At 46.2% G+C, this 144,179-nt stretch overlaps 6 protein-coding genes and 3 long non-coding RNA genes across 14 annotated transcripts; 5 read left to right on the top strand and 4 right to left on the bottom strand.

Moving 5' to 3' along the window:
* The first annotated feature begins 25,113 nt into the window (after nt 1-25,113).
* Nucleotides 25,114-26,745, top strand: LOC127338256 (uncharacterized). 2 transcript variants are annotated; one of them, XR_011755026.1, is made up of 3 exons: nt 25,114-25,306; nt 25,481-25,580; nt 26,022-26,745. It is a non-coding gene; the product is annotated as an uncharacterized lncRNA (long non-coding RNA). The 2 variants fall into 2 exon arrangements; XR_007874259.2 differs by having other exon boundaries at nt 26,018-26,745.
* Nucleotides 26,746-39,460: 12,715 nt separating this feature from the next.
* Nucleotides 39,461-42,238, top strand: LOC127338257 (uncharacterized). Of its 2 annotated transcripts, none has more exons than XR_007874260.2 (3): nt 39,461-40,625; nt 41,730-41,868; nt 41,953-42,238. It is a non-coding gene; the product is annotated as an uncharacterized lncRNA (long non-coding RNA). The 2 variants fall into 2 exon arrangements; XR_011755025.1 differs by having other exon boundaries at nt 39,461-40,597; nt 41,953-42,236.
* Nucleotides 42,239-60,090: 17,852 nt separating this feature from the next.
* On the top strand, nt 60,091-62,825 carry LOC127341749 (RAP domain-containing protein, chloroplastic). The gene is made up of 3 exons (XM_051367674.2): nt 60,091-61,876; nt 62,019-62,101; nt 62,602-62,825. Exons 1-3 carry the CDS (start codon nt 60,136-60,138, stop codon nt 62,671-62,673), a joined length of 1,896 nt encoding a protein of 631 aa, XP_051223634.1. The 5' UTR covers nt 60,091-60,135; the 3' UTR covers nt 62,674-62,825.
* Nucleotides 62,826-63,110: 285 nt separating this feature from the next.
* Nucleotides 63,111-79,262, bottom strand: LOC127341750 (probable uridine nucleosidase 2). 2 transcript variants are annotated; one of them, XM_051367676.2, is made up of 7 exons: nt 79,124-79,262; nt 64,877-64,992; nt 64,732-64,791; nt 64,252-64,542; nt 63,946-64,042; nt 63,570-63,677; nt 63,111-63,448 (listed from the first exon to the last, which is right to left on the bottom strand). In XM_051367676.2, exons 1-7 carry the CDS (start codon nt 79,185-79,187, stop codon nt 63,201-63,203), a joined length of 984 nt encoding a protein of 327 aa, XP_051223636.1. In that variant the 5' UTR covers nt 79,188-79,262; the 3' UTR covers nt 63,111-63,200. The 2 variants fall into 2 exon arrangements, with proteins under 2 accessions (XP_051223636.1, XP_051223635.1); XM_051367675.2 differs by lacking the exon at nt 79,124-79,262 and adding an exon at nt 65,129-65,302.
* LOC127337967 (2-alkenal reductase (NADP(+)-dependent)-like) lies at nt 67,166-68,114 on the bottom strand. The gene has a single exon (XM_051364274.2). The coding sequence runs from the start codon at nt 67,979-67,981 to the stop codon at nt 67,331-67,333; it is 651 nt and encodes a 216-aa protein (XP_051220234.2). The 5' UTR covers nt 67,982-68,114; the 3' UTR covers nt 67,166-67,330.
* Nucleotides 72,300-73,874, bottom strand: LOC139838443 (uncharacterized). The gene is made up of 2 exons (XR_011755024.1): nt 73,229-73,874; nt 72,300-72,771 (listed from the first exon to the last, which is right to left on the bottom strand). It is a non-coding gene; the product is annotated as an uncharacterized lncRNA (long non-coding RNA).
* Nucleotides 79,263-81,311: 2,049 nt separating the features above from the next.
* Nucleotides 81,312-82,542, top strand: LOC127341753 (2-alkenal reductase (NADP(+)-dependent)). Its single transcript, XM_051367681.2, has one exon. It carries the CDS (start codon nt 81,349-81,351, stop codon nt 82,429-82,431), a length of 1,083 nt encoding a protein of 360 aa, XP_051223641.1. The 5' UTR covers nt 81,312-81,348; the 3' UTR covers nt 82,432-82,542.
* A 160-nt stretch (nt 82,543-82,702) lies between these two features.
* Nucleotides 82,703-86,700, bottom strand: LOC127341752 (peptide-N4-(N-acetyl-beta-glucosaminyl)asparagine amidase A-like). Of its 3 annotated transcripts, none has more exons than XR_011755022.1 (2): nt 83,353-86,700; nt 82,703-83,267 (listed from the first exon to the last, which is right to left on the bottom strand). XR_011755022.1 is itself a non-coding variant. In XM_071828007.1 (2 exons), the coding sequence occupies exon 1, from the start codon at nt 86,632-86,634 to the stop codon at nt 84,844-84,846; it is 1,791 nt and encodes a 596-aa protein (XP_071684108.1). In that variant the 5' UTR covers nt 86,635-86,700; the 3' UTR covers nt 84,551-84,574; nt 84,820-84,843. The 3 variants fall into 3 exon arrangements, 1 of the variants encoding a protein (XP_071684108.1); XR_011755023.1 differs by having other exon boundaries at nt 82,703-83,262; XM_071828007.1 differs by lacking the exon at nt 82,703-83,267 and having other exon boundaries at nt 84,551-84,574; nt 84,820-86,700.
* A 2,848-nt stretch (nt 86,701-89,548) lies between these two features.
* On the top strand, nt 89,549-91,250 carry LOC127339431 (uncharacterized). The gene is made up of 2 exons (XM_071827258.1): nt 89,549-89,668; nt 90,051-91,250. The coding sequence occupies exons 1-2, from the start codon at nt 89,549-89,551 to the stop codon at nt 91,248-91,250; spliced, it is 1,320 nt and encodes a 439-aa protein (XP_071683359.1).
* The last annotated feature ends 52,929 nt before the right edge of the window (nt 91,251-144,179 follow it).

Below are 144,179 nucleotides of genomic sequence, written 5' to 3'. Positions count from 1 at the left end.
CCGTTGCCGGGAGATCAAGACACGCTGCAAGGGAGTCTCCACTTCTCAATCTCTTTACTTTGTTTTTGTCTTGCTTAGTTTTATTTACTACTTTGTTTGCTGCACTAAATCAAAATACAAAAAAAATTAGTTGCTAGTTTTACTTTATTTGCTATCTTGTTTGCTATATCTAAAACACAAAAAAATTAGTTTACTTGCATTTACTTTATCTAGTTTGCTTTATTTACTACTACTAAAATGAGTAATCCTGAAGTTGAAGTTCGCACGTTTAAGCAACGAGGGGAGAATGTTTGAGAGATGCTTGGTATAGAATTAGCGATGCTCATAATAGATGCACTAAGAAGCACTCCACCATTATTTTACTCAGGAATTTTTATGTTGGTATCTCTAGCTGGAATAGATATGTTCTTGATAGTCTCGCAAAAGGTGACTTCCTAAGTACTCCTGCATTAGAAGCTAGTTGCATTATTGAGAGCTTATTTGGAATACCCCCTGTTGATAAAGTTAAAACTGAAATCTCCCTTGAAGATGTTATGAAAAAATTGGAAACCATAGAGAAAAATTTTCCAAGTATTGAAGCTAAATTGGAAATATTACTTGATAAAACTGATGAACTTGATAAATCCTTAGGAGGAATTGATGAAAGAATTAGTGTCCTAGGAACTAATGCTGTCCATGATGATCAAATCAATAGGATTGACGAACTTGAAAAAGCTATGGGAACCTTGGGTTCAACATTTTCTTCTCTTAAATATAAGGAGAGAGCTTATGTGGGTAAGGAGCAAAAGTTTATGTATGTCTCTAAAGTGCCTAGACCAAAGAAGTATTATTATAGGCCTAAAATTGACAAAGCCCTTAGTACCACTATGGATGGGGGAGCTCATGATAACAATGCACCATCTCTTGATAATACTTGATACACACTTTCTGCGCCTAGCTGAAAGGCGTTAAAGAAAAGCGCTTATGGGAGACAACCCATGTTTTTACCTACAGTACTTTGTTTTTATTTTGTGTCTTGGAAGTTGTTTACTACTGTAGCAACCTCTCCTTATCTTAGTTTTGTGTTTTGTTGTGCCAAGTTAAGCCGTTGATAGAAAAGTAAGTACTAGATTTGGATTACTGCACAGTTCCAGATTTCTTTGCTGTCACGAATCTGGGTCCACCTCCCTGTAGGTAGCTCAGAAAATTAATCCAATTTACGTGCATGATCCTCAGATATGTACACAACTTTCATTCAATTTGAGCATTTTCATTTGAGCAAGTCTGGTGCCATTTTAAAATTCGTCAATACGAACTGTTCTGTTTTGACAGATTCTGCCTTTTATTTCGCATTGCCTCTTTCGCTATGTTGGATGAATTTCTTTGATCCATTAATGTCCAGTAGCATTATGCAATGTTCAGAAGTGTTAAGAATGATTGTGTCACCTCTGAATATGTCAATTTATATTGTGCACTAACCCTCTAATGAGTTGTTTCGAGTTTGGTGTGGAGGAAGTTTTCAAGGATCAAGAGAGGAGTATGATGCAACATGATCAAGGAGAGTGAAAGCTCTAAGCTTGGGGATGCACCCGGTGGTTCACCCCTGCATATATCAAGAAGACTCAAGCGTCTAAGCTTGGGGATGCCCAAGGCATCCCCTTCTTCATCGACAACATTATCAGGTTCCTCCCCTGAAACTATATTTTTATTCCATCACATCTTATGTGCTTTTTCTTGGAGCGTCGGTTTGTTTTTGTTTTTTGTTTTGTTTGAATAAAATGGATCCTAGCATTCACTTTATGGGAGAGAGACACGCTCCGCTGTAGCATATGGACAAGTATGTCCTTGGTTTCTACTCATAGTATTCATGGCGAAGTTTCTCCTTCGTTAAATTGTTATATGGTTGGAATTGGAAAATGGTACATGTAGTAATTGCTATAAATGTCTTGGGTAATGTGATACTTGGCAATTGTTGTGCTCATGTTTAAGCTCTTGCATCATATGCTTTGCACCCATTAATGAAGAAATACATAGAGCATGCTAAAATTTGGTTTGCATATTTGGTCTCTCTAAGGTCTAGATAATTTCTAGTATTGAGTTTGAACAACAAGGAAGACGGTGTAGAGTCTTATAATGTTTTCAATATGTCTTTTATGTGAGTTTTGCTGCACCGGTTCATCCTTGTGTTTGTTTCAAATAAGCCTTGCTAGCCTAAACCTTGTATCGAGAGGGAATACTTCTCATGCATCCAAAATACTTGAGCCAACCACTATGCCATTTGTGTCCACCATACCTACCTATACTACATGGTATTTTCCCGCCATTCCAAAGTAAATTGCTTGAGTGCTTCCTTTAAAATTCCATCATTCACCTTTGCAATATATAGCTCATGGGACAAATAGCTTAAAAACTATTGTGGTATTGAATATGTAATTATGCACTTTATCTCTTATTAAGTTGCTTGTTGTGCGATAACCATGTTCACTGGGGACGCCATCAACTATTCATTGTTGAATTTCATGTGAGTTGCTATGCATGTTCGTCTTGTCTGAAGTAAGAGAGATCTACCACCATATGGTTAAGCATGCATATGTTAGAGAAGAACATTGGGCCGCTAACTAAAGCCATGATCCATGGTGGAAGTTTCAGTTTTGGACAACAATCCTCAAATCTCAAATGAGAAAATTATTAATTGTTGTTATATGCTTATGCATAAAAGAGGAGTCCATTATCTGTTGTCTATGTTGTCCCGGTATGGATGTCTAAGTTGAAGAATAATCAATAGCGAGAAATCCAATGCGAGCTTTCTCCTTAGACCTTTGTACATGCGGCATAGAGGTACCCCTTTGTGACACTTGGTAAAAACAATGCATTGTGATGACCCGGTAGTCCAAGCTAATTAGGACAAGGTGCGGGCACTATTAGTACGCTATGCATGAGGCTTGCAACTTATAAGATATAATTTACATGATGCATATGCTTTATTACTACCGTTGACAAAATTGTTTCATGTTTTCAAAATCAAAGCTCTAGCACAAATATAGCAATCAATGCTTTTCCTCTATGGAGGACCATTCTTTTACTTTCAATGTTGAGTCAGTTCACCTATCTCTCTCCACCTCAAGAAGCAAACACTTGTGTGAACTGTGCATTGATTCCTACATACTTGCTTATTGCATCTATTATATTACTCTATGTTGACAATATCCATGAGATATACATGTTACAAGTTGAAAGCAACCGCTGAAACTTAATCTTCTTTTGTGTTGCTTCAACGCCTTTACTTTGAATTATTGCTTTATGAGTTAACTCTTATGCAAGACTTATTGATGCTTGTCTTGAAGTGCTATTCATGAAAAGTCTTTGCTATATGATTCACTTGTTTACTCATGTCATATACATTGTTTTGATCGCTGCATTCACTACATATGCTTTACAAATAGTATGATCAAGATTATGATGGCATGTCACTCCAGAAATTATCTGTGTTATCGTTTTACCTGCTCGGGACGAGCAGAACTAAGCTTGGGGATGCTGATACGTCTCCGACGTATCGATAATTTCTTATGTTCCATGCCACATTATTGATGTTATCTACATGTTTTATGCACACTTTATGTCATATTCGTGCATTTTCTGGAACTAACCTATTAACAAGATGCCGAAGTGCCAGTTTCTTTTTTCTTCTGATTTTGGTTTCAGAAATCCTAGTAAGGAAATATTCTCGGAATTGGACGAAATCAAAGCCCAGGGGCCTATTTTCTCACGAAGCTTCCAGAAGTCCGAAGGAGAGACGAAGAGGGGCCACGGAGGGGCCACACCCTAGGGCGGCGCGGCCCCCCCTTGGCCGCGCGGCCCTGTGGTGTGGGGCCCCCGTGCCGCCTCTTGACCTGCCCTTCCGCCTATAAAAAGTCTCCGTGACGAAACCCCCAGTACCGAGAACCACGATACGGAAAACCTTCCAGAGACGCCGCCGCCGCCGATCCCATCTCGGGGGATCCAGGAGATCGCCTCCGGCACCCTGCCGGAGAGGGGAATCATCTCCCGGAGGACTCTACGCCGCCATGGTCGCCTCCGGTGTGATGTGTGAGTAGTCTACCCCTGGACTATGGGTCCATAGCAGTAGCTAGATGGTTGTCTTCTCCCCATTGTGCTATCATTGTCGGATCTTGTGAGCTGCCTAACATGATCAAGATCATCTATCTGTAATTCTATATGTTGCGTTTGTTGGGATCCGATGAATAGAGAATACTTGTTATGTTGATTATCAAAGTTATATAGATGTGTTGTTTATGATCTTGCATGCTCTCCGTTATTAGTAGATGCTCTGGCCAAGTTGATGCTAGTAACTCCAAGAGGGAGTATTTATGCTCGATAGTGGGTTCATGTCTCCGTGAATCTGGAGGAGTGACAAGAACCACTAAGGTTACGGATGTGTTGTTGCCACTAGGGATAAAACATTAGTGCTATGTTCAAGGATGTAGTCACTAGTTACATTACGCACCATACTTAATGCAATTGTCTGTTGTTAGCAACTTAATACTGGAGGGGGTTCGGATGATAACCTGAAGGTGGACTTTTTAGGCATAGATGCAGTTGGATGACGGTCTATGTACTTTGTCGTAATGCCCAATTAAATCTCACTATACTCATCATGATATGTATGTGCATGGTCATGCCCTCTTTATTTGTCAATTGCCCAACTGTAATTTGTTCACCCAATATGCTGTTCGTCTTATGGGAGAGACACCTCTAGTGAACTGTGGACCCAGGTCCAATTCTCTTTACTGAAATACAATCTCTTGCACATCTGTTCTCTTTGTTTTACGCAAACAATCATCTTCCACACAATACGGTTAACTCTTTGTTACAGCAAGCCGGTGAGATTGACAACCTCACTGTTTCGTTGGGGCAAAGTACTTTGGTTGTGTTGTGCAGGTTCCACGTTGGCGCCGGAATCCCTGGTGTTGCGCCGCACTACATCCCGCCGCCATCAACCTTCAACGTGCTTCTTGGCTCCTCCTGGTTCGATAAACCTTGGTTTCTTTCTGAGGGAAAACTTGCTGCTGTGCGCATCATACCTTCCTCTTGGGGTTGCCCAACGAACGTGTGAAATACACGCCATCACGAGGCTCTACGTGTGGCGCCGATGCCACGGGCGCCACACTACCATGTGTGGCGCCGATGCCACGGGCGCCACACATCCACTTAAGTGTGGCGCCCGCGCCCACCCCCAGCCCGACCCTCTCTTTCTCTTCTTTCTTTCTCTCCTCTCTTTCTCTCCTCCAACTGCCGCCGCCGGCCGCCTCTCCTCCGCCCCCACCAAATCCTCCACGGATTGGACAGATCTGGCCGCCCAAATCCATCCCCATACAATCCTCAAGGTATCCCCCTTCGTTCCCCTTCGATTCATCCAAGATTTGCTCCGATTTAATTCGATTTAGACATGGAACCTAGATTGGAAATGTTTGTTGTTGGAATCTATATTGGTGTGTATGTATTGAAATTGATAGCCTCATTGTATGCATGTGTTTGAACCATAGATTTGTTGGAACCATAGATGTTAAATTTTGCTAGATTTGTACATGAACCCTAGACATGGAAACTAGATTTGAAATGGCTATGTATGTGTTGAAATGGGTATGTAAGTGTTGAATGTGTATGTGTAGGAACCCTAGATATGTATGTATCCTAGATTTGTGGAGGAACCCTAGGCATCAAATTTCATGAATGTGTATGTGAAGGAATAACTCATATGGTGTTCTATCCCTAGATATGAATGTATATGTATGTATTTGATGTATTTGTGATGGCTTATTTGGATATATTCTCATGTATGTGTTGCTCATAATATGGTGTATTTGTGTAAACATGTAGGATGGTGTGGCTCCTAGATCAAGAGTATGACAGGGATCACCGGGCTGTTCATATGACGGAGAGGACAACGGATCTTCACCCTTTGAAGATTCGTTACCATGGCACAGTGGATATACCGTATGACGAGAGGTACATGGAGCACATCGAGCCTACCGGTCTTCTCCTGTTCATATCCCTTGTAAGCCGTGGGGGGGCCGAACATGAACGCCGCGGCACTCACCGCTCTTGTCGACCGTTGGAGGCCGGAGATGCACACCTTCCACTTGAGGGCCGGCGAGATGGCCCCTACTCTCCAGGATGTTTCCATGATCCTTGGACTACCGATTCAGGGCGAGCCACTGTGTATGAACACAGCTTCTGATGGGTAGCGCCAGCAGATGGAGGCGCTTATTGGCAGGGCTCCTCCGCTGCCAGCAGAACCAAAGGCGAGGGCTCCCGCCGGCGCGTCTTTCTCTTGGATTAGGCTTAACTTTGGACAATGCCCTGAAGGGGCTAACGAGGACACTATCAGGACGTACACCCGCGTGTACTTATGGTACATGATTTCGAGGACTCTCTTTCCTGATAGTGGGGGGAAGCTGTCCCATTGGTGTTGGCTGAAGGCGCTTACGGTGTTGGAGCACCGGTGGAGTTGGGGAACAGCGGCACTTGCCTACCTCTACCGGCAGGTGATGATTTGTTATATGTACTATTTTCCTATAGTAGTGTGCTAGACAAAGTACTAACCAAATGTCTTATGTACGTAGTTGGACGAAGCTTGTCCCAGGACTGGGAGCAGGACTGGAAGCGACGGTATTGGTGGATGCATGCTCCTACTTTCCGTATGGAGCTGGGACCGCCTATCAGTTGGGCGGCCTAGGACACTCACCGAGAGGCCATGGCCTCATCACCATGAGAACCTTGATCGGGAGCCGACTTGGGCATACCTTTGGGACAATGTCTCGGAGATGACGAGCGATCCAAAGATCATGTACAGGCAGTACACTGCGGAGTTGGACACTCTTACCGCTGAGCAGGTAACCGATCACTCTTTTGCAATCCTAGTTTTCATTGATTCTACTGGCATGTTCTAAATTCTGAAATATTTGTATGCTGCAGGTGGAATGGGAGCCATATGGTACCTACTACCGTATTGGCACGGCGATGACTGACCTCAACCACAAGTGCACGGAGGAGGCGCGGTTCTGGCGTATGCGCTGCCCACTCATATGCATGTGGCTTGTTGAACACCACCAGCCGCACAGAGTGATGAGACAGTTTGGGCTGTATCAGGAGTGCCCACCTCAGTGGCAAGACACGGACAAGGAGCTTCATAGGTAAACTTATGGAATCATGCGATGGAAGATTCTTGATAGAAGAGGTACAATCTAACTTCTTGATTCTTGATAGGCAGCTGCAGAGGAAGATCACAAATTGGCCAGTTCATCATAGCGGCCACGTCGCAGCGTTCCAACACTGTTTGGAAGCGACACGGACTGCTGGCCCTGTGGAGATTGTGGCTCACGACTTGGCCGCTTTCAACAACTACCTCCAGTGGTTCCATGAAAACACGCGTATCGAGTTAGTGAAGCACGCGTATGCTGAGGACATCTTGGACGACCCCATCAAGTTCGATGAGGTTGCGCAAAGCCAGCATGACACCTTTGCTCGCAGAGGGAGATCGACTTCTATTGCTTCCGAGCTGAACTTCGTGGTAATGGATTCTCTCACTAACTAGTACATCATCTAGAATGCCATGTGCTCGCTTAAATTGTGTATGCTATGTTTGTCACAGCGGACGGCGATCCAAAAAACAGCTGACGAGTGCGAGATTATGTGGGACCAGAGCGGGAGAGATGAAAAGCCTGTCGGACCATTGCGGCATTTCATTAAGGTATGATCACTGATAGCGTGTATACACACGTCCGTTGGGAACCCCAAGAGGAAGGTGTGATGCGTATAGCAGCAAGTTTTCCCTCAGTAAGAAACCAAGGTTTATCGAACCAGTAGGAGCCAAGAAGCACGTTGAAGGTTGATGGCGGCGAGATGTAGTGCGGCGCAACACCAGGGATTCCGGTGCCAACGTGGAACCTGCACAACACAACCAAAGTACTTTGCCCCAACGAAACAGTGAGGTTGTCAATCTCACCGGCTTGCTGTAACAAAGGATTAGATTTATAGTGTGGATGATGATTGTTTGCAGAAAACAGTAGAACAAGTATTGCAGTAGATTGTATTCGATATAAAAGAATGGACCGGGGTCCACAGTTCACTAGAGGTGTCTCTCCCATAAGATAAATAGCATGTTGGGTGAACAAATTACAGTTGGGCAATTGACAAATAGAGAGGGCATGACAATGCACATACATGACATGATGAGTATTGTGAGATTCAATTGGGCATTACGACAAAGTACATAGACCGCTATCCAGCATGCATCTATGCCTAAAAAGTCCACTTTCAGGTTATCATCCGAACCCCTTCCAGTATTAAGTTGCAAACAACAGACAATTGCATTAAGTATGGTGCGTAATATAATCAATAACTACATCCTCGGACATAGCATCAATGTTTTATCCCTAGTGGCAACAGCACATCCACAACCTTAGAACTTTCTGTCACTGTCCCAGATTTAATGGAGGCATGAACCCACTATCGAGCATAAATACTCCCTCTTGGAGTTAAGAGTAAAAACTTGGCCAGAGCCTCTACTAATAACGGAGAGCATGCAAGATCATAAACAACACATAGGTAATAGATTGATAATCAACATAACATAGTATTCTCTATCCATCGGATCCCAACAAACACAACATATAGCATTACAGATAGATGATCTTGATCATGTTAGGCAGCTCACAAGATCCGACAATGAAGCACAATGAGGAGAAGACAACCATCTAGCTACTGCTATGGACCCATAGTCCAGGGGTGAACTACTCACTCATCAATCCGGAGGCGACCATGGCGGTGTAGAGTCCTCCGGGAGATGATTCCCCTCTTCGGCAGGGTGCCGGAGGCGATCTCCTGAATCCCCCGAGATGGGATTGGCGGCGGCGGCGTCTCTGGAAGGTTTTCCGTATCGTGGCTCTCGGTACTGGGGGTTTCGCGACGAAGGCTATTTGTAGGCGGAAGGGCAGAGTCGAGAGAGTCACGAGGGGCCCACACGCTAGGCCGGCGTGGCCAGGGCTTGGGCCGCGCCGCCCTACTGTGGCACCGCCTCGTGGCCCCACTTCGTTAGTCCTCCGGTCTTCTGGAAGCTTCGTGTGAAAATAGGCCCCTGGGCGTTGATTTCGTCCAATTCCGAAAATATTTCCTTACTAGGATTTCTGAAACCAAAAACAGCAGAAAACAGCAACTGGCTCTTCGGCATCTCGTTAATAGGTTAGTGCCGGAAAATGCATAATAATGACATATAATGTGTATAAAACATGTGAGTATCATCATAAAAGTAGCATGGAACAGAAGAAATTATAGATACGTTTGAGACGTATCAAGCATCCCCAAGCTTAGTTCCTACTCGTCCCGAGTAGGTAAACGATAACAAAGATAATTTCTTAGTGACAATGCTACCAACATAATCTTGATCAATACTATTGTAAGCACATGTAATGAATGCAGCAATTTGAAACAATGGTAAATGACATGAGTAAACAATTGAATCATAAAGCAAAGACTTTTCATGAATAGTACTTCAAGACAAGCATCAATAATTCTTGCATAAGAGTTAACTCATAAAGCAATAATTCAAAGTAAAGGTATTGAAGCAACACAAAGGAAGATGAAGTTTCAGCGGTTGCTTTCAACTTGTAACATGTATATCTCATGGATATTGTCAATGTAGAGTAATATAACAAGTGCAATATGCAAGTATGTAGGAATCAATGCACAGTTCACACAAGTGTTTGCTTCTTGAGGTGGAGAGAGATAGGTGAACTGACTCAACATAAAAGTAAAAGAAAGGTCCTTCAAAGAGGAAAGCATCGATTGCTATATTTGTGCTAGAGCTTTAGTTTTGAAAACAAGAAACAATTTTGTCAACGGTAGTAATAAAGCATATGAGTTATGTAAATTATATCCTACAAGTTGCAAGCCTCATGCATAGTATACTAATAGTGCCCGCACCTTGTCCTAATTAGCTTGGATTACCGGGATTATCATCGCAATACACATGTTTTAACCAAGTGTCACAAAGGGGTACCTCTATGCCGCCTGTACAAAGGTCTAAGGAGAAAGTTCGCATTGGATTTCTCGCTTTTGATTATTCTCAACTTAGACATCCATACCGGGACAACATAGACAACAGATAATGGACTCCTCTTTAATGCATAAGCATGTAGCAACAATTAATGTTCTCATATGAGATTGAGGATATATGTCCAAAACTGAAACTTCCACCATGATTCATGGCTTTAGTTAGCGGCCCAATGTTCTTCTCTAACATTATGCATGCTCTAACCATTAAATGAGTGGTAAATCTCCCTTACTTCAGACAAGACGGACATGCATAGCAACTCACATGATATTCAACAAAGAGTAGTTGATGGCGTCCCCAGGAACATGGTTATCGCTCAACAAGCAACTTAATAAGAGATAAAGTGCATAAGTACATATTCAATACCACGATAGTTTTTAAGCTATTTGTCCCATGAGCTATATATTGCAAAGATAAAGAATGGAAATTTTAAAGGTAGCACTCAAGCAATTTACTTTGGAATGGCGGAGAAATACCATGTAGTAGGTAGGTATGGTGGACACAAATGGCATAGTGGTTGGCTCAAGGATTTTGGATGCATGAGAAGTATTCCCTCTCGATACAAGGCTTAGGCTAGCAAGGTTGTTTGAAACAAACACAAGGATGAAGCGGTGCAGCAAAACTCACATAAAAGACATATTGTAAACATTATAAGACTCTATACCGTATTCCTTGTTGTTGAAACTCAATACTAGAAATTATCTAGACCTTAGAGAAACCAAACATGCAAATCAGATTTTAGCATGCTCTATGTATTTCTTCATTAATAGGTGCAAAGTATATGATGCAAGAGCTTAAACATGAGCACAAAAATTGCCAAGTATCACATTATTCAAGATATTATACCAATTACCACATATATCATTTTCCAATTCCAACCATATAACAATTTAACGAAGAAGAAACCTTCGCCATGAATACTATGAGTAAAGCCTAAGGACATATTTGTACATATGCAACAGCGGAGCGTGTCTCTCTCCCACACAGAGAATGCTAGGATCCATCTTATTCAAACAAAACAAAAGCAAAAACAAACCGACGCTCCAAGCAAAGTACATAAGATGTGACGGAATAAAAATATAGTTTCAGGGGAGGAATCTGATAATGTTGTCGATGAAGAAGGGGATGCCTTGGGCATCCCCAAGCTTAGACGCTTGAGTCTTCTTGATATATGCTGGGGTGAACCACCGGGGCATCCCCAAGCTTAGAGCTTTCACTCTCCTTGATCATAGTGTATATCATCCTCCTTTCTTGATCCTTGAAAACTTTCTCCACACCAAACTCAAAACAAACTCATTAGAGGGTTAGTGCATAATCAAAATTCACATATTCAGAGGTGACACAATCATTCTTTATACTTCTGGACATTGCACAAAGCTACTGAAAGTCAATGGAATCGAAAATCCATCAAGCATGACAAAACAGGCAATGCAAAATAAAAGGCAGAATCTGTCAAAATAGAACAGTTCGTAAAGACGTATTTTTAACAGGCACCAGACTTGCTCAGATGAGAAAACTTAAAACCCCAAGAGGAAGGTGTGATGCGTACAGCAGCAAGTTTTCCCTCAGTAAGAAACCAAGGTTTATCGAACCAGTAGGAGCCAAGAAGCACGTTGAAGGTTGATGGCGGCGAGATGTAGTGCGGCGCAACACCAGGGATTCCGGCGCCAATGTGGAACCTGCACAACACAACCAAAGTACTTTGCCCCAACGAAACAGTGAGGTTGTCAATCTCACCGGCTTGCTGTAACAAAGGATTAGATGTATAGTGTGGATGATGATTGTTTGCAGAAAACAGTAGAACAAGTATTGCAGTAGATTGTATTCGATGTAAAAGAATGGACCGGGGTCCACAGTTCACTAGAGGTGTCTCTCCCATAAGATAAATAGCATGTTGGGTGAACAAATTACAGTTGGGCAATTGACAAATAGAGAGGGCATGACAATGCACATACATGACATGATGAGTATTGTGAGATTCAATTGGGCATTACGACAAAGTACATAGACCGCTATCCAGCATGCATCTATGCCTAAAAAGTCCACTTTCAGGTTATCATCCGAACCCCTTCCAGTATTAAGTTGCAAACAACAGACAATTGCATTAAGTATGGTGCGTAATGTAATCAATAACTACATCCTCGGACATAGCATCAATGTTTTATCCCTAGTGGCAACAGCACATCCACAACCTTAGAACTTTCTGTCACTGTCCCAGATTTAATGGAGGCATGAACCCACTATCGAGCATAAATACTCCCTCTTGGAGTTAAGAGTAAAAACTTGGCCAGAGCCTCTACTAATAACGGAGAGCATGCAAGATCATAAACAACACATAGGTAATAGATTGATAATCAACATAACATAGTATTCTCTATCCATCGGATCCCAACAAACACAACATATAGCATTACAGATAGATGATCTTGATCATGTTAGGCAGCTCACAAGATCCGACAATGAAGCACAATGAGGAGAAGACAACCATCTAGCTACTGCTATGGACCCATAGTCCAGGGGTGAACTACTCACTCATCAATCCGGAGGCGACCATGGCGGTGTAGAGTCCTCCGGGAGATGATTCCCCTCTCCGGCAGGGTGCCGGAGGCGATCTCCTGAATCCCCCGAGATGGGATTGGCGGCGGCGGCGTCTCTGGAAGGTTTTCCGTATCGTGGCTCTCGGTACTGGGGGTTTCGCGACGAAGGCTATTTGTAGGCGGAAGGGCAGAGTCGGGAGAGTCACGAGGGGCCCACACGCTAGGCCGGCGCGGCCAGGGCTTGGGCCGCGCCGCCCTACTGTGGCGCCGCCTCGTGGCCCCACTTCGTTAGTCCTCCGGTCTTCTGGAAGCTTCGTGTGAAAATAGGCCCCTGGGCGTTGATTTCGTCCAATTCCGAGAATATTTCCTTACTAGGATTTCTGAAACCAAAAACAGCAGAAAACAGCAACTGGCTCTTCGGCATCTCGTTAATAGGTTAGTGCCGGAAAATGCATAATAATGACATATAATGTGTATAAAACATGTGAGTATCATCATAAAAGTAGCATGGAACATAAGAAATTATAGATACGTTTGAGACGTTTCAATCACCAACTTTGAATGTACGCTATTATGTTCTGGTGGCTTTGTAATCATGAGTTCCATGACGCAGAACACTGCACGAAAGATGCGGCGGTTAGCCAACTTGCTAGGTTGCCGCGAAGGCGAAATTCCTACATCCTCCTCTTCTGAAGAGCGGGAGGTATGGACTATTTTGTTGCTGTCAAACATGTTCTTACTAATTTCAACTTTTGTAATCTCATGTGTTCATGTTTGTGAAGATTCCTGAGGACGACGAAATTCTGAGTCAAAGCATACCTCCAAGCAAGAAGCAAGCCCCACGGTCAGCTTACCAGTTGAAGCTAAGGGGCAAGGCTCCAAACCGGTACACTCCGGAAGATTATGTCAACCGAGGAAAGAAGGTTGTCATTGAGGAGGATGAGGGGCCGCCGCGGAGATCATCTTTGTCGAGGATGAGGAACGACGAGCCGTTATCTTCAGAGGAGGAGGAGCAGGAGGAGCAGCAGCAACAAGAGCCACGGCAACGGACGAAAAGGATGGCCGTCCGGAAGCAGCCCGTGAGGACGGCACGTCGAGGACGACACTAGGATGTGCTACGTGTTTTTGTGAACTATATCTTCATAAGTATCGAGTTGTGAACCCTATGTCATTTCGAACCATGTCTGTAATGCTACTTGTTGTTTGAATCTACTTGCTACGATGTGAGCTATGAAGTGTTATATGTGTATGTTCTGAAATTGCTACTTGTTGTGTCCAATGTTATACTCAAAACTGTTGGAGTTTGGTAGGATTTTTCATGTTTTTAACACAAGTCAATGTGTGGCGCCCTGCACACTGGCGCCACACTGTGCAGTGTGGCCCAGTGGCATCGGCGCCACACATGCCAACATATATCAACTTTTGGGTCGAAAACATCCAGGGGCTCCGGACGATTAGTCCTTAGCCGTTTTGGCGAGGCTCTATGTGTGGCGCCCGTGGCATCGGCGCCACACTGTAAGGTGTGGCGCCCGTGGCATCGGCGCCACACATAGAGCCTCGCCAAAACGGCTAAGTCCCAGACGATTTGTCTCACAATATGTTTTGGGCAATTATAAGTGCATGTATAGCGCCGATGGGAGGGACGCCACACATGCTGCCACGTCGGATCGGCGCACCAGCTCAGCGTCGAGGGCGCCACGTCGGTTGGGAGAGTGGCGCCGGCAGAAGGGGTGCCACACAAAAGGGTTAGATGGGTGAAATAGTTTCGCCGGAGGGTCAGTCTGTGCTTTTCTTTCACTTTTGGGTTATTTTTGTGCAAATCGCCCGGATTTGAAGGGGGTTTGTACTCTCTTACCATTTTTTTTGTCGAAACCGCCCGGTTCTCGGGGATCCGCCACGCCACATGAGCCAATACGTAGCTACATCGTCTACAATGACCTTACGTGACACACCTGCGCGTATTCAGCGACCGTAAATGTCACTTCTCTGGGTACAATGACCAAAGCGAAGTATACGGACAAGTTCGATGACCTACCATGTAATTTACTCATCGCCCTGCAGCTCCTTAGGGCATGTACAATGATACACAGTCAGCTGTAAAATAAGCCACGTAAGAAATTTGATGATGTGTCATAAAAGTAACGAGAAAACGAGTCACTCTGTCGGTAAAAATAAAGACGGTCGATTCCCGTGTATTTCGCTAACTGCAGACGGCCTTCTTCGCGTTGTATGGAAAGCGTTCCGTATCGTGGACTGGTGGACCCATATTTAATGGCATCGTGGCCTGATTTGGTTACGTTTTCTGTCTATAGTCGTGGGTTCCTATAGACACCCAAATCGACGGCCTAATGTACGAGGTCTGGTTTCTACCGTCTAGAAGTGACGTGGATAGATATTACAGACGGAGGCTATCTGAACTAATGCACATGCCCTTAGGCCAACAGCAACGGCCACCTCGCCTGCCCGCGCGCGCCCCAAGCTCCCACCCGCACCAGGCCGCTCAACCCCTGGCCAAAGCACCCCAAGCACCCATCCCGCTCGCTGCAATTCGACCACCACACACGCTAGGCGCGCCGCCCTCTGGCCCACCCGCTGCACCTCGTTTCCTCACACGCGCGTACCAGCAACTGCATCATTTTCTGCTCAGATTCGCGCACGATTTCCACTCAGCATCCGCTCCACCACTTCTGCTGTTCAGCTGGCCTCCAGTACAATCCAACCGGTACAACCAGAGAATATTCTTCAGATTTAACACTTTGGTGTCTCATAAAGACGAAATATTTTTCAGTGGGAGGCGACGTTCCCGTCGACAGCGACGCGCCTGTGGTGATTTCGTCAATCTCAAGACCCGTCGGATCAGTTCTTCGATGCAGTATTTTAGAGGTGCTCATAGGGGTAGGGTGTGCGTGCGTGCGTTCATAGGGGTGAGTGTGTGCGCGTATGTATGAGCGTCTTTGATTGTACCGTGTTTCGCAAAAACAAACCAGGTCATCCTCATGTTTTCGCTAAGCTCGCACCCGGTCATACCGGGTATCCAACCGGTCACTCCGGGAAATATTCCTGTTTTGAACAATTTAACACCCCAAATTTTGACAACTTTTCAAAGCCCGTTTGATCCCAAATTTTGACAGCCATCTCATAATCTTGTGACTCTAGTTTTGACAACTTTTCCGAGCCCATTTGACTTCAAAATTTTGACAACTTTGATCGCTCATTTTTGACCCAAATTTTCGGGCATTGACTTAATTTGCCCGGTTTCTGATTTGGAGTGCCTTTGGTCCGTGACAACCGCTTCCGCGCCTACATCGACATCGTGACGATGACATCGGCACCCCGGATTCCGGCGCAACTTCGACACCATCGTTGACATCGCAAGTTCGTGTGCTCGACACCACCTAACCTTTTCATCTAGGTATAACTTGCACCCATCACCCCTTGTAGCCCAGTTTCTTTCTTTGTGTACATATCTCATTGAGAGTGGCTTTCCGACTGTTTTGAAGCATTGCACAAGTGTCACAACCGTGAAAGGGTTGTGTGTGTGTTGAGTTGAGCAAAGCTCCAAAGCAAGCTCGGTGAGAAAGATACACAAACGAAGAAAAAGTGTGACATATGCATAGACAAAAATAAGGCTTCTAAGCATAGAAAAAAAGAGAAAAGAAGAATAAATAGAAAAGAGTGTGTGACCACCGATATAAAGGAGTCGAAAGCTTCTAAGCAAAGAGAGATAAGAGAAGAGTGGCATCTTGTGCAAATCTTGTTGCTTCTCTCATATGCAACCAAGCTACGGTCTCTCTTGTGTTGGCGTGAGACCGAGCCTATAGTCTTCGGTAGGACCATCTTTGTCACTTGCTCATTTCCTTGGTCGCGCTAACCCCATCGATCTTGGTGTGTGTGTTTCTGTGTTTCCTTGACATAGATCACCACTTTTGACATTTGACTTTGGTTTTTACCCACATTTGACAATAGACTTTTTTCGTTGGTCTTTTTTGTTTTCTATCCACTCCACTCCTACCACATATAGAGTTCTTAGCCTTCTGCGTGTGCTTTGAGTGTGTGTGAGTAACCCCGATACATTTTTACTTTGCTCTTGACTTGAACCATTTCCCCGATACTTTCTTGAAAGTTTGGATACCTGTGTTGTTTTCCTTCCACCATATACGCATACACCTTTCCTAGTGAGAAATATACATGATGACCCTACAAGAAAAAGCTGAGATGAGAGCATACTTCGCCGAGCTAGATGCTCGAGAAGCCAAGATGACCCACCAAGATAAAGCCGGGTGCAAATCCTACTTGAAACACATTGAGAGCAAGAGTGACACACCACATGAGTCGAGTGAGGATGTTTTGCTTTCTAACAAGTTAACCTCTACTCCTCTTGTGTTGTCTTCCTCTTTGTTAGGTTGCTCGGACATTGATGACGTCATTGCCATGGAGATAAGGGACTCCACTATATGTGAGATGAGCGACTCCACTATATGTGAGCTTGAGTGCCTCCACTTCGAGAGCATGCGTGATACACCAAGTGAGATGAGAGTGGTAGTTGATAGGTCATGTGAGACCATTTAGAATTCTAACAACTTATCTTCTACCTCTAGTGTGTTCTCTTGTGTCTCATTAGGTTCCATGGATGACGGGATGCCGATCATGGAGAAGATGTACATGGTGCATGAAGATGATGATATCACACCATGCTTGCTTGAAGATGAACATGGAGGCCACATGGAGCCTACCACTTCCACAACACCTACCTCATATGAGCGGGACTACAAAGGTACATATATGGGTGTTGATGATGCCATGATCCCACTAGTGGACATGATGACTTATGAGTGCATGCATGATCTTGATGATACAATTGCCATGGCATATGGTTCGTTCATTCTCCCATGTGACGCTTTGCTTGATAACATTGTTGATTATGTGGAATTGGTTGCTTGTGACAATATGATCATGCCATGCTATGAGAGTTTCACTTTCCCATATCTTGTTTGCAATGAAAATGATAATGATTATGTTGTGACATTCTTGCCAAACAATTGCTCTTTCCCTAGGTTTGTCGACAATAATGATAAAATGTTGAACAAGTTTTGCTCTAGATGTTTGCAATGCTCTCTCATTAATGCAACCAAATTGTTGAATAATTGCTCTTTACAATGTTTGGTTTGCAATAATGTTAATATGCTTGTGAACGATATTTCCCCATAGCTCTCTCAAATTTTGGAGACATTGCATATATCCATGTTGAGCATGTTCCCATGTTTACTCTGCATGTTCACCACATCTAATATGATAAATTGCTTAACGATAATGGTGATGTGTAAAAGAAATGGCGCATCATGATGGATGATGTGTTCATATACCATGCAAACACGTTGTTCTTGTTATCTAACATGTGTGTAGGTACAAGAAAGAGAGTGTCAACCTCGATTGAGCACGAGTTGACAAAACGAGCTCTAGAGAGCTACCTCCGCAAGTGCTTTAATGAGAAGATCGAACCAAACACTTCGACTACACAAAATCTCTCGATGAGAGCACACCGACATCTTGCTAAGATGACCTCCTTCTACTTGCGCTCTATTGCTAAAATCGTTGAACTTTGGCTACGCTTTGAGTGTTCCTTTGCTTTTCTTGTGCTATTGATAGGGCTCTTGACAAGTGAAGGGACATTCAAGCATTGGTTTCATGTACCTCCTCTACACATTCATGAAGAGTTATCGTCGAGGACGCCTCTTTTTCAAGTGGGGAGATGATGCAGCCCGACCTTCGATCTTCATTGCATCATGTGCGTCAACAGTGTCCCATCAATTAAAAGTGAATTCAATCCTCTTTGTGAGTATGTTGCTTACCCTCAAGGATGGCATACTAATTCATAATCCACATCATGTCCATGTTAGGGATACATCGTCATTTACAGAGAGATGAGAGGGAAGCATGGAGATCGAGGAGGGAAGGTCCAGGTCACGAAGGCATGGATGCGAAGGAAGAAGAGGAGTTGGATGCTCAAGGGCCGACACTTCCGCTGCACCCCGACTGGCATTGCCACCCTTGCCCAGGTAGGCACTACCGCCCCATGCTGACCAGCACTACTGCCCTGAACACAGATGGATGGTCCGCGTCACCCACAACTATATTCGTGACTGCTATGTACCTTTATCCCTTTGTATGCCTAAACTACCCCTCCTTTAGTGTCTCCCTATATATAGGCTCCCACCTCCCCCTTCATTAGTGAGACAAAGACATAACTTGAGTGAGAACTTGGCTTATGCCTCCACCATCCCTTTGGGATTAGGGAACCCCCTCCTTAGATTACCAAATCTATTGTATCAAGGCACTCCTCATATGGTTGATTTTTCATACTAGTGATTCTACTTCGGTCTCTCACTCGTGTGACTCTATCGATGGAATACCGGTCTTTCTCTCGGGGATTCAACCTCGTGTCTTTACCTCGAGAGATTCTATCGGGATAGTGGTTCGGGCTATCGGGAGTAAACCGGTATTGTATCGGGTTGTGTTGCATGCGTTCGTCATGTTCTTCGCCGTGTTCTTCCTCTCCCCCGCCTTTCCCTCGGTCAATTCGTGAGATCGGGCAACCCACGTGGCCCTAGGCCCCCATCACTAAATATTACCATTACTAAAGATCATTATACCATGATGCTATTATGAACTAGGATATGATATGGATGTCATGAGATCTTCAAACATCACTTTGTAAGTAGGTGACAATAAAGTTGGTCGTCGTGCATGCCGGATAATATGTCGTAGTGTCACTTTATGTGACCATTAGATTTTCTACTCCGGCCATGGCGAGATACACTTTGGGCGCCCACTCATGCATCATGATGTTCATCATCTTCTGGTCGAACACCTTACTAAGATGTTATATAATAGGAACGTCGATGTTGTGGGATGTGTAAAGGAGTACATGCTAGGTAACGAGGATAACCTAGATTTTCACATGATAAATATCTTCATGTTATGTGTAAGGATTGATGTGTTTATAAGGCGCTCGACATCAATCATTTTCGCGTAAGGTTTCTCGGGCATGTCGACATATATCCGTACCCATATGGTCACACACTTAAAGGTTTAGCGATATTTAGGAACATGAGTTTTATATGAAAATAAGATATGGGTTCCAAGAGTGTCTCGGAATGGTTCCTAGAGGTCCCGGATGATCCCGAGAATGTTCGGAATGGTTTTGGGCATATATGGAAGGTTCTGAAAGAACCGGAACGGCCGGAATATTATCGAAGGTTCAGGAAGTGTTCGGGATGACCCGGGCTATCTAGGAAGCCCGGAGGGTTCCATAATAGGTGTATCCACATTGCCTTGAGGGGCAAGGAGTTTCCTTCTAAGGAAAATTCGAAATAGGCAAAAGAGTCCTAATTCTAGTAGGTTTTGGTTGACGGAATCCTACCGGAGCTCGCTCAAACTTGGAGAATGTTTTTGGGTGACCCAAGGGGCTTGGACACCTATTTAAAGGTACAAGGGGACCCCTAGGGCACCACAAGTCGCAGCCCTAGCCTCCCCAAGCCGCACCACCACCGCCACCATGAAACTCTAGCGCCAACGCCCTGCGCCCTAGCCATGTCACCTCCTCTTGCACCAATGCCTCCACCCTCTCATCGCCATCAACTCCATGGCGTGGACTTGAATCCTAGGGCCGGATTTCCCTAGGTGGTCCTCTCTCTCTAGGACGCGGAAGCGCAGCCAGATCTCTACTCGTTGTATAGATCCAATCCAGGAGGTGATCGCAGAAGTGCTGCCGGATCTTCATCGACATGTTCCCTGCTTCGAGGGTGTGCTTGACCACACTTTGACGCGTGAAGCTTCCCATATGGTGTGGATACCGTGGAGGTGTTGCATGTGCGACAATTGATCGTGGGAGCCGTTCGCGGGATAATACATATCCTTGCGACTAGACGAGTCTAGTTACGGGGATCGACTCGGTCTTCATGAAGCTTGTCATCGACAACTTACAGGTGTACGAGATTATGATACGTTACCTCCCCTCTCGCATATGATCTTGATTTTATGTGTAGGATTTTTTGTTTTCTATAAGCTTTCCCCAACACTTTAAAACCCGCACTTCATAAGGAATCTCATGCACAAACTTAATATGTTAAAATACACTAGCTTTTTTAATAATAAGAACCCATATTTACGTCCATGACGATTTTGTTGACTGTATGCAAATGCATTCTATGTATGTCATCTTCTACATCAGTTCGTTGAAGGGTAATGCTGGCATGCATCTATTTGTGCCTATCATATGGTGGCTGACATAGGGTTTTAATCTTATCAGCCATCTCATGTTATCACTGGACAAGGATGTAGTAATAGTTGGATTTGATGACTCATTTGATTGGCATGTTGTAGACCCCGTGTCTCATCCAATGAGTGTGGTAGAGAGCTTTCTAGATAAACAAACCAAATCCTAAACTTTTTTTAGTGGAAGCTAACATATGTAATAGTTAGCGACACTAATGGTACAATTGATGGTCAAGGAGTTGTTTGGTGAATTGGTTCCACATCCTCAACCTAAACTATACTCGCTTGGCTGCATCTTGTTGCGTTGATGTACTTCACCAATGTTGTTATATCCAATTTGACCTTCAAGAACTAACCACTTTGGAATATCCATCGTGTATATCACATAAAACAAAGAATATTTTATTGTGATCAAAAGTGGTTGGGATGAGTACGGCATTTCTTTTTCTCGCCCTACAACCAATTTCAGCATCAGCAACATCACAATTTCGGCAGCATTGAATTTCCAATATCTCCCTCGGTGTATAGTCCAGACAAATGAGGAGAAGCTCACTTATACAATGTTATTCAAACTCTGTGACCCTAAAGTCGTGCAAGCAACTAAGCAGTACATATTCTGAAGACACATGTGTCTCCTACAATGGTGACAATTCCTTAATAATTCGCACTTTTCGTAAATTATCCTAATTATTTTTCTTTTATTAAATCACTTAGTTTTAATCAATTCCTGAATTTTGTTCCCTGATAGATTTAACACAACCAATACATGAGTTTTATGCTAGTGTGTTGTTTTCTCTTCTACTAAATGGTCTACCGGTATTATTAGTTCTTGTTTGGATACACATGTATGCACAAGGTGGTGCTCAATTATTTTATTCAACACCACATAATATGTAAGTACAAGACAGGTTCTGGCCACAATATCTCTACTTTTGACATTCCAATATTCATTCCCAAGACATTCATACATGGTGGGGGTGGCAACCATCGAAAGCACGTAACTAGAAATATATATTATTCAAAAATCATGTATACAATATTTTTCCTCTAGCTCGACGGTCCCAAAACATGGACATGGAGAATTTCCATGGTAAATATATAGCTCAAAATATTTGTATTTACCATGCAGCATGATATCTAGGTTATTCTAGAACATTTATGAACTTAAGTATCTTGAATATTTAACAATATTTCAAGAAGCTTCTCTAGTTTACATCATGTACTCACAACATGAACTCTCGATTATGATAACTCATGTGCATATTATTTTCATTTTTTTTTGCAGCAACAACTTCTTTCATCAAATGAAAGGCCAAGAAGATTTTTTTTATGCTATTGATGATAAGGTAAAGCGTGTTTGTAAAAATATGTTTTATCGGAGGAAAAAAATTGACGCTGCACCTTAAGCTTTGGTTACATGATTGCAGATTTATCTTCCAAGAGGTAACATATGCTCACTAAGTAACTTAAACCAATAAATGAGGATTTGGGCTGCGCTTTCTATTGGGTAGTGTGCGACGCAAACCAAAAAAATATTAACGCGCCCAAACAAACCAAGATGAACTATCGAGATGCAAGCTATGAGATCATACCCTTGACAAATACGTCATCACAGCGGAGACAATGACAAAGTAGAAGACAACCTTCGACTCTCGTAGGTACGTTATGCCTCCTAGGAACCAGAGTTATCTCTAGCAAGGATGCGCATGATCGAACGTCAAAGTAGATGACGCCTCTAGGTATTCGCCTGTTCGGGTGTAGCGTCACCGCATCAGCATGTAATCAAGCAAAAAAAAACATCACGGGGAAGCAAGTTGATGAATATCCCAAGCCTCTGTGATCTCTATCCAGATAAGATCTAAACAAAGTAGAAGATATGACAACGCTTCCATGCGTGCGAGAAAGAGGCCGTGTGTGCGAGAAAGAGGGCAACCGCGTGGCAGAGGACGGTGGCACACAGCGATTGTATTAATGATTTAGACAGGTATTTGGATAGGAGGCCAAGGGGGCAGGTGGCGACTTTTGGTACATCTTACGGTGCCCCATCCCCTTCTTTTTTAGGTGGTCAGACTCCCTAAGTTGGCCAAGGCAGGCCTCCCTTGTTTGGAGGTGTTCAAGTATGTTTCCTCTTTAGAGGAAACCTACCAGACCACAAAGTCCTTCCCAATTTGATGTTTATAAGGTGGGTGTTTGGTCATGACTGAGAATTCGGTTGCTGTATTTCGGTATATTTTAAATTCGGTCTTCTAAAAATGAAGACTGAAATAACATACCTATTAGTTTTGCTACCTGGCGAATTCGGTACCAAATAATTGAGGTTCGGTCATGATCGAACAATGAGGTCGATGATTGGAACAAAAAAAACTTAGGAATTATTTTGTAAATGAATGCAAGCACGTCAACTGTATGGGTGTGGTTTATTTCACCTATATAAATTATGCGGGAAATTGCCTCTGAATATCCTAGAGCATATGGTAGATTTGCGTCAAGCACAGTCTCCGCATCATGAGATCATGCGAGCTAGTTTGATCTCCGACTTATCATGCCCAAAGAAATGGTATTTGAAATTTTGTGTTCTTGTTGCAGCTTGTTCCACCATCTTCGAGTCAGTTGCCCATGAACTTGTTCCTTTTGTCAGATCTCATATATTCCCCATGAGGACAATGCTAAAAGGTCATGCCAAATAATCCAACATGGCCTAAATGTCTAGGTGTTGGTCAATTATCGTGGGAGTAGAGTGACTTTTTCTTCATCTATCTCATCATCATACATCATTGGTCTCATCCATGGTGACCTTAGGTTCGGCCGAGGACTCCGAGCTCATGAAGGAGTATGCGATCTGCGGCGGATTGTTGTTCTTCTCCCCCTCTTAGACGACGTTGTTGTCCCACCACTTCTCCTCCTCCTCCCCCATCTTGTTAGATTCGGTCTTGTGCTTCTGCTACTCCTCTACTAAGTGATCCCACCATATACGGTGAATTTCCCCGCCATGTAGGGTCCACCATGTAACAGCTGTCTAGCCTATAATGTGAGATGGACCCAGTATGTAAGATCCTACCTTTAAGGTGTGTCGGTCCCACTTGTAAGCTATAAAAGGGCCCTATTCATGTCAAAATCCCATTCCACAAATGGTTAAAGAGCGTGGACACACGAAATTGCCACAATTGGTTGTTTGTATGGCAGGTTTGGAAAGAGGAGATCAAAATAGAGAAATGTTACTTAGGGTAAAGTTTAGTACAACTAAAGAACCGAGGGCACCAAAATCCTATTATCAAATCTGAATCTTTTTCTCTTTACTTATAACCCTTCAACTGTACCAAGAATCACATGATTGTGATCAGTCTCGGGTTATTTTTCCCATTAACCAAAGAAGAAGAAAAACTCACATTCTCTACTTCTAGAATTATATCTAATTTTTTCCATTGTTGCTTTTTCCTAATTGTCTGGCCAAGTGAATTGTGCTCTTGCCATCTTAATCTCTCTAGGCAATATAAATTAATTAGATCATTAAACATGTCAGTAAATTTTTTAAGCTTTGATACTTCCTCCATAATCCATATCGTATTTTTAGGCTTACTACGAAATTAGGAAAATATAGAAAATGTATAATGCTTGCTTTGCTAATTAATAGGTGAATCAACTGCCTCTAATCCTCGGAAACTGCGCCCCACCTCTCCATGGCTATGCATTCTGTTGAATAGCCTATGCATGTCTTCCTCCTTTGAGTGTTGCGTCAAAAGGGATAAAAAGCAGTGATATGAACGCATGGATCCGAATTATCCACCCCAATCACCGAGCACCTAGGTCACATCGTATAATCTAGTAAATCTAAAAAAACCGATAGAGAGGGAGTACCTTTCTTACCCAAAGGAGAATCTCAAAATATTAGAGTCCCATCCACTAAAAGAGGAAGGCTTTGATCCTTCACCACATAAGCCAATCTATCTATTATATACTAAAAGCAATATAAGAAACTAAAAGCAACATAAGAGGTAATAATAGGGGTGTTACGTTAATCCACATCGTCCAAACTATTCGTAACTGCTTCACACGCCAATACAAAATACTATTGGTTTGATAACCTTTTGAGACGTCAAAGAGTATCTGTTTGACAGAAGATATATTGAAAAAAAAATCACGTGTCGTAGGTGGATCCTCATATTTCATCAATCAGCGCTAAAAAATTCAAAATAACTACTATACTATTTGGGGGACTCATGGACGGCAAGTACGACGAGCTTGGCGAGCGGGAAGAAGGAGGTGGCGGAGGGGAGGAGCATGGCTGGACGTCAGTTGCCCCCGCTGCCACCACAGGCCTGCTCTGCTAGATTTCAATCGTGGCCCTCTTCCCCTGTGATTTACTCTTTGATGGGTAGGTGCATCCCAGACTTTCCCTACAAATAAGGTAAACGTTTGGACCTTTTATCTTCTAAATTTCTCTTTCTTGTGCCTTGCTGGTTCAGATTTGAATCTAGGTTGCGTACTTAAATATTATGTTGCTGAATGTGACTTCCTGCTGTGGATGCTTAACTTCATATGTATCTCAGATTTGAATCGAGTTGAGTGGTTGATTTTTCAGGTGGGACGAAATCCAACCATGAGGCCAAGATTTTCTTTTTCGAGAATGATGAGGCCAAGATTTAGAACAGAAAAAGATAAACATAAACAATCAGGGGAAAGTTAGCAAGAATTTTGGATCCAATAATACTTAACATTTTCTTCAGTTTTTAGTTCTTTCTCTGGATGTTGGGCTATATTCTTTTCTATGGGTAATTCTGAATTTGGTTTCAGTTACTTAAGGGAAAATGTACATTACCTGTAGATTGTATCAAAATAGCAAACCGTAACATATGTTTATCAAAGCTAATGCAACACGTACACGATTTATGCTAGGAGACACTTTCCTGCCTACATATTTCTTCCACAAGAAAAGAACGATTTCGAGCATTTGTTTATTATTTGACACATAGCATTAGTTGATGAAAGATGCACACAATTTTTTTCAGATGTATTTATTAACCTGGCTGCCAAGCATTTTTTCCATACCCTTTGACACTCGTTATTTTCAGTCAAGAGCTAGATCAAACTATTATCTAATCAAGTCAATTTTACTTAGGTAGGGCTTGCAGTTGGAAATTGTGCCTGCGAGGGTGCTAGGAGGTCATGGGAAGCACGCCAGCAATGCTGTCAGTCGAATGTCCAAGCAAGCATTGATGCCATCTGTGTCTGCATATTGCGGGGGACAACTTGCACCTCAGGCCCTCAGCTGCGTCCCACAAGCCGTCTAACGTCCTAATTTACGGTGAGAAGGAAAACCTATAAAAGATTGTTTGTTTGTCTATATAGAAGCTAACTGAAACTTAGAGATTTTCTTGGTATTTGTGTTGAGTTGGGTGTGGCATTTTGGGTCCATTCTGATCATGTACCCTCTTAAAAAAATTAATCATTTCACTGTAGTTGTTGACTCTGCTGTCCTACCAAGCTTTCTACAAGTGAAATTTTATTCTAATTAGTTAGTTGATTACAAATTAATGGGCTGCAGTCGACCATCCAAGTATTTTTAGAGATGCTTTGCTTTTTCCAATTATATTTGAACAATTTTCCACCGAAGAGGTAGGTTGTGAAATGGCAACCCTCTTAGCTATGGAGATGTAACATAACTTGTGATATTAGATTATATTCTGCCAAACGTTGGTTGCACAGGTATAACCATTAAACATGCAGCAAATTAACTGTTTTTGAAATGTACTTGAACAAAAGAGGAAGCAAGTTTTGGGTCATGTCCACTGCAAAGTGTTCAGCACTTAAGTTCCATTGCATTTTGCTGTACCAAGCGGAGGCGATTAGCACTTAGCACATAGAACAGTTGGCATCATGAATTGCTCACTCAGCCTATCTGTTTGTGCTTTTTCTTCAGGTTACTTTCTTACTTATTGACATGGGCATACCCTTCGGGTACCCATTATTAGTATACCTGGCTCGGTCCAATATGGAGAAGACAAAATATGGAGAAGGCCCAACAAGGCAACCCGAAGAAGTAGTCGACTAGGACTCTTGTAAAACCCTAGGCTGGTTGCATATATAAAGCTAGCCAGGGCACCCGAAATAGAGAGGCCAACATATAGACAAGAGATAGACAACATAGCTCCGTCTACGGCGGCACCCTGTAAACACATCTATGATCATATACTGGATTGCTAGCAGCACGTAGGGATCCTCCATCGAGGGGACCCGAAGCTGGGTACGTCGCGTGCCTAATCTCGCTCCCGGAATCTCCATCGTCGCTCTCTCCCGAAACCCAAGTCTACAATACGTAGGCATTGGTGAGGTGATCCCTCGTCAATTGGCGCCGTCTATGGGAATTGCGTCGGGTGGATTTTGTCATCCGGGCGGGATCCATCAAGTTCATCATCAACAATGTTCGGATCACATCTGGGCATAAAATCGTCGAGTTCGCCATCAACTACATCGGCCGGACGGCCGGATTTTCTCGCGTTGCGATCTGGTTACTTATCGGCGGCAGCGGGTCCAAAAATTTCACTGCCCTCTTGGCTCGATCCGTCCGATCAAAGAATCTGCGTCTATTACCTCGGCTGTTCAACGCACAGGGCCGGTGCATTGTGCGATCAGGCTAACACGTAGAGCACAAATCCATCAGCAACAACGCCATGAGGAGACACGGGATATAAGGCTGAGCGGGTAATAACCAGGCTACAGCGCGCTGCGATTCCTGCACCCACATGTTCAAAATCCAATCCATTTGTACCAAGAAGCAAAGCTAAGTATTATTAACTACTCTTACGTCCACGTTATAGCATCACTATATCTCTGATCCGTTTATTAGTACTGCTAAGCTAACTATAGCAGAGATCAATTATTTATTTGTTTTCTACGAGAGTTACATGATCGATTGGCTCCATCAAAATTACACAGCTGACCTCCTTGCGACGGAAGCATCAAATAAACGACTGAGCACGATGATTGGGCTACGTCAGATGGGAATAAAACTTCAACTTCTTTTGTCGGGTCGATCCCAGCTGTCATCGCGCACTTAACACACTTGGGGCTCGCCCGTCGAGGATCCGTCAATGGACTGCATCCTCTTTATCGACTGCGTTTTCTTCATCGATTGTGTCCGTCGCACGACCTGCTTCAACGACAACTCCATCGCATCCGATAAAAAAGTTAAGTGTTCCCCTTCCGAAGTCAATTATTTATTTACTTTCGCCGCACCTGAATACTTGAGGCTGCGGCATTACATTATTACAACAAATTCACCCAAACACTGGGGGGCTGCGTCATTACTTCGTTACCACAAATATACTCAGTTACTTGGTGAATTTCTCTTCTTCGGCTTAGTGGAATTATCTTCTCCAAAATATATCTTTTCCGGCTCAGTGGAATTATCTTCTCCGGCGCAGTGGAATTTTTTTTTTTTGGCTTAATGAATTTATTTCCTTCGGCTTAAGTGGATTTAACTTATTCGGCTCGGTGGATTTATTTTCTTCGGCTTACTGGACTGATTTTCTTCGGGTTATCCTGGTTTCCGGGTTACAAGGATTTATCATCTATAACTATTACTGGAACTATTTTCTTCGGCTCAATGGATTCATCCTCTATGATATCAACGGATTCATCTTTTATGGTTATTACTGGATTCTTCGGGTCAATGGATTCATCCTCTATGATATCAACGGATTCATCTTTTATGGTTATTACTGGATTCTTCGGGTCAATGGATTCATCCTCTATGATATCGGCGGATTCATCTTTTATGGTTATTACTGGATTCTTCGGGTCAATGGATTCATCCTCTATGATATCGGCGGATTCATCTTCAATATATAATGGTGTAATCTTTAATATGGATTCATCTCAAGTACTTCATCTCGGACTTCATCTTCAGTATTTCATCCTTAATGGCCTTCTTTCGGCGACACGGATAATACTCGGAGGCTCGACAACGACTTCGCCTCGAGTAACAACTGTGACACGGTGTCTAAGCAACAATCATGAAATCACCCCAGCAGTGCTCGGGGGCTCGGCTATCTCTTCATCAACAATTTGGTGGCATCCACTTTCGTTAATTCGGTGGTTTCTACTTCGGCTCGACTTTTTCGCTGCACTCGAAGACCTCATCGCGCATCGACTCCATCGTGCCCAATAAGCTAAGTGTTCCTTTATTTCACATAAAGTTGATTATCATTTAATTTCGCCGCACCCGACGCTCGGGGGCTGCACGGCGTATATTCACTTTACATATCGTCGAATCCGAGCATCTGACACCTCATGCGAAAAAGAGAGTCAAGGAAAAGATAGAAAAAGTTTGTTTATTTTATGTAGGAGAAAGCCGACGAAATTGTCTACAAGAGAGAACCCGACGAAATTGTCCAAAGGGAGAACTCGACGAAATTGTCTTCAAGAAAGAACAGGACCCGAAAAATTATCTTCAAGAATGTCCCGAAAAATTATCTTCAAGGAGGTCCCGAAGAATTATCTTCAAGAAGGTCCCGAAGAATTGTCCTCAGGGAGGACCCGAAGAATTGTCCTCAAGGAGGACCCGAAGAAATTTTCTTCAAGAAAGAACACGACGAAATGTTCATCAAGGAGGAACAAAAAAAAAGAGATGGACGAATCTTCGGGTCCATTGACTCGTCATATTCTTCCGAGCAAGAGCATCGGTGATGAACCCGACAATATAGAAGAATCCAATATATTCGGCTGTCTCATCACGCCCGAGAAAAATATAGAAGAGCCCGTAAAATGGGTCATTACATCAGCCAAACAAGGCACTCGACAATATATTCTCAGAGCGCTAAAAGTCGCGAATAATCTCTTAATGCCGCAAAACTCTGCGAAGGTAAGACCCCGGATCCGTTCTGAGCGGCGTGGCACCGTCTCTGACGTCGGTTTGTGATACGTCTCCAACGTATCGATAATTTCTTATGTTCCATGCCACATTATTGATGTTATCTACATGTTTTATGCACACTTTATGTCATATTCGTGCATTTTCTGGAACTAACCTATTAACAAGATGCCGAAGTGCCGATTCTTTGTTTTCTGCTGTTTTTGGTTTCAGAAATCCTAGTAAGGAAATATTCTTGGAATTGGACGAAATCAACGCCCAGGGGCCTATTTTGCCACGAAGCTTCCAGAAGTCCGAAGACGAAACGAAGTGGGGCCATGAGGCGGCCAAACCCTAGGGCGGCGCGGCCCCCCCTTGCCGCGCCGGCCTATGGTCTGGGCCCCCCGTGCCCCCTCCTGACTTGCCCTTCCGCCTACTTAAAGCCTCCGTGACGAAACCCCCAGTACCGAGAGCCACGATACGGAAAACCTTCCAGAGACGCCGCCAACGCCGATCCCATCTCGGGGGATCCAGGAGATCGTCTCCGGCACCCTGCCGGAGAGGGGAATCATCTCCCGGAGGACTCTACGCCGCCATGGTCGCCTCCGGTGTGATGTGTGAGTAGTCTACCCCTGGACTATGGGTCCATAGCAGTAGCTAGATGGTTGTCTTCTCCCCATTGTGCTATTATTGTCGGATCTTGTGAGCTGCCTAACATGATCAAGATCATCTATCTGTGATTCTATATGTTGCGTTTGTTGGGATCCGATGAATAGAGAATACTTGTTATGTTGATTATCAAAGTTAGATCTATGTGTTGTTTATGATCTTGCACGCTCTCCGTTACTAGTAGATGCTCTGGCCAAGTAGATGCTTGTAACTCCAAGAGGGAGTACTTATGCTCGATAGTGGGTTCATGCCTGCATTGACACCTGGGACAGTGACAGAAAGTTCTAAGGTTGTGTTGTGCTGTTGCCACTAGGGATAAAACATTGATGCTATGTCTAAGGATGTAGTTGTTGATTACATTACGCACCATACTTAATGCAATTGTCTGTTGCTTTGCAACTTAATACTGGAAGGGGTTCGGATGATAACCTGAAGGTGGACTTTTTAGGCATAGATGCAGTTGGATGGCGGTCTATGTACTTTGTCGTAATGCCCAATTAAATCTCACTATACTCATCATGATATGTATGTGCATGGTCATGCTCTCTTTATTTGTCAATTGCCCAAATGTAATTTGTTCACCCAACATGCTGTTTGTCTTATGGGAGAGACACCTCTAGTGAACTGTGGACCCCGGTCCAATTCTCTTTACTGAAATACAATCTACTGCAATATTGTTCTACTGTTTTTTTGCAAACAATCATCTTCCACACAATACGGTTAATCCTTTGTTACAGCAAGCCGGTGAGATTGACAACCTCACTGTTTCGTTGGGGCAAAGTACTTTGGTTGTGTTGTGCAGGTTTCATGTTGGCGCCGGAATCCCTGGTGTTGCGCCGCACTACATCCCGCCGCCATCAACCTTCAACGTGCTTCTTGGCTCCTCCTGGTTCGATAAACCTTGGTTTCTTTCTGAGGGAAAACTTGCTGCTGTGCGCATCATACCTTCCTCTTGGGGTTCCCAACGAACGTGTGAGTTACACGCCATCAAGCTCTTTTTCTGGCGCCGTTGCCGGGGAGATCAAGACACGCTGCAAGGGGAGTCTCCACTTCTCAATCTCTTTACTTTGTTTTTGTCTTGCTTAGTTTTATTTACTACTTTGTTTGCTGCACTAAATCAAAATACAAAAAAATTAGTTGCTAGTTTTACTTTATTTGCTATCTTGTTTGCTTTATCAAAAACACAAAAAAATTAGTTACTTGCATTTACTTTATCTAGTTTGCTTTATTTACTGTTGCTAAAATGGCCAACCCTGAAAATACTAAGTTGTGTGACTTCACAACCACAAATAATAATGATTTCTTATGCACACCTATTGCTCCGCCTGCTACTACAGCAGAATTCTTTGAAATTAAACCTGCTTTACTGAATCTTGTTATGCGAGAGCAATTTTTCAGTGTTAGTTCTGATGATGCTGCTGCCCATCTTAATAATTTTGTTGAACTATGTGAAATGCAAAAGTATAAAGATGTAGATGGTGACATTATTAAACTAAAATTGTTCCCTTTCTCATTAAGAGGAAGAGCTAAAGATTGGTTGCTATCTCTGCCTAAGAATAGTATTGATTCATGGACTAAATGCAAGGATGCTTTTATTGGTAGATATTATCCCCCTGCTAAAATTATATCTTTGAGGAGTAGCATAATGAATTTTAAACAATTAGATACTGAACATGTTGCTCAAGCATGGGAAAGAATGAAATCTCTGGTTAAAAATTGCCCAACCCATGGACTGACTACTTGGATGATCATCCAAACCTTCTATGCAGGACTAAATTTTTCTTCGCGGAATTTATTGGATTCAGCTGCTGGAGGTACCTTTATGTCCATCACTCTTGGTGAAGCAACAAAGCTTCTTGATAATATGATGATCAACTACTCTGAATGGCACACGGAAAGAGCTCCACAAGGTAAGAAGGTAAATTCTGTCGAAGAAACCTCTTCCTTGAGTGATAAGATTGATGCTATTATGTCTATGCTTGTGAATGATAGGACTAATATTGATCCTAATAATGTTCCATTAGCTTCATTGGTTGCACAAGAAGAACATGTTGATGTAAACTTCATTAAAAATAATAATTTCAACAACAATGCTTACCGGAACAATTCTAGTAACAACTATAGGCCATATCCTTATAATAATGGCAACGGCTATGGTAATTCTTATGGTAATTCTTACAACAATAATAGGAATTCACCCCCTGGACTTGAAGCCATGCTTAAAGAATTTATTAGTATGCAAACTGCTTTTAACAAATCTGTTGAAGAAAAGCTTGGGAAAATTGATATACTTGCTTCTAAAGTCGATAGTCTTGCTGCTGATGTTGATCTTTTGAAATCGAAAGTTTTGCCTAATGAGAATCATCATAATAAAATTGTTACTACAGCAAATGCCATCCAAGTTAGAATTAATGAGAATATAAGATTAATGGCTGAACTGCGTGCTAGGTGGGATAGAGAAGAAAATGAAAAACTAGCTAAAGAGAAGAATGTAGCTAAAGTTTGGACTATTACCACCACTAGTAATGCTAATGCTACACATGTTGCTGCACCTCCTACTAATAATAATAAAAGAATTGGTGTTAGCAATGTTTCCACTTCTAATGCAAAGCGCGAGAAACTGCCTGAAACTGCTAAAACTGCTGAAACTGCTTGTGATAAAGCTGCTGAAATTTTTTCCAACATTGGGGATGATGATCCCATTGCTTTAGATTATAATGGTTTGAATTTTGATGATTGCCACATCTCTGAAGTTATAAAGTTCTTGCAAAAACTTGCTAAAAGTCCTAATGCTAGTGCTATAAATTTGGCTTTCACACATCATATTACAAATGCTCTCATAAAAGCTAGAGAAGAGAAACTAGAGCGCGAAGCCTCTATTCCTAAAAAGCTAGAGGATGGTTGGGAGCCCATCATTAAGATGAAGGTTAAAGATTTTGATTGTAATGCTTTATATGATCTTGGTGCAAGTATTTCTGTTATGCCTAAGAAAATTTATGATATGCTTGACTTGCCACCGCTGAAAAATTGTTATTTGGATGTTAATCTTGCTGATCATTCTACAAAGAAACCTTTGGGTAAAGTTGATAATGTTCGCATTACCGTTAACAATAACCTTGTTCCCGTTGATTTTGTTGTCTTGGATATTGAATGCAATGCATCTTGTCCCATTATATTGGGAAGACCTTTTCTTCGAACTGTTGGTGCTATCATTGATATGAAGGAAGGTAATATAAAATATCAATTTCCTCTCAAGAAAGGTATGGAACACTTCCCTAGAAAGAGAATGAAGGTACCTTTTGATTCTATTATGAGAACCAATTATGATGTTGACACTTCGTCTCTTGATAATACTTGATACACACTTTCTGCGCCTAGCTGAAAGGCGTTAAAGAAAAGCGCTTATGGGAGACAACCCATGTTTTTATCTACAGTACTTTGTTTTTATTTTGTGTCTTGGAAGTTGTTTACTACTGTAGCAACCTCTCCTTATCTTAGTTTTGTGTTTTGTTGTGCCAAGTTAAGCCGTTGATAGAAAAGTAAGTACTAGATTTGGATTACTGCGCAGTTCCAGATTTCTTTGCTGTCACGAATCTGGTTCCACCTCCCTGTAGGTAACTCAGAAAATTAAGCCAATTTACGTGAGTGATCCTCAGATATGTACGCAACTTTCATTCAATTTGAGCATTTTCATTTGAGCAAGTCTGGTGCCATTTTAAAATTCGTCAATACGAACTGTTCTGTTTTGACAGATTCTGCCTTTTATTTCGCATTGCCTCTTTTGCTATGTTGGATGAATTTCTTTGATCCATTAATGTCCAGTAGCATTATGCAATGTCCAGAAGTGTTAAGAATGATTGTGTCACCTCTGAATATGTTAATTTTTTATTGTGCACTAACCCTCTAATGAGTTGTTTCGAGTTTGGTGTGGAGGAAGTTTTCAAGGATCAAGAGAGGAGTATGATGCAACATGATCAAGGAGAGTGAAAGCTCTAAGCTTGGGGATGCCCCGGTGGTTCACCCCTGCATATTCTAAGAAGACTCAAGCGTCTAAGCTTGGGGATGCCCAAGGCATCCCCTTCTTCATCGACAACATTATCAGGTTCCTCCCCTGAAACTATATTTTTATTCCATCACATCTTATGTGCTTTGCTTGGAGCGTCGGTTTGTTTTTGTTTTTGTTTTGTTTGAATAAAATGGATCCTAGCATTCACTTTATGGGAGAGAGACACGCTCCACTGTAGCATATGGACAAGTATGTCCTTGGTTTCTACTCATAGTATTCATGGCGAAGTTTCTTCTTCGTTAAATTGTTATATGGTTGGAATTGGAAAATGATACATGTAGTAATTACTATAAATGTCTTGGGTAATGTGATACTTGGCAATTGTTGTGTTCATGATTAAGCTCTTGCATCATATGCTTTGCACCCATTAATGAAGAAATACATAGAGCATGCTAAAATTTGGTTTGCATATTTGGTTTCTCTAAGGTCTAGATAATTTCTAGTATTGAGTTTGAACAACAAGGAAGATGGTGTAGAGTCTTATAATGTTTCCAATATGTCTTTTATGTGAGTTTTGCTGCACCGGTTCATCCTTGTGTTTGTTTCAAATAAGCCTTGCTAGCCTAAACCTTGTATCGAGAGGGAATACTTCTCATGCATCCAAAATACTTGAGCCAACCACTATGCCATTTGTGTCCACCATACCTACCTACTACATGGTATTTTCCGCCATTCCAAAGTAAATTTCTTGAGTGCTACCTTTAAAATTCCATCATTCACCTTTGCAATATATAGCTCATGGGACAAATAGCTTAAAAACTATTGTGGTATTGAATATGTAATTATGCACTTTATCTCTTATTAAGTTGCTTGTTGTGCGATAACCATGTTCACTGGGGACGCCATCAACTATTCATTGTTGAATTTCATGTGAGTTGCTATGCATGTCCGTCTTGTCTGAAGTAAGAGAGATCTACCACCTTATGGTTAAGCATGCATATTGTTAGAGAAGAACATTGGGCCGCTAACTAAAGCCATGATCTATGGTGGAAGTTTCAGTTTTGGACATATATCCTCAATCTCAAATGAGAAAATTATTAATTGTTGTTACATGCTTATGCATAAAAGAGGAGTCCATTGTCTGTTGTCTATGTTGTCCCGGTATGGATGTCTAAGTTGAAAAATAATCAATAGCGAGAAATCCAATGCGAGCTTTCTCCTTAGACCTTTGTACAGGCGGCATAGAGGTACCCCTTTGTGACACTTGGTCAAAACATGTGCATTGTGATGATCCGGTAGTCCAAGCTAATTAGGACAAGGTGCGGGCACTATTAGTACACTATGCATGAGGCTTGCAACTTGTAAGATATAATTTACATGATACATATGCTTTATTACTACCGTTGACAAAATTGTTTCATGTTTTCAAAATCAAAGCTCTAGCACAAATATAGCAATCGATGCTTTTCCTCTATGGAGGACCATTCTTTTACTTTCAATGTTGAGTCAGTTCACCTATTTCTCTCCACCTCAAGAAGCAAACACTTGTGTGAACTGTGTATTGATTCCTACATATTTGCCTATTGCACTTATTATATTACTCTATGTTGACAATATCCATGAGATATACATGTTACAAGTTGAAAGCAACCGCTGAAACTTAATCTTCCTTTGTGTTGCTTCAATGCTTTTACTATGAATTATTGCTTTATGAGTTAACTCTTATGCAAGACTTAATTGATGCTTGTCTTGAAGTGCTATTCATGAAAAGTCTTTGCTTTATGATTCACTTGTTTACTCATGTCATATACATTGTTTTGATCGCTGCATTCACTACATATGCTTTACAAATAGTATGATCAAGGTTATGATGGCATGTCACTCCAGAAATTATCTGTGTTATCGTTTTACCTGCTCGGGACGAGCAGAACTAAGCTTGGGGATGCTGATACGTCTCCAACGTATCGATAATTTCTTATGTTCCATGCCACATTATTGATGTTATCTACATGTTTTATGCACACTTTATGTCATATTCGTGCATTTTCTGGAACTAACCTATTAACAAGATGCCGAAGTGCCAGTTGCTGTTTTCTGCTGTTTTTGGTTTCAGAAATCCTAGTAAGGAAATATTCTCGGAATTGGACGAAATCAACGCCCAGGGGCCTATTTTGCCACGAAGCTTCCAGAAGTCCGAAGACGAAACGAAGTGGGGCCACGAGGCGGCCAAACCCTAGGGCGGCGCGGCCCCCCCCTGGCCGCGCCGGCCTATGGTCTGGGCCCCCCGTGCCCCCTCCTGACTTGCCCTTCCGCCTACTTAAAGCCTCCGTGACGAAACCCCCAGTACCGAGAGCCACGATACGGAAAACCTTCCAGAGACGCCGCCAACGCCGATCCCATCTCGGGGGATCCAGGAGATCGCCTTCGGCACCCTGCCGGAGAGGGGAATCATCTCCCGGAGGACTCTACGCCGCCATGGTCGCCTCCGGTGTGATGTGTGAGTAGTCTACCCCTGGACTATGGGTCCATAGCAGTAGCTAGATGGTTGTCTTCTCCCTATTGTGCTATTATTGTCGGATCTTGTGAGCTGCCTAACATGATCAAGATCATCTATCTGTGATTCTATATGTTGCGTTTGTTGGGATCCGATGAATAGAGAATACTTGTTATGTTGATTATCAAAGTTATATCTATGTGTTGTTTATGATCTTGCACGCTCTCCGTTACTAGTAGATGCTCTGGCCAAGTAGATGCTTGTAACTCCAAGAGGGAGTACTTATGCTCGATAGTGGGTTCATGCCTGCATTGACACCTGGGACAGTGACAGAAAGTTCTAAGGTTGTGTTGTGCTGTTGCCACTAGGGATAAAACATTGATGCTATGTCTAAGGATGTAGTTGTTGATTACATTACGCACCATACTTAATGCAATTGTCTGTTGCTTTGCAACTTAATACTGGAAGGGGTTCGGATGATAACCTGAAGGTGGACTTTTTAGGCATAGATGCAGTTGGATGGCGGTCTATGTACTTTGTCGTAATGCCCAATTAAATCTCACTATACTCATCATGATATGTATGTGCATGGTCATGCTCTCTTTATTTGTCAATTGCCCAACTGTAATTTGTTCACCCAACATGCTGTTTGTCTTATGGGAGAGACACCTCTAGTGAACTGTGGACCCCGGTCCAATTCTCTTTACTGAAATACAATCTACTGCAATATTGTTCTACTGTTTTTTTGCAAACAATCATCTTCCACACAATACGGTTAATCCTTTGTTATAGCAAGCCGGTGAGATTGACAACCTCACTGTTTCGTTGGGGCAAAGTACTTTGGTTGTGTTGTGCAGGTTCCACGTTGGCGCCGGAATCCCTGGTGTTGCGCCGCACTACATCCCGCCGCCATCAACCTTCAACGTGCTTCTTGGCTCCTCCTGGTTCGATAAACCTTGGTTTCTTTCTGAGGGAAAACTTGCTGCTGTGCGCATCATACCTTCCTCTTGGGGTTCCCAACGAACGTGTGAGTTACACGCCATCAGTTTGCTACTTTTTTCCGTATCAATAGATACGAAGAAAAATCCTAACGGACGCGTTAGGTACCCGATAAAACATGACTGGGACTCGACAGAATGGTAAGACCTTAAGCGGCATCTGTCGAGTTAACACCAGTATCCCGGGATCATGTCCAGGGACGTGATCTTGAAGTAGTTTTTTGCGGATTGCCACTAGAGCAGTTAACTAGTACCTGATCCGTCAGATGAACTAGCCCCAGTTACCATTATCCCTGTACAATATAGATATGGATGTCAAATAAAAATAGCAACGGCCTGGAGTCGATAAAAAGAGGGGCTGCGCCCAGAAATATAGTCAACTTCTTTATCGAGTAGTACAACTTGAGCCTATGCCTAGGTGCAAGCACCTGCCCATAGGCTCGGGGGCTACTCTTATCGAGAGTATTGTTCACCCTCCCGATAAGATACAAGAAAGAGGAAAAATTGTGGTGTCGATTAAAAGCAAGTTGAGCCTACACCCAAGTGCAAACACTTGGCTGTAGCCTCGGGGGCTACTCCCATCGGGAGCGCTGGTCGCGCACCCGATAAAAAGATAACTTTGACAACATCTACGGCAATTAAGGTTTGTAGACTCAACTCGATTCTACGACTCGAGTGGAGCCTACTCCCATCGGGAGCACATGGATTTCATCAAGTCTTCCAGAAATATAGTTAAGTTCTTCATCGAGTAGTACTACCTGAGTCTATGCCTAAGTGCAAGCACTTGCCCATAGACTCGGGGGCTACTCCCATCGGGAGCGCTGCCGCGCACCCGATAATTTCAAGAATCGTCGACATCATCTACGCTACACATGATCTACGACATGGACCTCGCCTTGTATTTCTTCGACTTCGGAGATGGTTATGCTTGGAGTTTCTACGCAAGTCTTCGACTTCCCTATAAACTCGGGGGCTACTGACATGGGCATACCCTTCGGGTACCCATTATTAGTATACCTAGCTCGGCCCAATATGGAGAAGACCAAATATGGAGAAGGCCCAACAAGGCAACCCGAAGAAGTAGTCGACTAGGACTCTTGTAAAACCCTAGGCTGGTTGCATATATAAAGCTAGCCAGGGCACCCGAAATAGAGAGGCCAACATATAGACAAGAGATAGACAACATAGCTCCGTCTACGGCGGCACCCTGTAAACACATTTATGATCATATACTGGATTGCTAGCAGTACGTAGGGATCCTCCATCGAGGGGACCCGAAGCTGGGTACGTCGCATGCCTAATCTCGCTCCCGGAATCTCCATCGTCGCTCTCTCCCGAAACCCAAGTCTACAATACGTATGCATTGGTGAGGTGATCCCTCGTCACTTATCCTGACCTATCGTGTTTTCTGATGGCGTCCCAATTGGTACTACTGCATTGGCTCGCGAGAAAGACAACCAACAGAGAGCCTTCTAAGGTTGTGAACATGAAAGTAATCTTTGCTACAGCTGCACTTGCCGGCGGGCCATGAACAAGTACGGTAACATTGTTATTATGTCTCAAAGTTGAAATTTGGGTTGCACTTCTACCTATGATGGACCAATTCTTTGGCACTATTGTGCTTCTAAGTTGAAAAACTATTTTGAGAACCTGCAATTCCCAATGTGCATGTCATATATGTACTATAGGCTAATATTTATGTCATGAAAAATGGAAGTGGTCTAGGCAAATAGGATTTTATCCCACTGATTATCTTCTGTTCCATAAAAACATCGCTGGTTTTCCTAAATAATGCAAAATAGATTGATTTTTGTTAAGCAGCTGTAACCCTTAGGACAGGATGGATATATTTTCTCACTGCATATCTTATCTAGGATGGAAATTAAAGGCTGCTTGGGTGAAGTTCAAACTGTATATTGATATGCTTGTGTTGTCTTTGATTTATCGCCATTCTTCTATTTCCACCCATTGTACTGCTTCAATTCGAAGATACATTGATCCATTTTTACCTTAAAAATGGGCACTATCTTGGGATGCACTCAGGAAAAGTAGACCGAAGGATATAGTTGTAGGATTGTCATGGGCTTTCAGTACTTCTGCCGTGTTAATTTCAACAAAGAAGACCTAATTGTGTTCAGTTGACCCACTCCCATTTTGGGATGTGTGTGCATCAATATTGAAAGAGTGGACCAAATTTGGTCAACTATCTTAGAATGCACCCAGTTCAGAAACTCCAGCATTCCATGCTTTACTCGGTACTAGATGCCAGCTGTACAGTGATGTCTGTTTGATCAAGCAATATGTTCCCTTAGGAGTCGCATGACTTTATTAACTGAACAATAAGCCACCTACATCGCCTGAACTGAACTGACAAGATAGACTTTTGATGAAATTGAACATTGCATAAGAGTTTTTCAATGTTGTCATCTCCAGCTCCACTTTACATATCTTCATCTCATCTTCGTATCATGAGAGTAAGAGGTCATAATATTATGCATAAATACTTCAATAGAATTTGTGAGTTACTCATGATTCATCACTTTATTCTTCTGATTTTTTTCCCGTTTTGCGACCTTTGATTGACTTTTGTGTTACTAGATATGACAATTGCGCAGATTCAGAGCTTGCCTACTAGGACATGCTGATACAACTATATTCTCAAGAGTATGGTACAAGCCAAGGTGGGTCATTTTGAGCAAACATGTTCAGGTATCATCTGTTGTTCTCGGTATATAAATTAGCCTCTGCTGTTAAACTCCTATGATGCCTTTCCAAATAGTTTTGCGTAATCCGTGCCTTTAATAAATTTTATGAAATACCTTTCCTAGTAGTGGTATGCACTCAGTATCGAAATATAGAATCAGAACACAGCCAAAATAAGAGAAAACGATGGAACCTCATGTCCTGTTTTTTTTAGACCTGTTATACTGCCTTCTAAACCAAGTGTGCTCACTATAAAATACCAGGTCCATTTTTTGGTTTAGTGCATCCATTGCCGGTTGATCACATTTCCGCATTCCATGTAGTCCTTTTCTGATTCTCCTTTACTACAGCTAGGAGAACCAATATTTATATGGAAGCTAAGCATATGATGTTTTATTTTTTTAACTCATTACTTCCCTGCCGATCAGTTCTCAGTGTAGAAAGGGCGAGTGATCAGAATCTGTAAAAAAGATTTTTCCAATCTACAGAACAATTTTTAATATATATACACATTAGTTTCACATAACAAAATGTGATGTCATTTCTATGTCATTTTTATATCATTTTCTCTTCAACTTATATAATTTGTTCATCGTTGTCGTTTGAAATCCTGTAATTTTACCTATCATCTCTTGGATCTTCAGAGACATTCGTCTCAAGCAATGGGATTGCACACTTTGTACATAACTTCTAATACGAGTATTGCACTACTGTGAGATTTTCCCTTTTAAGCAGAAAATGCATTTACAACTATTGCTTAAAATTCTGAAGTGGAAAGCATATAGTACAAAATTCTGTGCGCCTATGAGGACTTTTGATTTTGCAACTGCTCTTAATCTAAGCAGCAGATTAGTCTGGGAACTTTTCTCATCTCAGTTTGAGTAAACTAATGGTAGTCGGAAGAGGTTAAGCTTTTTTTTTCCACCGTAGCATGAAACCATCTGGCAAGTCTGAGTAGAATGCTCGGGCACTACATCCCTTGGGAGGACTAGAGAACATAAACATGGAACATGGGTGATATTGAGATAGCAATTCTAGATACCAATTCCTATTACAGTACAAGTGTTCATCCGATGGCTTACAAGCTAAATTGCATTGTTTTGTTTGCAGTCTGCCTTGACAAATGGCCATCGCATCGTTTGCGGCACTTCTTGATGGGATCAGAGTGGCGACAGCAAAAAGATTAATAGTGGATCCGTTGTCGGAGGATGGAAATATCATGTGTGTGCTCAACGACTTGGAAGGGAAGGTAATCAACTTCATCACTCGAGTAATGGGACTTCGACATACTGTTCATTTCTACATTTGCTTACAAAAAAATTCTATGTGGCAGCTTGGGTACTGATGAGCTGAGTTGAGATGCGGAAGCAGCCTAGGTACTCATGAGCTGAGCTGAGCTGAGATGCGGAAAGACAATCTTAGAACTAGGGCCAAGAGGTGTATATAAAGGGAACCAACAGATAGATTTGTAGCATTTTTGGCCTCCTCTTTTCATGCCCAAAAATGTTCACATGCGATATTAACATGTGATGCCATTTCCAATAGAAAAGTTTCATTGCAATTAGGTTGATTTTAACATGTAACACAACATACAGGCTTATAAATGTTGCATGGTACTTGTTTATGTTTCTTCACAAAGAATTTAAAGCCCACAAAACATTTAGAACTGCTAAGTATTTCCATTGGTGAGCCACCACATGGCGCGGCGTGCTGCCGCACCGGTCATTGCTAGTATACATACAAACCTGTACGATATCCTGGCTGAAAGACCACGTGTAGGATGCGGACTACCATAATTAAGCAATCAGTTCCAACAGCTGTGTCTGCTAAAAAAATATATGGAGATCTTTGCAAAAGAAAGGATGTTTAACCTGAACAATATCATATATCGTATTTATTATTGATCCACGCAAATAACAACTTTATTTGGCTACCATCAGACCTACACACTCATAAAATAAAATGCTTATAAAAGTTTGGAGTAGCTAAACTTCAGGACCGAAGAAGTCATCACATTACTCACACTATCATCTGGAACGTCCCTCACACTAAAATCTATTTTCTTAGCGATATACGAGGGACTAAATCACCACAGATTTTCCCAAGCGATGAGAAAATCCCTCCACTAAAAAATATTTTGGCTTAATAAGACACGTCAAATCAAGATTTTTGATCACCAATGAACAGCGGGTGCAACCATCCTAGGAACCATCTAATCACAAATATTTCCAATTTTAGTAAAACAATTTTACATTAAATATTGATATTGTTGACACGATGTGACTGTTCATATGTTTGTTCTGGTTTTATATTAGATGAGAAAGAGGACACATAAATTTGTGTATATTTACGGCTATTGCATGAGATTTTATAATTTGATTTTTGGCAAACAAGGTAGCACAATTCACTCCATAAATAAAATTTTAATACGTATTTAATTTACAATCAAATTAATATTAATCACATAATAGAATTTTCTATTGAATCATTAATATATTTATAAAAAAATCAAATGTTGCCCTCATATCTGCGAGGACTTCTTCGTGCATGGCCCGTACATGACAACTAAACCATTCGATTTTTCTCTTCACATCGTCCATTGTAACTTTGATATGAAATCTCCGACATTTAGCATATTGAGCCTAGAGAATCACAAAAATTCCACCACATATTGCATTTAAAGAACCCAACTCCGGATAAATTGATTCAAATATCAATCCTTCTCAAGATAGGCTCGGAGAAAATCCCCTTTTCACTATCTCTATAAACCCACAAAATCTAAAGAATACTGACCTGGCTAAATGGGAGGTGTTTCTGCTAAAGAAATGGAGGGGCAACTTCTTTTAACTAGAGAAGATCATGTGTTGCGGTCAGAAACCCACCGGCGAGCAGCGACGGGCAACACAGTAGAGCCGGGAAGCTCCCAGGACTGCGGCTGGCCCTGGTCCCTCTGAGCGGCGGCCCGCAAAGACTCGGCACGCACGTCCGATGCTGGTGCAAGGGCGTGCCACCTGACCTATACCTGGTCAGGAAGGTGATGGATGTGCCTCGCTTAGTTTCCTGCATGGCATACTGTTGCGGTCAGAAACCCACCGGCGAGCAGCGACGGGCAACACAGTAGAGCCGGGAGTCTCCCAGGACTGCGGCTAGCCCTGGTCCCTCTGAGCGACGGCCCGCAAAGATTCGGCACGCACGTCCGATGCTGGTGCAAGGGCGTGCCACCTGACCTATACCTGGTCAGGAAGGTGATGGATGTGCCTCGCTTAGTTTCCTGCATGGCATACACGTAAACATTAAATACGAGCCTCGATCGGCTCTCAGGTTGTCCTGTGAATCGGCTCAAAGAGCCGATCCACCCATGATTCGCACGAGGTGTACGAATATATGGTGGTCCTGCTTGATCAGAATAAAGCTAAAACGACCTACTACGATTTAGGGTTTTCACCACATAATCGGAACATCCTACTCGTGATTGAGCCTCGCGGCCACGCAAGGTGATCGTAAACCAATCTTAGACAAGGCCTAAAAACCAACATGAAGTTGATCCTCGGAACATCATGTCTAGGGCTAGCAAACTACACCCTACGTGCCACTGGATCCTTCAACCCTTTGTAAGGCCTAACTATGCAGATATTAAACTAATCCTTGAAGAACAAGGAGCAACCATAACGGATCGGATCTACTAAATAATGATCAAGCGGGGTGCCGCCCCTACACCTAAGATAGGTGTAAGGGCGGCTAGATGTCTAAGGGTTGCACGACGACAGCATATCATACGAAGAACAATGCTAACCCTAACACATCTAAGATAACTACGTTGCTCGCCATCAAAAAGGCTTCAGTACGAGCAACGCATGAACAACGAATAAACTTATACTGCCTAGATCGCAAGATGCGATCTAGGCAGCATGATGCTTACCCGGAAGAAACCCTCGAGACAAGGGAGTTGGCGATGCGCCTAGATTGGTTTGTGGTGAACGTGATTGTTGTTTATTTCATAAACCCTAGATACATATTTATAGTCCGTAGACTTTCTAACGTGGGAATAATCCCAACCGTGCACGAGCCAAACTCTAACTAATCAACACGTATCCTACTATATTACAGATACACGGGCAAACTAGCCCAAACTTTGCATATAAGGCCGATTCACGTATGTTCTTCCATGTATATTCTTCAAGCCCATCTTGATCGCGGCCCACCTCTGACTCGGTCAAATTCTGGTGATAACACATGCCCCCCTGGTTTTGGAATTGATAATTCCAAAATCACTCCGTTCTTTCTTCATCGGGTCATGTCGTGGCAGAACCGTCGCAGTATCCTTCATCATGATGCTTTGCCTCTTCCACTTCCGCGTGTCCTGGCAATTTTTTTCTTCGTTGGGCACCACTTCCTCGGAAACTGCTATGGCATTGAATTTCCACTATATCCCCTTTTACTTAACCGCTCCAAACAGTTCGCTTCTTCATCCCCTTCGCATTAGCACTCCCAAAAGCCCTCCTGCGCCACCATGTCTTCTTCCTCCTCTGCCTCATCGGGTCTTTCCACCCAATCCTCCTCCTCCCGCGAGCCGACGCCGGAGTTGAACCCGGAGGAGGCCCATGCGGCCAACATCCACCGCGCCATCGAAGCCGGGGAGGAATCCAGTCACGATTTCTCCGTTTGGTCTGAGGATGACAAGTCCTCGACCGACGGGGAAAGTGACCTCCGCTTCCTCGCCGACGGGGAAACGGAGGAGGAGAGCGATGACGATCGCTTCTCCTGCGACGACTTCACCTCCCCCGAGGAGGAGGAGGAGGAGAAGGAGGAGGAGGAGGACGACACCTCCTCCGACGAGCCGCCGGCCAAACGCTTCTGCCCCTGGCCGGGGAACCTCAGCGACTTCGACAGCGACGATGACGACGCTGACGAGGAGGATGAGGACAACGAGGGCCCGGCCGGCGGCCGCTGGAGCAGCGACGACGAGCCCGCCGGGAGTAGCGCCGACAGCGGCGACGACGGCGACGACGAGGGCAGCGACGGCCCATAGATAGGACCCTTAGCATAGGATCAGTAGTGGTGGACGGGGCAATGTATCCCCTAGTACTTCCTTTTGAGAGCAATCAGCTCTTCATGTAAGAAATCCTGCTTATCAATGAAGAACTTCCCCCAATTTGATTTTGCCGATTTCCCTTGAGCTAATTTAGCCGATTTCCCCTCATACTGATTTTGCCGATTTGTCCCCTTAGCCAATGCTTAATGAGCCGATAGCAACGCATCGGTCCTTTACAATCCATCCTTCAATTCTTCAACTGATGACTTTGAGATCTGGTGGATAATGTGGAGTCTTCAAGAGAGCCCTTAAATTCCTCCCACCAGGTCCAGTGATCCTCTTCTGCAAGAATTCACCATTTTTTTTGAAGAAGGTTGCGACGAAGGATCAGCCGATGACACCCCAATCGGCTTTTAAAACAGAGCATCTACCAGGCCAACTGCCCCCCGAGCCTCAGTCAAGGCGAGAATAGCGGTGAGGATGCACAGATCAACAAAGGGCTATGAACTCAGGTAATTCTGAGACAGCCACCGTGCCGAGCCAACCAAACTTGCCTCCACCGATCGCCTCTTCCTCCGTTGAAAGCCGATATTGTAGATGGAACACCAACGGCTTAATGAGCAAAAGGCTGCCTTGGGTGCCAAAACTGACGCTTCTGACAGTACTGCTAAACTGGCGCAAAGGGTTGGAAGTTCTCGAAGAGAAAATTCGGGGACCAACATCGGCTCATTGCGGCTGAGGAAGCTCTCATTGTTCACCCCCCTCACGGAAGCAGAAGGCCTCACAGCTGAACTGGACTAGGTGAAAATCCGCGTCTTGAACACGCAGCAGGTAGATCCTGTGTAATTGTACTAGAGTCGATGGCTGTGCATCGGTTTTGTTTCTTAGCTCTAAAGTCGATGTCCGTGCATCGGCTATATATCATGAGAATTTTTTTTTACTGGCCGATTTTTCTATCGGCCCCCAATATTTCACTGCACATGTATCGCACATGTTCATCCGATTAGGTGCCCCCCCGAGCCGAATCTGTCAGGTAACTGCAGATATCGGCTCTGTAGTTAGCCAAGGCACTGTATTTGCACATCGGCTCCGGTCGGGCCAATGTTGATTTTTTCCCAGCTCATCAGCCGACGTAAAACCGCTGCCCATTAGATCGTCGTCGAACACAGGCGGAATGTGTGGTGAGGATAATTTTGGCCGATTGCTGGAATCGGCCTCCATGTTGATCGAAGCGCTCAATGAAGGTGTTGCAATGTCCCTTCATAGATCTTTGGGGCCGGGGATCGGCCTCGCCACGTTTGTCCATAGGTTTGCTCTTACTACACGGTCAGGCCGGTGGATAAGACCAGCCTAACCCCGTTCTTCGTCACGTCGATGCGCTCGCAGTCGTCCAAATTGATGCCTGAGAGTGGCACTTGGCCTGCTGTTTCCCAAGCGTTCATGCCAGCCGTTGAAATCTCGGCTGAGTCATCTGCCTGGACGACCTCTACCTCATCTCCATCCCACTGTATTACGCATTGGTGCATCGTGGATGGAATGCAACAGTTGGCGTGGATCCAATCTCTTCCGAGCAGGACAGCATAGGTGCTCTTGCTATCGACAATAAAGAACGCCGTAGGGATGGTTTTCCTTCCTACGGTCAGATCCACGTTCAGAACACCTTGTGCGTCAGACGCTTGACCATTGAAATCGCTCAATGTCACGTTGGTCTTGATCAGATCCGAGCTAGAGCGTCCCAACCGACGTAGCATGGAGTATGGCATAATGTTGACTGCCGCTCCGGTGTCCACCAGCATCTTGTTGACAGGCCTCCCATCGATATAACCTCGCAAGTACAGGGCCTTCAGATGCCTGTAGCTTCTTTCTCGTGGCTTCTCAAAGATAACTGGCCGTGGGCCGCAGTCAAGTTGTGCCACAGGTGCTTCGTCTAATCCTGGAGCACTAAACTCCGTCGGAAGGATGAACACCATATTCGTGCCAGCCGATGTTTCATCATCGGCTTTCCTTTGCTTGGGGCGCCACTCCATTTTTTGTGGTCGACCCTCTTCATCCAGGGTTCGTTGAATTTTCGCGGCCAGATCAGGCCGCGCCTTCCTCAACGTGTGCAGGTATAACCTTTCGGCTTCCTCTAAGCCGCGCAGTCACTGAACCCTACGCTTTTGGGAACGGCTGAGTCCATCAGGGCACCATCTTGGCCGGTGGTACCGGTCTTCTTTTTCTTCATCATCGACTTCCAAGTCCTCGAGATCTTCCACCCGAGGGGACTCAGCGTGCTTGTTCCGAGGCGGGAGAGGCCCTAGACGTTGGAACACGGACACGTTAGCTGCATCCCTCTTCTTCTGTTTACATTCTGGGCAGTTGCCGATTGTAGGCAATCGACTCATTCCTGAATCCCAGCAGTGTCTGAAGAAGGGGCAGTCCCAGTGCCTATCCTCGTCGTCTTGCTCCCTTGACTTTTCCTTGGCACGGCGCTCGTACTCCTCCTCATCGCGATCATGCCGACGATGTCTCCTGGCGTCCCTAGCCAGACGATCTCTTTCATCATCATCGTTGGGTCGTCGGCGTTGGTCATATTGACTCACATACTTGTTGAGGAGGTGATCAGAGAGAGGTCGCTGATATCTTACATTCTTCACTTCTCCCTCTGTAATGTAGCGCTTGCCATCGTGTCGGAGCCGATCGCGCGGAACGGCTTCCTCTGTGTCCTTGCTACGAGAGCAGCTGCCCTCGTCTCCGTCCTTACCAGAGTGGTGTCCAGGCCCTACCATGTTGATGTTGAACGAGAATCCTAGCTGGCACCCTTCAGGGTAAGCGCACTCCACCATGTTAACGGCGGGGAAGGGGTGCGTGTCGACTTTCATGGCGTACTGGTTGAAAATTAGACGTCCTTGTTCTATCGCCATTTGGATCTGCTGACGCCACACCCTGCAGTCGTTGGTGGTATGAGAGAACGAGTTATGCCATTTGCAGTATGGCTTTCCGTTCAGCTCCTGTACCGTGGGGATTTTGAGGCCTTCGGGTAACTTCAACTGCTTCTCCTTGAGTAAGAGGTCAAAAATTTGCTCAGTTTTAGTTACGTCAAAATCAAACCCTCTGGGCGGACCTGGTGGCTTAACCCATTTGCAGGATATGGGGGTTGCCCCCCGAGTCCATTCAGCCACTGCTACCTCTTGATCTCCCGCAGACCCTTCATCTTCTTCTGTTTCAACCAGGACTACCGCACGCTTGAATTTGTCCTGGTACAAGTCTGGGTGGCGCTGTTCATATAACGACAATTTCTGAACCATGTGCGCCAGTGAAGGGTAGTCTGCTTGGGAAGCCATATCCTTGATTTGTGATGCCAGGCCCACCACTGCCAACTCGACTGCTTCTTTTTCAGTCACACGAGCCGAATAACATCGGTTCCTAACAGTTCTGAAGCGCTGGACGTATTCTGCCACAGTTTCTCCACGCTTCTGACGTACTTGTGCTAGATCGGCAATGCCGGCCTCGGAAGCCTCTGAGTGATACTGCATGTGGAACTGTTCTTCCAACTGCTTCCAAGTCCGGATCGAGTCTGGTGGCAACGAAGTGTACCACCCGAAAGCCGATCCTGTGAGGGACTGTGCGAAGAACCTCACGCGTAGTGGATCCGATGCTGAGACCGTGCCCAGCTGTGCCAAATATCGGCTCACATGCTCGATGGAGCTGGAACCATCTGATCCATTAAACTTGGAGAAATCAGGGAGCCGATATTTGGGTGGTAGCGGGATCAACTCGTAATCGTTGGGGTACGGCTTGGAATAGCCGATTGTCCTCCTTTTCGGCACCATGCCGAACTGGTCTCTCAGGATCGTGCTGATCTGATCCGCGGTGCTGGCTGCAGGAGTCGAACTCTGAAGATTCGCCGGAGTGGCATACTTAGCCAGCCATGCTTGCTTTTCCAGCTCTGAGCCAACTGCAGGAGCTGAGCTCTGGAGGTTTGTCGGAGTGGCATACTTAGCTAGCCACGTCTGCTTCTCAAGATCTGTTCCCGAAGCTCCTCCTGTTGTTCCAGAAGTCCCTGTTGTTGCAGTCTGGTTTGTGAGTGCCCGATTCTTGCGATGCAGCACGTATGTGCACGTGTATCCGTGAGGGATCTCCTTAGGCGCCTCATGCAAGAACTGGTAGTCACTAGGGTCACCACCGATCTTGTAGACGACGTATGCCAGTGAGCTCGGCACTTCTGGTGCTGCCAACGCGAATGGCAGCGGTGGACGGGACTGGAGTGGCATCTCTCCTTGGTAAATCCCGAGAGCTGGTCCTGATGGAGAGTACTGATGCCTCATGATTTCCTGGATCACCCGAAGAGCGACACGCTCCAAAGTGTTCACCAGGCTCTCAGAGTGGCGGTGCAGCGAGTGAGCTACCATGAAGTTAATCTCCTGACGCAGGGACCTGGTGCGTTCTTCTGACGGGGCGGACAGGTCCACTCCATCGAGCGCGCCTTCAGGTGAGAACCCTTTCCACCTGATGCCATGTGAGCGGGTTCTGTGAAAAGAGCCGATGAGGTCGGCTTCGAGGATTGCTTTGACCTCGTCATACTTCTTCTTGAGCTCCTCGGTCAAATCCTCGTACGTGACTGGAGTGCCGTCCGCCATCTCAGATGTAGATGGCGAGGTGGTTGATGTCGAAGATTGTCCCACCGGGCGTGCCAGAATGTGTTGCGGTCAGAAACCCACCGGCGAGCAGCGACGGGCAACACAGTAGAGCCGGGAGGCTCCCAGGATTGCGGCTGGCCCTGGTCCCTCTGAGCGACGGCCCGCAAAGATTCGGCACGCACGTCCGATGCTGGTGCAAGGGCGTGCCACCTGACCTATACCTGGTCAGGAAGGTGATGGATGTGCCTCGCTTAGTTTCCTGCATGGCATACACGTAAACATTAAATACGAGCCTCGATCGGCTCTCAGGTTGTCCTGTGAATCGGCTCAAAGAGCCGATCCACCCATGATTCGCACGAGGTGTACGAATATATGGTGGTCCTGCTTGATCAGAATAAAGCTAAAACGACCTACTACGATTTAGGGTTTTCACCACATAATCGGAACATCCTACTCGTGATTGAGCCTCGCGACCACGCACGGTGATCGTAAACCAATCTTAGACAAGGCCTAAAAACCAACACGAAGTTGATCCTCGGAACATCCTGTCTAGGGCTAGCAAACTACACCCTACGTGCCACTGGATCCTTCAACCCTTTGTAAGGCCTAACTATGCAGATATTAAACTAATCCTTGAAGAACAAGGAGCAACCATAACGGATCGGATCTACTAAATAATGATCAAGCGGGGTGCCGCCCCTACACCTAAGATAGGTGTAAGGGCGGCTAGATGTCTAAGGGTTGCACGACGACAGCATATGATACGAAGAACAATGCTAACCCTAACACATCTAAGATAACTACGTTGCTCGCCATCAAAAAGGCTTCAGTACGAGCAACGCATGAACAATGAATAAACTTGTACTGCCTAGATCGCAAGATGCGATCTAGGCAGCATGATGCTTACCCGGAAGAAACCCTCGAGACAAGGGAGTTGGCGATGCGCCTAGATTGGTTTGTGGTGAACGTGATTGTTGTTTATTTCATAAACCCTAGATACATATTTATAGTCCGTAGACTTTCTAACGTGGGAATAATCCCAACCGTGCACGAGCCAAACTCTAACTAATCAACACGTATCCTACTATATTACAGATACACGGGCAAACTAGCCCAAACTTTGCATATAAGGCCGATTCACGTATGTTCTTCCATGTATATTCTTCAAGCCCATCTTGATCGAGGCCCACCTCTGACTCGGTCAAATTCTGGTGATAACACATACACGTAAACATTAAATACGAGCCTCAATCGGCTCTCAGGTTGTCCTGTGAATCGGCTCAAAGAGCCGATCCACCCATGATTCGCACGAGGTGTACGAATATATGGTGGTCCTGCTTGATCAGAATAAAGCTAAAACGACCTACTACGATTTAGGGTTTTCACCACATAATCGGAGCATCCTACTCGTGATTGAGCCTGGCGACCACGCACGGTGATCGTAAGCCGTCCCTAGACAAGGCCTAAAAACCAACACGAAGTTGATCCCCGGAACATCCTGTCTAGGGCTAGCAAACTACACCCTACGTGCCACTGGATCCTTCAACCCTTTGTAAGGCCTAACTATGCAGATATTAAACTAATCCTTGAGGAACAAGGAGCAACCATAACGGATCGGATCTACTAAATAATGATCAAGCGGGATGCCGCCCCTACACCTAAGATAGGTGTAAGGGCGGCTAGATGTCTAAGGGTTGCACGACGACAGCATATCATACGAAGAACAATGCTAACCCTAACACATCTAAGATAACTACGTTGCTCGCCATCAAAAAGGCTTCAGTACGAGCAACGCATGAACGGCGAATAAACTTGTACTGCCTAGATCGCAAGATGCGATCTAGGCAGCATGATGCTTACCCGGAAGAAACCCTCGAGACAAGGGAGTTGGCGATGCGCCTAGATTGGTTTGTGGTGAACGTGATTGTTGTTTATTTCATAAACCCTAGATACATATTTATAGTCCGTAGACTTTCTAACGTGGGAATAATCCCAACCGGGCACGAGCCAAACTCTATCTAATCAACACGTATCCTACTATATTACAGATACACGGGCAAACTAGCCCAAACTTTGCATATAAGGCCGATTCACGTATTTCTTCCATGTTTATTCTTCAAGCCCATCTTGATCGCGGCCCACCTCTAATTCGGTCAGATTCTGGTGATAACACATGCCCCCCTGGTTTTGGAATTTATAATTCCAAAATCACTCTGCTTTTCTTCGCCGGGTCATGTCGTGGCAGAGCAGAACCGTCGCAGTATCCTTCATCATGATGCCTTGCCTTCTCGACTTCTATGCGCGATCTGGTAAATTTATTCCTGTTGGGCACCATCTCCTCGGAAACTGCTGTGGCATTGAATCTCCACTATATCCCCTTTATTTAACCGCTCTGAATCGTTCGCCACTTCATCCCCTTGCTCTGTTCTGGCCATCGGCACCAAGAAAACCCTCTTCCCCTGCAGCAATGTCGTCCTCTTCCTCCATCTCCTCAGGCCTCTCCCTCCAGTCTTCCTCCTCGAGCGAGCAGGAGTGGAACTTTGATCATGTGCCAGACGGCCCACCCGAGGCACTCGTCGGGTCAGATGGTGACTTACCTCTGACCGATGGGGAGGACGACCTCGGGTTCCTCCTCGAAGGGGAACTGAAGAGCGACAGCGAAGACGACCTCCACCCCTGGGCGAAATCCACCTCCTCCGACGAGGAGGAGGAAGAAGAAGAAGTAGAGGAAGAAGAGGAAGAGGAGGAGGATGATTCCTCCTCCTCCGCTGGGTATCCGCCGGCAAAGCGCTTTCGCGCTTGGGCGGACAGCGATGATGATGATGATGACGAGGAAGAAGAGGCTCCGGCCGAGGGCTGGGGTAGCAGCGACGAGGAACTCTTCGGAAGCAGCGCCGACGGCAGCGATGATGCCGACGACGAGGCCAGCGAGGATTAGTACTGTAGGACTAGTAGTCCCTGAGCAATCGGCTCTTCTTTTGTTCTTCTTTTCTTGAGCAATCGGCCCTTCATTGTAAAAACCCCTCTTATTAATGGAGAAGAAATTCCTCAGCTGATTCTGTCTTTTTACCAAATTTGCCGATTACTATCATAAGTCAACAAACCAAGAGCCGATGGCAGCGCATCAGACCTTGCCATGAAACGCGAACAAAGCCAACTCTATTGTCCATCCAAGTGGTAATCTGTGACTTGTCTGCAAGAGCAACCCAAATCCCCAAAACGCCACTCGAACGGATCCAACCCACGGTCATATGAACCTCAGATGTCAACCGCGCAGGTTCGCAACTGCAATGGATCCTTAACACCATCCAACGCCCACGCTATAGTTTCCAGCCTGAAGGTGATTCTTAACTGCCCCTTGCTGTCCGATCATAGCGCCTTGCTCTATCTTTTCGTAGCAACATAAACGGTTCTGACCCTGTAGATGATGACGGTTTCCCTTTCAGCAGCTCTAGTAGTCTTCTACTACAACAACTCGCCGCTTTCGAAGAAGGTTATGATGCAGGGTCAGCCGATGACACTCCAATCGGCTTCTAAAACAGAACTTCTACCAGGCCAGCTGCCCCCCGAGCCTCAGTCAAGGCGAGAATAGCGGTGAGGATGCACAGATCAGACCAAGGGCTTTGAACTCAGGTAATTCTGAGACAGTCATCATGCAGAGTCAGCCGATCTTGCCCCCATCGATCGCCTTTTCTTCCGTTGCAAGCCGATATTGTAGACGAAACACCAACGGCTTAATGAACAAAAGGCTGCCTTGTATGTCAACTGACGCTTCTGACAGTACTGCTGAACTGGCGCAAAGGGTTGGAAGTCCTCAAAGAGAAAGTTCAGGCACCAAAATCGGCCCATTGCCGCTGAGGAAGCTCTCATTGTTCACTCCCTTGAGGAAGCAGAAGGCCTCACAGCTGAACTATCGGCCCCCAATATTTCACTGCACATGTATCGCACATGTCCCTCTGATTAGGTGCCCCCCGAGCCGAATCTATCAGGTAACTGCCGATTTCGGCTCTGTAGTTAGCCAAGGCACTGTATTTGAACGTCGGCTCCGTTAGGACTAATGTTGACCCTCATCAGCCGACGTAAAACCGCTGCCCATTAGATCGACGTTGAACACAGGCAGAATGTGTGGTGAGGATAATTTTGGCCGATTGCTGGAATCGGCCTCCATGTTGATTGAATCGCTCAATGAAGGTTTTGCAATGTTCCTCCATAGATCTTTGGGGCCGATCCCAAGGATCGGCCTCGCCACATTTGTCCATAGGTTTGTTCGTGCTACACGGTCAGGCCGGTGGATAAGACCAGCCTAACCCCATCCTTTGTCACGTCGATGCGCTCGCAGTCGTCCAAATTGATGCCTGAGAGTGGCTCTTGGCCTGCTGTTTCCCAAGCGTTCATGCCAGCCGTTGAAATCTCGGCTGAGTCATCTGCCTGGACGACCTCTACCTCATCTCCATCCCACTGTATTACGCATTGGTGCATCGTGGATGGAATGCAACAGTTGGCATGGATCCAATCTCTTCCCAGCAGGACAGCATAGGTGCTCTTGCTATCGACAATAAAGAACGTCGTAGGGATGGTTTTCCTTCCTACGGTCAGATCCACGTTCAGAACACCTTGTGCGTCAGACGCTTGGCCGTTGAAATCGCTCAATGTCACGTTGGTCTTGATCAGATCCGAGCTAGAGCGTCCCAACCAACGTAGCATGGAGTATGGCATAATGTTGACTGCCGCTCCGGTGTCCACCAGCATCTTGTTGACAGGCCTCCCATCGATATAACCTCGCAAGTACAGGGCCTTCAGATGTCTGTAGCTTCTTTCTCGTGGCTTCTCAAAGATAACTGGCCGTGGGCCGCAGTCAAGTTGTGCCACAGGTGCTTCGTCTAATCCTGGAGCACTAAACTCCGTCGGAAGGATGAACACCATATTCGTGCCAGCCGATGTTTCATCATCGGCTTTCCTTTGCTTGGGGCGCCACTCCATTTTTTGTGGTCGACCCTCTTCATCCAGGGTTCGTTGAATTTTCGCGGCCAGATCAGGCCGCGCCTTCCTCAACGTGTGCAGGTATAACCTTTCGGCTTCCTCTAAGCCGCGCAGTCGCTGAACCCTACGCTTTTGGGAACGGCTGAGTCCATCAGGGCACCACCTTGGCCGGTGGTACTTATCTTCCTCTTCTTCTTCATCATCGTCTTCCAAATCCTCGAGATCTTCCTCCCGAGGGGACTCAGCGTGCTTGTTCCGAGGCGGGAGAGGCCCTAGACGTTGGAACACGGACACGTTAGCTGCATCCTTCCTCTTCTGTCTACATTCTGGGCAGTTGCCGATTGTAGGCAATCGGCTCATTCCTGAATCCCAGCAGTGTCTGAAGAAGGGACAGTCCCAGTGCCTATCCTCGTCGTCTTGCTCCCTTGACTTTTCCTTGGCACGGCGCTCGTACTCCTCCTCATCGCGATCATACCGACGATGTCTCCTGGCGTCCCTAGCCAGACAATCTCTTTCATCATCATCGTTGGGTCGTCGGCGTTGGTCATATTGACTCACATACTTGTTGAGGAGGTGATCAGAGAGAGGTCGCTGATATCTCACATTCCTTACTTCTCCCTCTGTGATGTAACGCTTGCCATCGTGACGGAGCCGATCGCGTGGAACGGCTTCCTCTGTGTCCTTGCTACGAGAGCAGCTGCCCTCGTCTCCGTCCTTACCAGAGTGGTGTCCAGGCCCTACCATGTTGATGCTGAACGAGAATCCTGGCTGGCACCCTTCAGGGTAAGCGCACTCCACCATGTTAACGGCGGGGAAGGGGTGCGTGTCGACTTTCATGGCGTACTGGTTGAAAATTAGACGTCCTTGTTCTATCGCCATTTGGATCTGCTGACGCCACACCCTGCAGTCGTTGGTGGTATGGGAGAACGAGTTATGCCATTTGCAGTATGGCTTTCCGTTCAGCTCCTGTACCGTGGGGATTTTGAGGCCTTCGGGTAACTTCAACTGCTTCTCCTTAAGTAAGAGATCAAAAATTTGCTCAGTTTTAGTTACGTCAAAATCAAACCCTCTGGGCGGACCTGGTGGCTTAACCCATTTGCAGGATATGGGGGTTGCCCCCCGAGTCCATTCAGCCACTGCTACCTCTTGATCTCCCGCAGACCCTTCGTCTTCTTCTGCCTCAACCAGGACTACCGCACGCTTGAATTTGTCCTGGTACAAGTCTGGATGGCTCTGTTCATATAACGACAGTTTCTGAACCATGTGCGCCAGTGAAGGGTAGTCTGCTTGGGAGGCCATATCCTTGATTGGTGATGCAAGGCCCACCACCTCCAACTCGACTGCTTCTTTTTCAGTCACACGAGCCGAATAACATCGGTTCCCAACAGTTCTGAAGCGCTGGATGTATTCTGCCATGGTTTCTCCACGCTTCTGACGTACTTGTGCTAGATCGGCAATGCCAGACTCGGAAGCCTCTGAGTGATACTGCATGTGGAACTGTTCTTCCAACTGCTTCCAAGTCCGGATCGAGTCTGGTGGCAGCGAGGTGTACCACCCGAAAGCCGATCCTGTGAGGGACTGTGCGAAGAACCTCACGCGTAGTGGATCTGATGCTGAGATCATGCACAGCTGTGCTAAATATCGGCTCACATGCTCGATGGAGCTGGAACCATCTGATCCATTAAATTTGGAGAAATCAGGGAGCCGATATTTTGGTGGTAGCGGGATCAACTCGTACTCGTTGGGGTACGGCTTGGAATAGCCGATTGTCCTCCTTTTCGGCACCATGCCGAACTGGTCTCTCAGGATTGTACTGATCTGATCCACGGTGCTGGCTGCAGGAGTCGAACTCTGAAGATTCGCCGGAGTAGCATACTTAGCCAGCCATGCTTGCTTTTCCAACTCTGAGCCAACTGCGGGAGCTGAGCTCTGGAGGTTTATCGGAGTGGCATACTTAGCTAGCCACGTCTGCTTCTCAAGGTCTGTTCCCGAAGTTCCTCCTGTTGTTCCAGAAGTCCCTGCTGTTGCAGTCTGGTTTGTGAGTGCCCAGTTACCGCAGTCCGGCACGTAAGTGCACGTGTATCCGTGAGGGATCTCCTTAGGCGCCTCATGCAAGAACTGGTAGTCGCTAGGGTCACCACCGATCTTGTAGACGACGTATGCCGGTGAATTCGGCACTTCTGGGGCTGCCAACGCGAATGGCAGCGGTGGACGGGACTGGAGTGGCATCTCTCCTTGGTAAGTCCCGAGGGCTGGTCCTGACGGAGAGTACTGATGCCTCATGATCTCCTGGATCACCCGAAGAGCGACACGCTCCAAAGTGTTCACCAGGCTCTCAGAATGGCGGTGTAGCGAATGAGCTACCATGAAGTTAATCTCCTGACGCAGAGACCTGGTGCGTTCTTCTGACGGGGCGGACAGGTCCACTCCATCGAGCGCGCCTTCAGGTGAGAACCCTTTCCACCTGATGCCATGTGAGCGGGTTCTGTGAAAAGAGCCGATGAGGTCGGCTTCGAGGATTGCTTTGACCTCGTCATACTTCTTCTTGAGTTCCTCGGTCAAATCCTCGTACGTGACTGGAGTGCCCTCCGCCATCTCGGATGTAGATGGCGATGTGGTTGATGTCGAAGATTGTCCCACCGAGCGTGCCAGAATGTGTTGCGGTCAGAAACCCACCGGCGAGCAGCGACAGGCAACACAGTAGAGCCGGGAAGCTCCCAGGACTGCGGCTGGCCCTGGTCCCTCTGAGCGGCGGCCCGCAAAGACTCGGCACGCACGTCCGATGCTGGTGCAAGGGCGTGCCACCTGACATATACCTGGTCAGGAAGGTGATGGATGTGCCTCGCTTAGTTTCCTGCATGGCATACACGTAAACATTAAATACGAGCCTCGATCGGCTCTCAGGTTGTTCTGTGAATCGGCTCAAAGAGCCGATCCACCCATGATTCGCACGAGGTGTACGAATATATGGTGGTCCTGCTTGATCAGAATAAAGCTAAAACGACCTACTACGATTTAGGGTTTTCACCACATAATCGGAACATCCTACTCGTGATTGAGCCTGGCGGCCACGCACGGTGATCGTAAGCCGTCCCTAGACAAGGCCTAAAAACCAACACGAAGTTGATCCCCGGAACATCCTGTCTAGGGCTAGCAAACTACACCCTACGTGCCACTGGATCCTTCAACCCTTTGTAAGGCCTAACTATGCAGATATTAAACTAATCCTTGAGGAACAAGGAGCAACCATAACGGATCGGATCTACTAAATAATGATCAAGCGGGGTGCCGCCCCTACACCTAAGATAGGTGTAAGGGCGGCTAGATGTCTAAGGGTTGCACGACGACAGCATATGATACGAAGAACAATGCTAACTCTAACACATCTAAGATAACTACGTTGCTCGCCATTAAAAAGGTTTCAGTACGAGCAACGCATGAACGGCGAATAAACTTGTACTGCCTAGATCACAAGATGTGATCTAGGCACCATGATGCTTACCCGGAAGAAACCCTCGAGACAAGGGAGTTGGCGATGCGCCTAGATTGGTTTGTGGTGAACGTGATTGTTGTTTATTTCATAAACCCTAGATACATATTTATAGTCCGTAGACTTTCTAACGTGGGAATAATCCCAACCGGGCACGAGCCAAACTCTATCTAATCAACACGTATCCTACTATATTACAGATACACGGGCAAACTAGCCCAAACTTTGCATATAAGGCCGATTCACGTATTTCTTCCATGTATATTCTTCAAGCCCATCTTGATCGCGGCCCACCTCTGATTCGGTCAGACTCTGGTGATAACATCATGCGGAAAGTCAAACAACAGACAAAAAAAGTCAACACATGAACATGAACGGGAATTTCTCGAAGAGATAAAAGGTGGGAAATAAGGGCACAAATTGCTAACGTGGCAGATTGCTGAGATGGATGCTTTTCATATTGAGAGAAATATTTACTTCCTCTATCTAGAAATAAGTGTATGTTTAACATTTTTCTCAAGACAAACTATTTTAAGTTTGACTAACTTAGTACATAAAGTTAGTTAAACTTAAATAGTACTCCTGTCCCATAAAAACATGTGTTAACTATGTCTAAATTTAAATGTGTCTAGTAGATAAAATCAAATTTAGATAAAGTTAAGACATATATAATGAGACGGACGGAGTAGTATTAAATTGATGTTGTATATTGTTATTTTTTCAAAAAGTTTATCAATCAAAGTTAATAAAATCTAAAAGTACACTTGTTTGTAGATGGAGTAGTAGTGAATGGCATGTTTGGTTACACATAATACGTATAGGAGGATACCGAGCACACAAAGATTTTTTCTAACGGTTTTGCTAGCTGAGAGTTGGCTTAGTTTTCAGTTTAGTCCTACACCATCAGGAGAACTAGCTTAGTTTTCATTCGAGTTCTTCATCATCAAATTTATATCATGATCTATGTATTTAATTTGTAAGTTGGGTTACAACTAAGACTTTTTTAGTTGCAAGTTAAATTGCAGCTAAAAAAATTCTGTGCAAGTGAGGCTATCAAATTTGCTTCGTGATAATGTTAATTGTAAGTTACAACACAGGTTACAACTACTTGTTAGGTAATCATTCGATTAAGTCTTAAAAGAATCTTCACGCAAAAACTTTTGCGTCGTGAAGAGAGATTTTTGCATGTGACGTTTGTCTTCGAGTGGCCTAAGTGGAATTATCATACGTGCCTAGCGAATTACCAAAGCTGTATTCTTGACAAAAATGAGTTTTGGCTAGCTACAGGTGAAATGAAAGCATTCAAATAAAGAAGTCCGTTTATTACTTCACAACTTTTATTTGCTTTATCCAAAACCTCCTGGGTTTCTTCTATCCACCTCTGTCCCGGCGCCAATGGAAGCTGCTGCTGCTTCTCTCCTTGGCCCTCTTCCCCGAAACACCGCCGGCGGCATCAGCTTCCCCGTGCTGTCGTCCAACAACCCGTGCCATCATGCCCAGCTCCACCACCCCTTCTCCAGCCTCCTCACCATCAGCCTCACGCGATGCACTTCTCGCCTCCCACCTTGCCGCGTCTCCCTGAAAGAGGACGATGCCACGCCGCAGTGGCAGCTTGACTTCCTGGGGCCTGACCCTCAGCTGCGGTCCGACGAGGAGGATGACCCGCTCCCCGCCGCGAGCAACGACTGGTGCGTCCGCGCGCGCCGTTCCGCGCTGCGCTCCATCGAGGCAAGAGGCCTCTCGCCCGCGCTCGAGAGGATGGTCACCCCGCCCAAGAAAATCAAGAACAAGAAGAAAAAGAAGCAGAAGAAGATTCTCAGCAAGAAGCCCCGCAAGGAAGACGAGCTGCTAGGTGAAGACGAGGTCGATGGTGATGTGGAGGAGATCTTCTCCGTGGAAGACGACCTGGACCTCAGGGTCGCGCAGCTCGCAGACGGGGTGTTCGACGAAAAGCGCCAGAGGAACAGGGAGCACTTCATCCAGACGCTCTCCAGCTTCTCGGCTGCGCCGTCCAACAGGAACAAGGAGGTTTCCCTCAACAGGGACATCGTCCAGGCTCAGACCGCCGAGGAGGTGCTCGCGCTCACCGCGGAGGTCATCGCAGCCGTCGCCAAAGGTCTCAGCCCATCGCCGCTCACGGCACTCAACATCGCCACTGCGCTCCACCGCATTGCCAAGAACATGGAGTCGGTGTCCATGATGCAGACCCACCGGCTCGCCTTCGCACGGCACAGGGACATGTCCATGCTTGTCGGGCTGGCAATGTTGTCCCTCCCGGAGTGCTCGCCGCAGGGCATCTCTAACATCTCCTGGGCATTGTCTAAGATTGGAGGAGACTTGCTTTACTTGCCGGAGATGGATAGGATTGCCGACGTGGCCATTTCCAAGGTTGAAGATTTTAACGCACAGAATGTTGCCAATATCGCTGGAGCATTTGCTTCCATGCGCCAATCAGCACCAGACCTTTTCTCTGCATTGGCACAGAGAGCAGCACAATTGGTGCACACATTCAAGGAACAGGAGCTTGCTCAATTCTTGTGGGGATGTGCTTCTCTTAATGAGTGCCCATATCCTTTGCTCGATGCACTTGATGCTGCTTTCCAGGATGCTACCAGCTTCAGATGTCATGTAGACATGCCGCAGAGCGGTGCCAAAGAAGTTTCGAGCGAAGATTATGGTAACAATTCTCATGCTCTCAACCTTAGTCGAGATCAGCTTGGCAATATTGCTTGGTCCTATGCAGTTCTTGGGCAACTGGACCGCCAGTTCTTCTCGCATATCTGGAGAACTCTGAGTCAATACGAAGAGCAGCGAGTCTCTGATCAGTATAGGGAAGATATAATGTTTTCATCTCAGGTTTATCTCGCAAATCAATCTTTGAAGCTTGAGTACCCACATCTTGATATGGCCTTAAGAGGTGATCTGGAAGAAAAAATAGCAAAAGCGGTAAAAAGCAAACGGTTCAATCAGAAGACAACCTCCTTATTTCAGAAGGATGTTGGCCGTCTTCTTTATACTACTGGCCATGAATGGGTTAAAGAATTTACAGTTGATGGTTACACTGTTGATGCGGCATTAGTTGATGAGAAGCTTGCTCTTGAGATAGATGGGACAACACACTTCTCAAGAAATTTAGGTATGCTCTAGTATTGTTTATTGCTTCCAATCTTTATGTAACATTTCTGAGGGAGTTATAGGCTGCCCATTTTTTTCTTGTTCCCCTACTTGAGTCTGAGTCTCAAAAGAGAAACTAATACAGATTTTAACTTATTTTGCAGGCACACCACTAGGCCACACATCATTTAAAAGGCGGTACATAACCGCTGCTGGATGGAAACTAGTTCCCTTGTCTCACCAAGAGGTTAGTCTTAGTTGGAATATGGTAACCACTAGTAATTAAATTATAACTATTGTTTAATCTGTTGATTGTTCACATTTATATTCACTACTTCATAGTATGTGACATTTCTAGAGTTTCATATGCCATTGTCTGAAATAACATGCTCACTTGATGTTTGTATAATTCATTTGAAAGTACCATCTCAAGTAATTTACTCGAGAACAGCATGTGGTTTGTTTCTTCATGAACTTTTGTTTATTATCCATGCTTTTTTTCAAATAGAAAGGAACTTCTCTGTTATTTCATGTTTATCGGTGCACTTCTACAAACTTTTAGAAGGAAAGAAACAAAATGTAGCTGTTCTGCACTTTGTGCTCTCATATTAACTTTCTGGAAATTTGACATATCTCGACATGAATTTCAGTATTAGTTCTGGAATCCCTTGAATAGGTGGTGAAAACATATTTTGTAAGACTTAGCATGATAATATATTAAGAGTTTGTTTTCCCTAATAATCACAGTGGGAGGAGCTTCAAGGTGAGTCCGAGCAAATGGAGTATTTGAGGAAAATTTTGGGCATCGATGCAGAATAAGTACAACAGCTGGACGTTTGACAACTTGAGCTCGGCCACATTGAAGAATGCCCATGGAACCCCATTTCCACTCAAGAATTGGTTACCCATCTTTCAGCTTTGCAGGATACCAGTGTTTTACTGAGCACAACATGCCACTTGAAGGATTGGCATGTCAACGGTGTGATGAGAAATAGTTATGCGTCTTTTCTAGAAAGCATCTCAAATTTACGTGTAGCCTGAACTATTCTTTATCATATACTAATTTTTGGGGAGCTGTTTGGTACTGAAACATATCAGTATGTTATCCTGACTGATAACTCCTGGAGAAAACATGACAGTGTCACTTGTACAACATACGGTTGTTTCAGTAGTACATTGAGGATTGAATCAGACTATAAGCTGGATCATATGTTGAACTGCAGATGTTCAAGTCTTGAACTACAATAAAAAGAGTGACATGATTCATTTCATTCCCATAAGTTAACAATTACATAATGTAACATTGACTAATATATTCTTGGTCGCAGCATTGCGAACATAATGTTTTAATCATCCATGGTAAGCCTCTGCATCATGAGCTCCACAACAGCAGGAGCATCAACTGTGACGGCAACCTTCACGGTTGGCTTACCGGTCCACGCTGTTATCTCCCCATACGTTTTCTTGGTATTGTCGAAAACTGTTAGACCTTTCGTGATTCCATCTGTCTGAACCCTCACCACTCCTTCCGTGTAAGTCATCAGCGATGGATTTACGGCAGCAAGAAGAGCCGTTGGATCATGAAGATACACTCCTGCAACCATTTCATCAGACTCGCAAAATCAGTCATTCATTCTCTTTCTGTCTGCTAGAACAATGTTAATCATTCAGTTTTTCATCTTCAAGTATGTATATCAACCCAACTTACTGTTTACCTTTCGTGGAGTACGCGTCCATGTGGTAATCATAATAAAGACCCAGTATCTTGCACAAGTAGCAAGCATATTTGCTGTCAGACTGTTCAAGCTTCTTTCGGTCAACATCTGCAGACACGGTGAGGGGAGCGACATGTCAAAATATGAGGTGTTGTAATACATGGAAACTGCTAGGGTCATATGTAGATTCATCCTTCTTTATCGAAAAGATGTAGATTCATCCAACCAAATGCGATACATGTATGCATCCTAACCGTCTGTAGTCGTTCATGATTACATTTTAGTTGAAATAGTACCATTGAAGCCAAGCAATAATTACATTCATGTCTCTCTAAAATGTGCATCTCAAAGAATATCTTGTAAGCTAGAGGATTACCAGAAAGAACTACTTGGTGAGTTATGTTTATTCCCACGGCCAATATATCAGCTCCACAGGTGAAAACTATATCAGCAGCGTCAGGATCGCCAAATATCTGCCAATAAACATAACCAGTGATGAAGGCATGATGAAGAATTCTTGAAAGTGCAGCATGGAATATGTAAACCAAAGCTGTATAGAAAGATATCATAATGATCTCAAAATTTTCCCTGGAAGCTGACACCACAGCTTATAATTTTTGAAGGTAATGAATTATGTGTATCAGCAGCGGAAGAGTAGTGTTTTACAGGAGGAGCGACTCACATTTGCCTCGGCTGCAGGGTTGACGTTCCCATTAACTGAATACGCGCCACCGAGAATAACAATCTGCCCAATCTTGCTGGCGAAAGACGGGTCAAGCTCGACAGCCAGCGCAAGGTTGGTGAGCGGGCCGAGGGCGACGACCGTGACTTGTCCAGGGTAGAGATTCGCCTGCTCGACAAGGAATGCAGCGGCGGATTGATCGACCGGCTTGCCGGCTGGTGGGGGGAAGTTCTGGTTGCCGAGGCCGTCTGAACCGTGAACAAAGCTCGCGATCCGTAGCTTGGTGGCTTTCTGAATTTGTTTGTTGGTTTCAAGAGCGCATACAGATTCAGTACAGGTTAGGAAGGACTTCACTCTATTGGTTTGCCTTGTGAATGAGATGCTACTCCACACACACATACACTTCAAAAGTAATAAAGCATCCTTTATCGAAAAAAAACACACATATACTGATATATTGTAATTGGATCAGTGATGTACCTTGACTGTTACATGGGATCCCTCTGCAACGGGGATGTCGGTCCTCCCTGCAGCCTCTAGCTGAAACAACAAATTGACTTGGTAATTAACACCAGATTCATTCAGATGGATCCATCAAGACTGAAGTCCAAGGAAGCTGACTGACGAGGTGTAGCGCGTTGCGCGTGGCGAGGGACGTGTAGACATTGCCGAAGATCGTGGTGAGGCCAATCACCTCCAGCTCCGGCGACCTCAGCGCCACGAAGATGGCCATGGCGTCATCTGCAGTTCATCGATCGATTCGCCCATTGCGATGCAAGCTTCGATTGGTTAGTCCGGCCGTCCGTGTCCATTCATTCAGACAAGGGAGGTAGGGTAGATCGACAGCACTAGGGGAAGAAGATGGATGGATACTGACCGATTCCTGGGTCGGTGTCGATGATGACCTTCTTCTTCGGAGACGGTGATGCGGCCATCGACGACATCGCTCGATTGGATTCTTGGATCGGGCGCTCTCAAGAGGAAGAAGATGCACAGTTGTACACGTCTCCCTCCCAAGGCAGTGCCGCCGCGGCGCTGACTCCTCCCACTCGCTCGCTAGCCAAGAGGGCGGTTGTTGCTTGCTTGCAGCCTTGTGGAACCACATGGTCTGCAACGATGAGTAGTATATTTTACTTCAGAAAAAAAAAATTGGCGTTCAAAATATTTTCTCTATCATCTGAAGGTACTCTATTCCATAGTTTTTATCCTGATTTTAGTTACTCATGAAGGTTGCTAATCCATGAGGACAGTCTAACAAACAATTAGTGTATACATTATTTAAAGATGAAGATTGCTAGTCCATGAGGTGCGGACCATACACTTCACATTATTTTCTCTCCTTACCCGCCCAAATCATCGTCACAAAGCATCCACCACTATATTGAGCAAAAGCAATATTGTAGGTTCGAGTTAGAGATTCTCAGAAATTCGAAAAAAAACACTTCTTCAAAAATGAAGAAAGTTCAATATTAACCGTAGAATTATCAAGAAACTTTACTTTTCGTCAAAACTAACGTTCCTGAACTTTTGAAAAAAAAAATCATATTCATTCTAAGAGAGAAAATGCTTACATGGACAATGATTCTCAATAAAGTTTGGTAAACCAAACATAACTAGAACCGAATTTGGATCAGGCGGATCCACACAGTTAAAGTCCCCATCCCTTTTGTCAAAATTTTCATCGGAAGGTTAAATCCCCAAACCACTCAACACACAAGCCGCAATGTCAACTCACTCTACCGCCACCAAGTTGTCAACCATCGTTGTCCCACTTGTCCACGTCGATCGAGCTCATTTTTCATATCCTCCACCCCTCCCGCTCGCACACCAGCTCGTCTCCATGCACCCACTCGAAGGACTGATGCCAATCTCATTGTCGTCTTTGCGCGGAACCATTATTGCGTTTGAGACAGGAATTCCACAATCAATGCATGCCGCCATGCACACGAGAGGGGGTAGTGGAGGGGGCATCTAGGGTTCTGTCGAGTGGTTAAAGGACGACGGCGTGGCGCGTGGGGTAAGAGGAGTAGCGGTGGGTAACTAGGGTTCCATCGAGTCGCCAAAGGAGGGCAACTAGGGGTGATGTCATTGTGCCTACCTACTCTCGTTGTACACAATAACTTGCTACACTTTTTTTGCGAGCAAGGAAAATGGCATTAATTCGGGAACATTACAGAAGGTCCCTGAAGAAAACAAAATTACAGAACAACCCTTATGCACGTTGACCATGCCGACGACACACCGGAGTTGTCGGTGGCGCGTCGCCGCTGCTTCTCTTGATGCCTTGGATCGGCAGCAATCCCCTAACGAACAGGAAGTCGCCGAGCACCGATCGCCTCTGAACTGCATCATCTTCTTGTACCAGACCTTCAGTTGCCGACACCGCCATCCACGGCCACCAGCAAGGGGAAGTCGCCCCACAACACCTCCGCAGAGATGCGAGCGCGGGGAAGGCGATAGATCCACGGCGGAGCTCTTGGGAACGCCGTCAACGGAGGGGAAGTCCACCAGCAGCAAACACCAACCTCTGCATCACCGCCTCCAGACGCCGACAACCGGAACCCTAACCACTCCTACACTATATACACGGCGCGAAACGGGGATCCCCCGACCTCCCACCGCCGGAGGCCAAGAGATCCGCCGATTCGGCGCCGATGAGGTGGATTGCTAGGGAGATCTAAAAATCCCATTCCTTCACTGAAGACGGGAAAGGGGGTTCCAAGGTCCCGAACTGGCTCCCTCTGCTCAACTTTCTTTTTAAGATACGAATGTATCTACTGTAGTAGTAAACATTAAAACTTAAGCAAGCGAGCCTTTTTTAGGCCTTTTTTTAGCAAGCGAGCCTCTCACTACGGTAATACTCTCAATCTCTCATGGATGTATTTGGACTGAATATGGTCTTGGTTCATGCATCCATACAAAATGTCAAATTCCATTTTCTTATGCTCTCACACAAAGTATCAAAATGACCACAACTTAGTTCCGATGGGACCTCAAACTAGGGACAATCTCTGAATGATTTGTTTATTGCCGATTCACGATCGATTTACAAACTCTGAATGATTCATGAGCGCGCTAACTAAGCCTGTGGTGTAGCGATGCTGACGACCTGCTTGCCGACGTTGCGGCCATGGAAGAGTCCGATGAGCGCCCTGGGCGCGGCCTCCAGCCCCTCGGCGACGTCCTCGACGTAGACGACCCTGCCTTCCCTGATGTGCGGCACCACCCAGGCCTCGTACTCCAGGTACACGTGCTTGTGGTCGGGCTCGATGAACCCCTGCATCCGGATCCTCTTGGTGACGATGCACTCCAGGTTGCGCACGCCGGCGCCGCCCTCCTTCTCCCCCGGCGTGAGGTTGTACTGCGAGATGAGCCCGCACACGGCGATGCGGCCGTGCGTCCTCATGTTGAGCAGCACCGCCTCGAGCATCTTCCTGCCCACGTTCTCGAAGTAGACGTCGATGCCCTCCGGGAAGCGTTGTTTCAGCGCGCCGGCGAGGTCGCCGTCCTCGGCCTTGTAGTTGAACGCGTCGTGGAAGCCGAACTTGCTCTTGATCAGCTCCACCTTCTCGTCCGACCCGGCGCTGCCGACGACGCGGCACCCCGCGAGCCTCGCGAACTGCCCCACCAGCTGGCCCACGGCGCCGGAGGCGGCGGACACGAACACCGTCTCGCCGGCCTTCGGGGAGCAGATGTGGTGGAACCCCACGTAGGCGGTGAGGCCCGGCATGCCCAGGATGCCCGTGTAGTAGGACAGCGGCACGCCGTGGTGGTCGGGTTGGATCTTGGCGAGGAGCCCCGTGTAGGGCGGCTTGATGACGCTGTAGTCCTCCCACCCCGTGATACCCCGCACGAGGTCGCCGGCGGCGAGGCCCGGGAGGGAGGAGCGGACCACCTGGGAGACGCCGAACCTAGAGCGTAGGTTGATTTTTCCTAATGTGTATCTATGTACATCTCCCTTTTTATTTTTTGCGAATAGGATACTGGCATTAAAAGAAACATCGAACAGTACAAAGCAGCCTAAAAAATCAAAGATTACAACGAGATCTTTAAGAAACCCTTCATCTTCAACCTCCAGACCGTGCCAACGACGCGTCGTCGCTGCAAATCACTACTAGTTGATGGATTCAATCAACGTAATATACAAAATGTTTGAACAACCATCCATCATATACCTAACCATTTATAATTTATACACATGATAACTCAGTTTCTCAATCATCATCGGCCTCCACAATCGCTTCACAACAACATAGCTACAACCAACCGGTACGAGTTGGCACAGCCAAAACAGAGACGGGCCAGCTCGCCCACCGAATGATATCACACAAGCAATGAGGATGCGGCAGCAGGAGAAAAATCTTGCTAGTCAAGGAGGTCCTAGTATGAGTGAGACACGCTCATGGCTTCGGCGATCCAAAGGGAGACACGCTCACGGCTTCGGCGATCCAAAGGGAGACACGCTCATGGCTTCGGCGATCCAAAGGGTATCACCCACTTGTACACAGCCAGGTTCACGTCCGCCACTCCAACAGGTTGTATAAGAGAAGCAGATGAAATAGGAGCACCAAACATTGATGCAGCTGGTAATCTCAACGGATGTGTTCAAACTAGAATCGCCAACGCACGCGACTCGTTAAGCTGTAGACAGAAAAAACAAGATTATAGGACATGCACTGCAAGGCCCTATAAACTGTACATACGATGATTCCGTCAAAAACCATGAACAATCAACATGCTACAAGCTAAATAAGATTCGGTACACAACCAAATTCTCCACTGAGGGAAACAATATTTCCCAGGTATAAGAAATATGCCACATTGAAAAACAAAACTCCATACACATATTCCCATGAATATTTTTTTACGGTGGGTATTTGAATCCATATAAAATAACTTGACTAAGGAAATGATAAAAGATCAACAGTCAACTCAAATTGTATGATGCCCGTGGGCTCGGCTGATAAGATATAGTTCTAAGCAAGCTTCTAATCACATAGGAGCTTGATGCTTGCTTACTATTCTTGTAAGTAGAATGCAAAAACACAATCGCAAACAAAGTACAATGCAAAAAACAGGGGAGCAAACAACAGAGCTCACATACGCACCCACATGGTCATAATAAATCCGCCACACTAAAAAAAACTTCATATAAATAGTCTCAGGTATAATTTTTCCATAGAAAAATAACGTGATTAATTAATTAAACTAATAATTCGCATAGTGCTTATATGAACAAGAAACAAACAACTCAACAAAATGTTCTCTAATAACTTGAACCATGGAGGAATGCGAAAGATTTTTGGAGAAATAGGACAATCGTCAAGACCTAGACAACTATACCTCAGCAGTTGCTGCATACTCGCCACTTAGCAATGCGACGTGTCCTCGCTTGAACTCGAAAAAAAATCCCCTGCTTACTAACAACCTGCATGTACCAATAATTGCTAAATGCCCTCATGCTTTTTCTACCATGGCTAGCCTTATATCCACATACAAAAAGGTAAAATGTGTAAAAAGGAGAGAAATCAAATGGCACAGGACACATGATAACAACAAAAACTAACGCACTCAGCCTAGAATGATCCCTTGAATATAGCATGTTAACGGTACCTAGCATGTATATACTACCTCCATCCCAAAACTTAAGGCTTCTATTATTTTTAGAAAGTAAAACTATGTCAAGTTTGACTAAGTTTTTACCAAAAATCATTAACATGCAAAATACAAAACTACTATCATTAAATAGAAGATGAAATATATTTTCGTATGGTATATACAAAATATTATATTTGTTGATAGATTGTTCTAAAAGTTTGGTCAAACTTTACTTGGTTTGACTTTAAAAAAATATAAGCCTTAAGTTTGGGATGGAGGTAGTAATATGCAAGCACAATAAAGATTCTTTTTTTGGGACAACAAGCACAATATATATGATAACATGCTCTATCCGGATATGGGAGTAATGTGTACAACACGAAAACAATTCATGTCACAGACCCTCAAGTTTGATTGTGTATACATTTAATTAGTGCCTCACATGCAACCTGATGTGATGTAGAACATGCAAAAGAAACTCGTATCTATTCACTGTCAACTCAAAGCTAACTGATCTCCCTAAAAACACATCTAAATGCAGAAGTGAGCTTATATGTAATATTTCTTTGAGTTGCTGTCATATAGTCAAAAAGAAAACAAAATTTTCCCTACAACCTCAGCAACAACACTGGCATTTACCAAAAGAGAAGTGAACATCAAACACTCAGAAGATCAAAACAACTTACACACAAGCTAAATTCTCTGCACCAAAGACCAGATCGGCTCAAACCAAAACGTGACAAACAATAGGATTGATTCTCCAAAAAAAAAAAAGGATCATGCGGCTACAAATCTGTGCGGCAGATGGACGGATTAGTCTCACCCATCAGCAGAGCATCCCGTATCGCTCGTCCGGCTGCCTGCACAAGAAAGAAGTGGTTTTTTTTTCAGAATGGGCAGAAGAGGATTGGGGGATAGGGGATTGGTTGGGGCACGCACGAGCACGACTCATACAGCCAGCAGCAACTGCGGTGGTCAGACGCCGCTGGACGGCTCCACCCGCAGCGCCGCAGCGTCCAGACGCGCGAGGAGCCAGCGGTGAAGGGCGCGCGCACAGGGGGACGGAGCGGCGAGGACGGGGACGCGGAAGACCACCTTCTCCATGGACGACCTGTCCAGGGTGGCAGCGGCGCCGATGATGCAGACCCACATCAAGTCGAGGATGACAGCGATTCCTGCCGGACGGATACATCTTCACCATGGATGACCCGTCCAGGATGGCAGCGGCGCCGATGATGCAGCAGGGCAGGCTCCTCTCCTCTCCTCTCCTCGCCGACGAAGTCCAAAGTCACAAGTCACGCGATAGCCGACGCGCGGCAGGGTGACCATGGACTTGTATAAATAGAGGTTGTTTGGAGGGAACGCTGCTGGGCGGGAAGTTTTCGATCCTCTCTGCTAGTTTCATTACTCACTGTGATGTGCTTGTTGGGGAGTTGATGAACGGTGAAGATGCAAAATGCCACGGATCACTGTGGTGGATCATCAGTTTACTTTGCATGCAGGAGTAATTGTCCACCAGAAGTAATTGTCCACAGAGATCGAGGTCTCAAGGTGGACAACCAGCCATTTAATTCCGCCTCCTAAACTTCCTCCCTGATTAATTTAATCAACCATTTACTCCGCCTCATAAACTTCCTCCCTGATTACTTCATTTATTGGTTATTGCAAGTCCAGAATCAAATCCGGTGTATGGCGCGCGTATTTGTTTTGGAGCAATGCTAGGGCATTGCTGGTGAGCAGTGTATTTCCTACTATTGTCCGTTGATTTGATACCGATGTAATCTTGATGGATCCTTGCTAGCACCAAAATAATCTTGGTGGATGGACCAACTCAACCGGGAAATCAATATTGGCCCCCCTTCGTGTAACAAGTTTTGTTCCAAGATATGCAAAAAAAAGAGTAAACATAATAATGATGTGTTGTGTCTGTACGGGCGAGAGGAGGAAGACAGGTCGATGGGTGCTAATCAACGCCATATGGGCATATGAGTACGGGTACTAGTGTACAAACTCCATCTCACCTAGCTATCTACTCAATATTCTCCAGCTCTATATCGGTTTTGCAGGGAACAAATAGCTTGTACCTTTCATGCGATGTTTGCTCCAGATCGGTTGCAAATTTCAAAACGCATATAGCCCCAGCGGAACATAATCTGCCTGCATACATACCAAGAGGTGGCCTCACTTGCTGCTACTGAAGCTAACTATCGTTCAGGTTTAGGCTAGATATATAGACTATCTAAATTGTTTTTTTATAGCAATAACTTCCTAAAAAACCATGGAAATTATGAGAAATAACACTAGTCAACAGATACATTGTTAAGCTAGTTAAGGAATAAAATAGTTAAAACTCTGGCATGAACTTTGCCATTTTCCGACGTTTAGATCACAACAAAATTATTGAACAATACTGTTAAAACTAGAAATTGTAAAGACAAGAGACAATGAACAAACAATCTGAAGTGTGTTCTTTATTAATGGTAACCAAGCCTTATATACATGGGGAATAGTCCCCTTCAAAGGAGGCAATGGTTCAGAAGCATCGCTTCAGGAGCAACCAACTAAAGGGGCATGGATTATACCCTAATTAACTGCTAGGATTAATTATTTTACAAATACACGTGCATAAAGTCTTAACTCAGACATCACAACGCCAAAAGCTAACAAGAGCCCCTTAATTGTATTTGCAGCACACGCATGAATCAACCCAAATAGGACCAGGTTCTCAACTTGCAGACATAACGAAAACAAAGTCATCCACTTTCTCTGTCCAAAAACAAAGTCACTGTAAGACACCGCCACCCGCCACCACCTCCTCCAACAGCCGAAGGAGGCTACGGCCAGCAGACAGCCCCACAAAGGCCAGTGAGGTTGCGGGACATCTTCTCTCCACTTGGTTGTGTATCTTCTGATGGTTGGTTCCTGGAACGCACAGAGCATATATAAGCAATAGAAATATCAATTTATTCAAAAAGCAATACTTGTAGACTCAAGGCAACCAAAATGAGTGTCTTTATAAGAGATCATACATAGAGAGAGAGAGGGGGGATACTGCATCATAATAGATTCTAAACATCAAGAGGTAACAACTTCATGATGTCACAAAACATACACAAGAGCATGAAATTGACCAAAGAAAAGTACCAGGGAAAATTCTAACCTCAGCAGCAGCATAACGAGATACTATCAGATGCAATTAGTGCACTAAGATCAGGACAACAGCTAGCAACTAAATGGAACACTTTATAATCCTAAATATTAGGAACCAGAGCAGTACTCGTCAGCCAAAACCCAGACTGCCAATTATCATATCAACATCTTGATCCCCAGAACACAGAACAAGCACCTAGAGGAGATAAGCGGGGAAGCAGAAGCTTACCAAAAACACGTAGACGTAGAGGAGAACCATTGCTCGCTGATGTCACAGCAAGGTCTACAATTGCTCATGAGGGGCGGGAGGCTGCAATGAGCACAACATCAGCACCACAACTTGTACCAATGTTAAGACACAGGTTAACATCCATCAAAATAGCAATTAAGATTGCAGACAGAAAATATAAGCAAACTAGAATCCTACTTTCTACTAGAAACCTACTTTGTTTAGGGGGCAAGTATATATGTATGTGTTACTCTCCCAATGAAATTATTTTAAGCCTGCTGTACTAATTGAAATGACACCCAGAAATAAAAGATACATCCAAACAGAGATGGGTTGCACTCCAAAAGTTCACAGGCAACAACTCAGTAGCACCCAGAAATACATATACAGATATTTACATCATTATTAGTGGAGTAGACATCAACTCATGGCATCGCACATACATGCTATATGTTGGCTCAGGGACAGCCAACAGCGATGAAAGCATCAGAAAAATTTAAGTCTCAGGATATCAACTAACTCAAGCACACAAAACAACTTCTTAACACATGACCTCGACCATCTAACCTATCACACATGATCAACAAAAGAATCATTCATGAACCTTACCTGAACACCATCGTCCACACAAGGCAATGCAAAGCTCATGTATGTATATTTTCATATATAACACATTATACTGAAACTCGTCTACTGCTTCAAGCATGGATCCCAAGATGTTTCCTAGGGAATATACAAGGATTACACAAGTAAAATTTCAGTGCACAAATCAGGTTCCTAAGTTTCTTCAATAGTGATAACATGATTCAAAAAAGAAGTTCATTTACACACAAAAAAAAAGGACCAAAGAAAAACAAGCCAGTGGCAACCAAGCAATTACCTGCTCATTTACATTTTTTCTTGTAAGTAGAGAATAATTGGAAGATTAGACAATCACAAGTTACCTAGCAACAACTACCTAACCACATTCATGTAAGTAAGCAATGAATCATAGGTAATAGCAGCTCCTAATATGCAGATTTATAGCTCAAGTTGAACTTAAGTTCCAAACTCTTCACCAGAAACACACAATTATGCATCCATCCATTGTAAAAATTGGAATTAGTAAAACTGACACTCTCAAGCACATTCCTGTCAATAAGGAATGACCCATAGGTAATAGTAGTTTGTAATATGCAGATTTATAGCTCAAGTTGAACTTAAATTCAACTATACACCAGAAACACACAACTATGCACCATCTGTTGTAAAATTGGAGGATCACAGTAACATTTCCAATGCAAAAATACACCCGCATATCGAAGCTTTTCCAAGTAAAATTGTTGGAATTAGTAAAACTGGCACTCTCAAGCATGCTAGCACCAGTTAAACTGGCACGGTGAATAGAGCTAAAAACATCAATCTCTTTCTTCTTCCCACATGAACGAAAAGAAACAGGGTATATCAATGACACAAGATGGCACACATGAGGACCGATCCCTGACCATACCTATGCAAACTAGGACATATCTTGGAGCAGAGAAGAAGAGCTAACCTGAGACTGATTGTAGCCCTGATTGCACCAGGACACCATCCATGACCACTGCCAGTATGACCATGCAACAAGTGGTGGGCCACAGGGGCGCATCATTGTTCTGCAAAACACACACACACACATGTGACTTTTAGACATGAGAGTTCATTCACAAACACAAATGAGCAGATTAAAAAGTCTTTGGTTTCAATACCTCGGGCATCTAGATCACCTCGTACTTGCAGGCGATGTAAAGGCTAGAGCAGAGGAAGACATGAATGATGTTGTCATAGAAGACCACACTTCCATGTGATGGCTAGCTGCAATAAGAAACAATGGATTAGGACGACAGAAAGTGCGGGTAATGTAGAGAAAGATAAAAAAGGAGACTTAGTAGGACAAACCACGTGATTGCTAAAAGAGCTAATGCATTTACAAACAGATCAGCAATCATGAAGTCTGTATATCCAATAAGGCAAGCAAATTCTGCATTGATGCCAAGTGCAATACATAAACAAAAGCTTATAGGACCAAAAGGAGGCACACATTGCTAAAACTTTATGCTTCTAACTAAAAAAGCTGGAGATCCCTAGCTTAGCACTAGGAGGCATAAACCAGGATATTACAGGACACCCAGCAGCAAAAACAAAAAAGAAAAAATTAGACACCATAAGAATCAGCTCCCAGAGCAAATTTCCACTGCAAAAGAGCTAATGGTAGCAAAGATAGAAAGACTGAAGCTCCATCACAAATGCAAGAAACGATCCAGCTGAAGAACCAACATTTAAATGGCCTAAGCATTAGTATTCAAGAAAATGTTAAATCTTTAACCATTATGAACTCTACTAAATGCAACTCTATAAGCGAAGGTAATGGCAACAAAAATACACTAAAACTGAAACAAAGAGTAATGGAACATCAAAAGATCTATTATGATGAAGTAATTTCAAAGATACCAAGACAGAGCTATTTTCACCTTATTTGAATTTAAGTGTGTGATGTGGGGGTGTTAGTTTGGAAAAAAAAGAAAGAGGTTATACAAATACTTAACCAGTTGTTGTTTGTGAGTACTAGTAGGATGAAATCAACTACTAGCTAAGAGTTATCTACTGTGTCATTGTTCAATGCTGGATTATCTTTGGATTATAAGCATAATGTTTCCAAAGTGTACTACTTTAGCAAAACCGTATGCTTTTAATAAAAAACGACTTAACATAAGGAAGAATAAAAGATAGCTTAAAGGACTCCTAGCCCAACCAGAAGAGAAACTAACTACAAAGAATAAGAAACCGTTCCTAAAGCAAATCTCCACTGTAGAAGAGCAAAAGGAAACAAGAATAGAAAGGCTGAAGTTCTATTTTTTGTCCATCGCAAATGCCAGAAACAATCCAGCTGAAAGGACACTCTCATGGCATAACAATCAACACTTCATATTAGAAAATGGTTCAGCTCTACTAAATGCAACTCCAGAGGCAACACAAATACACTAAAATTGAACCTAAACCAGCATCTTATTGCAGACACATTTACTCGCGTACGTACGGACTTGTGTTTCAAAAAAAAAGTGTGGGTTGATGTGCTAGCTAGATCCATGTACGACTCACGGGGTCAACCAACCATAACTTGAAAATGAGCATGCATTTGCTCGATCATGTAACTGAGAATGCATCTACATGACCTGTGGACTTTATATGGAAAAAACTTGTTAATACCCTCATGCCCTACTTCATAAAGTAGTAAAAAAAATCTTGTTATTCGTGTTTCAAGTGGCGGCAGGATTAGTTTGTGAATTTATGTTAACTATGGCACTTTTCGATAGTTTCCGTTTAGACGCTTCTAATTAAACCTCAAGCTGAAAGGCTAGACTCTAGGTGTATGCTCCGCTGAGAAACTCACGACACCGAATGAACCAACGGAAAGTACATACACAATCATGCAAGAGAAGATGGTTTGCGACCATTTTTCTGGCGATTCAAGGTAGCGATTCCAGAGAGAAGATGGTTTGCACTTTGGTAATGTGTTTTTCTCTTTGAAATGTGAATATTTGATTTGATGCATGTGTGTGGTCCTGATGCCCAAAAAAGATAAAAAGATATTGACTTTTTGATGAACTTTTGATTACGTAGGCTGAGCAAATTAAGCCAGTTTGGAAGTTTCATTTTGACATGCACGTGCATAGCGCGGGTTGAGCAAAACCAGAATCGATGTAGCTAGCTAGTTTGGTGATTATCTTAACTAATAATAATCCATGTTTAGTGGCTTTGCCTATGCATGCATACGAGGTGTACTGACAATGTCAAGGTGGAATGGTCTAGCTAGTTGTGGCCGTATGTACGTAAGTACACTGCCAGCAGCAACGTAACGAAATGGCTGTCTAGATGGCTTGTTTCATTTTCTTTTTCCTAGCAAATAAAGTGCTCCTCTAGTGGGGATACCGCTTCGTCCTCGGGTCGCTCCCCCACGGGCGATGCCAAACCCTAGCCTCCCTCCACCCCCTTCCCCCGTCCTATCCTGTCGCCGCCAACGGCGGAAGCCGTCGGGCAAAGCCCGGGCGGTGCCGGCGACGGTGGCCCTTTCTTTACCCGGCGTGCTTCCTCTCCAGGCGGGGCTGGCGACGAGGCGGTGGCGTGGCTCCTTGGTCACGGGACGGCACGGTGGCTCGGGGCGGCGCCTGTCTGGCCCAGATCTGGGCCCTTCGGGCTCCATCTAGGTCTGGGCAGGCCGGCTCCCTGTCCGGCGGTGTTCATCGTGGCGGACGTAGGGGCAGCTAGAGTGAGGGTGGCGATGCCAGCGGCGCGTATGCTGCAGCGCGGAGATCGGAACTACACGGGCTCGGCTGGGCTAGGTGGGCCTGATGTGATCAGGTCGACGTGTTCGGTCAGCGTCCACAGGTGGCGGTGGAGGCGGTTCCCTCCGACGTGGCTGCTGACGTGCTACCTCTCGCTGCCGGATGGCCCGTCTTGTTTGTGATGACCCCGGTTCGTTGGTCACGGTAAGACAGCGGTGGTGCATGCAAGGCCGTGGTGGCGCGAGGTGGTGGGGGGCGAGCGTGGTGGAGCGTCCAAGGCGGGGTTACGAGGGTCGGGAGAAATCCCTGTCGATTTCGCCAACACTGACGCGGTGACGCCCGCGGGCGCCACCCTTCCTTCTTGAAGGGTGTTGGGTGAAGACCTGTTTTGCTGTCCTTGCGCTTACCGGGGGAAACTCTAGGACCACTCCGGGCAGCAGCGACGTCATCGTCGCATCCCTTCATGAAGGTGTTGCTTGGTACGTGGGGCTTCCAAGTGCTAAGAATGTGGTGGAAATTCTCCGGCGAGCGTAGCAGTGGCGAGGTATTTCCGTTTTCGTCGATCCGACATTTTCGGCATTAGTTTCTCTTATGTTTCTTTTGTGTTTTATTTTGGGCATGTTTGTGTTGTTTGCCCCAGCCATGGACCCTATGTTGTATTGGTTGTGTACTATTATATTAATTAATATAGTGGGCGAAAACTTGTTTCGATGAAATACTCCTCTAGTCTTAGCTGAAATAGTAGCTATATAGTGACGGATGGATGGAGTGATAGTTCTTGGATCCTACAAGTATACTTTAGGTACGTACTCATCTGCTACGTGGCAAAGAATTAAGCGACGCGATCCAACATTGATTCTGTCGGTGTGGGTCAGCGCAGACAGAGCATGCGCGCCCCGACTTCCGTACGTGATGCATGCAGCGAGATTAGTTTGGGCCTGAATTTTCCGATTCGGATGAATTGATTGTTTTCCCAATCGATGGGCGGAGTTGACTTGTGTCGTGACCGCGCCGGCCGTGAAATCCATACGCGCGCGTATACATGCAGCCAGTGATGGATACAGTACGTGGAGGAAATGAAACAGCATACATGTCGCATGGAGATGGGGCGCCCAAGAATTAACCTACGCATATACTAGTATGTCGCTCCATGTATGACACGTATATATTAATTCCACCGGCCGGCAAGAGGAGCAAGTGGTAATTAACTGGAATTCGGAGATTAGTTGCGTGCGTGCGCGCGCGTGTACAGCTGAGAGCAACCAAGGAAACAGATCGAGAAAATAATAATAGGGGCCGGAGACTGGCCAGCAATTAAATGCGCGCATGGCTCGGTAGCTAGCTGGAGCCAGGCTGGCATGCGTACGCACGCGCGCGCCAAAGAAGCGTCCCGAAACGTCGGCGAGTCGACACGGCAGGTCCGCGCGCGGGGCGATGCCACTGCCAGCAGAGGAAAAAAAAAAAAAGGAAGGACGCCACCGCCAACCGTTTTCACCCTCGCTCTACCCGCTAAATTGCAGCAGCCCGCACTCCCAAGACAAGGGAGGTAGGGTAGATCGACAGGACTAGAGGAAGAAGATGGATGGATACTGACCGATTCCTGGGTCGGTGTCGATGATGACCTTCTTCTTCGGAGGCGGTGATGCGCCCATCGACATCGCTGGATTGGATTCTTGGATCGGGCGCTCCCAAGAGGAAGAAGATGCACAGCTGTACACGTCTCCCTCCCAAGGCAGCGCTGACTCCTCCCACTCACCCTAGCCCAAAAAAAAAAAAAAAAAATTGGCGTCCAAAATATTTTCTCTATCATCTAAAGTTACTCTATTCCATAGTTTTTTATCCTGGTTTCAGTTACTCATGAAGGTTGCTAATCCATGAGGACAGTCTAACAAACAATTAGTGTACATTATTTAAAGATGAAGATTGCTAATCCATGAGGTGCGGACCATACACTTCACATTATTTTCTTTCCTTAGCCGCCCAAATCATCGCCACAAAGCATCCACCACTATGTTGAGCAAAAGCAAATATTGTAGGTCCCAGTCAGAGATCCTCGGAAATTCGAAAAATTCAAGTTTTTCTCTGTGGTGAACCGTAAAAGAGTTGATCCATATTCACATGCACGAATTCTTTGTAAAGGAATAAAATTCTTAAATAAGCTATTATAAGGAATGTTAAGCAAAAGAAAGTTTTCCATTATTAGATGGATCTATTTTTTAGCCTGCCAAATCTGCCCCTGTGTGAAAAGGTACTCTTTAAGTCAATTAGTATTGATCAAACTGGGACGTATCGCACTTCGCCGCCGCCGCAAGAAAAAGAGCGACCGTCTCCACTCCTACTCCACCATAGATCGGTTCTTCCTCCTTCGATTTGTCTCGTCGGTGTAATTAAGGAGGGCTAGGGAACCTGTTTGAGGTGGAGGTTTCAATAAAATTAGTGCTTTTCTATAACATTAGGTTAGGGTTTTAGGTAGTCGTCTTATTTTGGTTCCTAAATCAATAAAGATGACATCGTCTATAATAACTATTCTTCTGCCCATTTTTCGACGAGATGTTCTTCCCGGCGTCAACGATGGTGTCGGAAGATTAAAGTTCTCTATGTATGGTTCTTCGGATGTTCCACCGTTCCACCGACAGATTGATCTAGGATCTTTTCCCATGGCAATACTAGAAAAAGGCTTATAGCCGCAAAAATTATTGCCGGCGCACCAAAACCTGTGCCCGCCGGTGCTAAATTGTACCGACGCACCATGTTTCCGCCGCGTCGGTGACGACCCAATACCGTCGGCGCAAAAAAAATTGTGCGCCGGGGATAAGGGTGAACCAGGTTCCAGGCGAAGTTGAAAATCGGGGCCACCTTACTACATGGTGGTGCGCCGGCAGTAAGAACAAGTGCAATTTTCCCTCCCCACCCCCTCGGCCGCCTTTTCAGTTTTCAAAAAAATAATAGAAAATTCAAAAATAAAATCCTTTGAACAGCCCATGTATTATGTAATCTAGTATTAATGAAAAGTTTAGAAAATGAATTTCGATATATTGTGCAAAATTGCATCATCTTTCGGTAAAACGGGACAAAAATAGATTCATCAAATACAAAACAGAAACAGGATACTTTTTAACTTTTAGATTCTGAAGAAAAATTTACCCCCGACGCACCACCATACTAGGTGCGCCGGCGGTAAGCAATGTTATATAGGCACAACTTGGCGGGCTCCTCCTCCTCGTCTTCCACTTCTCCTCTCCTCCTTCACTTCTCCTCCTCCTCCTCCTCCTCCGGCCACCTTCTCTTCTCCTCCATCCACTTTCCCTTCTCCTCTTCTACCTTTTTCATCTCCCTCCGGCAAGAACCTTCTCAAGATACTCACCGGCGACCATCTCCTCGACCTCCCTCTGACGAGCTTCTACCTCCGGCTGGCCGGCTTCCCTCCGACGAGCTTCTACCGCCGGTGGCCTCCCTCCGGCAAGCTTCTCCAGCGATCTCCCCTCACTCTAGCTGGAGCTCGTGGTTTTCGATCCGGTTTTCCTCGTAAATGTAAATTGGACGATTTCCCTTTCTTAAATAGCTAGAGCTCGTGGCGTTTGCTCAAAAAAAAATGGGTTGAGTTGCCGGCCCAGCCAAAAGCTTCAGTTACTCGCACGTGTTGCGCGTTGCAGGCCAAGCCAACAAGTGGTCGGAAATAGACAAGTGGAGGGAGCAGCAGCGGCCAGCGCAGTGGAGTGTGGACCATCGAGCATCATCATCGTCTCCCGGCATATATCGCATCGAGCAGGACTAGCAAGTCAATTCACATCACACCGGATCCATCCATCGTCGGAAACCATGGCGGATCAGCTCAAGAGCCGGCGCGTGATCCTCAAGGAGTACGTGGAGGGCTACCCGACGGAGGAGCACATGGAGCTCCTCCCGGCCGCCGACGTCGACCAGGCCGCGGCGGCGGCGGCGGAAGACGGGTCGGTGCTGGTCAAGAACCTGTACCTATCCTGCGACCCCTACATGCGGCCCAAGATGTCCCGCCCGCTCGGCCAGTCCTCCTACACCTCCGCCTTCGTCCCGGGCTCCGCCATCACCGGCTACGGCGTCGCCCAGGTGGTCCGCTCCTCCCTCCCCGCCCTCGCCCCCGGCGACCTCGTGCGGGGCATCACGGGCTGGGAGGACTACAGCGTCATCAGGCCGCCCTTCACGGGCCTCCTCGCCAAGATCCAACCCGACCACCACGGCGTGCCGCTGTCCTACTACACGGGCATCCTCGGCATGCCGGGCCTCACCGCGTACGTGGGGTTCCACCACATCTGCTCCCCGAAGGCCGGCGAGGCGGTGTTCGTGTCCGCCGCCTCCGGCGCCGTGGGCCAGCTGGTGGGGCAGTTCGCGAGGCTCACGGGGTGCCGCGTGGTCGGCAGCGCCGGGTCCGACGAGAAGGTGGAGCTGCTCAGGACCAAGTTCGGCTTCCACGACGCGTTCAACTACAAGGCCGAGGACGGCGACCTCGCCGGCGCTCTCAGGCGGCGCTTCCCCGACGGCATCGACGTCTACTTCGAGAACGTCGGCGGGAAGATGCTCGAGGCCGTGCTGCTCAACATGAAGACGCACGGCCGCATCGCCGTCTGCGGCCTCATCTCGCAGTACAACCTCACGCCGGGCGAGAAGGAGGGCGGCGCCGGCGTGCGCAACCTAGAGTGCGTCGTCACCAAGCGCATCCGGATGCAGGGGTTCATCGAGCCCGACCACAAGCACGTGTACCCGGAGTACGAGTCGTGGGTGGTGCCGCACATCAGGGAAGGCAGGGTCGTCTACGTCGAGGACGTCGCGGAGGGGCTCGAAGCCGCGCCCAAGGCGCTCATCGGACTATTCCATGGTCGCAACGTCGGCAAGCAGGTCGTCAGCATCGCTGCTCCACAGACTTAATTAGCTCATGAATCTTATCTTTCGGAGTTGAACGTTGGTGTGCATTATAGTTATGCAGAGATCGATTGTAATGTTCAAACCATTCGAGTAATAAATAATCTTTATCGCAAAGTAATCATTCGTAGATTGTAAATCGATAGATAGTCGTGCGTTGACAATAAACAAATCAAGTTATGGTTGTGTAATCTAAATTCTGACGTGCACAAAACAATGTACTAATCAGAAAACAAACTACTAATTTATGATACTGCAGAATATAAATAGACACTGGTGGTGCAAAAAAGATATCATTGCATAGTAGAATGGATGTCTTTGCAGTAGAGAATCTAGCTGGTTCTGGTCCATTACACATTAAATGGATTTGCGGTCACGGAGGCATGTCTGATGCCATGTAACACTTGTCCATGGTACCAAAATACAGATGATAGTAGCATTCATTTTGATGGCAACCTGAAGTAGAAGTGTAGAACGCGACTCGGTACATATGTTGTTTGCCTTTTTATGGTGGTGATAGTAAATCAGAGATACTGCAAGTTTGGCTAAATTCTCACATTGAAACAACTTACAGCGAACAGTCATCAATTTAGAAGTTGTCTGTAAAGCAATGTGGCTACCTCAATGGTTCATCCAGGAAACGGAGGGGCTTGCAGGTTGTCCTTCATCAGCCAATTGTGCAACACCAGAAGCTCCTCATGTCTGCATTAGTGTCGGCACTGCACGTGCTGATGGCGTCAGTAGCAGCGGCAGTTGCGACACAAATCTCGGTGAGCTCCTCTGTGGCTCATGTGTCTTGGTCACCTGGCATTGTGACTTCCATACTGAATTCCTGACCTGACCTGAACGGAAAAAGAGAAAATAAAAGTAGGTAAAGAGATGCCAAACCGAGGGAAAGAAGTAAAGGCGGGGATAGGAATGGGTTACCTAATTCGCAGTTCCCGCCCGGCTCAGTGGTCATCAAAGGAAAACAAACAAAAACTTTGTTTCGAAGGAGCGACCATGCCTCAAACTTTGATCTTGTCTTGCCCAATAAGACATCGGTGCACCACATCAGTACTTCTCTCCCAACAATATTTCAGGAGTATCCTTTCATAATGGAAAATAATGAACTTAGGGACGGAAATTTGCACCAGAAACAAATAGATCAGCCAAACTATAGGCAGGTGGTGTGCAGAAGCACACAGCGAATTCACCATGTATAGAATAGCTAATTCAGTTTATTGGTCCATAAGCCACAATATACACCTTGCGGTAGGCAAAAGGGGGAAAAATTGAGCTTCTTAAGGCCATAATAATTGACTCGTAACAGCAACATCTGACACTAACATCTTGAGGAAACTAATGTGGCAAACAAGATTCTGCCGAGTTACTAAATAGAGTAGCGTGTCAGGACATATATGCTCTAATAATCTTTGATATCTCCGCTAGTACAGCTCTAACCAAAGTATAAGATTCTACAACCATAATGTCAGCCTGCTTTCATAGCAAATGTTCAGGAAGGTGACAAAAAAATCGCCATAGTCGATCATACACTAGCCGCCATAATAAGAAATTTATAGCTATCCAAAAAAGGAATATCAACATTATGCAGAAAATAAATCTGTAAGGTAAGAGTTTAAAATAGTCCTGTTAGCACAATTTTGACACCCAAGTAATTGCTGGGAATGAACATCCAAGTAGAAAGAAACAATTGATCTGGGCATATGATGAACATTAAAATACTCCAGGCATATAATGGTAAACATCTTTCGGTAGCAACCAAAACATTTGAGAAATAACAAAGTATTATACCAAGAAGAAACCAAGCGAAATAAGCACAGAGAGGGAGGGCTAGAGCATTCTGACCTGTACCTAGAGCAGAAACCAACACCCAAGCTTTGCATGGATAATACCAGCAGATATGGATGTAGAAATTTTTGGTGTTGCTATAGAAGAACACAGTGGGCTGGAGGCAGGAATAGGTCCTCCTTCGTTGGACAGTTAAAATGTGTCAGCTTCAATATAAGAGCACGGTGGGCTAGAAGAACACATCATTAAATGAAACTTGAGAAATATGTCATCTCGTGTGCTTATGCCCAATCCCGTATCCGGAACCAGTCGTTCGCTCTTTTGGCTCCACACCCTCTCTTAGCCACCGGCATTGCTACTGTCGTGATACCACAACATAAATCAAGTTATGATCGTGAAATCTGAATTTTGACGTGAAGTAATACTAATGTCTGAAGCTTGACTATTAAGTAGTACTGACATGAATGATTGTAAACCAAATTAACAATGACAATGGTACCATTGATGTTCCTAGTAATCACAAGCATCGTATTTAATAAAATGAACAAAAAAATCTTAACATCTCAACCTACAACAATGAGGCATAAGATAGTCTATGCAAACCTTATTACAGATTTCACGGGCGACTCAGCTGTCAACCTGTACAGTTTGATCAACAGATCGTCTAAGCAACCCGGAGGGGGATCTGGAGAGTATATCTCGAGATCTCTTCAAGCATGAATCATCAGAGTGGTCGGAAACGATATTGTAGTCCTTGCTGCTCACATCTCTTAAGTAGCATCCATCGGTACCTACGTACTTATACACCTGATGGTTCTCCCCAGTCCCAGAAATCACCAAATTCTTCTTCACCCTCATGCTACCGCGTGCCGACTGCGCATTCTGCAGAGAGCTGTTGGAGAAACCTTCCCTCCTCTCATTGATGCCCAGCTTGACTGCCGAAACCATTGAGTACTCATCACCCACTTCATCTGAGGTTCCAGTGAAAAGATAGAGTGGGAACACCTGGCGAACTTCTTCCGATTGCAGAACCGTAGTGCCGTTTGTGGTGAGAACACTGGACGTTGTGTCGATCGTTTGGTTCACCACTTGGACAGTGCTGTTCTTGCTATACACATTGCTGTTTTTGTAGCTGAATCTCTGGTTGAATGTTGTCATGACCTTTCCATGTGACGATTCCACCCACCCGGTGGCTGAGACATGTCGGCTTGCAGTAGTCACAAACTGCCCATCCAGCTCTCTGAACTCCGATTCCACACTGGGTCCTGACGTCGCTGCATTGTAGCTTATCAGTCCCCCAGTTGTCTTCTTGCTCTTGTGGTCTAACCAGAGATGCAAATTGGCATCAATGTACCATAAATCCAACGCATTGGTCACACCAAACCCAAAATCATGCTCCTCGCCGTCCAAGAGCTTCCCCAGGAACGGCGTGATGTCAATGTCATACGTTGGGAGATTGAATGAGCCAACACCGGTGATAGGCCGCCACAGAAGCGGGTTGACGCCGCCGGTGTAGATGACGGTGAACGGCCAAACAGCACCGACGATGTCTTCATCGACCTTAACAATGACCTCGCGGAAGGCGCCATTGCCAGGGTAGCCGGACAAGTCGTTTGCCTCAATGTACTCGTTGGGAGGGTGGGCGTACCAGTCCTCGTCGCTGCCGTGGAACGAGACGAACGCCTCAAGGACCGCCCTGTAGGTGTTCGACGGAACGGCAAGCTTCTTGGACTGCACATCGGTGGAGCTCTGGATGCAGAACCACTGCCCGTCGTCCAGAGGTAGGCTTCTCGAGATGGGCAGGATCAGGTCGGCATGCTGCGGCGGTGGTGGCCCGGAGTCAAAGTAGAGGTGGAGTGTCAGGTTGGCGTGGTAGACGCCGGTGTAAGTTTGGTCGACGATGTTGCCCAGGTACACCGCGATCTCGGCGGGCTCGGAGAGAAGCGCAGCGTACCTGGTGATGTCGCGGGAGACCGACCAGTGGACGCCGTTGGGTCGCGGCTCGGCGGTGCAGCCGCGGAGGAGCTCGGCGCCGGAGAGCCAGACGCCGAAGATGCGGTCGAACTGGCGGCCGCGGCAGTCGGCGTTCCACTCGAGCACCGCGAGCGCGACGGACCCGCCCCGGGCGCGCGCGGCGGCGAGGCACTTGGGCGGAGCGTAGGCGGCGGTGGAGGGAGGCAGGCCGTAGGTGTAGCCGAAGGAATCGGAGAGGAGCAGCGTGGAGCAGGGCCCGACGCTGCCGCCCGGCGGCCGGATCGGGCGGTCAACCTCGAAGAAGGTGGTGGGTGGTTCCGAGGCGTTGACTGGGACGAGCTGGAGCGGCGGGAAGCGGTGCCTGCGCGGCACTCCGACCGCTGCGTGGGGGAGGAGCAGCGCGAGGAGGAAGAGCAAGCAGGAGCTGGTGGTCGGCGATGCCATGGCTGAAGCTAGAGTTGGAGCTGGAGCGAGTGGTGGTGGAACTGGAAGCAACTTGGGATTAAACAATGTGTCGCAGTTGACAATTAGCTTTAGAATGAGGCCGTGGATCCACCCGTACTACGGAGTATTTCCGATTTCAGTTATTTTGAGACATTTCCCATGAGAGGACACAGTTTTTATACTTCCTCCGATCTCAGTTTAACATACACACACGTTGTTTAAAAAATTAGTTTAACTATTATTTTGGTCAATTAAATATGAAATACTAACTCCGTTCAAGGAATATAAGGTGTTCTTGTTTTACGAGTTTTTTGTTTGACCAAGAATAATTTAAATAGATAAAAATTGTTTATATGAAATTAATATCATTAAACAAACTTTTCAATACGAATCCAACGATACTAATTACATATAATATAATTAAGATATTTTGCTTAATTTGTATGATCAAAGTTCGTCTTGAAATACGTGTGCGCCTTATTCCTTGAAACGGAGGTAGTATAGTTAAAAAGTTCGAAATCTTTTTTAATACAAATCTAATAATATAGATTTATTTAACATATAAATTATATTTTATTAATCAAATTAATGGTTAAACTTTATCTTAAATTACGTGCACATCTATTAAACCGTGACGGAGGGAGTATTCTCTGGCTTGTTTTCTGGGAACATGACTGTTAAGAGCGGGAAAGCTAACAGCTTATTTTACTACAAGTTTGATAATATAATAATGATATTCTATCAATCAGAACTCATTAAATAGGAGCATCCCGACTTGAACCTTCGTGAACATTTTTCAACATGCAATATTCGTAAACATTAACCATTTTAAAAGTATAAAACTGATTTAGAAGTAGGGTCATTTTTTAAAAAGCATGAACAATATCTGAATATGGCGAACATTTTTTGAATACGCGAAGTATTTGTTTGGAACCGCATGAACATTAAAAAAATGTGCATGTAGTTCCAAAAAGATGTTACGCAGATTCAAAAATGGTTTGTGGGGTTCAAAAAATATTCATGGGTTTTAAATATGTTAATGGGATTAAAACAACACTTTCACCTTTCAAAATGTTGGCGATTATTTTTGTTAAACTTGATCGCAGCTTTATCAACAAGACGTCTGTGGTGTATTAGACCAAAATCTTCAAAATATGTGTCCCTAAAAGCATCTCCAACAGCCATGCTAGCTCAACACGTTAAATAATTATACAGCCCGCTAGATTTGCTATTTTAGAGCGTGCGTGGCTTTAGCTTATTCAAACGTCCAAAAAAAATACAACGTAACAAACACAATTTTGTGCATTATGTGATTCAAAAAAGGTCAAACGAACGTCTAAAAATAGATTGAAATGACAATATATTACAAATACGATAAACTAGTTAAATGTACACATTGCAACCAAGTAAAACACGATAAAAACTACTCTAAGAAACCTAAACAACATAGAAATCGAAGTCTGAATCCGACGACTCCAACGGGTCAGAAAAGAACAAATCCTCCCAATGGGATCATTGTCCAGGATGGTGGATGGGCCTGCCCCACGATGAACGTCTTGCGCGCTCAGATGGACTCCCGCCTCGCCTTGCGCTTAGCCTTCTCCTGCGCAAAGAAGTTCTGCTCGTCGATGACGTCTTGTGGGAATGCGTCGCGCCACGTCTTCATGGTGCATTCATCTGCCTCGGTGTAGGTGAGGCGACAGCGACACTGCTCGGCGGTAACGACGTTGTCCGTGCCCGCCAAGAACTTCGTTTCCGCGAGCGGTGCGGGCGCCTGAGCCGCCAAGCCGATGCATCCTAGGCACGCACAACCTCCTCCGCTGTGTTTAACGTCCCGAGGATGATGCGAAACCAGTGACACTGATCTCCCCATAGAAGGTCCCCGTCGGCCAGGCGTGGATGCTGCGGTACCCAGATGAGCTGCATCGGTGGGGAGGCATGGCGACAACATGGTGTAGGCGATGACGACGCGCTTGGGCGGCGAAGAGGCGCCACTACAAGAAATGTGTTAACTAATGACCTTCTGACAATGACCATGGATATATTAGTCATAACTCTACGACCATTTTGCAGCAATTGGTCATAGGCCGTATGGGAGGGTCCAAACCTTGATTTCCTACGACCTTTCTAGTTAGGAAGGTCATAATTGTTTGAGAGGAATTGGTCATCTTGAAAATGATATGGCCCATGACCTTAATTCTGGCCGCTGACGACCAATTTTGATGGTCATACGAAGATTTTTAGCGCTGATGACTAGACTGACACTTAACCACTCTTGCCTACGTGTCAGTAGTTAGGTGTCATTTTCGCTTACGTGTCACTTACTGACAGGGGGACCCACTGGCAGGAAGAGCACCAATTTAACTAATCTGACCTCACGTTGACTGGGCCAGGTCCTACCCAGCCTGTTCGGTTTACTGGGCCAGGTTGATTAGTTCGAATGGGCCAGTGGCCCAAACCAGTACCGAATCAGGGCATGAACTGAGCCTGATTGGCCCAGTCCAGTACCGAATCGGGGCATGGATGGTTTGGCAAAAATCGGGGCATGGTGGGGATCGAACACAGGACCTTGTGCTCCACCCGAACCGATTCCAACCGATGAACTACGATTGGTTTTTTTAATTTTATTACAGATGCCAGTCTACATAATAACTCAATAATTGTGTCCTCGTTAACAGACAGGTACGCTCCGACGAAATCAAATTGTCCAATAATTGTGTCCATGTCTCCAGGTGCGACCGGCGGAAGAGGGGGCGGTGGTGACCGGCGGGAGAGGGGGCGGTGGTGACCGGCGGGAGTGGGAGAGGGGGCGGTGGTGACCGGCGGTGCGACCCTGTCTGGTGCTGCGGTTGTTGCCGCTGCTGCGCGGGTCGGCCATCACGCGTGGCGACCGGCCGGGCGAGCGGAGGCGGCAATGGTGAGGGGCGAAGCAGAGGCGACCAGCCGGTGTGGGGCGGGGGCGGAGGCGACCGAAAGCAACCGCAGCGGCGTGGATCCGACGGCAGAAGGGCGGCGGCCATCTCGTTTTGACAGGGTAAGCTCTGGGTACTGGATTAGGGTTGCTAGTTGTGAGGATTTAGTGCTAGTTTTGGATTAGGGTTGCTAGTTGTGAGGATTTAGTGCTAGTTTCGAATTAGAAAGCAGAGAAAATGGTGCTGTTGTGTAGCAGGATCTAGTTCTGGATTTTGGTTTGATTTAGTTTTGCATGCTGCTACTCCTGTTAGCTCATTGCTAATAGCTCATGCTAATTAAATGTAGAGGTATGGTGTGAGAAAATGGTGCTTTTGTGTAGAAGGATATTATCTTTGTATTGCTAGGTTTGGTAGAAAACTTTTTTTGTATTCTTAGTAGTTTACTGCTAGCTTTGTATCAAGTTATCCAATATGCTAAGCTGTTACATTGTTTTCATTTGGCAGATGGCCGATAGAACATGGATTACTAAAGGAGTGCGAAGGCTTTCCGATGAACACCTCAAGGGAGTGGAAGAGTTCATGCTACATGTTCGCACAGTTTTTGCCGAGGGTGTTCACATCTTTTGCCCATGCAAGCACTGTATGAACAGGAAACAACTACCTCAAGGAAGAGTTGAAGATCATTTGCTCCTTAATGGGATGGGCAGCACATATGATAGATGGATCCATCATGGAGAACCTTTACATGTTGTACCTGAACATGCTGAACCTGAACATGCTGAACCTGATGCACAAGGACACCATGGTGATGATGCTAGCTTTGATTTTATCGAAGATGTTCTGCAAGATGGTTTGGAGAAAGAGGATGGGTTTGAAGATGATAGAATTCCTGACCTGTTGAGGGATCTGTACATGTCTGAAGACCTTGAGGATGGGCATAGGTCATTGTTTGCCGATGTGATAGAAGAGGCGATGCGAGCAGCTGTTGAAGGGGGTAAATTTTCAAGATTTACCTTCACTGTGAATTTACTCCACGTCAAGTCTTTCTATCGGATCAGCAATGTTGCATTCAATGCAATACTCCATATTTTGAACTTGCAGTTCCCTAATAGCTCGGTTCCCAGGTCTTATGATGATGCATTGAGCATAATCCGCAAACTGGGTCTGGGTTATGTTTCGATCCATGTCTGCCCGAATAAATGTTTCTTGTTTCGGAAGGACTATGCCAAGCTTGAAAATTGCCCTAAATGCAATGTCTCGAGGTGGATAGATGCAGATGGGAAGAAGCGGATACCGGCGAAGGTTTTGAGGCACTTTCCATTGACTCCAAGGTTGAAAAGGATGTTCATTTCAGAGAAAGGATCGGAGGAGGTGCAGTGGCACAAGATCAAGCGCCAACCTGTGGATAATGAGCTCAGCCATCCAGCTGATGGAGATGCATGGAAGGACTTCGACGATACATATAAAGACTTTGTCGCTGATGCAAGGAACATAAGGCTCAGGATTGCCACGGATGGTTTTAACCCATTTGGAAACATGAGTAACTCCTACAGTATGTGGCCAGTTTTTGTGGTGCCCTACAACCTTCCTCTGTGGGCATGTATGGACCAGTCAAACTTTATGATGACGTTGCTGATTCCAGGTCCAGAGTCTCCAGGAAAAGACTTCGACGTCTTTATGGAGCCCCTCGTAGAAGAACTGTAGCAGCTCTGGATGGGTGTACGTACCTACGATGCCCTGAGTCGCGATAAATTTGATCTCCGTGCTGCAATCATATGGTGTATTCATGATTTCCCGGCAGTGCACACTTTGTGCGGGAGGATCACAGCAGGCTATCAGGCGTGTGTGCGGTGCGACAAAGAGCCTTGCTCGAAAAGAATAAGGAACAAGATTTGCTTCATCGGCCATCGCCGCTTTCTTCATCGAACCCATCGGTGGCGAAAAAGCAAAGAATTCAATGGAGAGGCTGAAACCCGCGAGAAGCCGTCGAAATTCACTAAAGAGGAGCTGCAACAGCAACTTGACAAGGTCAAGGATGTGAGACCTGGAAAGCTTCAAAAGAAAAGAAAGCGGGAGGAAGGCCAATGCTGGAGCCGGAGGTCGTGTTTGTGGGACTTGCCATACTGGTCAGAGCTGAAGTTGAGGAATAATCTCGATGTAATGCACATCGAGAAAAACATCTGCGACAACCTGCTTGGGACATTTCTGAATATAGAAGGGAAGACAAAGGACACACTTAATTCAAGGCTAGATTTGGAAGACATGGTGACAAGGTATTAACTTGTCAATGCCTACAAGTAGTAGACTATGGTTTTGTTGGATGTAGAGGGCAAGTAGATCTCGAAGGTTTCAGCCGAAAAGTACTCGACGAAATACAAACTAGGGTTTACTCAACAATGATTCGATGCCTCCCTCGTCCCTCGACTCCCCCTTATATATGAGGCGGAGCCGAGGGATTCATATTGTACACGTTACAGAGTCCGGGAAGGTTTCTAACTCATCACGTAAGATTACAAATAACATTTCCTATTACAACTTTAACTTTTCTTAATAATATCTTCGGGCTTCCGAGTCTTCTTATTCTTCGGGAAGTGGGCCTTCATCAAATCCCAGGTACTATCTTTGGCAGGCCCATTGGGGATGCCTATGTCAGTAGCCCCCGAGATTTTGCTTGAATCGTAGAGTCAGGGAAAATCTCCCCTGTTTATTTTTACTCGACAACTTTGACTTGTCTATATTTCTTCACATGAATTTCTATATTGTACAGGGATAATGGTAGTTGGGGCTAGTTCATCTGACGGATCAGGTACTAGTTAACTGCTCTAGTGGCAATCCGCAAAAACCTACTTCAAGATCACGTCCCTGGACATGATCTCGGGATACTGGTGTAAACTTCGACAGGTGCCGCTTAAGGTCTTACCATTCTGTCGAGTCCCAGTTAAATTTATCGGGTACCTAACGCGTCCGTTAGGATTTTTCTTCGTATCTGTTGATACGGATAAAAGTAGCAAACCACCGTCAGAGATGGGGCCACGCCGCACAGAACGGATCTGGGGTCTTACCTTCGCAATGTTTTGCGGCATTCAGAATTTATTCGCAACTTTTGGCGTTCTGAGAATATATTGTCGAGTGCTTATTCGGCTGTTGGAATAGCACATTTCATCGAGTCAATTTCTGACTTATATTACTTTCCTGATGGGAGTATATGCAGAGTTATCTTTATAACTCGAAATATGCTCCTTCTTCCTTCACTTTCTTTCTTTCTCTCTTTATTTTTGATAATTTTCATCGGGCACGCGAACAGCGTTCCCGATGGGAGTAGCCCCCGAGGCTACAGCCAAGGACTTGTGCTTGGTTGTAGGCTCAACATTTTAGTGCACCTTATCGCTATATTGTCATTCTTTCTCGATATTTTCTTCTCTTTATCTCTCGGGTGCGCGAACAGCGCTCCCGATGGGAGTAGCCCCCGAGGCTATGAACAAAAGCTTGCGTTTGATCATAGGCTCCTGCAATTTCTATATTGTCATACTCGAGATTTACTTTTTTCGAAGTAGCCCCCGAGCATTTGGGCAAAAACTTGTATTTGATCAAAGGCTCCCGAAGTATTCAATAACTTCTCCTGTCGCCAATCTTCTTTTATTTTTCTTGTCGACATTTTTCCCTTAGTCAAAGTTACTTCATCTCTGTTAATAGTCGTAATTTTTCTGCCTTGTGGGTCCATTGTTTCCACCACGTTGACACGTCGTGCAAGTGGGGGACACACGTCCTCCGCTTTTTCTGGCGCACGTACTGTAACTCCTCCAATGTTAAAATACTTTTTTACCCTTGTCTCTACGTGGCTATCATCTGCTGCACACTTTTTCCATCAAACGGTCCGCCGTTTCGCCGCACCTCTATATAAGATCTCCTTCTTCTTCCTCGAGCACTTCCGCTCGCGCCGTTGCTGTACTCCCCTCTGCAAATCCTCCTGCGCTCCACAATTCTCTAATCTCTGCACTCCTGCGCCATTGTTGATGCCTCCGCGCCGCTTGACCAGGCACAGCACGCCGGAATCCTCAATGGCTGCCGCGGATCTGGGAACCGCGGAGTGGGAAAGATCCAAGCTTTCCGCTCAGGACACCAACCTTCTGAAGAAACTAGGGCTCAGCAAGAAGCCCAACGCACTGCGCTTTCCTAGTGAGGAGAGCTACCCAACCCCTCCAATGGGGTACCGGGTAAGTTTCATCGACCACCTCATCCGCGGTCTTTCCGCCCCCATTCATCCTTTTCTCCGCGGACTGCTTTTTGTTTATGGTCTGCAACTTCACCACTTGACCCCCAATTCTATCCTCCATATTTCTATCTTCATCACCCTCTGCGAAGCCTTCCTTGGCGTCCAGCCTAACTGGGCGCTATGGAAGCGCATTTTCTTCTGTCGCCGTAATGGCTCTCCAAACGTCGCCTATAATATAGGCGGCGTTGTAATTTCCGTTCGACCCACTGTCGACTACTTCGACGTCAAGCTTCCTGACTCGGTTCAAGGGTGGCGCAAGAAGTGGTTGTACATTCAAGAGGAGAACGATGGTTGTGCTGAAGACAACATCCCTCCTTTTGACGGTGCCGAGAGAATTCTTCGCCGCCGCTCCTGGGACGCGGAGGCCACCGAAGAAGAAAGAATCGCGACTGAAGCCCTGATGGCTCGTATCCACGAGTTGCAAAATACTCGCGGCAAAGAATTATCAGGCATCCAAATCACAGCCTATTTTCTAAGGACCAGAGTGCAGCCTCTTCAAGCTCGCAAACACCCTCTCTGGAAATATTCTGGCGCCACGGACGTTGATCGGTTGTCGACGGATTTAGAGGTCAAGGATTTGGAAAAACTTGTCCGAAAAATCTCGTCTCTCAGCAAAAAAGATCATGTCCCTTCTTCTTGCCGCGTGAAACCATTCAGCGCCACCAATCCACTTCCCAAGGTGAATTTTTTCGCTTGGTTTGCTATTGGTTTGCTATCTTTATTTTTTCCTTTCCGACTTTTTAACATCCTCCTCTGCATTTTTTTCCTTATAGAACCATCCAAATCTCACCTCGCTTCCTCCCCTTCCTGAAGGTGGAGAAGTCGAAGAAAGGGCTATCGTCGCCGACGACAACCAAGATGCCCCCTCGTTTATGAATGAACCCGTAGATTCTCGAAAATCTGCGGGTTCTTCCGAAAAAGATGCTGCCTCCGAGGGCACCACATCGGCACAATCTCCTCCTCCTGCTGTTTCTCCAAGGAACAAAAGGAAAAGGAATGACGCCGAGGATTTCGGCACCTCCAAAGCCGAAGAAGTTGATCCTTCACGTCAGAAGGCGGCTTATGATCCATATCTTGAATCCCTCATCAGCTCGTAAGTTGTCTTTACTTCTTCTTATCGTTGTACTCGAAGTTTTTTGTCTATCTTGCTTTTTATGCTGTCGTCTTTTGTTCGCAGTGATGATGAGGAAGAACTACCAACTCTTGACGTGGCTGTTCGAACGAGCTCGTCGCGTACTCTAGTTGTTTCAGAGACACCAGCTGAAGGAGAGAAATCCTCGCCTCCTCAACTGAATGTTGGTGCTCCCACTCCTTCTTCGAGCCCTCTTGTTCCTTCCCCAAAAAGGACAAGGGTGGAGTCAATCGTGGAGCCTACCCTTGAATTGGGTAGCTCCTCCAATTCCTTCTTGGATGACGTAAGTTCTTAAACTGCTTATTACTATCTATATTTCCTCTTTTTCTTATGCATGCCTTCGTATTTTCCCATATCGACATTTTTGCTTTCTTTTTCCTTTGACAGCCTATGGTCAAAGAGCTTCTTCGCATCGGTGCCCAATTTGTTGGGTACCGTGAATGTGCTAGCAAAGCTGAAGGTACTAATTTTTTATGACACCCGCTTTACGATTTCCTGCTCCTGCTTTGTTTGTATTTTTTGACAACTTCTTGATTATTGTGGCAGAGAAACTTGTAGAAGCCAACAAGCTTGTCGACACTCTTGCTCAGAAACTAGAGCAGAGTGAAATGGCTCGCAAGAAGGCTGATCTTGATGCTAGCCAAGCTAAAGCAGAGGCTGAAGAAGCCACAGCCAAAGCTGCTGGTGTCGAAGATCTGCAGAGGAGGCTGGCTGACGCCGAAACCGCTTTGAATGAACACAAGGCCTCCCAAGCTGCTCGTGAAAAGGCAATCACCAAGCGCTTGACCGCGCAGAACCGGCGCTTTGTCGGTAATTTTATCATACCCTTCTATCTTTTCCTTTTTTAGTATTAATTTTTCTCCCTGCTGTCGACCAACGTGTATTTTCCTCGGCAGCCAGAACAAACCAAGAATTTGAGCTTGAAGATCCCGACAATGATCCTCTTCTAGACGCACTCTCTTTCTTGGAATTTCATGGAACTGAAGTTCGCGAGGGCATAGACCATGCTGACGCGGGTTTATCCAAGTTGTTCCCCTACTTCTTCCCCAAGAAAGAGGAGCCCAAAACTTTCCTTGCCCTTGCCAAGGAATTTGATTTATCAGAAGATCTTGGACTGAAGATGCGCCAGGAGAACATGAAGGTTGCTGTCGAAAGCACTATTGCCTTGGTCGCGGACAGCCAACAAACTGTCGACTGGACGAAAGTTGGCGCCACCGAACAGATAGAACAAACGAAGTGGCGTTCGTTGATCAAGGCAGCTAAGCCCAACACAAAGAAAATCCTGGCTTATCTCGGGATCAAGCCAGCTTCGACTCCCAGCTCATCAAAGCCGGAGGTCTAGTTGAACGCCTTCTCTTTTTCTTTCTTTTGTTTTTGATGATGTCGCCAAAGTAGTTGTTTGGCGACACGTACTCCATTAGCTCCACTGTAACGCCTTTGTAAATATTCCGAAAGATTAATGAAAACTCTATCTTGCTTGTTGATTGATGTCGACTTTTTTGTTAAATTTCAGTTGGTATTTGATAACTATACTCCGTCTTCCGCTCCTTCCAATGTTTCGCCTTCTCCTTCTCGCTCAAGGAGAACTCTTGCTAATACTGCACCTGTCGAAGATTCCTTGCCGCAAGAATTGGATGAACTTCGGCAGCAACTTCAGTATGCAAAGAAGCAAACACTTGTGATGATGGAACAGTCTCGTAAGTCATCTAAAGCCGAAAAAATTGCGCTTCAGCAAGCTCGCGAGGCCGTGGCTGCTAAGGAAATCGCTGCTTCCGAGGCTGAAAAGGCGACTACTCGAGAAAATTTCATGCTCGAGTTAATGAATGAAGCCAGCGCGGATATGTCGGGTATGCTTGTCACATCCTCCCCTTTTTTTTATAAGACCACGATACCTTCCGTCTTCATGCTACGTCTCTTAAAATTTTCTGCTCTATTGTCTGATAGGTTCCTTTATTGATGCTACTGCCGAAGAAGAGAGGGTAAATACTAGGACGAACCTCCTTGTTAACCTTGCCCTTGACCATGGTTCTCTGTTCTGGGCTACCCCAGAGAGGACCCGACAGATTGTCAGATTTCAGGATCGCACCTCTCAAACTCGCGACTTCCTTGACTTCTGTACCAGGACCCTGTCTATGGTTTATAACTCCATGTTTCCTCGAAACGTTCAGCCACAAACTCTTCCCGAGCTAATGGGGAGATTTAAGGACCCCCACAAGATCCATGGTTTTGTCAAAGCTCAACTGGTAGATGGCGCCAGGTTTGCCCTTATCATGCTTCAGATCTGCCACTCGAAGCTTGACCTGACCCAAGTTGTTGCGAAAGTTCATGAGAAGGTAAGGCGTCGAAGAGTTGGTGTCGACCGAATTAACACGAAGGTTTCGCCTGTAGCCGAAGAAATGATTGAAGACCTTCTTCGGATGGATGTCGACTTTTTTGCAGACGGTCATTATGCTGATTTTCTTGGCGCTGCTCCCGAAGAAGGCAGAATTACCCTTGATAACATATTGAATCACGACTAATTATTTTTCTTTGGTAGACGACTCTTCTTTGTAAACCACGATTGTGATTATATTGTGAAGCAATCATCATATTTCTATATTTGTCTAGCCCCCGAGTGTTTCGGTGGCTATTTTCTGTATTTGTGTATTGCGAAGTTTTGAACCAAGGCATTTATTCAATATGTAGTTTTGGCGAGTATCAGCCCCCGAGCTTCTTTGTCGAGTACTATTTTGTATTTTTATTGACTCGCGAGGTATTTTAATACCAAGGCGAGGCTTTCTTTTTTCGAAGAACTATATTGAAATTCGTCGGGCCTGAGCCTTTGAGCGTGTCGATGAAGGAGAGCTATATTGTCACTATCTTTATTATATTGCAGCACCGCGAGCCCGCCTCATTAAAAACCTTTCCCGGCCCCACTCGGTGCCCCGAAAAAGGGAAAGAGTGCGTCTGAAAACTCGCGGGCGTTTCAGTACATTGAAGTTTTACAAGGACTATATTTCGACTCTAGGCGTAGAACCGCCTGAGTTGCGCCACGTTCCAGGGATTTTGCTCCTCCACCCCTGTCTTCTTGTCCTTTATCCTATATGCTCCTCCTCCGATTACTTCCGTGACGATGTAAGGGCCAAGCCATGGTGACTCGAGCTTTTCATGACTTTTTTGCGTGAGCCGAAGAACTAGGTCTCCCACCTGAAAGGATCTTGGCCGCAAACGTCGACTGTGGTAATTCTTCAAGTCCTGTTGGTATTTGGTTACCCGAGAGAGTACTTCGTCTCTAGCCTCGTCGAGTGCATCGACGTCATCTTCTAACGCTTTTCTCGACGCCTCTTCATCATATTCCACGACTCGTGGAGAATCATGCTCTATCTCGATTGGTAGTACTGCTTCTGCTCCATGGACCAAGAAGAACGGAGTTTCTTGCGTCGCTGTGTTTGGTGTCGTTCGTATGCTCCACAATACACTGGGCAGCTCCTCTGGCCAGGTGTATCGAGCTTTCTCCAGTGGTGCTAATAAGCGTTTTTTGATGCCGTTGCAGATGATTCCATTAGCTTTCTCGACTTGACCATTGGTCTGCGGGTGCGCAACCGACGCAAAGTGCAGCTTGATACCCACTTCTTCGCAATAATCTTTAAACTCGTGGGATGTGAAGTTACTGCCGTTGTCCGTGACGATGCTATGGGGCACTCCAAATCTGAAGACGAGACTTTTGACGAATTTAACTGCGGATGCCCCGTCTGGTGAGTTTATCTGCTTTGCTTCTATCCACTTTGTAAATTTGTCGACAGCTACCAGCATATACTCCTTTCCTCCTGGCCAGGATTTGTGTAACTTTCCCACCATATCGAGGCCCCATTGAGCAAAGGGCCAAGACAAGGGTATTGGCATCAGCTCTGCTGCAGGTGAATGGGGTTTTGCGGCAAACCTTTGGCACGCGTCGCAGGTTCGTACTATCTCCTTTGCGTCCTCTATTGCTGCCAACCAGTAAAATCCAGCTCGAAAGACTTTGGCAGCAATAGCTCGGCTACTTGCGTGGTGACCGCAAATTCCTTCGTGTACATCCTTCAGAATCATCCTTCCTTCCTCGGGTGTGACGCACCTCTGTAGTACTCCCGAAATACTTCGTTTGTATAGCTCCCCTTTGACCACAGTAAAAGTCTTTGATCGTCTAATAACTCGCCTTGCTTCAACTGGATCGTCGGGTATTTCCTTCTTCAGGATGTATGATATGTACGTCTGCATCCATGGTATCTGTATCATCATGACCAGGTCCTGGTCTTCTTCTTCTTCCTCTTGCTCTTCCTTGGTAGCCCCCGAGGGTTTTTTCTCCTTCTTTTTTGGTTTTGTCGACTTCGTAGATCTCTCTGCTATCTCTTCCCAAAATACACCTGGCGGAACTGCAAAGCATTGCGACCCGATGTTTGCAAGAACGTCAGCTTCGTCATTGCTCAATCTGCTGATATGATTTACTTCGCATCCATCGAACAACTTCTCGAGCTCGTTGTAGACTTCTTTGTATGCTATCATACTATCATTGACTGCGTCGCATTGGTTCATGACTTGCTGAGCCACCAAGCTGAGTCGCCAAAGATTTTTAGTCGAGTTGCACATAGCTTTCGCCATCTTCATCCCGTGTATGAGGGCTTCGTATTCTGCCTCATTATTGGACGCGTTTGGAAACGTCATCCTCAGAACATATTTCAATTTATCGCCTTCAGGTGATATTAGTATCACGCCTGCGCCAGCTCCTTCTAATCTCTTGGACCCATCGAAATTCATGGTCCAAGTTATCGATAAATCTGGTGGTCCTATGTTTTGCAGCTCCATCCACTCTGCGATGAAGTCTGGCAAAATCTGCGACTTGATTGCTTTTCTTTTTTCATACGTGATGTCCCGAGGGGAAAGTTCTATTCCCCAAAGGGAGACACGACCCGTAGCTTCTGGATTGTTTAGTATATTTGACAAGGGAGCTTCGTTGACTACTATGATCGGGTGTGCCAAAAAATAGTGGCGCAATTTTCGTGCTGTTGTGAACACTCCGTATGCTAGCTTTTGGTACTGAGGGTACCTTTGTTTTGAGGGCGACAAAACTTCGCTGACGAAGTATACTGGCCTCTGCACTCCGTGGAGTTTGCCTTCTTCTTCCCTTTCGACGACAAGGACCGTGCTTACCACCTGGGGTGTGGCCGCAATATACAGCAACAGAGGCTCCTTCTCTTTTGGCGCCACCAAGATTGGCGGTGTCGAGATTTTGCGCTTGAGGTCCTCAAAGGCTCTGTCCGCTTCTTCGTTCCATTGGAACTTGTCTCCCTGTTTGATCAAGGCGTAGAATGGTAACGCCTTTTCTCCTAGCCTGGCGACGAATCTGCTTAAAGCTGTGACTCGCCCGGTTAACTGCTGTACTTCTTTCAACTTAGTTGGCTTCCTCATCGTTACGATGGCCTGTATTTTTTCGGGGTTTGCTTCGATCCCTCTTGCTGATACTAGGAACCCGAGAAGTTCTCCTGCAGGGACGCCAAAAGAGCACTTTGCCGGGTTCAGCTTGAGGCAGAACTTGTCGAGGTTGTCGAAAGTTTCCTTCAGATCCTCAATTAGAGTGTCGCCTTTTTTGGATGTTATGACGACATCGTCGATGTATACTTGTACATTTTTTCCGATCTGCTCTGCTAGGCACTTCTGCATCATCCGCTGATATGTTGCTCCCGCGTTTTTCAACCCGAAGGGCATTGTTCGATAGCAGAACACGCCGTAAGGGGTGATGAACGCTGTTTTCACCTCATCATCTTCTTTCAATCTAATTTGGTTATAACCAGAATAAGCATCCAGGAAGGAAAGACGTTCACATCCTGCCGTGGAGTCGATGATTTGATCGATCCTTGGGAGGGGAAAGTGATCCTTTGGACAATGTTTATTAAGACACGTAAAGTCGACGCACATGCGAAGGACCTTCGTGTTTTTCTTCGGCACCAGCACTGGGTTCGCTACCCATGTGGCCTCTGTGTGTATTTCTTTGATAAAACCTGCTTCTCTGAGTCTGTTAATTTCCGACAGCATAGCCTTGCGGTTTGGTTCCGAAAAACGCCGCAGAGGTTGTTTGATTGGTTTCGCGATTGGATCCAAGTGTAGTTGGTGCTCGGCAAGTTCCCTGGGTACTCCTGGCATGTCAGCTGGACACCATGCGAAGATTTTCCAGTGCTCACGGAGGAACTCGACGAGCGCGCTTTCCTATGCGAGGTCCATGTTATTTGCAATGGACGTCGTTTTCTTCGGGTCTGTCGGGTGAATCTGTACTTCCTTGGAATCCTTTGCTGTGTTGAAGGTTGACTCCTTGCTAGGCCTCCCCACATCTGGTAATACGTCATAATCTGTCGTGAGCTTTGACTCCATATATTCTGCTTGCATCCCGAAGGTTTCTGAAAGCCGATGAAAATCCTTATCACATTTATCGGCAAGTGAAAAGCTTCCTTTAATCGTGATTTGCCCCTTTGGTCCATGCATCCTCCACAACAGGTATGTGTAATGTGGTACTGTCATAAACCTAGCGTATGATGGGCGCCCCAACAGGGCATGATACTGTGATGGGAAATCCACGACTTCGAACTCCAACCTTTCGATCCTGTAATTCTCTCGGGTGCCGAACTGAACGTCGAGATTAATCGTTCCCAGTGGGTAACTTGGTTTATCTGGTGTGATGCCATGAAATCGCGTATCCGTTGGTTTGAGGTTTGCCAAGGATATGTTCATTTTCCTTAGTGTATCTGCATACATAAGGTTTAGACTGCTTCCCCCGTCGATGAAAACTCGAGACACGTCGAATCCTGTGATTACTGCGGGCAAAATAAGTGCTGATTGCCCTGGTCGAGGAACTTGCTGCGGGTGATCCGCAATTGTGAAACCAATATCTTGTCCCGACCAATTGAGATATTCGACTGTTGGTGGAGGCATCTTTTCTGCCATGAATACCTGCCGCGAGATTACTTTCTGAGCTCTATTGGATGGTCTTCCCTTCTGAATCATCGAGACTGCTCCATGGGAGTTGGGATCGACGTATGGTGGTGGTGCTGGTGCTGCCGCTATCCTGAGCTGGTGTCGATTTTCTTCCGTAATTGCGGGAGGAGGTGGTAGGTGGATCTCACTCCTAGGTCCTTGGTGATTTCGACTTGCTGCCTGGGCGTGCGCTTGCGCGGCAACCCTCATCATTGCTTGAAAGTTCCGACAATCTTTCTGTAGATGTCCTGACTGCCTTACCCCATTGTTGTCGACAAAAAAATGCATCTGGCATGGACCGTTCATCATATCCTCAGGGGTCACAAAGGGCCTCTGAAACCTAGGACCGTTGTTTGGCCTGTTATTTCGCGAGTCATCTCTGTTGTCACTTCGCTGCTCGCTGCTGCGTTGATAGTTATCTCTGTTGTTTCCTCCAGTGCCTGATCGAAACCCAGCCGAAATTTGGCCAGGTGGATCATAACTCGAAAATCGAGAGAATCATCGCCTGCCCTGGTAATTTCGACTGCGGTCCTCCTCTGGTGACCTGTGTCGCTTATTGTGCACAGCATCTTCGCCATCTGCCCATTTGTTTGCTATCTCCATCAATGCCGATACTGTTTTTGGGTTAGTTCTCCCCAGATCCTCCACGAAATCTCCTCGTCGGACTCCTGCCACAAATGCATCTATGGCTCTCTCGTCAGATATGTTTTCTGCCGAGTTTTTGATGATATTCCACCTTTGGATGTACTTCCTCATTGATTCATCATGTTTCTGTCGACATGATCTCAGCTCCTCGAGTGTCGCAGGTTTTTTGCAAGTGGACCGAATTTTTTTGATGAATATGTCCTCAAAATCAGTCCAGCTGTCGATGGAACCTACTGGAAGCTTCTTTATCCAAGATCTTACGGCTCCACTCAAGTGCACCTGAATGCTCTGCATTGCCGTTGCCCTTGTGCCGCCAATTAATTTCACTGTTCGAGGTAATCTACCAGCCAATCCTCAAGATCCTGCAATCCATCGAATTTTTTGAAATTATCGGGCAGCTTAAACCCTGAGGGCACCCGAGTTTTTCGGACCCTCCTCGTAAAACATGGTAGCCCGCACATATCCTCTTCGGCTAAGTCTGGAGAATGTCGATGTTCCCTTCTATGTTGTCGTGCCCTGTCTACCCTTGCCTGGGTTTCTGCGTCCCTTGCTTCGCCTGTTCTCTCGGGAGCTGCTGCTGCAACCGCGGGTCGTGGACTATTTTGCCTTGCTGATCCTTCGGGAGGCGTCGATGCGAACGTTGTTCCCATGGCTCCAACGCCTGCCATGGCCATATTATACAATGCTTCCCTTGGATCTCCAGGAGGTGGTCTAGATGCGAGGATAAAGGCTTGTGTCGCCATGTACCCAGCTTCCGGTGTTTTGGGAATAATGTTTCCTCTCGTGTCTATCGACATAAAAGACATGTCGAGGTTTTGGACTAGATTCTCTCTTTCTGCTTCAGATATGTTTTGCAACCTTGACCTTGCCCTGTTCCGAGCTTCTCTGTGACTATCTCCCGAAGTTCCTGAATGTCGACTGAGGTCTGCCCTTCGCCTGCTTGACGCGGAAGCTGCCTCCCTTCTTTTGTTCAGAACCTCTGTTTGTTTTTCCAGTTCCCTTCCAGCTCGAGCGAGTCTATATTGGTATGCCTGCAATTCCTCGACCGTGGCGGTTGTCGCCATTGGTTCTGAACCATCCATAGCTCTTGCGGCTCTATCCCATGCTGCTTGTGGCAACTGAACTCTCATACGTGGTGTAGGCCCAACGTATTTGTTGCCCAATCCTCGCCTTAAGTCAGAGGGATCGACGTATGGATTTCTCAGATCGTCGAAAGCCTCCGACGTTTCATCCTGATCACGACTTGCTTCTCCGATGACGTAGATTTGATGATATTTAGAATTCTGTGCCTTGCTGGATTCGGTGACACCATCATAGAGATTGGTGAAGACCTTTCCAATGGTGATAGATTTGTCGATGAAGTCGAAGCTGTCGACGCTTTCGGAATCGCTGCTTATATAGGAGTCCGCAGACGACTCGAAGGAATGTCGCTGAAGATCTTGGCGAGTTTTTCGCTTGCCTTGGTGCTGACGAAGCGTGGCGAGGAGGTTTCTTCGTCGCCTGACTCGATCGATGATGCCGAGCTTGAAGATTCGGTATGCTCCACGAGAAACCTCGGGAAGGCCGGAATTTCGAGACGATAACTTCCTTCCTTCCCGACGCGAAAGTGGAAACTCCCGAACGTCATCTCCATGGGCTCCTCCGGATATGTATATGCATCCAAACGGGAGGGCGGGTGAGGTACAAAATCAACGAGACCAGTTTCGATCTGTTTACCTCTATCCATGATGTTGCTTGCTGCCGATGAAGTCGATGATTCTGAGCGTGCCATCGAGATCAGCTCCTTGTCGCCTCTAAATCCCACAGACGGCGCCAATTGACAAGGTATTAACTTGTCAATGCCTACAAGTAGTAGACTATGGTTTTGTTGGATGTAGAGGGCAAGTAGATCTCGAAGGTTTCAGCTGAAAAGTACTCGACGAAATACAAACTAGGGTTTACTCAACAATGATTCGATGCCTCCCTCGTCCCTCGACTCCCCCTTATATATGAGGCGGAGCCGAGGGATTCATATTGTACACGTTACAGAGTCCGGGAAGGTTTCTAACTCATTACGTAAGATTACAAATAACATTTCCTATTACAACTTTAACTTTTCTTAATAATATCTTCGGGCTTCCGAGTCTTCTTATTCTTCGGGTAGTGGGCCTTCATCAAATCCCAGGTACTATCTTTGGCAGGCCCATTGGGGATGCCTATGTCACATGGGCATAAGAAAAGAGTTGCATCTACGGCCTGTTGAAGATGGAGAATCATTTGAAATGCCCGAAGCATGGTATACGATGAGTAAACAAGAGAAGCTTGCATTCTGTGAATTTATAAGGGCTGTGAGTGTTGGGGGGATGACCCCCGGTATGCCAAAGGCATGCCAAACCGGATGGTTTGAGCCATCAAGATACCGGTTTAATGTTTATTCCGGAGCTTGAAGTTAAGCGTTGGGCTAAGTAAGCCTATACCGGTATCCCAAAGAAGGGTGTACCGGTATAAGCTAAGAAGACACCGGAAGACCGGTAAGATGTGCACTGTAACACGTCGGCAAGACTGGTCAAAGATTCTCTCCAGAGCTAGAGGACAAAGATGAGCTAAGCAAAGTAGCTTTAAATGAAGCCCTGGCGCCAAAGAGGAAGGTGACGCCAAAAGCAACCGGAGGACGTCAGCTTCCTTGATTAAAGAAGATACCGGCGTCACCTATTATTAAAGTAACTTTATAAAGTAGTTTGTCTAGTCAAAGATGCCAGTAGGGTTTCCTAGGGTTTCTTCCCCTGTAAGCCACCCTCTCCCCTATATAAGGAGAGGGGGCACCCCCATTACGCAGGTGAGAGATATGATGCGAGGTACTGAGAAAAACCTGTAACCTTGTTCGAGCAAGTAATAGAAAGATCTGAGGAGGAGTTTGCTCTTGTGTTCTTCTTCTTCTTCCTCTTATCTAGGCCCTGTTCTTGAGAAGTTCATCCGGAAATCCTTTCCACCTTTACCAAAACCCTCCCCCGAATCCTCTAGCGCACATTCGGCCCCAACTTAAGCCATCCCATGGCATTTGTCTGTTCACCACGACGACAGTTGGCGCCCACCATGGGGCCAGCAGCAGCGCTTGCTGGAGTTCATATTCGGGCGGGCCTCCTCACCATCGACGGCGAGCGTGTCGTCACCGCGCTCGTCGACCACGTCCTCGACATGGACTTCATCAACGACAACACAGGCTAGTTCGCCAGCGGCCGTAAGTACCCCAAGAAGAAACACACCGTCGAGCTCGGGAGCTTCCGCATCTACTACGGTACCGTCCCCGAGCGCCAGTACCTCTCGCCGGTGCTGGTGGCTCCGGACCCGCCAAGATCTGCGCTTCCCAGCGGCCGCGCCGCCGGCAACGTCGAGGTGCTGGTCGTTGGCGCAGGCGACACCGGCAAAGGAGCTGCGGCGAAGGGCGCTGGACCGACGAAGTCCATGCGCACGGCCAAGCCGCCGACCGAACGTGACCAAGTGGTTGCGGGCGCCTCCGCGGTGCTACCGGAAACTCCACTTCAAGTGGCGATGAGCGTCCTCGCCACTCCCATCGCGCAGAACATCGATCCGGCAGCGGCTCAGGCGGAGCTGGAGGTGCAGCGCCAGAAGTTGCTCTCCAAGGGCGAGGACATCATCCGGGCGCAGCGCGAGCTGAACCTAACCCTACGTGAGTATAACGCTGCCCATGGCTTTGCTTCTATTAGCGCTCATCCGGCTAGGCAACCGGAAAACAGGCTTAGAGCTCGCAATCTAGATCAGGATTTGCGCAAGGAAAATCTTACCGGAAAAAGTGCCTCTGCATCTGTGAGCATCGTAGAGAGACCAAAATACAACAGTCCGGATAAAACCATCAAAGCTGCTAGGGCTGCGGTAGAGCTATGTGAGTCGCTTACCGGAGATGCGTTGGCAAAACAACAAGATCGTGTTAGGGAGTTGCTTGACATGATTGAGCAGCAAAATGCTGAGCAGCTCGCAAAAGTAAACAAGGCTGCGGCATCAAAATCTGTGCATTCCACAAAGAATGCCGGAAGCAAGTCCCATGGGCAGGCATCGTCCCCCCATCCGGACAAAAGAAAAGAAAAAACGAATGCACAGCAGATGACTGTGTACGATCCGGTACTTGTCGGAAAACAACAAGCCGGGCGGTACGAGGCCGGTAGAAAAAATCAAGGGGCAACAGGTGTTTATGCCGGAAACGGTTACGCCACAAGGGATTACGCTGGCAGAGAAGAAAGTGGGCAAAATTTTCGCGCTGCAAGAGCAGCGTACGTGGAAGAGGAAATGCCTCCGCCAAGGTACCGGCAGGCAAGAGCCGCGGTACCGGAAAGATATGAAGAGGTTGATTCAGGAGCTCAGAGAATTGCAGCTTACCGGAATCCATTGGGAGACCGGTTAGGCGAAAGATACCTACCAGACCGGGATGCGAGGCACAGGCTGGATAGGGTGTACTTGTCTGAGATAGTGGAGGCGGAAGGTCCTCCAGGCCCCAAGTGTTTTGGCCCAAGGATCATGAGAGAGGAACCACCGGTTCGCAATTTCACGTTGCCCCGTGACACTAAAACTTATGATGGCACCACCAAGCCGGAAGACTGGCTCGCGGATTACGTGACCGCAGTATATGTTGCCGGTGGCGGAGAAATCGTTACTGGTGGAGGAAACCGGCGCTGGGCCATGAGAATTGTACCATCTTTCCTGGTAGGACCAGCACGCATCTGGCTAAACAATTTTCCGGCAGGAAGTATAAATGGCTGGTTGGACTTTGAGGAAGCTTTTGTAAGCAACTTCAGTAGTACCTACCGGAGGCCAAACAGGCCGCAGCAGCTCGCTTTATGCGTGCAGCGCTCCAATGAAACAGACCGGGATTACCTAACTCGGTGGAACTCCACAAGAAACTCCTGTGAAGGGGTGATCGAGGCACAAGCCATTGCTTGGTTTTGCAACGGGTGCAGAAGAGGTTCACCTCTGTGGCAAAAGCTACAGAGAAACATGCCGACAACTTTGGCAGAAATGATACGTGTGGCAGATAGCTACGCATTGGGAGACCCAATGCAACCGGCAGTACAAGCTGAGCCGGAACAAACAAACCAGCCTCAGCAACACCAAGAACAATACCGGGATAACAGGCAAAACAAACGAAGGGAAGAGTTTCCGGATCGAAGGTATGGTCCGCAGCAAGTAGCCGCGGTGCAGGATAATTCCGGCGCCAGCGGAAGCCAAAGGCAGAAAACCGGATCGCAGCCATGGGCGGGTCCAAAGAAACAATGGGTTGAAAAGAAGCCGTGGCAAAATGATCAAAGGTACACCATGGAATCCGCTATGGACCAGCCATGCCGGTGGCACACACCAAACCCCGGGAGGCCGGCAAACCATTTGACAAGAGATTGTACTTGGACCAAAAGATTGATGGGCCAAAGCATAGCAAGAGATGCCAGGAAACCACCACCCCCGATTACCGGACCAAATGCCATACCGGTACAGCCTCAGCCAAACCGGCCTCCACCACAACAAGTCCATCAGGTGGGAGATGGCAGTGGCCAACCACCTCCACCGGCACCTTTAGGCCGGAACATTTATCACGATCCGGACTTGTGTTGTGTTGTGTTTGTTACTGAACCAACAGATAAGCAAAGCCTGCGACGCCATTCCATGGAAGTGAACGCGGTGATGCCGGCAGTTCCACAATACATGCTCTGGTCTGATCAAGAAATCAGCTGGTCGTTTAAGGATCACCCGAAAATAATGCCAAATTCGGGTGGTTACGCTCTGGTTGTGGACCCTATCATGCATGGGCCAACAGCTCGAGTCAAATTCAGCAAGGTGCTGATAGACAATGGCAGCAGCATAAACATCATGTACCGGCACACTATGCGCACGCTTGGGATAACTGAGAACATGCTGCAACCGACGCACACGACTTTCCACGGAATCGTTCCGGGGTTGTCTTGTTCGCCCATGGGAAAAGTCCGGGTGGATGTCTCGTTTGGTGGACGTGATAATTTCCAGGTGGAAAACCTTCTGTTCGAGGTAGTGGACCTGGAAAGCCCTTACCATGCACTGCTGGGGAGACCGGCACTGGCAGCTTTTATGGCATCAACTCATATAGCCTATCTTAAGATGAAGATGCCGGCACCTCGTGGACCCTTGACCGTGGTGGGAAATAACAAAGTCTCACTGGAAACCGCTTCCGCCGGATCAAATCTGGCCGAATTGCTGGTGATCGCAGAGGAAAAGAAAAGAATGCAAACTGCGGTTGCGCTGGCTCAATCCTCACAGTTGAGTTTAGCGGCAATGAGTGGAAACTTGGGCACACCGGCATTCAAGCCAACCAATGAAACAAAGGACATCGTGCTGGACCCGGCTTACCCTGAGCATACCGTTCGTATCGGTGCTGGCCTCAGTGAGGCATAGGAAAGCGCGCTTGTCAGCTTCCTCCGTGAGAATCGGAATATCTTTGCCTGGTCTACTGATGATTTGGTAGGTGTTCCGAGGGAGCTGGCTGAGCACTCTTTAAATGTCCGGAAGGATGCCAAGCCGGTAAGGCAGCCGCTGCGCCGGTTTGCTGAAGACAGGAGAAAGATCATTGGAGAAGAGGTGACAAAGTTGTTGGTTGCCGGTTTCATCGTGGAAGTGCTGCATACTGAGTGGCTAGCCAATCCGGTGCTGGTCGAAAAGAAGAAAGAAGAGAACCTTGAAGCAAAAGCTCCAAAGGTATGGCGCATGTGCATCGACTACACCAACCTGAACAAGGCTTGCCCAAAAGATCCTTTCCCGTTACCCTGGATCGATCAAGTGATTGATTCCACTGCCGGTTGTGAACTGTTGTCTTTCCTGGATGCTTATTCCGGTTTCCACCAAATCCCTTTGAAAAAGGAAGATCAAATAAAAACTGCGTTTATCACCCCGCATGGGGTTTATTGCTATGTCACTATGCCTTTCGGTTTGCGCAACGCTGGTGCAACGTACCAGCGCTGTATGCAAAAGTGCTTGTATGATCAAATTGGTAAAAACGTGCAAGTCTACATAGAAGATGTTGTGATAAAAACTAAGGTCAAGGAAACCTTGATCGATGATCTGAGGCAAACGTTTGATAACCTAAGAAGGTTCCGGATGAAACTCAATCCGGCAAAGTGCACCTTTGGTGTCCCTGCCGGCAAGTTGCTTGGTTTCCTCGTATCAAGCCGGGGCATAGAGGTGAATCCGGTAAAAATCCGGGCCATCGAAAGAATGACCATACCGCACGATCTCAAAGATGTGCAAAAGTTTACCGGAAGCTTGGCATCGCTAAGCCGGTTTATAAGCAAGTTGGGAGAAAAAGCTCTGCCCCTTTATGCTTTAATGAAAAAATCCGATACCTTCGTCTGGACCCCTCAGGCAGACGCAACGTTCAGAGAACTAAAAACAATGCTAGCCACTGCACCTATACTAGCTTCACCTTTGGAAAGGGAGCCCATGTTGTTGTACATAGCAGCAACAAACCGGGTTGTGAGTGTGGTGGTTGTAGTTGAAAGAGAAGAGGAAGGAAAAACCGTGCAGCGACCGGTATACTACCTGAGCAAGGTGCTCTCCCTCTCAAAACAAAATTACCCTCACTTCCAAAAAATGACTTATGGCGTGTTCATGGCAGCCACAAAACTCAAGCACTATTTTGAAGAACATCCCATGAAGGTGGTGAGCGAGGCACCCATTTCAGATATCATGTGTAACAAAGATGCAAGTGGCAGAATTGCCAAGTGGGCGATTCAGATATCTCCGTACATACCGGAATACGAAAGAAGAGATGCCATAAAATCTCAAGCTTTAGCTGATTTCTTGGTTGATTGGGCGGAAATGCAATATAAGCCACCGGAACAAAAGATAGAATACTGGAAGATGCACTTTGACGGGTCCAAGCTCAAGGAAGGTTTGGGTGCCGGTGTGGTACTTACTTCACCAAAGGGAGACCATCTCCGGTATGTTTTACAGGTGCACTTCAGAGCATCAAACAATGTGGCTGAGTGCCTGTTTGTTTGGGCTGCAGCTGAACGAAAAGCGGCGGAAGCTGGTAAGATCTGAGAAGCAGCTGGAGCTGGATGGCTGGTCAAATGTAAAATTGTTGTTTGGCAAACTGCATCCAGCTGGAGCTGGATGGCTGGTCAAATGTAAAATTGTTGTTTGGCAAACTGCATCCAGGACTGTTTGTAACTGGTCAAATGTAAAATAGAAAATAATAATAAAAATATTATTTTCCTTATTATTTAATAATAAAAAATATTATTTTCCTTATTATTTTATATTTAAAAAGATTTTACTGTAAAATATAAATTAAACTAAGCATCTGAATTTTTTCTCAAGATGCAATTTTTTTTTCTCGATTTGTAAGTGAGAAGCCACGAGAAGCTGCAGGAAGTACCCCGGGACGTGCTTATGGGCTTCAAGTGTAAATGTGAGAAGCGCTTGTAGAAGCCCATGCCTAGAAGTTAGGTGTTTGGCTGGGCTTGTGCTTTTAAAAACCCAAAAGCAGTAAAAGCTCAAGCTCCAGCCCAAACAAACAGGGCCTGAGTATGAGGCTCTGATCCATGGGCTCAAAGTCGCAAAAGAAATCGGTGCGCACCGGATCATTTGCTATGGTGATTCAGATCTTGTGGTGCAGCAGTGTTCCGGAGATTGGGACGCAAAAGATGCCAACATGGCCTCATACCGGTTTCACGTGCAAAAGATTGCCGGCTTCTTTGAGGGCTGTGAGTTTCATCATGTGCCACGAGCAGAAAATGAAGCAGCGGATGCTTTGTCCAAGCTGGGCTCGTCTAGGCAAGAAATTCCTCCCGGAATAGCCTTGGCACACTTAAGAGTACCATCGATCAAGCCGAGCCCGGAATCGGAATCTATTTTTGTACCGGAATCACATGTTGTACCAATGGATATCGATGAAGGAAACCCGGGGACTGCTCCGGCAAACTCGGGGACTGTTCCGGCAAGCTCGGGGACTGCTGCGTCCATACCGGAAGAAGCAATGCTGGTGGATAACATGGAGATAGACGTACCGGTGTTTCTGGTTCGAGAGGCACCATGTTGGGTTAAACCTATTAAGGAATTCCTGATCAATGACACCTTGCCGGTTGAAGAAAATGAATCAAGAAGAATCCAGAGAAGGTCCAAAGCTTACACCATCATCAATGGCGAGGTATACAAGAGAAGTGTCACCGGTGTCCTTCAAAGATGTGTGGAACCGGAAGAGGGAAAAGAAATGCTTGTGGAAATTCACCAAGGGGAATGTGGGCACCACGCTTCGTCAAGGGCGTTAGTGGCAAAGGTATTCCGACATGGGTTCTATTGGCCCACTGCTTTGGAGAATGCAGAGGATCTGGTACGAAAATGCAATGGGTGCCAGAGGTACGCCAAGCAAAATCATACCCCGGCATCTGGTTTAAAAACCATACCGCTAACTTGGCCGTTTGCCGTTTGGTGCCTTGACATGGTTGGTCCATTCAAAACCGCAAGAAGCAGCTTCACCCACATCCTAGTGATGGTGGACAAGTTCACCAAGTGGCTTGAGGTAAAACCTATCGCAAAATGTGATGGGCATATGGTATGGATACCCGCATAGCATCATCACTGACAATGGCACAAACTTTGCTCAAGGTTAGTTCAAAAGGTTTTGTGAGGATAACAATATCCGGTTGGATCTGTGCTCAGTCGCACACCCGCAAGGCAATGGCCAAGTGGAAAGAACAAATGCTTTGGTGCTCTCCGGTATCAAACCCAGGCTCATTGAACCTCTTGAAAAGACACCGGGGTGCTGGCTCGATGAGCTACCGTCAGTACTGTGGAGCATAAGAACGACTCCAAACCGATCTACCGGATACACTCCATTTTTCATGGTTTACGGGGCAGAAGTCATGATTCCAACCGATATCATACATAACTCACCAAGGGTTCAGCAATATACCGAAGAAGAGGTAAAAGAGGCCCGAGAAAATGATGTGGACTTGCTAGAAGAAGCAAGAAAACTGGCCTTGGCAAGAATAGCCATTTACCAGCAGAACCTGAGACGCTATCATAGCCGGAAGGTTAACCCGAGGGTATTCCGGGAAGGAGATCTGGTGTTGCGCCTAGTGTAGCGCACTGAAGGCCGGCATAAGCTATCACCCCCATGGGAGGGACCTTTCATTGTGAGCAAGGCTCTACACAATGATGCCTATTACTTGGTTGATGCACAGGAAGCAAAGAAAGGAAAGGCGGACAGGTCTGGAGAGGAAACCAAGCGCCCATGGAACATAGCTCTTTTGCGTCCCTTCTATGCATGAAGTTGTACTGTAAGGAGTTCTTTTTGTACCTTATATGCTATGAATAAAAGATGCCGGCACCTCGAATGAATCTCGGGGACTGCCTCTACCGAAATTGCATGCAATGTGTTTATTTTTTCAGTTTACCGGTTGATTGCAGAACATCTTTTCTTTCCGGTTTAGTAGCGTGCTAAACCTACCGGAGTCTTCGACTCTGCTGCTGTCCGAAACCCGGCTTCATGGCAAGCAAGATAAACCGGTAGGAATTAAGCACGCGAACCACGAAAAGAGGGAATGGGAACGAACAATCCGGAAAGTTTAACTAACCCCGGTTATACCGTTTTTTTGTGAAAAAATTCGAGTTATTTCTGAGTTCAAGAAAGTGCTTGCTTGGCAAAAGAACTTTGTAACTCATATGCCAAAAAACCCAGAGGGTAGGCAGAGGCAAAGTAAAAGAACCAAGTGTGCATCGAATTGAATGCCAAAACAATTTCGGAATCTTCACAGTGCAAGATAAAAAAGGCAAACCATGAGCAAAGTGCTAAGTCGATGAACAAACATAACTTAATAACCTACCGGTAAGACATACCGGCAGATAATATGTTAGCACAGCCAAAAGAACGGCTAAGTTTTATATTACATCATAACCCTGGCATACCAGGGTAGAATTTAACGGGCATTGTCTTAAGTCAACAGGGCGCAACAAGCGCAAAATAGGCACATTCAAGCAGCAGGAGCTTCAGGAGGAATGTTACCGGCGTCAGGACCTTCCGGAGGCGCATCTTCTCCGGCATCCTCATCCTCATCTTCCTCTTCTTTGTAGTCACTAAGATAATCAGTGACGCCAGGAGGAGTAGGAATGAAGGTGCGGACTGCCGCGTACTCAGCTATCCGGTAGGCGCGCTCCTTCCGCTTGTCGGTGAGGGCCGGATCCGTGTCGGTGGGAGCATCTTGGCGCACGGTGGCGAAGGCGTCCAGGTCCAAGTCTTCATACCAGGAACAGGCGGTGCGTAGCGCCTCGTCTGCTCCGGCACGAGCCGCTGACCATTGCCACTCGCGGATCCTCCGGCCGGCACCTTTCAGGCGTTCGGAGGTGAGCGTCAGGTTAGCCGGCAGTTGATCCTCAGGCCATAGCACCTTGAAGAGCTGGATCGCCACCTCGGGGATGTCGGCAAGGTTCCGGTCCACCGCGCGCATGTGCGAGACCTGGGCAGAAAGCGCGATCAGATGGTCATAAGGATCCTAGGGCGCATCCGGATTCTTGAACGCTTGCTGAACCCGGCGCTCTGCCACCTTCTTCTGCGCATACGCCTGTGAGTCCGGAAAGAGCCCTGCAAGACAAAAGAAAAAGATAAGGACATGCTACCGGGAGATATAAGCTTATAAGCAGAGACCGGAAAAGAAAGAAGAAAAACTTACTGAGGGCGAGCGCGTCGGTTTGCATGACCAGTAGGTCATACTCCTTTTGCTCCGCCTCTAGGTGGGCGGCCCGATCCTCGGCTGCTTTCCGCGCCTTGGTCCCCTCCTCCAGCTCTGCCTGCAGCACCGCGGTGGAGTTGACAGAATCCTCCAGGACCGCATTAAGCTTCTCCTCAACTGCAGCTTTGGCATCCTTCAGCTCCCGATCATGCCGGAGCCCAAATTGGATGAGCTGATCCTTCAGCCCCCTGGAAGCGAGCTCCTGGGCGTCCAGAGCTTTGCGATGCTCCTGGATGAGCTGCTCCTTTTCATCTAGAATCTGGGACGGAAATGTTAACAAAAGAAAATTGGTAAAACGCAGAAATGCAAATCAACCGGAAAAGGAGAGATACCCTGAAGGGTGCGGAGCTGGTTCTTGAGGGCCTCAGTGGAGGCTTCCGGGATGGTTGTTATGCAAAATTTTGTAAGTAATGAAAAGGGAAAACCAACCGGTGAAAAGAAGCCGGAGGTAAAAGAGCTCACCTTGGCAGCGGCTGTGGGCCTCGGAAAGATCCCGGTGCTCCCACAAGAGCTCCTCAAAGAGGCGCTTCCGGGCGTCCGCCGTGCTCTGTTCAAGTAAAAAGGACTATAAGAAGAAGCCGGTTTCTTTTTGTTCTTAACTAAGTTTCGCGCTAAGAGCTACGCTCTCAACACGAAACTCGGGGACTGAGGGGATATGCGTAATCCGGAAAAAGAGAAACCGGCACAAGCTGAAAAAAGTTGCGAAGAGTTGGTATAACTTACCACCACGTTGTTGGTGGCATCGTGCCATGCGTTGTCGAGCTCCTTCACCGCGCGCCGCAGCCAGATGAAGTGCTGCTCAGTACACCGGGGGCCAGCGGGGTCAATCGCCGGAAGCAGGGGTGGGCATTCGGTCATGACCGAAAATTCGGTTTTTGTATTTCGGTCTATTTCAAATTCGGTCAGAAAAAAATGAAGACCGAAATATACTCGTTACTTTTACTACCCGACAAATTCGGGTACCCTGTAATTCAGGTTCGGGTTCGGTCATGACCGAACAGTGTGGCTGACGTTGTCAACGCAAAACTTAGACATTATTTAGTAAAAGGTTGGCAACATTTTAGATGTATTTTGGATGTTTTTTCATTACATATATTATTATCAATTGGCACGAATAAATATTCAACAATCTAAATAAAAATGTAACAACGCTAGAGAAGTTTATGAACATTCAAGAATATCACATCTCACGCATATCAAAAAATCTAAAGATTGGGACAATCTTACGTAAAATTCGGTCAGTTCGGTTTATTCGGTTACTCAGAACAAAATGACCGAATTGACCAAACTTAATTCGGTCTATAAAATTTTCTACCCGATATTTTATCGGTCATTTCGGTCTCGGTCTTTTCGGGTTCGGTCTCGGTCTTTTCGGTTTTGGTCTTCGGTCATCGGTTTTTTTGCCCACCGTGAGCCGGAAGCTGGTCCTTCCCCAAGCCGCGCGTAGCCGCGGACACATCCGCTCGATTCCACTTTTTAGCGTAATCGCGCAAATGGCCCAGCTCATGGCCTCCGCGCGTCAGCTCGGTGATTTGGCCCAGCAGGCCAGTGGCTGTTTCTCCGGCTGCGACAGCGGCGCGACCGGCGTGCAGCGCCAACTGCTGCGAGCCAGAGGTAGCAGTACCGGAAGTTGTAGCCTTCCCCTTGAAAGGTTCGGGCTTGAGGAGCTTGGTGGAAGCTTCTGGCGGCGGCGTCGTTGTGGCCCCAGCTGGCTCAGCGGTGGGAGCTTCTGGTGGCGGTGCGGGAGTAGTCTTGGGCGACCGAGGGGTGTCAGGTGCGTCCTGGCCCAGAGTAGAGCTTGCCGGCACGGAAGAGTCCGGCACGGACTTGGAGGGGGAAGAATCTGTGGTCTTCTTCTTCTTTCTTTTCGGGACTGGAGGAACCTGAGGTTCCGCCCTCCCGATAGCTTCAGCATCGGCGCCGATGTTGCTGGCGCCGGTGTCTTGAGTTTCTTGAGGGGAGACGTGCTCCTCCTCCGCGCGATGATCTGGAGGTGTAGGGGCCGCGCGCCCCACACTTGGTGTGCCTCCCAGAGGGGAGGCAAAAGCGTTGCCGGTACCAGATGGTACCGGGCTTGAGTAAAGAGGAGATGAGGTCCTTGCGGTTCCCTCAGAGCTCTCCGGCCTCGCGCCGCTAGCGCCCTTGGAGAGCTTGAGCGCAGGGCTGAGCAAGAAAAAGAGAAGGGGTTGGAAAAAGCAACCGGAAGAAAAAGTTCGTAAAACAAAGCGAAACGAGAAACGAAAGCTTACCCGGAAGCGACCGGGATCTGTTTGCCTTGGTAGCGCTTCTTGCCTACCGTTTTCCCTCCGACAACTTCGGTCCGGGAGCGTTTGGCAGGAGGGCCTTGGCCTGACCCGGCCTCAGGTGCCGGAGCCTTATTCTTCTTGCCCTGGGAGGTGAGCTTCTCCAGGAACTCGCGGCCAGCCTCGGCCTCGAGAGGAGCCACGTGCTCGTGAACCTGTGGTTGTGTGCTAGCTGAGGGAGCATCTACAGAAGAGAAATAACAAAAAAGCATGAGACACCGGAAGAGAAAACTACCTCAAGGATAGCGACCTCATCATCGGAACCGGAAGCTTCGGTTGAAAAGTTACCGGGACGCGAGGTGTGGGTGCGGCCCATCTTGAGGTCTGTCCAATGGATATAAGGATCAGGGTCAACCTCGTCAAGATCCCGCCTCTGCTTGGGGCCTCGTTTCTCCGCAGCGATGCGAGGAAAACACTCCTTGGCCTGAGAAAGAATGGAAAGACCGTTAGCCACAACGCAAAAGCTACCGGTACAACAACCCGGATTACATAATCTCTTACTTCATCAGTTAGAGGGTTGGTGGAGCTGAGAGGCATGAAGCCCCACTCCCAGTCCATCGGCATGTCAGTTTAGCAGATCTGCCTGGCCTTAAGCACTATATCCTCCTTGCTTAGAGGGAGGCCGCAGATCTTGGTGGGATCGCGAGGGTCATACATTTCACTTATTTTGTGCGCCCGACGCTGGAGGGGAAGCACCCGACGAGAAATGAAGGTGCGGATGATATCGTCAGAACTAATGTTCGTTTCCTTCATCAGATTATCCATGAAGCGGATAATCCGGTTGGTCTCGATGTGATTAGTCTTCGGATTAAAGCTCCAATTGACCTTCGTGGGCACCGCCAGATTGAAAGCCGGCAGATTGATAAGATCCGCCTCGCCGGTGTTCTTCACATAGAAAAAGGTCTCTTGCCATGCCCGGCATGACTCGAGACCGGAAAACTTAAAAAAGGGGCTCCCTTGGCGGGAGCCGATGATGCAAGACCCGCATTGAACGGGGGGTTTGGGCTTAGGAATGTCTTTGCCTTGGACCGAATTGATCCGAAGGCTAAAGAAGCGAGCGACAGTTTCCTTAGTGGGACGGAGGCCGATGTAGCCCTCCATGAAGGAAACGTAACAAGAAAGGTAGAAAATGGCGTTGCCAGGAAGGTGGTGAGGCTGGAGTTGATAGAAATCCAGAAACTCGCGAAAGAAATCAGAAGCAGGAAGGCCGAAGCCACGCTCAAAATGAGCAAGGAAAACGACGGACTCACCGGGTTCGAGCACCGGTTCGATCTCGTCGCCTGGAAGCCGGCAGGAAACTTCTGCCGATATCCTCCGGGAACGGTACAACCAGTCTATCTCGTGCTGCGTCACGTCGGAGCCTTTCCAGGCTCCGCGGGTAATACCGGAAAGATCCACCTCGGAACCCTGGCCGGAGCTGCCGGCCTCTTGACCTCTTCCGGTGTCAGACTTCATCCGGAAGAGTTCGGCGGAGAGACCGTCGGAGGCTTCGCTTTGGCGGCTACTCGAGGAGGATTCGGAAGACATAAGAACTGAACGATGCCGGTTTCTACCCAAAAAATAGGTTTCCCAAGATCTACCCTTGCGCGAAGATCTACGAGTAAGAGAAAAGCAACAGAAAAGCCAAAATAAATACCCTACCGGCCCAAGATCTGAAAAGCAAAGAAGAAGGAGGCAAATGCACATTGAGCCTAACCTGAAGCGGCGGAGGCGCTGAGGGAGAAGGTCACCGAAGGCGCGGCGAGCTCGTGAGCGTCGACGGAGGCCGGCGACGGAGAAGGGCGGAAGTCGTTGAGGAAAGCTTGAAGCGGCGGCGGAGAAGGAGCACCGGTGGACCTCAGCGCGGCGGAGATCCTCAGCGCGGCAAGAGAAACGGCGCGGGTTCGTCGGAGCAGTGCTCTGGCGGCGACCGGCGACGGTGAGATTGCAAGGGGCGAAGAGCTCGAAGCGCAGGAAAGTGGGCAAGTGCGGGGAAAAAGATGAAGTGGAACCGCACTCCACTTATATAGAAGAAGGAGTTAGTGGGCTGGCAACCGCTGGGCCACGGTGGTTTAGTTCATGGGCCGCCACATGGCACGAAGATACACGCGTGATAAATAGACTGCCACAGGGAAGCCGCACGGATCCGGAACGGCAGCCGGGATCCGGTGTGGCGCAGTAAATGCGGGCGCAGAAGCCGAAGGGAAGTGACCCCTGGCAGAGGCGCGTCAGAAACAGTGCGCATGTCTCTGACAGGCACTGTATTCGAGAAATTCTCGACTTCACCGAGGAGGCATTTAATAAGAAAGATACTGGAGAAACCGGTAAAGGTGCCGAACAGCTTGATCCGGATTCCGGAAGAGTTAAACCGGTACCTTGAGAAAAAAGAACCTGGCATGGTTCGTTGGATAGGATCCACAGAACTATACCAGCTTCAGGGACTAATGTTGGGGGGATGACCCCCGGTATGCCAAAGGCATGCCAAACCGGATGGTTTGAGCCATCAAGATACCGGTTTAATGTTTATTCCGGAGCTTGAAGTTAAGCGTTGGGCTAAGTAAGCCTATACCGGTATCCCAAAGAAGGGTGTACCGGTATAAGCTAAGAAGACACCGGAAGACCGGTAAGATGTGCACTGTAACACGTCGGCAAGACTGGTCAAAGATTCTCTCCAGAGCTAGAGGACAAAGATGAGCTAAGCAAAGTAGCTTTAAACGAAGCCCTGGCGCCAAAGAGGAAGGTGACGCCAAAAGCAACCGGAGGACGTCAGCTTCCTTGACGGGATTTTGTATTTTCCGCGAGGGGCGCTGATACGTCTCCGACGTATCGATAATTTCTTATGTTCCATGCCACATTATTGATGTTATCTACATGTTTTATGCACACTTTATGTCACATTCGTGCATTTTCTGGAACTAACCTATTAACAAGATGCCGAAGTGCCGATTCTGTTTTTCTGCTGTTTTTGGTTTCGTAAATCCTAGTAACGAAATATTCTCGGAATCGGACGAAATCAACGCCCAGGTTCCTATTTTTCCCGGAACCATCCAGAACACCCGAGAGCCGCCAGAGGGAAGCCCTGGGGGCCCCACACCACACCCTGGCACGGCCAGAGGGGGGGGCGCGCCGCCCTATGGTGTGGGCCCCCCAGAAGCCCTCCTGCGCCGCCTCTTCGCCTATTTAAAGCCTCAGTCGCGAAAACCCTGAGGCGTTCGACGAAACCCACAGAAACCTTCCAGAGCCGCCGCCATCGCGAGGCCAAGATCTGGGGGACAGGAGTCTCTGTTCCGGCACGCCGCCGGGACGGGGAAGTGCCCCCGGAAGGCTTCTCCATCGACACCGCTGCCATCTCCACCGCCATCTTCATCACCGCTGCTGCTCCCATGAGGAGGGAGTAGTTCTCCATCGAGGCTCGGGGCTGTACCGGTAGCTATGTGGTTAATCTCTCTCCTATGTACTTCAATACAATGATCTCATGAGCTGCTTTACATGATTGAGATTCATATGAGCTTTGTATCGCTACTAGCTGTGTGCTACTCATGTGATGTTATTAAAGTAGTCTATTCCTCCTGCATGGTGTAAAGGTGACTAGTGTGTGCACCATGCGGTTCTTGTCGTAGGCTATGATCATGATCTCTTGTAGATTGTGGAGTTAATTATCATTATGATAGTATTGATGTGATCTATTCCTCCTTCATAGTGTAATGTGGACAGTGTGTGCACTATGTTAGTTCTTGGTTTATTTTGCAATGATCTATTATGCTCTAAGGTTATTTAAATATGAACATTATTGTGGAGCTTGTTAACTCCGGCATTGAGGGTTCGTGTAATCCTACGCAATGTGTTCATCATCCAACAAAAGAGTGTATGTAGCACATATGAGAAAGAGTTATTTATTATGCGATCAATGTTGAGAGTGTCCACTAGTGAAAGTATAATCCCTAGGCCTTGTTCCTAAATACTGCTATCGCTGCTTGTTTCTTTGTTTTCTTTGCGTTACTACTGCTGCAATACTACCACCATCAACTACACGCCAGCAAGCTATTTTCTGGCACCGTTGCTATTGCTCATATATATTCATACCACCTGTATTTCACTATCTCTTCGCCGAACTAGTGCACCTATTAGGTGTGTTGGGGACACAAGAGACTTCTTGCTTTGTGGTTGCAGGGTTGCATGAGAGGGATATCTTTGACCTCTTCCTCCCTGAGTTCGATAAACCTTGGGTGATCCACTTAAGGGAAAACTTGCTGCTGTTCTACAAACCTCTGCTCTTGGAGGCCCAACACCGTCTGTCACGGAAAAGGAGGGGGCGTAGACATCAAGCTATTTTCTGGCGCCGTTGCCGGGGACCAGAAAGCTACACAACAGGGATTTCCTCCCTCGTCAACCACGCGCCAGTCCTGGACAGCATCAAGTATTTTCTGGCGCCGTTGCCGGGGAGGAAAGGTAAAAGGTACTCACACTCCGGATCTCGGCTACTAAGCTATTTTCCGGCGCCGTTGTAAGTACTCGAAGCTATTTCCTTTAGATCCTGCAATTGCATCTTTTTGTTTCTTGTTTACACTAGTTTGGCATAATGGACAACAATGAGCTTCTTATTCTATTTCCTGATTTAAGACATGGATGGTTTGATGCGAAAATTAAAAAACCCATGGAACATATTAGTATGAACACTTTGAACACTATTGTTGATAATGATATAGAAAGTTCTAAGCTTGGGGAAGCTGGTTTTCATGATCTTTTTAGTCCCCCAAGCATTGAGGAGAAAATTTTCTTTGATGATACTTTGCCTCCCATATATGATGATTATAATGATAGTGGTCTTTTGTTGCCACCTACTATGGAGAGTAAATTTTGTTGTGATTATACTATGCCTCCAACACTTGATGAGAATAATAATGATAGCTACTTTGTTGAATTTGCTCCCACTACATCTAATAAAATTGATTATGCTTATGTGGAGAGTAATAATTTTATGCATGAGACTCATGATAAGAATGCTTTATGTGATAGTTATATTGTTGAGTTTGCTCATGATGCTACTGAAAGTTATTATGAGAGAGGAAAATATGGTTGTAGAAATTTTCATGTTACTAAAACACCTCTCTATGTGCTGAAATTTTTGAAGCTATACTTGTTTTATCTTCCTATGCTTGTTACTTTGCTCTTCATGAACTTGTTTATTTACAAGATTCCTATGCATAGGAAGCATGTTAGACTTAAATGTGTTTTGAATTTGCCTCTGGATGCTCTCTTTCGCTTCAACTACTATTTCTTATGAGTGCATCATTAAAACTGCTGAGCCCATCTTAATGGCTATAAAGAAAGAACTTCTTGGGAGATAACCCATGTGTTATTTTGCTACAGTACTTTGTTTTATATTTGTGTCTTGGAAGTTTTTTACTACTGTAGCAACCTCTCCTTATCTTAGTTTTGTGTTTTGTTGTGCCAAGTAAAGTCTTTGATAGTAAAGTCAATACTAGATTTGGATTACTGCGCAGAAACTGTTTTCTTGCTGTCACGAATCTGGGCTAAATTCTCTGTAGGTAACTCAGAAAATTAAGCCAATTTACGTGAGTGATCCTCAGATATCTACGCAACTTTCATTCAATTTGAGTATTTTCATCTGAGCAAGTCTGGTGCCCTTTTAAAATTCGTCTTTACGGACTGTTCTGTTTTGACAGATTCTGCCTTTTATTTCGCATTGCTTCTTTTGCTATGTGGGATGGATTTCTTTGTTCCATTGACTTCCAGTAGCTTTGGGCAATGTCCAAAAGTGTTAAGAATGATTGTGTCACCTCTGAACATGTGGATTTTTGATTATGCACTAACCCTCTAATGAGTTTGTTTCGAGTTTGGTGTGGAGGAAGTTTTCAAGGGTCAAGAGAGGAGGATGATATACTATGATCAAGAAGAGTGAAAAAGTCTAAGCTTGGGGATGCCCCGGTGGTTCACCCCTGCATATTTCAAGAAGACTCAAGCGTCTAAGCTTGGGGATGCCATCAGGTTCCTCCCTTGAAACTATATTTTTATTCGGTCACATCTTATGAACTTTACTTGGAGCGTCTGTTTGTTTTTGTTTTTGTTTTTGTTTTTGTTTTTGTTTGAATAAATGTTTGTGTGGGAGAGAGACACGCTCCGCTGTCGCATATGGACAAGTATGTCCTTAGGCTCTACTCATAGTATTCATGGCGAAGTTTCTTCTTCGTTAAATTGTTATATGGTTGGAATTGGAAAATGATACATGTAGTAATTGCTATAAATGTCTTGGGTAATGTGATACTTGGAAATTGTTGTGCTCATGTTTAAGCTCTTGCATCATATGCTTTGCACCCATTAATGAAGAAATACATAGAGCATGCTAAAATTTGGTTTGCATATTTGGTTTCTCTAAGGTCTAGATAATTTCTAGTATTGAGTTTGAACAACAAGGAAGACGGTGTAGAGTCTTATAATGTTTTCAATATGTCTTTTATGTGAGTTTTGCTGCACCGGTTCATCCTTGTGTTTGTTTCAAATAAGCCTTGCTAGCCTAAACCTTGTATCGAGAGGGAATACTTCTCATGCATCCAAAATACTTGAGCCAACCACTATGCCATTTGTGTCCACCATACCTACCTACTACATGGTATTTTCCGCCATTCCAAAGTAAATTGCTTGAGTGCTACCTTTAAAATTCCATCATTCACCTTTGCAATATATAGCTCATGGGACAAATAGCCTAAAAACTATTGTGGTATTGAATATGTACTTATGCACTTTATCTCTTATTAAGTTGCTTGTTGTGCGATAACCATGTTTCTGGGGACGCCATCAACTATTCTTTGTTGAATATCATGTGAGTTGCTATGCATGTTCGTCTTGTCTGAAGTAAGAGAGATCTACCACCTTATGGTTGGAGCATGCATATTGTTAGAGAAGAACATTGGGCCGCTAACTAAAGCCATGATTCATGGTGAAAGTTTCAGTTTTGGACATATATCCTCAATCTCATATGAGAATAATAATTGTTGCCACATGCTTATGCATTAAAGAGGAGTCCATTATCTGTTGTCCATGTTGTCCCGGTATGGATGTCTAAGTTGAGAATAATCAAAAGCGAGAAATCCAAAATGCGAGCTTTCTCCTTAGACCTTTGTACAGGCGGCATGGAGGTACCCCATTGTGACACTTGGTTAAAACATGTGTATTGTGATGATCCGGTAGTCCAAGCTAATTAGGACAAGGTGCAGGCACTATTAGTATACTATTCATGAGGCTTGCAGCTTGTAAGATATAATTTACATAACTCATATGCTTTATTACTACCGTTGACAAAATTGTTTCTTGTTTTCAAAATAAAAGCTCTAGCACAAATATAGCAATCGATGTTTTCCTCTATGAGGACAATTCTTTTACTTTCATTGTTGAGTCAGTTCACCTATTTCTCTCCACCTCAAGAAGCAAACACTTGTGTGAACTGTGCATTGATTCCTACATACTTGCTTATTGCACTTATTATATTACTCTATGTTGACAATATCCATGAGATGTACATGTTACAAGTTGAAAGCAACCGCTGAAACTTAATCTTCCATTGTGTTGCTTCAATACCTTTACTTTGAATTATTGCTTTATGAGTTAACTCTTATGCAAGAATTATTGATACTTGTCTTGAAGTGCTATTCATGAAAAGTCTTTGCTATATGATTCACTTGTTTACTCATGTCATATACATTGTTTTGATCGCTGCATTCGCTACATATGCTTTACAAATAGTATGATCAAGGTTATGATGGCATGTCACTCCAGAAATTATCTGTGTTATCGTTTTACCTGCTTGGGACGAGCAGAACTAAGCTTGGGGATGCTGATACGTCTCCGACGTATCGATAATTTCTTATGTTCCATGCCACATTATTGATGTTATCTACATGTTTTATGCACACTTTATGTCATATTCGTGCATTTTCTGGAACTAACCTATTAACAAGATGCCGAAGTGCCGATTCTTTGTTTTCTGCTGTTTTTGGTTTCAGAAATCCTAGTAACGAAATATTCTCGGAATCGGACGAAATCAACGCCCAGGTTCCTATTTTTCCCGGAACCATCCGTAACACCCGAGAGCCGCCGGAGGAAGCCACAGGGGCCCCACACCACACCCGGCGCGGCCGCAGGGGGCCGCGCCGCCCTATGGTGTGGGCCCCGAGCCCTCTGCGCCGCCTCCACGCCAATTTACAGCCTCCGTCGCGAAACCCCTGAGGCGTTCGCCGCACCCCACCGACACCGTCCAGAGCCGCCGCCATCGCGAGGCCAAGATCTGGGGGACAGGAGTCTCTGTTCCGGCACGCCGCCGGGATGGGGAAGTGCCCCCGGAAGGCTTCTCCATCGACACCGCTGCCATCTCCACCGCCATCTTCATCACCGCTGCTGCTCCCATGAGGAGGGAGTAGTTCTCCATCGAGGCTCGGGGCTGTACCGGTAGCTATGTGGTTAATCTCTCTCCTATGTACTTCAATACAATGATCTCATGAGCTGCTTTACATGATTGAGATTCATATGAGCTTTGTATCGCTACTAGTTGTGTGCTACTCATGTGATGTTATTAAAGTAGTCTATTCCTCCTGCATGGTGTAAAGGTGACTAGTGTGTGCACCATGTGGTTCTTGTCGTAGGCTATGATCATGATCTCTTGTAGATTGTGGAGTTAATTATCATTATGATAGTATTGATGTGATCTATTCCTCCTTCATAGTGTAATGTGGACAGTGTGTGCACTATGTTAGTTCTTGGTTTATTTTGCAATGATCTATTATGCTCTAAGGTTAATTAAATATGAACATTATTGTGGAGCTTGTTAACTCCGGCATTGAGGGTTCGTGTAATCCTACGCAATGTGTTCATCATCCAACAAAAGAGTGTATGTAGCACATATGAGAAAGAGTTATTTATTATGCGATCAATGTTGAGAGTGTCCACTAGTGAAAGTATAATCCCTAGGCCTTGTTCCTAAATACTGCTATCGCTGCTTGTTTACTGTTTTACTGCATTACTACTGCTGCAATACTACCACCATCAACTACACGCCAGCAAGCTATTTTCTGGCACCGTTGCTATTGCTCATATATATTCATACCACCTGTATTTCACTATCTCTTCGCCGAACTAGTGCACCTATTAGGTGTGTTGGGGACACAAGAGACTTCTTGCTTTGTGGTTGCAGGGTTGCATGAGAGGGATATCTTTGACCTATTCCTCCCTGAGTTCGATAAACCTTGGGTGATCCACTTAAGGGAAAACTTGCTGCTATTCTACAAACCTCTGCTCTTGGAGGCCCAACACTGTCTACAGGAAAAGGAGGGGGCGTAGACATCAAGCTATTTTCTGGCGCCGTTGCCGGGGACCAGAAAGCTACACAACAGGGATTTCCTCCCTCGTCAACCACGCGCCAGTCCTGGACAGAATCAGGCGCCCGGAAGCTTCTGCGACGGAAACACCCGATGATTTGTCTATAAAGTGTACCTTCCTATACATGAAAAATGGTTTGGTCCAAATTTGGAGCAAATACTTGGTAGCTGCTTCACGAAAAAAGCACTTCTCGGCAATCGGAAAATGAAAAATGGATTTTCCGTGCAAATAAAATGAAAACCTCCAAAGGCAACATTGCTTGGCATGCCAAGATGCACATGTCTGCATAATTTGGGAACATGATAACAAACTATGTCGTGCAACCAGCCAAAACATTGGCCATTTGCCTTGGAAGCCATGAATCTTCGTACATGGTAGGTCATTTCTGTGAACATTTTCCTACAAATTTGGAATTATTCCAAATTTGTTATTTTTCCTAGATGCCATGTCACATAAAATGACGATTGGCGGAGGTTTCACGTTGTTTCGATTTTTTTTGAAATACTGGGGCCCGATTCAACATGCGGTCAAAACCGCGGCCAAGCCCGGTGTTACCTCGGGGTTACATCTTGCGAGACTCTCGCCGGATCTATGATAATACCATGTTGTGTACCTAAAAATGATTTTTACAAAAAATCACAAGCAAGCAATGATGGAGCTGTAGTTCAGATTTGACCCGCTTCCTCCTGAATCGACGGGATTTTGTATTTTTCGCGAGGGGCGCCCGGAAGATTCTGCGACGGAAACACCCGATTATTTGTCTATAAAGTGTGCGTTCCTATTCATGAAAAATGGTTAGGTCCAAATTTGGAGCAAATACTTGGTAGCTGCTTCACGAAAAAAGCACTTCTCGGCAATCAGAAAATGAAAAATGGATTTTCCGTGCAAATAAAATGAAAACCTCCAAAGGCAACATTGCTTGGCATGCCAAGATGCACATGTGTGCATAATTTGGGAACATGATAACAAACTATGCCGTGCAACCAGCCAAAACATTGGCCATTTGCCTTGGAAGCCATGAATCTTCGTACATGGTAGGTCATTTCTGTGAACATTTTCCTACAAATTTGGAATTATGCCAAATTTGTTATTTTTCCTAGATGCCATGTCACATAAAATGACGATTGGCGGAGGTTTCACGTTGTTTCGATTTTTTTTGAAATATTGGGGCCCGATTCAACATGCGGTCAAAACTGCGGCCAAGCCCGGTCTTACCTCGGGGTTACATCTTGCGAGACTCTCGCCGGATCTATGATAAAATACCATGTTGTGTACCTAAAAATGATTTTTACAAAAAATCACGAGCAAGCAATGATGGAGCTGTAGTTCAGATTTGACCCGCTTCCTCCTGAATCGACGGGATTTTGTATTTTTCGCGAGGGGCGCCCGGAAGCTTCTGCGACGGAAACACCCGATGATTTGTCTATAAAGTGTGCCTTCCTATTCATGAAAAATGGTTTGGTCCAAATTTGGAGCAAATACTTGGTAGCTGCTTCACGAAAAAAGCACTTCTCGGCAATCGGAAAATCAAAATGGATTTTCCGTGCAAATAAAATGAAAACCTCCAAAGGCAACATTGCTTGGCATGCCAAGATGCACATGTGTGCATAATTTGGGAACATGATAACAAACTATGCCGTCCAACCAGCCAAAACATTGACCATTTGCCTTGGAAGCCATGAATCTTCGTACATGGTAGGTCATTTCTGTGAACATTTTCCTACAAATTTGGAATTATTCCAAATTTGTTATTTTTCCTAGATGCCATGTCACATAAAATGACGATTGGCGGCGGTTTCATGTTGTTTCGATTTTTTTGAAACATTGGGGCCCGATTCAACATGCGGTCAAAATCGCGGCCAAGCCCGGTGTTACCTCGGGGTTACATCTTGCGAGAATCTCTCCGGATCTATGATAAAATACCATGTTGTGTACCTAAAAATGATTTTTACAAAAAATCACGAGCAAGCAATGATGGAGCTGTAGTTCAGATTTGACCCGCTTCCTACTGAATCGAAGGGGTTTTGTATTTTCGCGAGGGGCGCCCGGAAGCTTCTGCGACGGAAACACCCGATGATTTGTCTATAAAGTGTGCCTTCCTATTCATGAAAAATGGTTTGGTCCAAATTTGGAGAAAATACTTGGTAGCTGCTTCACGAAAAAAGCACTTCTCGGCAATCGGAAAATGAAAAATGGATTTTCCGTGCAAATAAAATGAAAACCTCCAAAGGCAACATTGCTTGGCATGCCAAGATGCACAGGTGTGCATAATTTGGGAACATGATAACAAACTATGCCGTGCAACCAGCCAAAACATTGGCCATTTGCCTTGGAAGCCATGAATCTTCGTACATGGTAGGTCATTTTTGTGAACATTTTCCTACAAATTTGGAATTATTCCAAATTTGTTATTTTTCCTAGATGCCATGTCACATAAAATGACGATTGGCGGAGGTTTCATTCCAAATTTGTTATTTTTCCTAGATGCCATGTCACATAAAATGACGATTGGCGGAGGTTTCACGTTGTTTCGTTTTTTTTTTGAAATATTGGGGCCCGATTCAACATGCTGTCAAAACCGCGGCCAAGCCCGGTGTTACCTCGGGGTTACATCTTGCGAGACTCTCGCTGGATCTATGATAAAATACCATGTTGTGTACCTAAAAATGATTTTTACAAAAAATCACGAGCAAGCAATGATGGAGATGTAGTTCAGATTTGACCCGCTTCCTCCTGAATCGATGGGATTTTGTATTTTTCGCGAGGGGTGCCCGGAAGCTTCTGCGACGGAAACACCCGATGATTTGTCTATAAAGTGTGCCTTCCTATTCATGAAAAATGGTTTGCTCCAAATTTGGAGCAAATACTTGGTAGCTGCTTCACGAAAAAAGCACTTCTCGGCAATCGGAAAATGAAATATGGATTTTCCGTGCAAATAAAATGAAAACCTCCAAAGGAAACATTGCTTGGCATGCCAAGATGCACATGTGTGCATAATTTGGGAACATGATAACAAACTAGGCCGTGCAACCAGCCAAAACATTGGCCATTTTCCTTGGAAGCCATGAATCTTCGTACATGGTAGGTCATTTCTGTGAACATTTTCCTACAAATTTGGAATTATTCCAAAATTCGTTATTTTTCCTAGATGCCATGTCACATAAAATGACGATTGGCGGAGGTTTCACGTTGTTTCGATTTTTTTGAAATATTGGGGCCCGATTCAACATGCGGTCAAAACCGCGGCTGACGTGGGCATAACCCTTCGGGTAACCGACATTGCCCTATCCCGTATTGATTAGTTGGAGGCCCATGAAGACACCTGGAGGCAAGATGGGCCACCCGGGCGGCGCACCAGAGGAATCCTTGACGGGCAAGACAAGAAGCGGCCGAACAAGGAAAGATAGATCTAAAGTTGTTGTAAACCTAGTCGTACTTGGTTAGACCTCTTGAGACCTGGCCTCCTATATAAAGGCCAGGAGAGGGGCTGCCGAGAAAAAACAACCAATCTTAGCGATCTTAGCCAGCAAAAGCTTAAAGCTAGGTTACCTTAGCGCTTAGCCAACTCGACGAGATCCCAGTCGAACTATTCGGCACCCCATTGTAACCCATTATCATCATAATCAAGAACAGACTGGCAGGACGTAAGGGTTTTACCTCATCGAGGGCCCCGAACCTGGGTAAATCGCTCTCCCCGCTTGTCTGTGAACCGATGTCTCGTGTCAGCTTGCAGGATTCCATCAACCCTAAGCCCCTATCGGAGGGCATTGCCGAGGAGTCCCCCTCGACAATTGGCGCCGTCTGTGGGAAACCTGTCGGCACAAGATCGGTCATCGGCAGATCCAATCATGACACCGGCGACTCCACCGACAACTTCACCAGCAACTTCATCAACACCATCTTCACCGAACCTGCGAAGCCCGATTCGGTTCGGCTCCTACGAGTTCACCCCGCACAGCGATTCCTCCCGATCGAATTTCTCAGATCTACAAGGAAACATGGAGATGACCTTCGGCAGCGTCCACTACAACGTCAACGCGGAGGGAATCCTTCGATTGCTGGAATCACCTATCTCCAGGTCGACGAGTCCAAACGCGTCATCGTCACTCGACCTTTCGGCTAGTCTGACAGGCTCGACAAGTTCGCCCGCGCCCTCGACTCCTCGTTCCGAGTCTTCCATGTCGGTAGGATCCGACGACCCCACATCTTCGGAGTTAACCTCGTACTACTGCTTGAACTGCGACACCAAACACGGGCTGGGATCGAGCGACACCCCGTTCATCTGCAATGCCCAGTATTCGTCAGGAGAGGACAGTATCGATAGCATCGTCCAAGGAACCACCCGAAGAATGGCGCACCATCAGGTCTGTGCCGCAAATAACACAGGAAACACAAGGCACAGAGGAAACGGAGACCATACTCCTCGTTCTAGTAGGCGGGCGAGTTTCGAAAACAGCGCCAGCAACCTCGACAGCGACTACACCATCGCAGACGAGGAATGGGCAGTCGCCAGGGCAGCAGTACTCAACAACACACCGCTCCCCGCAGGAACCTCGGTTGGAACCCTCAATGCTTATCGCTCTATACTAGAGAAAAACCGGGAGCACCTGTCAAAGGAACAAGCCTCTCTCGAGAGACCCCCATCTGCAGCCAATCGATCCAGTGAGCGGCGAAGAGGCTCGCAGGCGAGCGCCTCTCGAAATACCCAAGGGGCAGGCAAGCACAGGTCAAGGCTGTCGAGGCTCTCGGAAGATGATGCCAGAGAAATCACGTCAAACCTGACCAAGTCCTTTATGACTACGGACACCGCAGGCATGCCACGACCGAAAACCGTTGCAGGAGCAACTGTCAACCTTGCTGCATACCTCATCAACCAGCGCCCTGAAGGGCCTATGGCCCAAGCTCATCGAGGCGCCCTGGAAAGTCTCGCGATACTGGGAAATAATCTAGTTCCACAAAAGGAAAAGACCACGCTGCAGGGCAGTGGCTCAAAGTATCATGCGAGAGACGCTCGGGATGAAATTACCCAGAGCAGGATCGACAAACCAAGGCGACGACGCACCGCTAGGAACGAGAATGACAGCGATTCTTCGGACGAGGATCAGGAGTACGACGGCGAGCTCAGGGGAGCCGACTGTTTAAGTCACAGAATCCGCGAGGCAATGCAGCCCAGGAAGTTCAAGCCTACGCCTACCGACGCTGCCAAATACGATGGGCAGCAAGAGCCAAGATCTTGGATAGACGACTACCTGCAGACTGTAATACTGCATAAGGGGAACCAAATAGCAGCAATGCAGTGCTTACAACTCTATCTCAAAGATTCAGCGTGAGCCTGGCTAAGGGGGCTGCCGAAGGGTTCCATCAAATCATGGGACGATCTAGTCGACGCCTTCGTTGCCAATTTCCAAGCAACGTACAAGAGACCCGTCGGGATTGAAGAGTTACGGAACTGCCAGCAGAAGCAGAAGGAGTCGATGCGCTCATACATCGGGAGATTCACCAAACTCCTAAACGCTGCCGAAGATGTGCCTATCGACAGAGCAATTGACGCTTTCAGCGACGGCGTCCGACGTGAGAGTTACATAGAAGAACTCGGGCGCAAAAAGCCTAAAACCATAACTAATGGAAATCGCCAACAGCTGGGCTGATGGCGAGGACAACGTGCGAAGGCCACGACAGCGCAGTGACGACGAAGACGATGACCAGCCGAAGCACGACTCGGGTGGCCAAAGGGATCGCCAAAAAAGAAGGAAGAACCGCAACTATGATGACAACAATCTGGTAGCCGCAGGGTACTCTGATCGGCAGGATGATCGGTATGACGACAGAAGAGACGATCGACAGGACGGTAATCGGAACAACTCCGGGAACCGTAGCAATTATAAACCTCGGCAGCAGAGGGCCCCCGAACTGCCTTACGCTGAGCAGATCAACGCTCCCTGTTACCTGCACTCGTATACCGATTCTAAAGATGGAAAAACAAAGTCGAGTCACCTGCTCAGGGACTGTCGGCAGTTCATCGACATACATAAACTCATCCAGCAGGGAGGCCAACAGCAGCTACCACCACCACCACCACCTCCACCTCCATCGCAGCACAAAGTCCAGCAGGATCAACCTCATCAACCCAATGAGGCGTTTCCACCACCACGGGGGCAGATGAGCATGATCCATAGGACAGGTGTCTCAAGAAGAGAGATGAAGAAGCTCACCGAGAAATTAACCTGGCAGAAAGCATCATGGCAAACATCCCCGAGTATGTCGAATGGTCCTCTCAGAACATTACGTTCAGTCGAGCAGATCACCCGATGACCATACCAAAACCGGGACACGCTGCCTTAGTAGTCGAGGCACAAATCGGGGGGTTCAAAATGAGCAAAGTTTTCATGGATGGTGGAAGCGGATTAAACCTGATATTCGTCGACACAATCAAAAGTATGGGGATCACCATGAAGACGCTAGAAGAAACAGACACCTGCTTCCATGGGATTCTCCCAACTGCACCGGGCTACTCTCTTGGCAAAGTTTACCTGAACGTCGTCTTTGGCAAAACCGACAATTTCAGGAAGGAGAAGATCGAGTTTGAGGTAGTGAACTGGGAGTCACAGTATCGCGCCATACTCGGGAGACCAGCTTATGCCAAGTTCATGGATGTGCTGCACTATGCATACCTCAAGCTGAAAATGCCTGGGAACAATGGGACGAACATCACAGTCTATGGAAGTTTCTCACGCTCGGACAATTGTGATCGCGACTTTCAAAGGATTGCTGCGAAGTTTGGGCCACAACGAGAAATTGTCGACCCTCTGCCCAAGCTGTCAATATGAGAAATCAAGGTGGAACAACATGTCAGGGAAACCAAGAAGAAGCCAGCCGACCTTGCTCCTGAAGCTTCGGCAGCAGAAGCTTCGGCAGCAAAAGCTTCGGCAGCGGACGACATAGAAGGCACAGGAGACAGCAAGACGCTGACAATCGCTGCCCAGATCCCTGGCGAAGTCAACGGCGCTTCAATAAACACCAACACGATGACCAAGCCAGAAGATGAAAAGAACCCCTTCAATACTTCAGCAATCTAATAGCATTTAGTTTCATTTTCCTTTCCAAACAGGGCTTCCCCTTTTTCGCCCTTTAGTCCAGCGTTTTTACTAATAAGTACTCAAGTTTCATTTCCTTGAAAAGCTTTGCAGTTGACCGGAGCACCTAAACCGCATCTTTGTAAATCTTGGCAAACGACGGTCCAACACAGTACGCGGCAAAGGATCGTGCTCCGAAAAATGCCTCTACGAGTGCTATAGGATGCAAAATAAACAAGGACATTAACCCTTCCCTTTGCTATAGATGCCTCTACGAGCGCCGTAAATAGCAAGAGTCCGGAAGTACACATCAACACAACCCACGTTCGATATTTTGCTTATGGAAATATCAGGGAACAACGGGTTCACCGGCAGTCATTCCACCCGAATAATTCGGGAGTGGCTGTCGAGGCATACATCGGTTGAAGGCAAAGTTGCGCATACAACGGGATTAGCAAAACCCGCAACACGAGCTGATCACTCAAAAGTTTTGCCGACCAACAAAAAACACACACGACTAAACGAGCAATTAAGATTTGCTCCTTCAAAATTTGCCAACGGCATCAACATGGTAAAAATACATATACATGTATATACCAAATAACAAGCGATCCTAACACTTGGGTCAAGTAGTCATAACATCTATACAAACAACCTTTGTTCCTGAAATCACCCTTGCGGAGTGTCTTTTTCTTCAGGTGCCTTCGACTCCTTCTCCAGCTTGTCGACAATCACATTGGCAGGAAGTAAAACCTTCGGGTACAGCGTCTCCAAGTCACCAGTCGCATTGGCAACGGACATTAAATTCGCTGAAGGATAACGCGCAAGTACAAGAGCAAGCGTAAATCTGGCCCCTGCAAAGACCTGAGCTCGCACCAAGTCCTGAATCTTCCTGGTATTCCCAAACTCCGACATCAGAGTCAATAGTGTGGGGGTAACTCTGTTCAAGGGAAACATTGTCCTCCAAACTACCCTCAGGGCTTTGTAGCACTTGTCGAAGAAATGGTGAACCTGTTGGACCCGATCCTGAAACTGTGCAACAGCCGACGCCTTCGACTGCTCTCGCCAGAAAATTTCTTCGGCTGACGACAACTGGGTCTGCGCATGTACACGCTCGTGAATCCGCTTGTTCTCCTCCGCACGATTCAGAGATATGACTGGCAAGGCGATCAATAAAAGTTCAGGCAGTACGTTTCCGGTGGAAGAGTACTGAATACAAGGGTCAAGGACTTACAGTTTAAACTTTTGGTGGCTTTATGAAGTTCAGTAAGGGCGTAGCGCTCTACATCAGCCGCAATTTCGCCCTTCTTCTCAATGATAGCAGCCAAGGCGTAGGTGCTGCGCAGATCCTTCTCCAACTGTGTGATCCGATCCTTCATCCGTTGGATCCGATCATCTTCAGAGAGAGCACCCGAAGAATCTTCGACAGATGCAGGCACGGGGAACACCTGCAAGAAATAGTGTCAACAAGCATGATAGACCGATTCCTTGAAACATCGGAAGATACTCCCATCGGGAGAATGCTAGTGACAATATTATAACAAAGAGTGTGCTAGCAACATTGCTAGCATAGAGTTTATTACAACCAAAGGATATCCAAGCAAAACAATGTTTCACATCCAATTAAGGAAAAGATTGCTACAAAAGTTCAGAGCGCCTGAGTCTGGGTCGATAAGCTAGGGCCTGCCAACGTCTTCTTTGATGCAACCAGCTCAAGAAGCTGGCGTGCACATCTAACGGCTGACGCTTTGAAGGTGCTCAAATCGACCAACCGCCCATCCTCCTCCTTCGGCAGCTCCTTGGACATTTCCTCAATATCGGCCTTAAAGCCGTGACCAATCATAAGTTGGAAGGCAAGGACGGCGCCATAGGTACGCGAAGTGTGTTTGAATACCTCGATAACCTCCTTGGTGTCAATCGCGAAGGTGTCGATCAACTCCCCCAGAGTTTTATCTTGACTGATCTAGGGGAAGATCATCGAGTGTATCCGCGCCATGGCACCCTTTCCCTTCTCAAGAAGCTCCCGAGTGAGCTGATGGGAAGCAAGAGCCATCGACAAGCCGTTGGACGGAGAATTGTTTGGAACTTTGTCCAAGGCGTCGGCAGGAATGTTGGCGGCTTCTGTAGAAAGAGAAGAGATCATCGATAAAAGGCTGAGCCCATAAGTGTGAAAAATGACAGAGGAAAACGAAAGAGATTACCAAGTAAAGCCAAGGAAGATTGGCGAAGGAGTTCATCCTTTTCAGCCGCCCGAGCCTCGGCAGCTAGCCTGGTCACCTCTTCCTCCCTCAATTTCTCTTTCAGCTTGCCCAGCTCCTCCTTCAAGGAGTCGACTTCTTGGCGGGCTTCGGCAGCTATCTTGACTGCGCCATCTAACTTCGAGGAGGAAGATTTAATCTCCTTTTGGAGACGAATTTTCTCTGTTTCCAGAGAAGTAAATTGGGAAGCGAAGGCCTCCAAAGAAGAGATGACTCCTCGCAGGTCCTAAGAAGAAAAAGAGGTTATCCAATGAAAAATCATCCAAGCAAGATACACACTCGAGAGGTTCATACTGCAATAGAGAGGGACTTACAGAAGGGGGAGTCCTGATAGCGGCAGTCGAAGGAGCATCCTTCCCTCCAGAAAGGGAAGAAGCGGTTGATATCTGAGCTGCGGGGGCTGCTTTAGGAACCGACGCTTCAGAAGCAGCGACGTCCGGCGGAGTGACTCCAGGTTTGGCCTTCTTGGCCGGCGGCTCGACGAAACCTTCGTCGCTGTGAAGAGAATTGATCGACGAAAAGTTATGAATGGAATGCAAGAAGTAAAAAAGATGAAATACGGCTTCAGGGAAGAAGATACTTACATATCAAAGAGGTCATCTTCATCGGCAAAGCCACCGGTCAATCTCTTTGCGGGTGAAGACCTGGCCTCCTCCACAGCTGCATCAATAAAGGCATCATGATCAGCGTCATCATCATGCACTGATCCTTCTGTGTTGCAAGCATCATCGGCTGGGGGAGAAAGGTTGGCATGGGCAGCTCCCGAATCTATCGGGTTGTCACATTCATCCTCTGGATCTACTTGTTCGGCAATGCGAAAATCAACAGGGACTGAGGAACCTCTTCCTTCGGAATCGTCATTTGGTGAATCTTGCAAGTTTCCAGAAACTATGGGAACCTGCTGAAGAATGGAGTGAATAAGAACAATGGAAACATGTCAACTAAACAAACACTGTCGACTAAGCAAAAACAGCGTGATAAGGGTATAAGAAAGAAAGTTACCTCTGACAGCGGATGGTTAGCGTCGAGAGGAGCGTAGGAAGATATCAATGGGATCGAGTCCTCCTGACTAAAGAGAGTAAGGCGACGGACTTCATCAAGCAGCTCCTTTTCCGACAGTTCAGCGACATTGATTCTGGTTTCATCTTTTGGACCCGTATACATCCACATTGGACGAACCCTCGCCATGGCTGGCTGAACTCGAAGCCTCAGGAACACCGCTGCTACCTCTGTGCCAATAATTGTTTGACCATCGACTTCTTCGATCCAAAGGAATTTGGTGAATAACTCGTCGGCTACTGCCTTTTCATCGGAAGAAAGAATGTTCCTCCAGGAATCCTTCGGCTTAGCCTCGAGAACGTCAACAAAGCAAGGGAGCTGGGACTCGGTTGTCACAGAATCTTTGACATAAAACCACTTCAGTCTCCATCCTTGCACGGAATCTCTCATCGGAAAACTAAAGTAGTTTACTTCCGAGCGAGCTATGAACCCCACACCTCCAATAACGAAGGGATCATTGCTACTGATGTACCTCTTAACGTAGAAGATTTTCTTCCACAATCCGAAATGGGGCTCGATGCCCAAAAATGCCTCACAAAGGGTTATGAACACAGCAACGTGAAGGATTGAGTTGGGGGTAAGTTGCCACAGTTGGATTTCGTAAGTCCGAAGAAGGCGAAGGAGGAATTCATGAGCAGGAAGCGAACGACCCCGATGAAGGAACGATAAGAACACCACTGTAAAACCAGCAGGAGGATTAGGCCAAGAAATCGCACCTGGAAGAATCACGTCCCCCTCGTCGGGGGAGACCAACCCAAGGCTTCGAGCCCTCTTCTCATCACGTTTGGTGATGGAGGACGCCAGCCAATCTCCTGGCTTGGCTAAAGAGCTTGGCGGCGCCGGATCCGTAGAAGGAGCATCTGAAGGATTCTTCCTTGAGAGAGCGGAGGAAGATTTGGCGGCGGCGCCACCAGTCGTAGAGCTGCCGGCGGCAGTGGCATTCTTCTTCTTCACCATTGTCTAGATCTGGGGAGATTGGAGAAATGGTGGTGGCGGCACAGCAGTCGCGGAGGGAAGAAGAAAGGCAAAGGCAGATGTGGGGAAAGATTAGGGATTTCTTGCCCTTCGGAGATCTTAAGAGGAGAAGAGTTGCGCGGACACGTGTCGTTGATGCCAGTTTATCAAGTGGACCTTTTTCCAATTGATGGTTGCGGGAATCGAGGAGACACCTTGGTAACTGTGCGTAGAGGGCGGCAATTGCTTGAAAATAGGGCAAGACAGAGAAAGAATGGGCCCAGTGGGTCACGTCTTGTCAGTCAAAATCAAGACATCGATAAATCGTCATCAATGACGACATAAAGAATGCCTGGAGCACTCGAAGGAATAAAATGCTATCGGATGGTGGACTTGAATCTAAGCACAGATTACAAAGCATCTGCGCTTAGACTCGGGGGCTACTCCCATCGGGAGCGCTGACGCGCACCCGATATGTTTAAGGACTCAAACAAAAAAGAAGGGCGATGAAGAGAAAAAGGATTGCTTAGCTCGAGTCTGCACCCAGTTGCGAGCACCTGTGCCCAGACTCGGGGGCTACTCCCATCGGGAGCGCTGGAAGCGCACCCGATAAAATTTTTCGTTCTCCAGTATCATGCCCGGGGACTTGATTCTGTGTAGAGTAACGTTGTTTTACCATTGGTAGTTAACCAACAAAAGTTGGGCACGTTACTCATTATCCCTTGCATGAGGAAAGTATATCGGTTGACCCACGAAGACTCGCGGAAAAACTTCGGCAGAGCAAAATGTTCGAGTGGTACAACTTGAGTCTACGCACGGATTGCAAGCATCCGTACCTAGACTCGGGGGCTGCTCCCATCGGGAGCGCTGACGCGCACCCGACAGAAGAAGATAATGCAGATTCAAGAAGAATAAGAACGGTCAAGGAGAAGAACATTGGTGGAGGCATGCTTTAGTCTCTACCCGAACTACCTTCGGCTAGACACTCGGGGGCTACTGACGTGGGCATAACCCTTCGGGTAACCGACATTGCCCTATCCCGTATTGATTTCTTGGAGGCCCATGAAGACACCTGGAGGCAAGATGGGCCACCCGGGCGGCGCACCAGAGGAATCCTTGGCGGGCAAGACAAGAAGCGTCCGAACAAGGAAAGATTAGATCTAAAGCTGTTGTAAACCTAGTCGTAGTTGGTTAGACCTCTTGAGACCTGGCCTCCTATATAAAGGCCATGAGAGGGGCTGCCGAGAAAAAACAACCAATTTTAGCGATCTTAGCCAGCAGAAGCTTAAAGCTAGGTTACCTTAGCGCTTAGCCAACTCGACAAGATCCCAGTCGAACTATACGGCACCCCATTGTAACCCATTATCATCATAATCAAGAACAGACAGGCAGGACGTAAGGGTTTTACCTCATCGAGGGCCCCGAACCTGGGTAAATCGCTCTCCCCGCTTGTCTGTGAACCGATGTCTCGTGTCAGCTTGCAGGATTCCATCAACCCTAAGCCCCTATCGGAGGGCATTGCCGAGGAGCCCCCTCGACAGCGGCCAAGCCCGGTGTTACCTCGGGGTTACATCTTGCGAGACTCTCGCCGGATCTATGATAAAATACCAAGTTGTGTACCTAAAAATGATTTTTACAAAAAATCACGAGCAAACAATGATGGAGCTGTAGTTCAGACTTGACCCGCTTCCTGCTGAATCGACGGGATTTTGTATTTTTCGCGAGGGGCGCCCGGAAGCTCCTGCGACGGAAACACCCGATGATTTGTCTATAAAGTGTGCCTTCCTATTCATGAAAAATGGTTTGCTCCAAATTTGGAGCAAATACTTGGTAGCTGCTTCACGAAAAAAGCACTTCTCGGCAATCGGAAAATGAAAAATGGATTTTCTGTGCAAATAAAATGAAAACCTCCAAAGGCAACATTGCTTGGCATGCCAAGATGCACATGTGTGCATAATTTGGGAACATGATAACAAACTATGCTGTGCAACCAGCCAAAACATTGGCCATTTGCCTTGGAAGCCATGAATCTTCGTACATGGTAGGTCATTTCTGTGAACATTTTCCTACAAATTTGGAATTGTTCCAAATTTGTTATTTTTCCTAGATGACATGTCACATAAAATGACGATTGGCGGAGGTTTCACGTTGTTTCAATTTTGTTTGAAATATTGGGGCCCGATTCAACATGCGGTCAAAACCGCGGCCAAGCCCGGTGTTACCTCGGGGTTACATCTTGCGAGACTCTCGCCGGATCTATGACAAAATACCATGTTGTGTACCTAAAAATGATTTTACAAAAAATCACTAGCAAGCAATGATGGAGTTGTAGTTCAGATTTGACCCGCTTCCTGCTGAATCGACGGGATTTTGTATTTTTCGCGAGGGGCGCCCGGAAGCTTCTGCGATGGAAACACCCGGTGATTTGTCTATAAAGTGTGCCTTCCTATTCATGAAAATTGTGTGGTCCAAATTTGGAGCAAATACTTGGTAGCTGCTTCATGATTTGTGGGAGGTTTCACATAAAATATCACATAAAATCAAAATTTGGACACAAAACTACCCTACCAAAATTTCCCGCCCCTCTCCCCAAAACTCCCGCCCATTCCCCCAATATTTCCCGCCCCTCCCACCACTCCCGCACCTGGTCGGCACCCAAAAATCGCGCACCTGGTCGAAATGCCCGAAACGCCACAACTAAAGTAAAAAGGCTATGGTTATTTTCATAAATGCCCTAAACGCTCTATCCCCAAATCCCCAATCCCCAGATCCCCAATCCCCAATTCCCACTATCGAACAATGGGGCGAGCAACGACGGCAACACGCGGGGAGGCGCTCGCGATGACGGCAACATGCGGGGAGGCGCTCGCGACGACGACAACCGGTTGATCTTCCTCGCCATCGAAGCAAGAACGGCCACGCCCCCACCTCCAAGCCCCCGGAATCCTCCCCCGGCTCCCTCCAGGCAAGTCCTCCTCCTTCAATCCAGTCTCCATCAATAGCGGCATGAATCAGCGACTGATACGCTAGATCCATTCACGGTCGTTGGCATCTTGTTAGCTTTCTTGCGCGCGATGGCTAGGGTTAGGGTCTGCATCTTGCTAGCTTTCTTGCGCGCGATGGCTAGGGTTAGGCCTGCGTCGCGCGACGGCTAGGGTTAGGTCTAGCTTGATTTCTTGATGGTTTGGTCTGGGTCTGCCTCTAGGGTTTATTCTGTGTCTGTCTCTTTTAGGATGATGATTTGTATTTATCCTTCTTGATTTGTTATTACCTGAGACTGATGTTTTTGTGAGACTTCTTGAACATATAGTACTTCTCCTTGTACTGATTGGGCATCAATCCTCTTGATTTGTATTACCTGAGACTGTTGTTCTTGTTGCATTTCATCAATGAGACTGCTGTTGTTGGATAGAGCTGTGCAGGTTGGTAATCTGTATTACTTATGTGAAGCTCACATTTTCGTAGTTAAACTTCTTGCACCTTGTAGCTAGCTTTGATTGATCAGTTGTTTCTGTGCTTTGGAAATTCAGTAGCTTCAGTCAGCTTCTTCCTGTAAGATGAATTCAACATACATACAACTATGGTTGCTCTAATGTGTGATAACTGCATCATTGTTCTGCCACTGCATTACTGCATAAATTATGGTTGCTCTAATGTGTTAATATTTTTTATCGGTGGTGGCTCTAATGTTATTGTTGCATGCATAGTTGTTGTCTAATGATTCTCACTTGCCACTTCGCTAGGTAAGAAGATTAAGGTTTGTGGCGCTGTAGGACGAGCTGCAGCGGAACAGCTTCAAGGACAATATCAAAGAGAACCAGGTGAAGATGCACTACAAACCAGTTTATTTTTCAGTGCTTGCTGTTACTCCTAACTGGACTTGACATGACATGGATGTTTGTTCATTAAGCGATGATTGTTTATTATGTTGGAGATATGCCCAAGAGGCAATAATAAATGGTTATTATATATCTTTGTGTTTATGATAATGTTTACATATCATGCTATAATTGTATTAACAGAAACATTGATGCATGTGTGTTATGTAAACAACAAGGAGTCCCTAGTAAGCCTCTTGTATAACTAGCTTGTTGATTAATAGATGATCATAGTTTCATGATCATGAACATTGGATGTTATTAATAATAAGGTTATGTCATTATATGAATGATGTAATGGACACACCCAATTAAGCGTAGCATAAGATCACGTCATTAAGTTATTTGCTATTAGCTTTCGATACATAGCTACCTAGTCCTTCGACCATGAGATCATGTAAATCACTTATACCAGAAAGGTACTTTGATTACATCAAACGCCACTGCGTAAATGGGTGGTTATAAAGGTGGGATTAAGTATCCGGAAAGTATGAGTTGAGGCATATGGATCAACAGTGGGATTTGTCCATCCCGATGACGGATAGATATACTCTGGGCCCTCTCGGTGGAATGTCATCTTATTAGCTTGCAAGCATATGAATGGTTCATAAGAGACCACATACCACTGTACGAGTAAAGAGTACTTGTCAGGATACGAGGTTGAACGAGGTATAGAGATACCGATGATCAAACCTCAGACAAGTAAAATATCGCGTGACAAAAGGAATCGGTATCGTATGTGAATGGTTCATTCGATCACTAAGTCATCGTTGAATATGTGGGAGCCATTATGGATCTCCAGATCCCGCTATTGGTTATTGGTCGGAGAGAAGTCTCAACCATGTCTACATAGTTCGCGAACCGTAGGGTGACACACTTAAGGTTTGATGTCGTTTAAGTAGATATGGAATATGGAATGGAGTTCGAAGTTTTGTTCGGTGTCTCGGATGGGATCCAGGACATCACGAGGAGTTCCGGAATGGTCCGGAGAATAAGATTCATATATAGGAAGTCATATTCCAAGTTTGGAAATGATCCGGTGCATTTATAGTAGGTTCTAGAAGGTTCTAGAAAAGTCCGGAAGAAATCACTATGGAAGGCGGAGTCCCGGAAGGACTCCACCTAGCATGGCCGGCCAACCCTAAGGGGGTGGAGTCCCAGGTGGACTCCACCATAGGTGGCCGGCCACCCCACCTAAGGGAAAGGTGGGAGTCCCACCTTGGGTAGGACTCCCTCCTTGAGTAGGTTTCCCACTTTTGGGAGGTTTTGTTGTTGGGGTCTTACTCGAAGACTTGGACTACAACTCTTGGGGACTTCCACCTATATAATGAGGAGCCAAGGGGAGGGGCCGGCCACACCAAAGCCATCTAGGCCGCAGCCCCAAGTGGCCGGCGCCCTACACCCCCTCTCTCCCCAAACCCTAGCGCCCCTCCTCCACATACAACTCCCGCAGCGCATAGGCGAAGCCCTGTCGGAGTTCTCCACCACCACCGGCACCACGCTGTCGTGCTGCCGGGATTCCGAGGAGGATCTACTACTTCCGCTGCACGCTGGAACGGGGAGAAGGACGTCTTCATCAACACCGTACGTGTGACTGAGTACGGAGGTGCTGCCCGATTGTGGCACCGTCAAGATCTTCTACGCGCTTTTGAAAGCGGCAAGTGATCGTCTACCACAGCAACGAGAGCCTCCTCTTGTAGGATTTGGAAATCTTCAAGGGTTAGTCTCGTTCATCCACTCGTTGCTCCCGTCTTCTAGATTGCATCTTGGCTTGGATTGCGTTCTCGCGGTAGGAAATTTTTTGTTTTCTATGCTACGAATCCCTTCAGTGGTATCAGAGCCGTGTCTATGCATAGATTGGTTGCACGAGTAGAACAAAATTGTTTGTGGGCGTTGATGCTTTGTTGTCTTTAGTTCGAGTACTTTGCATCTTTGTGGCATGGTGGGATGAAGCGGCTCGGGCTAACTTTACATGACCGCGTTCATGAGACTTGCTCCACGTTCGACATGCAACTTGTATTGCATAAGTGGCTTTGCGGGTGTATGTCTCTCCCACCATAGTGAAGATTCAATTTACTCTTTCTATTGACAACACTAGTATCACCGTTGTGGTTCATGTTCGTAGGTAGATTGGATCTTACTCGAAAACCCTAAACCACGTAAAATATGCAAACCAAATTAGAGACGTCTAACTTGTTTTTGCAGGGTTTGGTGATGTGATATGGCCATGATGTGATGATGCATATGTATGAGATGATCATTATTGTATTGTGGCAACCGACAGGAGCCTTATGGTTGTCTTTAAATTTCATGTTGAGTAGTATTTCAAAGTAGTTGTAATAGTTGCAACATGAGGTGAACAACCATGAAGACGGCGCCATAGACCTTGACGCTACGTCGACGATGATGGAGATCATGCCCGTTGATGATGGAGATCATGTCCGTGCTTTGGAGATGAAGATCGAAGGCGCAAAGACTAAAGGGCCATATCATATCACATATGAATTGCATGTGATGTTAATCCTTTATGCATCTTATTTTGATTAGATTGCGACGGTAGCATTATAAGATGATCCCTCACATTAATATCAAGATAATAAAGTGTTCTCCCCTCGTATGCACCGTTGCCAAATTTCGTCGTTTCGAAGCATCTCGTGATGATCGGATGTGATAGACTCAACGTTCATATACAACGGGTGTAAGCCATGTTGGACACGCGGAATACTTGGGTTTGCTTGATGAGCCTAGCATGTATAGACATGGCCTCGGGACAACGGAAACCAAAAGGTTGAACACGAGTCATATGGATGATATGATCAACATGTTGATGTTCACCATTGAAGCTACATCATCTCACGTGATGATCGTTTTTGGTGTAGTGGATGTGGATCGTGTACCACTTAACAACTATGAGGGATGTTGTATTAAGTGGGAGTTCATTAGTAATTAGATTAAAACATGAACTTA

This window comes from Lolium perenne, chromosome 3 (assembly GCF_019359855.2).
Source record: "Lolium perenne isolate Kyuss_39 chromosome 3, Kyuss_2.0, whole genome shotgun sequence".
In the NCBI taxonomy this organism is placed as follows: Eukaryota; Viridiplantae; Streptophyta; class Magnoliopsida; order Poales; family Poaceae; genus Lolium; species Lolium perenne.
Note: the sequence above shows the minus strand (reverse complement) of the source record. Positions and strands in the feature narration are given on the sequence as shown.

Coding starts and splice junctions, on each gene's coding strand:
- LOC127341749 (XM_051367674.2), top strand. CDS start 60,136: ATGGAAGCTGCTGCTGCTTCTCTCCTTGGCCCTCTTCCCCGAAACACC. Junction 61,877..62,018: donor ACACTTCTCAAGAAATTTAG/GTATGCTCTAGT, acceptor CTTATTTTGCAG/GCACACCACTAGGCCACACA. Junction 62,102..62,601: donor TTCCCTTGTCTCACCAAGAG/GTTAGTCTTAGT, acceptor TAATAATCACAG/TGGGAGGAGCTTCAAGGTGA.
- LOC127341750 (XM_051367675.2), bottom strand. CDS start 65,195: ATGTCGTCGATGGCCGCATCACCGTCTCCGAAGAAGAAGGTCATCATC. Junction 64,543..64,731: donor GATCCCATGTAACAGTCAAG/GTACATCACTGA, acceptor AAACAAATTCAG/AAAGCCACCAAGCTACGGAT. Junction 63,678..63,945: donor TCACCAAGTAGTTCTTTCTG/GTAATCCTCTAG, acceptor CCGTGTCTGCAG/ATGTTGACCGAAAGAAGCTT.
- LOC127337967 (XM_051364274.2), bottom strand. CDS start 67,981: ATGCCGGGCCTCACCGCCTACGTGGGGTTCCACCACATCTGCTCCCCG.
- LOC127341753 (XM_051367681.2), top strand. CDS start 81,349: ATGGCGGATCAGCTCAAGAGCCGGCGCGTGATCCTCAAGGAGTACGTG.
- LOC127341752 (XM_071828007.1), bottom strand. CDS start 86,634: ATGGCATCGCCGACCACCAGCTCCTGCTTGCTCTTCCTCCTCGCGCTG.
- LOC127339431 (XM_071827258.1), top strand. CDS start 89,549: ATGGTGAGGGGCGAAGCAGAGGCGACCAGCCGGTGTGGGGCGGGGGCG. Junction 89,669..90,050: donor GGCCATCTCGTTTTGACAGG/GTAAGCTCTGGG, acceptor TTCATTTGGCAG/ATGGCCGATAGAACATGGAT.